Source organism: Salmo salar, chromosome 24 (assembly GCF_965601325.2).
Source record: "Salmo salar chromosome 24, fSalSal1, whole genome shotgun sequence".
Lineage (NCBI taxonomy): Eukaryota > Metazoa > Chordata > Actinopteri > Salmoniformes > Salmonidae > Salmo > Salmo salar.
The window spans coordinates 8,363,938-8,496,248 of record NC_138314.1 but is presented as its reverse complement, the minus strand read 5'-3'; the positions used below and the strand labels follow the sequence as shown (position 1 = coordinate 8,496,248).

At 43.0% G+C, this 132,311-nt stretch overlaps 4 protein-coding genes and 1 pseudogene across 7 annotated transcripts; 3 read left to right on the top strand and 2 right to left on the bottom strand.

Annotated features, from left to right (window-relative positions):
• Nucleotides 1–13,983: 13,983 nt before the first annotated feature.
• LOC106585171 (G protein-coupled receptor kinase 5) lies at nucleotides 13,984–84,654 on the bottom strand. 3 transcript variants are annotated; one of them, XM_014171085.3, is made up of 16 exons: nucleotides 84,186–84,654; nucleotides 26,038–26,133; nucleotides 25,504–25,616; nucleotides 22,968–23,045; nucleotides 21,584–21,681; nucleotides 21,095–21,187; nucleotides 19,136–19,199; nucleotides 18,905–19,045; nucleotides 18,088–18,278; nucleotides 17,807–17,844; nucleotides 17,594–17,683; nucleotides 17,230–17,438; nucleotides 16,642–16,779; nucleotides 16,255–16,392; nucleotides 15,948–16,079; nucleotides 13,984–15,816 (listed from the first exon to the last, which is right to left on the bottom strand). In XM_014171085.3, exons 1-16 carry the CDS (start codon nucleotides 84,235–84,237, stop codon nucleotides 15,733–15,735), a joined length of 1,755 nt encoding a protein of 584 aa, XP_014026560.1. In that variant the 5' UTR covers nucleotides 84,238–84,654; the 3' UTR covers nucleotides 13,984–15,732. The 3 variants fall into 3 exon arrangements, with proteins under 3 accessions (XP_014026560.1, XP_082824588.1, XP_045562594.1); XM_082968462.1 differs by lacking the exon at nucleotides 84,186–84,654 and adding an exon at nucleotides 64,315–64,473; XM_045706638.2 differs by lacking the exon at nucleotides 84,186–84,654 and adding an exon at nucleotides 30,508–30,601.
• A 5,459-nt stretch (nucleotides 84,655–90,113) lies between these two features.
• LOC106585172 (U6 snRNA-associated Sm-like protein LSm1) lies at nucleotides 90,114–91,876 on the bottom strand. 2 transcript variants are annotated; one of them, XM_014171087.3, is made up of 4 exons: nucleotides 91,615–91,876; nucleotides 91,321–91,389; nucleotides 91,031–91,146; nucleotides 90,114–90,697 (listed from the first exon to the last, which is right to left on the bottom strand). In XM_014171087.3, the coding sequence occupies exons 1-4, from the start codon at nucleotides 91,658–91,660 to the stop codon at nucleotides 90,527–90,529; spliced, it is 402 nt and encodes a 133-aa protein (XP_014026562.1). In that variant the 5' UTR covers nucleotides 91,661–91,876; the 3' UTR covers nucleotides 90,114–90,526. The 2 variants fall into 2 exon arrangements, with proteins under 2 accessions (XP_014026562.1, XP_014026563.1); XM_014171088.3 differs by lacking the exon at nucleotides 91,321–91,389 and having other exon boundaries at nucleotides 91,615–91,804.
• Nucleotides 91,877–99,536: 7,660 nt separating this feature from the next.
• LOC106585173 (BAG family molecular chaperone regulator 4) lies at nucleotides 99,537–107,154 on the top strand. Its single transcript, XM_014171089.3, has 5 exons — nucleotides 99,537–99,813; nucleotides 101,865–101,987; nucleotides 102,204–102,434; nucleotides 102,543–102,797; nucleotides 105,413–107,154. The coding sequence occupies exons 1-5, from the start codon at nucleotides 99,685–99,687 to the stop codon at nucleotides 105,884–105,886; spliced, it is 1,212 nt and encodes a 403-aa protein (XP_014026564.1). The 5' UTR covers nucleotides 99,537–99,684; the 3' UTR covers nucleotides 105,887–107,154.
• A 1,302-nt stretch (nucleotides 107,155–108,456) lies between these two features.
• LOC106584940 (gamma-glutamyl hydrolase-like) lies at nucleotides 108,457–114,874 on the top strand (annotated as a pseudogene).
• Nucleotides 114,289–129,929, top strand: LOC106584941 (RING finger protein 122). Its single transcript, XM_045706810.2, has 5 exons — nucleotides 114,289–114,589; nucleotides 123,314–123,470; nucleotides 126,192–126,279; nucleotides 126,580–126,662; nucleotides 128,171–129,929. The coding sequence occupies exons 2-5, from the start codon at nucleotides 123,361–123,363 to the stop codon at nucleotides 128,295–128,297; spliced, it is 408 nt and encodes a 135-aa protein (XP_045562766.1). The 5' UTR covers nucleotides 114,289–114,589; nucleotides 123,314–123,360; the 3' UTR covers nucleotides 128,298–129,929.
• The last annotated feature ends 2,382 nt before the right edge of the window (nucleotides 129,930–132,311 follow it).

Sequence of the window (132,311 nt, the reverse complement as noted above, 5' to 3'; positions counted from 1 at the left end):
TAACCAAAAAGTAACCCTTTGCCTTGATGACAGCTTTGCGCACTCTTGGCATTCTCTCAAACAGATTCATGAGGTAGTCAATCAACAGGTGTGCATTGTTAAAAGTTCATTTGTGGAATTTCTTTCCTTCTTAATGCGTTTGAGCCAATCAGTTGTGTTGTGACCATGTAGGGGGTATACAGAAGATAGCCCTATTTGGTAAAATACCAAGTCCATATAATGGCAAGAACAGTTCAAATAAGCAAAGAAAAATGACAGTCCATCATTACATAAAGACATGAAAGTCAGTCAATCCAGAAAACTTCAAGAACTTTGAAAAGTTCTTCAAGTGCAGTCGCAAAAACCATCAAGCGCTATGATGAAACTGGCTCTCATGAGGACCGCCACAGGAAAGGAAGACCCAGAGTTACCTCTGCTGTTGAGGATAAGTTCATTAGAGTTACCAGCCTCAGAAATTGCAGCCCAAATAAATGCCACACTGAGTTCAAGTAACACAAACATCTCAACATCAACTGTTCAGAGGAGACTGCGTGAATCAGGCCTTCATGGTCGAATTGCTGCAAAGAATCCACTACTAAAGGACATCGATAAAAAGAAGAGACTTGCTTGGGCCAAGAAACATGAGAAATGTACATTAGACCAGAGGAAATCTGTCCTTTGGTCTGATGAGTCCAAATTTGAGATTTTTGGTTCCAACCGCCGTGTCTTTGTGAGACGCAGGGTAGGTGAACGGATGATCTCCGCATGTGTGGTTCCCACCAGGAAGCATGGAGGAAGAGGTGTGATGGTGTGGGGGTGCTTTGCTGGTGACACTGTCAGTGATTTATTTAGAATTCAAAGCACACTTAACCACCATGGCTACCACAGCATTCTGCAGCGATACGCCATCCCCTCTGGTTTGGGCTTAGTGGGACTATCATTTGTTTTTCAACAGGACAATGACCCAACACACCACCAGGCTTTGTAAGGGCTATTTGACCAAGAAGGAGAGTGATGCAGTGCTGCATCAGATGACCTGACCTCCACAATCACCCAACCTCAACCCAATTGAGATGATTTGGGATAAGTTGGACCGCAAAGTGAAGGAAACGCAGCCAACAAGTGCTCAGCATATGTGGGAACTCCTTCAAGACTAGTGGAAAAGCATTCCAGGTGAAGCTGGTTGAGAGAATGCCAAGAGTGTGCAAGGCTGTCAAAGGGTGGCCACTTTGAAGAATCTAAAATCTAAAATAGATTTTGATTTGTTTAACACTTTTTTTTGTTTACTACATGATTCCATATACATGTTATTTCATAGGTTTGATGTCATCATTGACTGGTACTGTACATCAAAACTAAATGATACTGTCAGAATTGCAATAACATTAATCAAAAGAACACGACTGTCTGCAAAAATATTAACACAAACATACTTATCTATTGAGTCTAAGCTGACAAAAAGACTGTCTGTCTTTTAAAAAATCCCAGTAGATCAATATATTTTATTTGCAGTCACCAAATCACTATCAAATTGTAAATCATTTTTGCTATTACGCTCCTTTTATGCATATTTTCCTTAAAAAAATGTCATACACATCAAATCCAATATTGTTCCTTTTTTAAAAGAAAACGGAAAATAAGAACATTGTGTGCAGAATTAATTCACTGGTATCATCACAATCCAATTCCGTGTATTCAATACACAGGCTGGTCTGCTCATAGGTTTGTAGTTTTCCATCGGCAAGTAGAAACACATTCCCCAATAGAAATAAGCAAAGGTGAATACAGTGGAGGAACACAACTGATATGAATTTATAGGTCTCAATCCACACCAAAGCAAAGCTCTGTAATTGACGGTCAAAATGTTGGCGATGATGACTTAAAAGTAACTCAAGTTACGTAGAAGTACATTTATTTCATTCTCTGCATCTCTGCATGTCCGCAATGTTGTAAGAAATCATAAACATTTCACGGTCTCGTTACCTAGATCTGTACCTATACTGTATCTTACTACTGATAAAAACCATTTACAATGTGCAGTAGAATTTACTGATTGCCAGAAACAGTGAACCCATTTGCAACCTTTTCTCTTCACGTGTTGATATTCTGTGAACGAAACACTTTACTATAAATGTTGTATTCATTGATGACAATTGTATTTCAAGTTTTGCAAAAGTGGGTCTAAGATATGCAATCCAGGTACAAAAGCAAGAAAATTCTGCAGATTGTATTTAAGTATTTGATCATTGTTGTTAGAAACATTTAACCACAGTTCCAAAAAAAAATACACAATTGAAAAAAACTGTAATAAAATACATGTTTTCCCATCTCAAGAGGTTAAATAAATAGAAATACTATAGTAAGTGCCTATTAATTACCCAATAAAGTAACAGGAAGGATGGAAGCTTGTTGTGTGTAACAGGGAGGGGCAATTGAATGTTAAATCATTTCTAGCCTGTCTAGCTATGGGTAGCAGGGTTGACTTACTTGACCTGCTCAGTTTTCCACCACAAAACACCCCAAAATTGCCAAAAAGAGTAGAACCAGTTCACCTGCATTTACAATTTGATTTGACTATTAGATGTTCAATATTTCTTTTGAATATAAAAAAAAGGAATAGTTTCACCAGCGAGAGTTCAGCTCACTTAACAGGGTTGACGTTATTAAATGAGGGACAGGGTTTTTTCCCGCCTCAAAATGATTCACCAATTACATGAATGAGTAATAATCGACAGAAATGACTTTGTCAAAGCAACAAAATAACTAAGACTTTACAATGATGAATGTTGGGGTTGAGTGGGTTAAAATCTTCCTAAAAGTCACATAGAATGCACAAAGGGACGTGTCAAAATTCCGAATTATGGCACCTAAGCACATGTCCCACGGGCAACCTCATGTAAAGTGTTAAACAGACCTGATCCTGAAAATGTGCCTTATAGCCGTGTAGCGTATCTCACAATACAAATGTACAAATAATTCCAGTGTCATGGTAACAAACGGACCAGCCAAATGTCCATGTCTGTGGGGTTGTGTAACCCTCTGGAAGGTGTCCATCCTTTTACTGTAGCTGTGACTGTGGGTTGCTAAACCACTGACTGTCGCTGTGGTAACAAACTATTACTCAAGGAGTCTTACATGCTTTTTTAGCCTTGCTTTCTGAGTCCAACCAAAACCCAAATAATCTTACGAAAATATTGCTCCAATGACTTGCATGTCAAACTAGGCAGAGAAAGTCAACATTGTTCAAGACCATTGCAACAGCATTCATATCACTAGAGCATAAGAGAACAATCCATCTGAACTGAAAAGTCAATAAAACGTGCCATGGAAAAAAGAGAACAGGTCATAAATCATGAGTGGCCTTAACCTGAAACCCCTTGTCCCTCTGGCTGCAATGATTTATATCTTGGGCCTTAGGGCCTTATCATGGCTGAGTTCTGAAATAAAAAATGGAACACAGAACTCAAGGTTACTTTTGTAACGCCGGTTCTGTGATAACATGAGTGAGACGTATCACATATGGGAAATCGTCTTAGTGCATTTCACTACAGGAAGTAACCAATCACACAGCATCTGTCAGAGGCAGACAGGTCGAGTGGCAAAAAAGGTGGGCCCCTCCCTATAAGGTGCCACTCGCCCGCCCACCGGTCATTCTCAAGCATGTCTCTCTTCCTTGCGCTCTGCCTCATGGAGGGACGTGGTGAGATATCTCACTCATACCATCAGAGAACCGGGGTTACGAAAGTAACCTTGAGTTCTCTTGCAAATACTTGTTTTGATGTATCACATATGGGATATGGCCAACTACCGTATCGCAGACATGCTCTCCGAAGTCAAGGTTGTCTTCCAACAGTACCATCCCTCAGAGGCTCTGACACTGAGGACGGTATGCACCAACAAAGGTGCAGTGACATCGTCGGTAAAAACCTCATAAAATGTATGAGGGGTAGCCCAACATGCCACATCACAAATCTCCTATGAAGAGATGCCTTTGAACAGTGCCCAAGAGGTAGCCAAACCTATGGTGGAACGAGCCCTCAGGCCCTCGAGGGCTTCAACCATTGCTATTATAGGTCAATATAATCCAATTAAAAGCTCTACAAGCGTACTGGACACAAACAGTGGAGATGCACTTCTTCAATTAGAAAATTGTCACTGACCTTAGGCATGAAGGCAGGGTTAAATAATAACATATCTTGATAACCCCGGGGCTAACTGTAGGCACGAATGGTGAACTGACAGTGTGTGCAGCTCACTCACTCGCTTTGCAGAGTAAGGGAAATTAGTAAAGTGGTTTGAAAAAAGGAGAGATATTTTATCTCCACACTTTTCAGTGGCTCAAAAAAGGCTGCTGTGAAAAAGCCTTAAGCATAATAGACAGGTCCCAAGATGAACCAAAGGCTTCGAGACTGGACGTAAGCGAAGCGCACCCTTCGTAATATGATTTAACAAAGGGTGCTACCCTACTGTGTAAATGTCAAGGCCTATAATTATAGGCCAAAATAATGGCTAAATAAACCTTTGCAGTGGAGAAAAAAACTCCCCTGTGTCAAAAGGTCCTGGATGGAGCCTCAAACATGTCACTTGCACATTGAGCGTGTAGAAGGTGCTCTAGGCACTCTGGATAGTCTCAATGACATTGAGTGGTAAGCCTGTTGCATTCAGAGTCGTCCTCTCACTGGTCAGACCTAGAGGGCCGTGGTTACTGGGTGAGAGTGGGAAGTATCTTAGCTCGCTTGGGTCATACAGATCCCTGTGTAGGACTCGTTGTAAAGCCAGAGAGGGATCTCTCCTACTCAGAGTTTCCCTGGCCATAGAGGCAGGAGCGTCACCCACCCCAAAAATCTGAGGGGGCACAAAGTATGTGAGGATGGTTGGAGGGTGGTCCGGAGGGGGGTTGGGCCCCCACGTCCGGGAAGTTGGAGAATTTAGAATTTTTCAAATACTTGAAACAGCTTTTTGCCGCAATCTAGAATAATAATCATTATGCTTAATTGCATTGTTCTGCATATCTCTGGGTAAAAGATGGAAAGGAATTGTTATTGCTAGCTATTCTAAAGTCTACCAACCTTTTCAGCAAGCATGCCAGCTAAGATAGTTAGACATGCTAGCTACTCTAACTTGATAGATAGCCTGAAATGGCTTCTTGGTAGCTAGTTATGAGGTTGGAAGATTGGGAACCTATCTGAGCTAGCTAAAGCTGAACAATTATATATCAAATATGTAAACCCGGACAAATCTGATGGGCACGTGCCGCTGTGCCCTCTATGTGCATGATGCCTCTGCATAGAGGGGCTATTAAGATGAGGGAGAGGCCTTGCTCCTTCACTCTGACTAAAGTAGGGAGTAGAAAAGGCACAGAGGAGGACAAAACACCACCCTTGCCAAGGATGTGGCAGTGTTTCCACTCCTAGAGGTTTGTTTTCACTACTTGGGAATGGAGTCTCCAAACCCCACTGGGTTGACGCTTCTACCAGGTGGAATGCGCTAGTGCACGTGTGTCAATCAATCAAATTTATTTATATAGCCCTTCTTACATCAGCTGATATCTCAAAGTGCTGTACAGAAACCCAGCCTAAAACCCCGAACAGCAAGCAATGCAGGTGTAGAAGCACACACAATGACACTGCAGAGGGGCAGAGAGTGCATCCCAGTAACTGTGGTACCTAGTAACATTTTTGAGCAGAGCGCCTTCTTTAACAAGACAAGCTCGAACCTTTCGGACTGTGTCTCACCGTTGTGGTAACGAAGAAAAACCTATTTCTACTCTCTTTTTCTCCACCTGGCATTATACTAAGAGTCAAGGATAGAACGAGGATGGAGCCTTGAGATGGATTTCAAAATCCTCTCGGGTAAGAAACAAGGCCATAGTGGCGGGCACTCAGGCCCACGCTTGGCCGTTCCACATCCTCAGTGGCCTTTTTTCATAGGGTTCCCGGGAGGGTGGGGCCTTGTGAGCTGAAGGGGTTTCGTAGAGGGCGGCTGCAGCAAATGACTGTTTGCTTCCGTGTTTGCCAGGGTATCGGCAGTCTGCTGCATCGCTGGGGGTCTAAGACCCTGTTGAACACGGAACGAGGGAGAGCTTGGTTTGTTGTTTTGAAAAGTTTGTTGTTTTGAAAGTGTATTGGAAGGTTTCTTAGTAGCTAGCTAACTTTTTAGTTTGGATCCCGCGATGCATTTGGCATCAATTGCTGGGACTGCTACTCTCTGTCCAGTGATCCTGCCGAGGCCGGGTCCAGTGATCCTGCCAAGGCCGGGTCTGAGGAGCTATTTGGCGTAGCAGCTAGCCTAGCTGCTAGCTAGCTGCCTATCAAGCTAGCGGGATTTCTTGAGGGCTTGAACGCAGCCCGCGACGTGGTTAGCAATTATGGCTGGGACCACGGTTTGTCCCGGGTTTGGGTTTGTCTAGATCCCTGCTGTTTCTTGTGTTTAATCTTCCCTGTGACCTGCCCTGTCTGGAACTGCGAGGAGGTACAGCGTAACCTACGTTGCTAGCTACTATGATAAAGACCAAAGGCGGCGGGAGTACCGTTGAGGACAGTGGTGTCTCTCTATCACAGGTGGAGGATCTTTTAAAACAACAAAAATAATTCTACAAGCAGTTGTTACAACAACAAGAACATAGCTTCAAGTGTTTTGTCCAAATACTGGTCGATTCAACTAATAAAATAATGGACGACCTGACCAGAGAGGGCCAGGACCTGATCAACAGTTTGCAGTTCTCCCAGGGTCAGCTCAACCAGGTGAAACAGGAGAATGGCAAGATGACAGTAATCTGTAAGTCATTGAGAGAGGACATCAGTTCTGTGTGTGAATCCATGATAACAATGGCGGATAAATCAGACTATCTCGAGGGACAATCAAGGCGGAACAACATGGTTGTGGACTGAATTGCAGAATCCCCACATGAGACCTGGACGGAGTCTGAGGACAAAGTGAGGGAAATGATCTCTGGGAAATTGAAGATGGACCACCGGAAGATTGAGGTGGAGCGCGCCCACAGGACTGGAAAACCCACCACCGGCCCAGGTGACAGCCCCAGGCCGATAGTGGTCAAGTTCCTGAGGTTCAAGGACAAGGTCGCTGTTCTGGAAAGAGCCAAGAACTTGAGAGGAACGTATATTTTCCTCAACGGCTGTTGTGGCTGTTGCACAAGTTGAGGAGACTAAATTACTTGCCATTACCTTAGATTGTAAACTGTCATGGTCAAAACATATAGATTTAATGGTTGTAAAGATGGGGAGAGGTCTGACCGTAATAAAGAGATGCTCTGCTTTTTTGACACCACATTCCAAAAAGCATGTCCTGCAGGCTCTAGTTTTGTCCTGATTACTGTCCAGGCATGTGGTCGAGTGCTGCAAGGAAATATCTAGTTAAGCTGCAGCTGGCCCAAAACAGAGTACCACGTCTTGCTCTTCATTGTAATCAGAGGGCTGATATAAATAAATAAATAAAATAAATGCCAGTCTCTCTTGGCTAAGAGTTGAGAAGAGTCTGACTGCATCACTTATTTTTATAAGAAACATTAATGTGTTGGAAAATGTTACGCGTGTTGATGGAAGGATCGGACCAAGGTGCAGTGTGGTAGGCGTACATTTTAATTTATTAAATGAACACCGAAACAAAACAAATACAAACAAAACGTAACGTTCAGTCGGGCTACACAGCACAGTACCAAAAACAAGATCCAACAAACTAAAGGTGGAAAAAAAGGTTGCCTAAGTATGATCCCCAATCAGAGACAACGATAGACAGCTGCCTCTGATTGGGAACCATACCCGGCCAACAAAGAAATATAAAACATAGATTTCCCACCCTAGTCACACCCTGACCTAACCAAATAGAGAATAAAAGGAATCTCTAAGGTCAGGGCGTGACAGAAAATCCCAAATTGTTTGCATAGTCAACTTACACACAGCTCTGATACACACACTTACCCCACCAGACATGCCACCAGCGGACTTTTCACAGTCCCCAAATCCATAACAAATTCAAGAACGCATACAGCATTATATAGAGCCATTATTGCAAGGAACTCCGTTCCATCTCATATTGCTCAAATGAACAGCAAACCTGGTTTCAGAAAACAGATAAAGCAACACCTCACGACGCAACGCCTCTCCCCTATTTGACCTAGATAGTTTGTGTGTATGTATTGGTATTGATACAGTATGTAGGCTACGTGTGCCTTTTTTTAAATGTATTCATTAATTGATGTAGTTCTGTCCTTGAGCTGTTATTGTCTATTATTGTTCTGTATTATGTCATGTTTCATGTTTTGTGTGGACCCCAGGAAGAGTAGCTGCTGCTTTTGCAACAGCTAATTGGGATCATAATAAAAATATCCCCCAAAAAATAACCCCAAAGCCAGCTTGTTGCCCCCTTCCAGCTGTGAGGCTGCAGGAACCAACCGGCTGCAACAGGATCTAGGTCTGTGGGGCAGACAGAAGTTCTTCTTGTGAATGTCACACTTCGTGGCGGCGACAGTGGGCCCGAACAACTCCTTGTGTGACACACCTTGTGTGTTCTCAGCCCTCTCCTGTACTCTCTGTTCACCCATGACTGCGTGGCCATGCACGCCTCCAACTCAATCATCAAGTTTGCAGACGGCACTATATTGGTAGGCTTGATTACCAACAACGACGAGACGGCCTACAGGGAGGAGGTGAGGGCCCTGTGGTGTCAAGAAAATAACCTCACACTCAACATCAACAAAACAAAGGAGATGATCGTGGACTTCAGGAAACAGCAGAGGGAGCACCCCCCTATCCACATCGACGGGACAGTAGTGGAGAAGGTGGAAAGTTTTAAGTTCCTCGGCGTACACATCACGGACAAACTGAAATGGTCCACCCACACAGACAGCGTGGTGAAGAAGGCGCAGCAGCGCCTCTTCAACCTCAGAAGGCTGAAGAAATTTGGCTTGCCACCTAAAACACTCACAAACTTCTACAGATGCACAATTGAGAGCATCCTGTCGGGCTGTATCACCGCCTGGTATGGCAACTGCTCCGCCCACAACCGTAAGGCTCTCCAGAGGGTAGTGAGGTCTGCACAACGCATCACCGGGGGCAAACTGTCTGCCCTCCAGGACACCTACAGCACCCGATGTCACAGGAAGGCCACAAAGATCATCAAGGACAACAACCACCCGAGCCACTGCCTGTTCACCCCGCTATCCTCCAGAAGGCGAGGTCAGTACAGGTGCATCAAAGCTGGGACCGAGAGACTGACATTTTTTGGGGATGTAATAAATGTATCACTAGTCACTTGAAACAATGCCACTTTATATAATGTTTACATACCCTACATTACTCATCTCATATGTATATACTGTACTCTATACCATCTACTGCATCTTGCCTATGCCGTTCGGCCATCGCTCATCTATATATTTATATATACATATTCTTATTCCTTCCTTTACACTGTGTGTAAAAGGTAGTTGTTGTGAAATTGTTAGATTACTTGTTAGATATTACTGCACGGTCGGAACTAGAAGCACAAGCATTTCGCTACACTTGCATTAACATCTGCTAACCATGTGTATGTGACAAATAAAAGTTGATTTGGGGAATCCCCCCCCTCTCAGAGCTTGAGGGGGAGGGAGACTGTTGTCCCCACCTTCGATCACATCCGTGAAGTCGAGGGATTAATCCCGTCGTCAATTCGTCAGACAGTGAGGGAAAGGAATTGAGACTATCCATAATCTTGCCCCAGCTGGGCTCAGTTGTGGGGAACTGGACCTCAGCCTTGGCTGGCGGCTCAGCGGTGAGAGGGGGGGGGTCAGAGATGGAGGTACGTTTGAGCCTCCTTAAGCTCGGTCCGAATCCTTCCCAGCAAACATGGAGCTGCAAGTGCAAGAACGTGGGGTTTCGAGTGCATGGCCTGGGTGGCTCGTCCTGGGATGGGGCAGCAGTGGCCATTGTTAAAAAAACAGGGCCTGCTAGTGTAGTAGCGCCTGTCATAGAAAACAACATGTGCGCCCGGAGGCTCACAATCGGCGGAAGCTAGTTTACTAGAAGCCTTGCGGCTAATAGCTACCAAGAGAGAGCAGTTAAGAGAGCAGTTCATTTTCTTTCCAATCTCCTTTGCATTAGTGTAGCCTCTCCTGTAGCCTGTCAACTATGTGTCTGTCTATCCCTGTTCTCTCCTCTATGCACAGGCCACACAAACGCTTCACACCGCATGACTGCTGCCACTCTAACCTGGTGGTCCCAGCGTGCACGACCCACGTGGAGTTCCAGGTCTCCGGCAGCCTCTGGAACTGCCGGTCTGCGGCCAACAAGGCAGAGTTCATCTCAGCCTATGCTACCCTCCAGTCCCTCGACTTCTTGGCGCTGACGGAATCATGGATTACCACAAAAAACACTGCTACTCCTACTGCTCTCTCCTCGTCTGACCACGTGTTCTCGCATACCCTGAGAGCATCTGGCCAGCGGGGTGGCGGGACTGGAATCCTCATCTCTCCCAAGTGGACATTCTCTCTTTCTCCCCTGACCCATCTGTCCATCTCCTCCTTTGAATTCCATGCTGTCACAATCACGAGCCCATTCAAGCTTAACATCCTTATCATTTATCGCCCTCCAGGTTCCCTTGGAGAGTTCATCAATGAGCTTGACGCCTTGATAAGTTCCTTTCCTGAGGATGGCTCACCCCTCACAATTCTGGGTGACTTTAACCTCCCTACGTCTACCTTTGACTCATTTCTCTCTACCTCCTTCTTTCCACTCCTCTCCTCTTTTGGCCTCACCCTCTCACCGTCCCCCCCTACTCACAAGGCAGGCAATACGCTTGACCTCTACCAATCTCACTGCAAATCCCCTCCAAGTCTCCGACCACTACCTTGTATCCTTTTCCCTCTCACTCTCCTCCAACACTACTCACTCTGCCCCTACTCAGATGGTATTGCGCCGTCGCAACCTTCGCTCTCTCTCCTGCTACTCTCTCCTCTTCCATCCTATCATCTCTTCCCTCTGCTCAATCCTTCTCCAACCAATCTCCTGATTCTGCCTCCTCAACCCTCATCTCCTCCCTTTCTGCATCCTTTGACTCTCTATGTCCCCTATCCTCCCGGCCGGCTCGGTCCTCCCCTCCTGCTCCATGGCTTGACGACTCATTGCGAGCTCACAGAACAGGGCTCCGGGCAGCCGAGCGGAAATGGAGGAAAACCAGCCTCCCTGCAGACCTGGAATCTTTTCACTCCCTCCTCTCCACATTTTCTTCCTCTGTTTCTGCTGCTAAAGCCACTTTCTATCACTCTAAATTCCAAGCATCTTCCTCTAACCCTAGGAAGCTCTTTGCCACCTTCTCCTCCCTCCTGAATCCTCCTCCCTCTCTGCGGACGACTTTGTCAACCATTTTGAAAAGAAGGTCGACGACATCCGATCCTCGTTTGTTAAGTCAAACGACACCGCTGGTCCTGCTCACATTGCCCTACCCTATGCTTTGACCTCTTTCTCCCCTCTCTCTCCAGATGAAATCTTGCGACTTGTGACGGCCGGCCGCTTGATCCTATCCCCTCCTCTCTTCTCCAGACCATTTCCGGAGACCTTCTCCCTTACCTCACCTCGCTCATCAACTCATCCTTGACCGCTGGCTAAGTCCCTTCCGTCTTCAAGAGAGAAAGAGTTGCACCCCTTCTCAAAAAACCTACACTCGATCCCTCCGATGTCAACAACTACAGACCAGTATCCCTTCTTTCTTTCCTCTCCAAAACTCTTGAGCGTGCCGTCCTTGGCCAGCTCTCTTGCTATCTCTCTCAGAATGACCTTCTTGATCCAAATCAGTCAGGTTTCAAGACTGGCCATTCAACTGAGACCGCTCTTCTCTGTTTCACGGAGGCTCTCCGCACTACTAAAGGTAACTCTCTCTCCTCTGTTCTCATCCTTCTAGACCTATCTGCTGCGTTTGATACTGTGAACCATCAGATCCTCCTCTCCACCCTCTCCGAGTTGGGCATCTCCGGCGCAGCTCACTCTTGGATTGCGTCCTACCTGACAGGTCGCTCCTACCAGGTGGCATGTCGAGAATCCGTCTCCGCACCATGTGCTCTCACCACTGGTGTCCCCCAGGGCTCAGTTCTAGGCCCTCTCCTATTCTCGCTATACACCAAGTCACTTGGCTCTGTCATATCCTCACATGGTCTCTCCTATCATTGCTACGCAGACGACACACAATTAATCTTCTCCTTTCCCCCTTCTGATAACCAGGTGGCGAATCGCATCTCTACATGTCTGGCAGACATATCAGTGTGGATGACGGATCACCACCTCAAGCTGAACCTTGGCAAGACGGAGCTGCTCTTCCTCCCGGGGAAGGACTGCCCGTTCCATGATCTCGCCATCATGGTTGACAACTCCATTGTGTCCTCCTCCCAGAGTGCTAAGAGCCTTGGCGTGACCCTGGACAACACCCTGTCGTTCTCCGCTAACATCAAGGCGGTGACCCGATCCTGTAGGTTCATGTTCTACAACATTCGCAGAATACGACCCTGCCTCACACAGGAAGCGGCGCAGGTCCTAATCCAGGCACTTATCATCTCCCGTCTGGATTACTGCAACTCGCTGTTGGCGGGGCTCCCTGCCCATGCCATCAAACCCCTACAACTCATCCAGAACGCCGCAGCCCATCTGGTTTTCAACCTTCCCAAGTTCTCTCACGTCACCCCGCTCCTCCGCACACTCCACTGGCTTCCAGTTGAAGCTCGCATCTGCTACATTTACATTTACATTTACGTCATTTAGCAGACGCTCTTATCCAGAGCGACTTACAAATTGGTGCATTCACCTTATGATATCCAGTGGAACAACCACTTTACTATAGAAAATCTATATCTTTTTTTTGGGGGGGGGGTTAGAAGGATTACTATATCCTATCCCAGGTATTCCTTAGAGGTGGGGTTTCAGGTGTCTACGGAAGGTGGTGATTGACTCCGCTGTCCTGGCGTCGTGAGGGAGCTTGTTCCACCATTGGGGTGCCAGAACAGCAAACAGTTTTGACTGGGCTGAGCGGGAACTGTGCTTGCGCAGCGGTAGGGGGGCCAGCAGGCCAGAGGTGGATGAACGCAGTGCCCTTGTTTGGGTGTAGGGCCTGATCAGAGCCTGAAGGTACGGAGGTGCCGTTCCCCTCACAGCTCCGTAGGCAAGCACCATGGTCTTGTAGCAGATGCGAGCTTCAACTGGAAGTCAGTTGGAGTGTGCGGAGGAGCGGGGTAACGTGAGAGAACTTGGGAAGGTTGAACACCAGACGGGCTGCGGCGTTCTGGATGAGTTGTATGCTACAAGACCATGGTGCTTGCCTACGGAGCTGTGAGGGGAACGGCACCTCCGTACCTTTGGCTCTGCCTAACTTGTTGCTTGTTCTGCCCACAATGATTAATTTGCTCCCATTGGAAACAACAGGCTGTGGTCTAACTTGTTGCTTGTTCTGCCCACTATGATTAATTTGCTCCCATTGGAAACAACAGGCTGTGGTCAATCTTGGGTTAGTTAGACTTCGGGGTGTTATCCTCCCACAACCTTAAAGCCGTCAGTCTAAAATTTTCCGGTTTATTTAATACAAAGCAGTGAATGTAGGTTAAACTAAACAAGAGGAGAGAGCTAGCAATGCTACCGTATGTGCAGGTAGAACTGCTAGCTAGCATGGTTAGCTTGCTTTCCAACAAGCTAACCAAGTTATCATAATTCTTGCAGCATGGGCTAACTAGGTCTCGATAGCTAGCCTTGTGACGCTAGCTACCACTGGAGACTGGTATAATTTTAGACAAATTCAACTCCTAGCAAAAACTTTCCTTTCAATCAACCGTTCAAATGTATTTATACTGAATTTGGCCTGCTTTTGGATTACTATTATCTGGGACTATGAAACCGGCCCATAAATTGAAAATGGTATCAATAATCTTGTGGAAATGTTATTATGAAACTAATTACTCTTGTATCGATCCATCCGTATGAGAATGCCCTGACTCTTGTATTTGCTACACAGACAGACATGAAACACAGATGGTACAGAGGTGCTAAGGCAGCACAGGGTTTATTTATTCGGAGCTGCAGAGCACAGTGGGTTTGGCTTTACATTCTGTACACTCAGCACTGTAATGTACAACAATAGCAGGAAGAGATCATCTCTCGTTCTCTCCTTCTATTCTCCCCTTTCATCTCCTTATCCTCTCTCTCCTCACTTCCCAGCCTCCACCACCAGCCAAATACAGTGTGTGTGTGTGTGTCATAAAGAAACAAATCGATCATGAGAGAAACAAAGTGCAAACATTTGTGTGCGAGTCGTCTAGGAGATCAGGCTAAAGAGGCACTTCTGATTTTCAATTTGTGACATTATTTACGAATAAAATAATAACTGGCCAAGACTAAACGTGTAAGTACAATTGTTTACTGTAAATATTTATTCGTCCTTAAAATAAGACATCAAATTTCAAAACCAAAGCTGTTCTTCCCGTTTGTTAGAGTGTGTTGGAAGGCTTCCCATTGTGAGGTGACATGTGGTCCCTTTACCAATTACTCTACCAGAGCCCAGGAACCTCAATAGTCTAACACGGCTTCCTCTCCTTTCTTTCATCTTTCCTGCACTGGATTGGTTAAAACTCATTTCCTGTAGAAAAAGGTCATATCTTCCAGGATTCCTCACCTTTCCTTTAGGATCAGCGCAGATGAAGAAAAGGAGAGAAACCCCCCCCCCCCCATTGAGACTATCGAGATGCACCCATGGTCGTGATGGCAACACAAACACAAAACAGCACTGGCTCAATGGATATTACAAAGTTTACATCACAGTAATATTACTTTAATGTCTGAGGTAAAGCAATAACATCTTTACTGTAAAACGTATAAATGGTGGCTTATTGGTTTGACAAATCTCCCTTTTCTCAAGGTCAACGGAGTGCGGTGGTGCACTCTTTGGGGAAAAGTGCAGAAAACAAGACAAGTATTGTAGTTACAATTCTAATGCCACAGTTGTGTGTGTGTGCGTGGGGAGGGGGGGGGCAGCCTGTTGTATGCAAACACATGTTTGATTGTGACTTAGGTGTAGCATAGCTGCTGACTCAAGTTTAATATGTGATTGAATAAAGACCAGGCAAATCCCCCTTCCTCCTCCAAAACTAATACGGCAACAATAACACAAATACATAACTGAACTATATCTTTGGCCTGAGGGTATACAAGGCAATATGCACATTGTGTCTTGAGGTTGGTTATGTTGTTGGTTGCATGTATGTTTAGAAGTGATTAGAGGAGAGGGAGGGGAAAAGGAGAAAGAGACAAAAAGAGAGAGGGGGAGGGGGGGAAGAGAGGAATAAATGAACAGAGAGTGCATTTGAGTGTGAATGTGAATTTATGCAAAGAATTCGATTTCTTTAAAAATAAAAAAAACAGCAACCACAAAGACCCCATCTTGTATTTCCTGTGGTCTTTCTCAGACAGTGGATCCCCTGAATTAGCTCGTTTTTTCTTATTCATCAACACCGTCAGTGGCTCGTCTCTACTCCAGCGATCCTGAAGGTAAGTGAAGTGTCTGAGCATTGTTTTCAAAACGTCTTTGCGTTATTGAACGTCCCTCCAATAATTCCCCATGGGTCTCAGGCCAGGGTCATGGTCAGCATTAACCTAGACTGACCATGGGCTTGGGTGCCTCCGGAAGACTGACAGCTGGTCAGGCCAGGTGTAAACCAATCAGCAGTGAGAAGATCCTTCCGGCTCCTCCTCTGTCTGTGTGTGGCGCCACACAGAGCCATGGCCACTAGGGGGCAGAGTTTGACATGGAGTCCACTGAGTTCACACTGCAGGAAGACACGCGACTGTTGGCGATGGAAACCTCGGGGTGCTGGAAGGTGGAGAGAGAGAAAGGGAGTTTGTGTCATCTCAGTATCAGTGTGTGGATGTAACTGTGTAGTGTAAACTCTGTGTGAGACTGAGAATGTTGGTGTATGTGTGTGTGTGTGTGTGTGTCCTCACGTGTCTCCTGAAGATCCTGTCCAGCAGGCTGCGTCGGGGAGGCTCGGGGGGCGTGTTCCAGTCCAGATCTGGGGGTCTTGTCCCCTGGGGCCCGAACACATTCAGATCACTGAAACACTCTGTGTCTATCATCTATACACACACAGAGACAGAGAGATAGAGACAGAGAGAGAGATGATGTAAGGACAGTATTTGACTGCCACTGACTGACAAGACCACCAATTATTCAGTCTTTCAGGTTACCTTGCAGACTACCTCTCAGAAGAGGCCAGAGGAGAGGGAAAGACGTCCCAGTTAGTTCACCCACCTCGTGCTGCCATGGGATGGACACGCAGCCTGTAGAGAATTTGAAGTAGAAGTCGTTGTCGGTTTGGTCCAGATTTACTCCCTTGACTGTAGAGAACTGCTCAATGTCCAACACATCCTTACAGTACACCGCCCGGGGCTGAGAGAGAGAGAAGAAAAGCACAGCGGAAAAGAGGGAGAAGATCCAGATGGAGGGCAGAGGAAGAAGTATGAAAGTCTTCATTTGGAGTAGAGGTCATGATCCCTGGTCTAAATAACATATTCACACATTCATGAATGTAACTGATTGAAACAATTGGAACAGTTGGTTGGTTCCCATATTAAAACACTTCCTGGTGTTGTTTCTAGAGCTGAAGCAGGACAAGAATTGCCATCCTCCTCTACTTACATCAGGTACAAAGGAGGGCTCCTGGATGCCTGCCTCTAGTCTCTTAAAGTTGATGTTCCTGAAGAAGCAGTGAGCTTTCACCCCTGTTGACCCCCCCGCTGTACAGCCCAGCCTCTGCTTAGGATCTTTGGTCAACAGCTGGAGAGAGAGGGGGAGAGAAAGAGAGGGGGAGAGAGAGCGACGGGGGAGAGAGAGAGAGACGAGACGGGAAAGAGAGAGAGAGAGCGAGACGGGGCAGGCGAGAGCGAGACCGGGGAGAGAGAGAGAGAGCGAGACCGGGGAGAGAGAGAGAGAGCGAGACCGGGGAGAGAGAGAGAGAGCGAGACGAGGGCGAGAGAGAGCGAGACGAGGGCAGGAGAGAGAGAAAGACGGGGGCGGGAGAGAGAGAGAGAAAGACGGGGGCGGGAGAGAGAGAGAGAAAGACGGGGGCGGGAGAGAGAGAAAGACGGGGAGAGATGATAGAATGTACAGTCAGTCATTTTCAAATATCATGAGATCAGCTACTCAGGGTGACGGCCAAATACAGTGTGCAGTTCCTGATGACACTAACTAGGCCAACGTCTTGTCAATCAATCAATGGGCTCTCACCACTCTACAGATGGCCTGGGTGTCCTCTGTAAACTTGTCGCTGTACTCCTCCTCTCCCTCCTGCACCCTCTTCTCCACCTCTTCCCTCTTCACTCGTTCTTTACGTGCGCGGAAGGGTGAGCGTCCGGCGGTCATCTCGTAGATGAGACATCCCAGCCCCCACCAATCTGGACTCATCCCATAGCGCTCGTTGTTGATCACCTCCGGAGCTACACACACAGCACAGTACAACAGGTTTAATGATAATGTCTTCTTTGTATGGTAAGAAAATGTGTCAGGTTTTTGTTTGACGATTATTGTATTCCGATGCATTGGAAATGAATTTTAATGTGTGGTAATAACATATGAAGGTAAGGTGGCTTACCCATGTAACCCACTGTTCCCACTCTGCCTCGTATGGGGTCCCCTTCAGGCACTTTGATGGCCAGGCCTAGATCTGATATCCGGATGTGTCCTACAGCACAGGAGCAGAGAGGTCAGGGGTCAAAGATCAGTCCTATTTAACAGAGAGCCTCTCTTGAGTTCAAATACACAATCCCAGTAGTTAGGCTACTGTACAGTAGTAAGGGCAACTCACCATTATCATCTAATAGAATATTCTCTGGTTTTAAATCCCTGAAAAAAAGAAAAAAAGTTAATTTGGGGCATTTGACATTGGGACTAAAACCAATACATCATGTGTTGACATCATGTGATCTCGGGAGACATTGGTATAGTGAATGACAATCAGAAGAATCCACTGCTAATTTTGCTAAAGGTAGGAGTAGGTAGTTGCCCCTATCTGATCCTAGATCTGTTGCAATGTGAACCTAGATCTGTGTTAAGGGAAACTGAGGTGCTATGATAAAAAGCTGCCACCTGTAGACGATGGATTCCTGGTGTAGGTGGTCCAGGCCGCAGCAGATCTGGGCAGCATAGAACTGGACCCTGTCCTTCTCAAAGCCTGGAGTCCCCATGCTGTAGATGTGGAACTTCAGATCTCCTCCATTCATTAAGGTCAGCACCAGACACAGAGCATCTTTGGTCTCATAGGCATATGCTAAACTCACCTAGATAGATTGATATGAGAGAGAGATTGATATGAGAGAGAGAGAGAGATTGACGAGAGAGACAGAGAGAGAGAGAGATTGACGAGAGAGAGATTGACGAGCGAGAGAGAGATTGATTAGAGAGGCAGAGAGAGAAATTGACGAGAGAGAGAGCGATTGACGAGAGAGAGAGAACGATTGACAAGAGAGAGAGAGAGAGATTGACGAGAGGAGATTGACGAGAGAGATTGACGAGAGAGAGATTGACGAGAGAGACAGAGAGAGATTGACGAGAGAAAGATTGACGAGCGAGAGAGCGATTGACGAGAGAGAACGATTGACGAGAGAGAGAGAGATTGACGAGAGAGAGAGAGAGATTGACGAGAGAGAGATTGACGAGAGAGAGAGATTGACGAGAGAGAGATTGACGAGAGAGAGACGAGAGAGAGAGATTGACGAGAGAGAGACGAGAGAGAGAGAGAGACGAGAGAGAGAGAGAGGAGAGAGAGAGAGACGAGAGAGAGACGAGAGAGAGAGAGAGAGAGAGAGACACGAGAGAGAGAGATTGATGAGAGAGAGAGAATAAAGTGAAAGTGTGTGTACATGTATTGCGTGGTCATGTATCCAAATAATAAGAAGCGACTCACAACAAATCTGCTGTTGACCTTCTCTAGTATTTGTTTCTCGTTAAGGGCCATGGACTCTCCTTTCCTCTTCTTAATTCTCTTCTTCTCCAGCTTCTTGCAGGCATACATCTTCCCTGTGGCTCGCACCTGGCACGCACACACCTGAGAGAACACAAAGTACTATATCATAGGCCAGTTCATCTCACACACCCAATTCTCTAATAATTCTCTAAATGGAAAATTGTGCCTCACCTCTCCGAATCCTCCCTTCCCCAGTACTCGGTACTGTCGAAACGTGTCTTTAGTTATTGGCTGTCTGAAAACGCATCACATAGTAAATAACATAGTACCAGGCATAGAGCTAGAGAGTCTAAGCACATAGGGGACGGGGTGCTCTCGAGGGGCCCTTCTGACCAAATCAATTCAATTCATAGCTGATATGGCCTATGATAAACGCAAATTAGGCATCATCACTAGGAGATGTTAACGGTTAGTCTGCAAAACATATTTTTTTTTACCTGTCATGGTTACCGGTCTAGCTATAGGTCAATTAGCATAACTGAATGGAACTAAATTGGCGTGTGTGTATTTTCATTCGTTTGTCATGTATCTTATTTTATCAGACGCGCACCGCATACCAGAGCCCTGTACGGGCATCAATTTTAAGTCCTACCCATGCCCCCTACCCTACCCTACCCAGGCCCGATCGCTTCTGACAAATTTAAGGTCCGGCCCGGCCCGAAATGAGAAATAACTTCCTCCAGTAGTAAATCCATTAGCTTCTTCTCTCTGTCCATCACTCGCTCCTTGCTCACTCTGCATGTGTTCTGCTCATGGTGGCTCCAAGTCTGTGAGTATCCATAGCAACGGCTCCACTTGGGCTCCTCTGCTGAGACCGCAGTTAGCCGTCAGCGAATATTATTATTTTCCGTTAAATCATATCTCCCGTCTTATATTTGACGAGGTGGAAGCGCTTCTGACACCATGTTATGATATGGCTGTATCGAGTAGCAGAGCACGAGCAAATAGGTCAGCTATAAATATGTTAGTGATCAATTTAGTGATACCCTACCCGGCCCTAACCCGATGATTAATGTCGGGCCCGTCGGGCTCGGGTCGGGTAACAGAGCTCTCTACCGCATATCGAGCCTAGTTTGAGCACGCAGCGACAGCTCACACTCACAGCTCCTCAAACATGTTCTCATGAAGCCCAGTGGACGCACAACATTTCTACGTGGAATCGCGGGTGATCACAGAGTGCTGATGTCCACTGAAAGAGGATATCTACTATATTTATTATTTAAGTCCTCTTAATATTAAGCAGATTGGAAGTTATTAGGCCTACAATCTGAGCGGTAGGCAGTCTGCATGTTGAAAACAGGTACTTCGTTGCAATATTGATGTTTTACTTCGTAGCCTATTGATTCAAAAAAGTGGCCTAGCCAAAATCCAAACTTAGAAATGGGAATTATTTCATCAAGACTCCGTCAATACGCTATTGAAACCAGCATTTCTCTCCTGTTCCAATTCGTTTCCACATCAACTTTCCTTCATGGTCCAGAAGCCAAAGGCACAGTCCTAGTCATATTAGCAACCCATCCTAGTAAGGCATCTTTAGATTTTTCCCTCTGTCACATGCAACCCGCTCGCAGCAGAAGGCTCTTTAGAATGTGTTTTTCCCTCGATTTGCTTCCAGTCCCAGGCCAGCGGGCCCCTCAAGGGGGTATAGCGACAGACAGCTGGACAGTGCTTTTTAAGATCAGAAGCACCAGCTCAGACTAATTGCCGGGTTTAATTAAATAATATATCATATTATATATACATTTTCCCATGTTACATGGCGTTAAAGCTGGAACCCATTGCCGTATTACAACAACAAAGATGGTTTAAACAACATTCACAGTTTTCTTCTTCTTCAGAGAAATCATTGCACACGCGATAGAACAACATAGTATGTACTGGGATTTTGTTTACCACCATGCTGGATGCTCATTTCCTCGTAAAAATAACAAAAGCGCCTGGGGCGGCCAGTGACGCCGTCGTGCCTATCGCGGATCTCAGCTTTAAAGAATGCTTTTACTTTGCTTTTTGGTAGGCTACATCATCGTTGAAAAATGAGGTGCGTGGACCCCAAGCCAGCACCGTGCCATTCAATAACCACTAAAAACATTCGTTTCTGTTCGATTTTGTAGGAGTTTAAGCAGCACTCACCTCTCTAGCATCTTCCACTGTAGGAAACGGTCAAAGTACATGCTGTTTTGGTAGTCAGAGAAGGGAGCTCGTCTCAGGTAGTCATGGAGAGCCCTAAAGAACAGACAACAAACAAAAAGGTTAAAGCTTGAGACAAAAGACAACAGCTTCAGTTACAGTAAGAGGTAAGCCAGCTGGGGGTCCAGTGTGTTTGTGCTTTAGCCAACTCCTCTCTGTGTTCCTTCATTGTTTTATGCAACCTCATCCCCAGTCTCTTGCACACATTGCATATACACCTGGTACACCAACCACTTCAGTTCTCCCACTGTTACCAGTGTGCTAATCAAAGTCACTTTTGACGCTTCGAAAGCCAGCAACTTGATAGAAATGATAGAAGAGTTGGCTTCGGCATATTGAGTATGGGACGAGGCTAGCGAGAAGCTAAGGTCAAGCTGTTTCTTAATAAGAATATCATAGTTGACAAAAAGGACCAAAGAAAGATTCCCTTACTTGCGACAGTCGCTGAAGATCTCCTTGCAGGGGTGAAGCTCCAGGTTCTCTCTACACTGCTCAGCAAGGCTCTCTGCTGCCTCCACACACTCTGATGACTACACACACGCACACGCACACACACACACACACACACACACACACACACACGGGAATTAGTAGGGTAGGCCTGATCACTGACGACGATGAGGTCAGAGAGGTCAGAGACCTGGCAGTGTGTTGCCAGGACCGCAACCTCTCCCTCAATGTCAGCAAGACAAAGGGGCTGATCGTGGAGTACAACAAACGGAGGGCCCGAGCACGCCCCAATCTATATCAACAAGGCTGTAGTGGAGCGGGTCGAGAGCTTCAAGTTCCTCTGTATCCACATCACTAAGGAACTAACATGGTACACACACACACACACACACACCAACACAGTCGTGAAGAAGGCACAACAACGCCTCTTCCCCCTCAAGAAGCTGAAAAGATTTGGCACGGGCCCTCAGCTCCTCAAAAAGTTCTACAGCTGTCCCACTGAAAGCATCTTGACTGGCTGTATCACCGCCTGGTATGGTAACTGCTTGGCATCCGACCGCAAGGCGCTACAGAGGGTAGCGAGTACAGTCCAGTACATTACTGGGGGGGTTAAGCTCTCTGCCATCCAGGACCTCTATACCAGGCGGTGTCAGAGGAAGGACCTAAAAATTGTCAAAGACTCCAGCCACCCAAGTCATACATTGTTCTCTCTGCTCCCGCATGGCAGTACGATGCACCAAGTGTGGAACCAACAGGAACCTGAACATCTTCTACCCCAAGCCATAAGACTGCTAAATAGTACCCGAACTATCTGCATTGAACCCCCCCATTTTCACTAACTCTTTTAAATCAAGAGTGCAATGCAAATAGTCTGGGTAGCCATTTGATTAGGTGTTCAGGAGTCTTATGGCTTGGGGGGGGGGTAGAAGCTGTTTAGAAGCCTCTTGGACATAGACTTGGCGCTCCGGTACCGCTTGCCATGCGGTAGCAGAGAGAACAGTCTATGACTAGGGTGGCTGGAGTCTTTGACAATATTTAGGGCCTTACTCTGACACATATCTACCTCAATTACCTTGGACCCCTGCACATGGACCCGGTACTGGTACCCCGTGTATATAGCCAAGTTACCGTTACTCATTGTGGATTTATTCCTTGCATTATTATTTTTCTATTACTTTTCAAATTTTCTCTCTGTATTGATGGGAAAGGCATGTAAGTAAGCATTTCACTGTTAGTCTACACCTGTTCGCTTACGAAGCATGTGACAAATGCAATTTGATTTGGATTTGACAAACAAACAAACATATCGCTCTAACAGTTGTTCACCTACCTACGTTCATCAATCTTCCTACAAAGACTCACTCACCTGTTTAGTGAGGAACTTCCCAATAATTTCACCTCCTCTGCTTTTCCGTTTCTCATCAGGCGCCAGCTCATAGTCATCCTAAAGAACACAGCATCATTATACACTTACAGTACATAGTAATATAACAATCGCTCCAAATAATATTTGCTCAATGCACCCTCGTAATATATTGCCCAGCATAATGCAACCAATGGAATAGTCCCAAAAGTGCAAACCGCATCCAACTGGCATCCTGGGTATGCAAATATAGTATTTGAAAGAAAACACATACTATTTCGACCCGGGTGTGACTGGACATACAATACTATTCCATTATCAGGGGCAATGTATGGACGAGATCATGTTTTGAATGACATTATTGTGTGGCTACCAGTGTTGTGGAAACATGCAGCATGCGACTAGACCAGCATAGTATGGACTGCCTTGAGTTGAAATGATCAGTCATTATCTATATCCTTAGCAGCTCCAGTATTTATCAGCCAGGAGTGAGAGAGCACGGAGCGGTACAGCATTGCTAGGGGTTGTGGCATAGTCTGTTAATCCTTCACTCCCTGATCATTCTCTCACCTCTCTATCCTCATTAGCATTTCACTACACCCGCAATAACATCTGCTAAATATGTGGATGTGACCAATAGAATTTGATTTGATTTAGCCTGTCGCATGCTTCCCAGTCAAAACAGCTTGCGCATATATTATGATGAAAGCTTGTGACGTTTTTGTTTGTTTTGGTGTTTGTCAGGTTTTTTGGGGGGCTGTTCGAGCACACAACATAGATTTTTACGATATAGTCAATTTTGACTTTGTGGCTGGGGTGACAAGTGGATGAAGTGTTTGTTGTCATTCAACGAGAGACTACCAGTTTTCATGCAATTTTTTTCACTTGAGAAACACTGCTCCAAACATTTTAGTTAGTTGTAAAATTGCGCGACTAAAAACGTTGAAATTGATTACAGATTTCTTGATTTATCGACGTGTCGCCTAACTGAGTTCTGCTAGGATCAAACCGAACCTAGTATGCGGGCGCCTTTACACAAGACTCTCCACTAGCCCACCTGACCTGAAACACACAAACACCTCTTTAACCCACAATCTGTTATTAACAGACACTCTCTCTCTCTGACACACACGCTGCCTGGGACCCCATATGTGACCCTGTGTTGCCTGGCAACCACAGTCAACACGGCAGGATTCCATGAGGTCCTTTAGTGTCACAGTGTGTCAGACCAGCGTCCCCAGATCCCCCCCAACACCTAGAGTTTCTCTCCTGACCCTGGCTGTGGCCCACTATAGCGGTCTACTCTGCTCTGAGACACAGACAGACAGAGAAAGAAAGGCGTTGGGTGAAAATGCCAGACTTCTGCCATTAGATCTGTTTCTCTGGCCTGTGTGTGTGTGTGTGTGTGTGTGTGTGTGTAAGACTTACCTAGTTAAATAAAGGTTAAATAAAAATAGATAAATAAATAAAAAGTCTGCCAAAAGGCCAACGGGGCGTCTCCATTTCCCTTCGGCTAACCCCTTCGGCTAACAATTGGGTGGCTCATTCTGTGTGTGGTGTGTGTGTATGCGCGTCTGTCTTACAATGCAGTATCTTGCCAACAATAGCCAATCATAATTCGGCAGCAATCGCACATACACCCCTCCCTCCTGCACTGACGTCAGAGGAAACACAGGGACCCCCAGGCGCATTCCTTCTGCTGTTACATCTCTCCCTCTCTCTCTGTCGCTAGCTATTGTGCCCTTTTCCCTCACAAACACCCTCGTTCATACATTAGAAGCAAATGGACATACTCACAAAAAATACAACACACAAAATTTCCTTTGGACATTGATCCTACCCGTCCATCAATTTAGCAACTTTCCAAATGACCCAACAAGAGTATTTGGGTGATATCTAATTTCATTATTTTCACAGGTTCGCTCTCATAAAATCTTGTATTACCCTCAGATCTTTCTCCAAAAATGCATCTGCAGCTGACCCATTCTTGTTTGTGCGCATGTGTGGCGAGGGTAGTTTCCCTCAGAGTGTGATGGTCATTTTTAGGTTGGTGGGAAGGGGTGAGAACGGGAGGGGGTCTGACCAGAAACAATCCTCTCATTCTGTCCAGTCACATGCCTACGGTGATATTTTGGGCTTTACTCAAAATACTTAAATGTGTCATGTGCGAGGCATTCCGTCTAGACACAAGAAAACGGGGGAGATAGTTCGGGGGTTACTATTGGCTTCTGGTTACCATTGGCTTCTGGTTACCATTGGCTTCTGGATGCTATTGGCATTTGATTCGGATTGTTTCTTCTCTGACGATTAGAGGCATTTTCACATCTAAAACCTGTAATCTGGGACACTGTGTCTAGACAGAGTAAAGGGAGGAGGCCGCTATTATAATCACTACTCAATTTGATTGTAATCTCTCAGTCAACTGAACATGATTAGTGCTGTTTGGATGACTGTTTAATCCAAGTGAATGCATTTAGAAGTGTGTGTGTGTGTGTGTGTGTGTGTGTGTGTGTGTGTGTGTGTGTGTGTGTGTGTGTACCATGGCATCCAGTAGGTGGATGCATCGCAGCAATTCAGGTCTGGTCTCACAGTACAGGCGGAACAGCAGTCTGCCGATGGGCTGCTTCTCACACAGGCTCATGTAGTCCCGATCTGCCAGAAACACACACACACACACACACACACACACACACACACACACACACACCACACACACACACAAACTAGTATCTGGGCCTATCTGTAGAAATAACACACACATTTGGAAAGACCCAGGCACGTTTACAAACACTTACAATACATTAACAGCACAGCAGCAGCATGACACACATGTAATACTTGCACCCACACACAGCCGTTTGTTTTACTATCCTTGTGGGGACCAAAGATTTGAATCACATTCAAAATCCCATTTTCCCTAACCCTAATTCTAACTCTAAAATAGCTTTTTTTCCTTGTGGGGACCGGCGAAATGTCCCCAATTGTCAAAATGTCCTTGTTTTACCATTCTTGTGAGGACTTCTGGTCCCGACTAGGATCGTAAAACTATACACGCACACCACCAGTAATATACCGATGCTGTTGCCCAGCTCAGTGCACTGGCTGATGTGGGGGAAGCGAAGGATCTCCTTCCATTTCTTACTCCTCCCTTTCCGCTTCCCTCCTCCACCTACAGAGAGAGAGAGAGAGAAAAGAAGGGATGAGTGGATGAGAGGAACAAAGCCATTTCAGAGAGGCACAAGCACATACTGAAACAGTATGTGAGAAAGGAGAGCGAGAGAGAGCTCTGCAACTGACAAATTTGTTTCCGCTCATAGCTCTGAACGTGTACATGTATCATTTTTTACATAACGTCTCGACTTCTCTTCAAATCCCTTCTCTCTTGTTATTCCTCCGTTTTCTTTTCTTCCTCTGTGTAATGCTCCGGGGAATGTGGCCATCCCGAAGCAGAACAGTGTGTGTGTGTGTGTGTGTGTGTGTGTGTGTGTGTGTGTGTAACAGAGAATACTTCCCGGCCAGTCAGATTCCCATCGGAACACAGAGCTTGGCCAAAGCAGATTCTATAATACTGAATCACCATGCATATATTCCCAGCACACACACACTCATCAATATCAGAAGATTAGCCATGTTTGATTCTGAAATGTTGATAGTGATCAATAGGTTTCCCCTTCCCTTTCTCACACTCGGGATGTCTTAACACGAGAGAGATGGAGAGAAAGAGATGGAGAGAGTGAGGGAGAGAGAGAGAGAGAGAGAGAGAGAGAGCGAGAGAGAAAGCTACATCTTTAAGCAATAATCGAGGAATGCTCCAACAAGGACGTCATGTGTTTGCCTCTCACTGTGTGTGTGAATGCTCTAGCAGCTTTCACATCCCTTTCCCTTTACTAAACACCAACTCTTTCTCACACACCGACTGCTGCCACAGACCTCCTCAGGCCTCTGTCTGGCCTGGGTTACATAATGGCCATGCCTCCTCCCCTCCCACCTCACTGATCTGACATTGACTGGATAGGTAAAAGCTATGTAGTGGAACCCTTGCAGAGGGAAGCCTTTCAGGAACAACTCCGAGCATAACTAGGGCCCAGAGATTTTCCTGGTTGGGTCACATGGTCCCCAACCATTGGATATAATGGAGACATAACTCCAACAAGTCAAACCTATTACTGAATTATTAACCCTGAACTTAAACATTGTAAAATGACTATTGGGTATTAGCAACAGTAACTGTGACATTATTATAATTTTTTTTTTAATTGGGGGGGGGGGGTTATTATTTATATACTTTTTTTCTCACCAATTTCATATCCAATTGGTAGTTAGTCTTGTCCCATCACTGCAACTTCCGTACGAACAACTGGGGAGAGGCGAAGGTCGAGAGCCGTGCGTCCTCCGAAACACAACCCAGCCAAGCCGCACTGCTTCTTGACACAATGCCTGCTTAACCCGGAAGCCAACCGCACCAATGTGTCGGAGGAAACACCGTACACCTGGCGACCGTGTCAGCGAACAATGCGCCCGGCCTGCCACAGGAGTCGCTAGACAAGAACATCCCTGCCGGCAAAACCCTCCCCTAACCCGGACGACGCTGGGCCAATTGTGCGCCGCCACATGGGTCTCCCGGTCGCGCCCGGCTGCGACAGAGCCTGGACTCTAACCAGGATCTCTAGTGGCACAGCTAGCACTGCCAAGCAGTGCCTTAGACCACTGCACCACTCGGGAGGCCAACTGTGACATTTTTACCCAGAGCACTTCCCTAGTTACGTTCAGACAACGTCTCAGAGAACAAAAATACACCCCTTTATGATTCAATGGGTAAAACAATGAACAATGAATAAGTAGACAAGTAGACATTGAGTGGAGAGAAGAGGTTATTTCTTGTGAAGGGTCAATCTCAGGTCGATGTTATGTCTAAATAGTGGCCCTCCACCCTGTCTTTCAATTCAACACAATATGTACTTAACCACAATACTCCTTCTTCCTCCCTCTGAATCTAACCTACACTGTCTCTCTTCCTCTCTCGGTCGCTCCCTTCCTCCAACTCCTTCTAGCTCACAGTCTGTCTCTTTCCTTCAATCGCCTACCTTTCGCTCTTGTCCTCTCTGTCTTAATCTCTCCCTATTTCTCAGTCTCGCTCTCGTCTGATTCGACCCTACGGAATCATCACTATTTACATGCTGACTTCTGGTCAGTAACTGAACTCCACTTCTGCTTTCATGGCCAATCAGTGACCTCTTTCCCTGCTACTGACCAATCAATTACCTCCTCCTAGGATAATTTAAGGTCACAGGTTTAAAACGTTTTGTTAACAAGACTAACAACCTTCTTGTTGTTTCCTAGTAGAGAAAATACATTCTGGGTCAGCATTCACATATCTGGGACGAAGTAAAGGATGGTGCATTTGAATTGGGGCTGTTGAACTGTACTGCATTTAAACAGAGTTTGTACTCATTCGGTGCACACTTGTCAGGAGTCAAATGCATTGTGTTTTTATTTAGTATATCAGTTGTTGTAGAGAATTAGAGGACCATATCTGCCACATTGTTTTAGCTAAACATGTCTAGGGACCATATAAATAGATGTTGAATTCTACTACACTGATCAAAGCACAATGAACAAGAGTGTGTCTGTGGGCAAATGAAACCCTGTTTGTTTCAGTGCACACCACTGAAACAAACAGGGACAAAGTCTACAGGAAGAAACAGGCTCAGGACTGCTCCCACAGAGAGGTGTGTGTGTGTGTGTGTGTGTGTGTGTGTGTGTGTGTGTGTGTGTGTGTGTGTGTGTGTGTGTGTGTGTGTGTGTGTGTGTGTGTGTGTGTGTGTGTGTTTTTAACTGCATTTTAACTGCTTGGCAAACTCGAGTAGTACCTATGTCAGTGCAGTTAATTGTTAGCAGTAACGGACAGTCTTAGAATCTCGTCCAAGAATACAGGCGGTGCTATTTGACTTGCTGACAGGACTTAAGAAAGAGCAGAACCAGGGATGAACATATTAGAACATTACAAGCATGCAAGTACTTTCAGCGAAAAGAGCCCAAACTAAATATTGGGTTGAGGGGCGGCCATGAATTCACCTCACAGATTAAAAACAACATTCAAAATAATAACCAGGTCAGAAAGAGCCTTGCAGACTAGTGCTGAGCGATAAGTGCTTTTTTGAGGTCGGTTTGGTTTCAGTTCGATTTCTTTTTTTAAAACATTAGATGCACTATGCATTACGTGGTTTGAATATTGTATGGTAGTGACTGCCCATTACTGCTTATCACTTATTAACCATCATTTACTCACTTTACTTGAAGAAAATATTTCAGTTGTGTATATTACATTTGTTAAATTTGATGACCATTACTTAATTCCAAATCGTATTCTCATCTCTATAGAGCTGCTGCCTATGCTGTCTGACAAAATCACTATTTTAGTAGTTCTTCAAAGTAAATAAGGCATACTTTTATGACTGCTGAATACCAGCTATCAAATCACTTAGATCATACATTTTCAGGTAGTGATATTGTGTGTTCTTCTGTCTCTTCTCTTCCTCTCTGTGTCTGCCCCACACAGACCGGACAAGTAGAAGGTATGGATTATGGTCATTGTAGTTAATTATCAGGTTTTCAGCTAATATTGGCCTGTTGGAGTCTACAACTCCAACAGGTATTGTGTGTAGATGGGTGAAGGAAAGAAAAATCTATTTCATCCATTTTGAATTCAGGCTGTAACAAAATGAGGAATAAGTCAAGGGGTATGGATACTTTCTGAAGGCACTGTATATGCAATTACAGCATGAAATTAAACTACATGTAACTACATGGTAACTGTATAACCAAAGAATGGTCTCTTTCTGGGAGCACATTCAATTCTCTTTTACAATAACAACCTAGCTAGGAGTCTGTAGCAGTCTATGCAAACTACTGTAGAGAGGAAGACTGCTTACCCTTACCCATGATTAAATATTCCATCAACTCTGCAGTGGATTCGTAAGCCTGCTGATAAGTCACTTCCTGTCTGTCTGTGAGTGTCTTTGAACCTCTCCTGCTGTCTGGGCCATAGTGGGAGCATAAAAGACGACCCCATTACTTTCACATGATTTATAATTCTGTTACTTCCAGGGCGGGCGACCATTGCTGCTTAATGAAGGAGAAACATTGACATGAACATTCCAAGACTGCCTGGAATGGAATGCATCTGGCACTTTGTGATAGTGCTAAGCCTTTGTGGAAATATGTGACACTATAATAAACGAATACGTTCAGATTTATAATCATAGTATAATGTTTAAAGATGTCCTCCAGCAATGGTTGTTGAAACTTTCACAGTTGAAAAGCGATATCCCAAGTATAAATACAGTAAAGTACACACACTAAACGGTAAAAAAATAAGTTGAGCAAAATAGTGTTTTTAAGACAACTGCAAACTTCAAGGAGTTAGTCTGATGGGAGTCCATGATGTCATCGGCCTCCCCTCTCGCTTGAGGTACAATAGACAAGCAATAGAGAACAAAAGAGGAAAGGCCCACCCCCCCAATTACACTATGTCATGACATACCTGGACCACCTACTGCCTTTTGTTAAGTAAATCAGGTGTTAAATGAGGTGAAAAGGAGACTGGAGTGCCAGTAAGTGAAGTAGAAACCCTTGGCGAGCACAGTGTCTAGGTTTGTTACTGCTTTCTGTTTGACAAAGTTGGCTTGTAAAAGTATGAATAAAGTCATAAAAGTCTTGTATAAACTTTCTTTATCCTCTCCCCTTTCTCTCGCTCCTCCTCTGTCAACACATTCTGTCACAGTGTATCACTCCCTTACACACACACACACACACACACACACACACACACACACACACACACACACACACACACACACACACACACTCCGGTCAGAGTTCATTGCGTACAGGAACCCGTCAGTCTAATTTGTTCCATGCGGACTACTCCCTTTCTTTCATATTTCTGGTTTACAGCTCTGACATCATCAACGTGAGCCAAGCAAAGTAAAAATTATGTCAGAGAGAACTACAGGTAACTGACAAAATAATGAAAACACTTGAGTAAATGAGGGATATAAAGTACATTTAAACTAGGTGCTTCCACACAGGTGTGGTTCTTGAGTTAATTAAGCAATTAACATCTCCATCATGCTTGGTGTTCATGTATAAAAACGCTGGGCAGGCCATTATTTTGGCTACCATGGCTATGCCCCATAGGATGACAATGCCCCCATCCACAGTGTACGAGTGGTCACTGAATGGTTTTATGAGCATGAAAACCATGAAACCATATGCCACGGCCATCTCAGTCACCAGATCTAAACCCAACTGAACACTTATGGGAGATTCTGGAGCGGTGCCTGAGACAGTGTTTTCCACCACCATCATCAAATTTTATGATTCGTAGACCACAGGTGTAGACTAACACTGAAAGGCTTAGGCTTACTTACAGGTCCATTTCCAACAATGCAGAGTTAAAGATAAGAAATATAATAAAAATATAAATAGTGACACAAGGAATAAATACAAAGTGAATATCAAATATAAAGTTAAAATAACATAGCTATATATAGGGAGTAGAAAATAACATGGCTATATGCAGGGAGTACCAGTACTGACTTGATGTTCAGGGGTATGAGGTAATTGAGGTAGATATGTACTGTACATATGGGTAGGGCTAAAGTGACTAGGCAACAGGATAGGTAAGACAACAGCAGCAGTGTATATGGGGAGTGTGAAAGTGTGTGTGTGTGTGGCGTCAGTATGCATGTGTGTGCATGTTATGTGTGTGGGTTGTATGAAGCGTATGTGTGTGTGTGTGTGTGTGTGTGTGTGCGTGCGCACTTTGCGGTGTCAGTGTAAATATGTGAGAGTGTGTGGGTTGAGTCCAGTGTGTGTGCATAGAGTTAGTGCAAAAAAAGGGTAAATTCAGGTAGAGACAGACAGGTCGAATGGCAAATGAGGAGAGCCCCTCACATTATAAGGTGCCACTTGCCCGCCCTCTGGAAATTCTCGCTTCTCTTCCTTGCGAAGAGCACTCTCTCTGGAAGCTCTCCTCAGTACAACTTGATCCCTGTTTTCTAGCTTAACTGTTTACAGGTGTGCCGCGAGGTTATGCCGCCAAGAGCAAGTACAGTATTTCGGCTCTCACCGAAAGGAACATTTTTGCTTCGTCTCCTGTGGTATCTAGCGTCACACAGCTAGCTACTGAGACTTGGTTAGCCCACGCCGCAAGGCACAAGGTAACTTGGCTAGCTTTCTGGAAAGCAAGCTAACCACACTAGCATGCTTCGCCCCGTGTGATAGCTAGTGTTAGCTAGGCTGTTAGCTAGCTAGTGTTCACCCAGTGGGCTAACACAAACACCTCATGGTAAAGTGTTGAGTCATAAGCGTCATAACCCAGTTAGCAATGCCTTTCTCCTGGAGTTATAAAGGGCAGCCGTACCCCATGGGAAACACACATGCTCAAGCAGCTCTCTAACGAGGCCTGCAAGTTTTGTACCGGCCCATGCTAGCTTAAGCTATGCCACTAGCCATCTAATTTGTCTAGCATTAAGTTGCTTTGTGCCTACTAACTGAATCGGTCCCACCACGTGGTAAGCCGGTCCATGAGACTGCCTGAAACAGGCTAGCTAATGCGGCAAGACTGGCCTTGCCATAACCTGCCTGGTAGATCCGGAAATCGTGGCGACCTGGTCTCCACGCCCCCTGGACGAGGCTCCGCATCAGATAGAGGGGCAGTTTACTAGCGCCAGTACTAACTGAGCGACCAGCGATCCAGCAGGCTGCAAACCCACAGTCCAAGTCGCATTGAGGTCCCGCCCAGCTGATTCCCCTGTAGGAACGAAGGGACGCCTGACCTAGGGGTACGCCCATTGCCTGTCTACGCAGACTGCTCCTGCCAAACGCTAAGGCCACAAATGTTTGTTTCTTTTCCGCATTGAGTCTGGATTTGACTCCCTCCCCGAACCTTCTAGAACGCAAACACAATCGGACATATTCTGACTGTCTGATTGGTCCCAGAAACCGATGGATTGGGCAAAATTCGGCATTGGCTTTGATACTCTGATTGGTTAGAGACGATCCAATCTCTGAAGACTATTTTGTACAACGACGCTCATCACCACACACCTCGTATGTAGCGAAGACGTCATGCACGTATGCCCCAGTGGCAGAGAGGAGCAGCCAACAGTTCACTCCGTGTCCTGCCCTGCTACCTCTCGGGTGCTCCTAGAACCCTTCTCTTTGTGCAGCGACTAATTTCTATGCGTTTGCTCACAAGGAAGACAGAAGGAGCCCACTTTATCCTCGAGTGCCCTCTGCGCCACAGCTCTCCCCAACTCTTTCTAAAGTAGCTGAGGCAGGAAGACAAACTGTCAGACGCCACCTAGCACTCTTCCTTATCCCAGTGTTTTAACTCTGCCCCTTTCAATGAAATACAATGATAGGACGATTTGCTCCAACACCACCAGAGGACTGGCGCGCATGCGCAGTCCAGCCCTAGGTCTTGTCCACAGTCAATCAAAAGATAATTGTGACCTCAACTTGTCTGTCGGCTCTCCGTTACTGGAAGAGCCCTTCGATCTTCATTTCTGGCACTCCCCTAGGAGTAGTATCAATAAGGAGGGTGGTAACGACAGACGAGTCACTCACTTGTTGGGGTGCAGTTCAGGAGGGAAAAGCAGTAAACGGTTGACAATGTCCCTTTCTCCGAGACACTTTCTACCTTGCCTTTGGAATTGTCACATCAGGACCGACAATACGACTGTGGTGGCATACATCAAACGTCAGGGTGGCACTTGCACTCTGTGTTTACACAGACTGTCAATCAAACAGCTGTAGACTTTACCGTAAAATGCTTACTTACGAGCCCTTTCCCAACAATGCAGAGTTAAAAAGTAAGAAAAATAAATAGTAATTAGCAAAATAAACTATCAAATTAGGAAATAGTAACGCAATAAAATAACAATAATGAGGCTATTTACAAGGAGTACCAGTACTGAGTCAATGTGCAGGGGTACGAGGTAGTTGAAGTAATATGTACATGTAGGTAGGCGTAAAAGTGACTAGGCAATCAGGATAAATAATAAACAGAGTAGCAGCAGCGTACAGTGCCTTGCAAAAGTATTCATCCCCCTTGGCGTTTTTCCTATTTTGTTGCATTACAACCTGTAATTTAAATGGACTTTTATTTGGATTTCATGTAATGGACATACACAAAATTGTCCAAATTGGTGAAGTGAAATGAAAAAAATTACTTAGGTATTCACTCCCTTTGCTATGAAGCCCCTAAATAAGATCTGGTGCAACCAATTACCTTCAGAAGTCACATAATTAGTTAAATAAAGTCCACCTGTGTGCAATCTAAATGTCACATGATCTGTCACATGATCTCAGTATATATACACCTGTTCTGAAAGGCCCCAGAGTCTGTAACACCACTAAGCAAGTTGCACCACCAAGCAAGCGGCACCATGAAGACCAAGGAGCTCTCCAAACAGGTCAGGGACAAAGTTGTGGAAAAGTACAGATCAGGGTTGGGTTATAATAAAATATCAGAAACTTTGAACATCCCACGGAGCACCGTTAAATTCATTATTAAAAAATGCTAAGAATATGGCACCACAACAAACCTGCCAAGAGAGGGCCGCCCATCAAAACTCACAGACCAGGCAAGAAGGGCATTAATCAGAGAGGCAACAAAGAGACCGAAGATAACCCTGAAGGAGCTGCAAAGTTCCACAGCGCAGATTGGAGTATCTGTCCATAGGACCACTTTAAGCTGTACACTCCACAGAGCTGGGCTTTATGGAAGAGTGGCCAGAAAAAAAGCCATTGCTTAAAGAAATAAATAAGCAAACACATTTGGTGTTCGCCAAAAGGCATGTGGGAGACTCCCCAAACATATGGAAGAAGGTACTCTAATCAGATGAGACCAAAATTGAGCTTTTTGGCCATCAAGGAAAACGCTATGTCTGGCACAAACCCAACACCTCTCATCACCCCAAGAACACCATGGTGGTGGCAGCATCATGCTGTGGGGATGTTTTTCATCATCCCTCAGATTGGGTTAGCGGAGATCATTGTCCTGCTTTATGATGAGCCCTGGCAATTGCCTTTATGCAGGGTTCTTCTGACCCAAGCCATCAGAGAATCTACACCCTCACCCAGACACTATGGTCCTCTGAGCCTGGCCCGTGAGAGGTTGAATCTGCCACTCAAGGTCCTTTAGACTATCCAGTGCCAGGGCCCATTCTACGCACTCACTCACTGTATGGATTTTGTTTTTTTTAAATGGTTTGACTGAAAACAGCTAATTTTCCAAGATTTTATGCTTCTTGCAGGACCTTTTGGACAGAGGGAAGGTTCTCACTGTTAAGGTCCTACTTGGCAGTAATCTCCGCCTGATTAAGTTTAGTCAAGTAGGTTGACGTTTATTGTCATGAAACTTGATGGGCCAGCTGCAAAGTCAAAATTGGCTATATTGTAAAAATGTACGTAAACAAAAATGTAAGGTTAGGCATTAGGGTTAGCAGTGTGGTTAAGCTCAAGGTTAAAATCATGACTTTGTGGCCGTGCCAGCTAGTGACCACTCTGCAGAGCTGCCTCCAGTACATGAGTCATCCCAGTATCTATTCTGCATCATCCCAGTATCTATGCTGCAATAGTCTATGTGCCGGGGGGCTACGGTCATACTGTCCTATCTGGTGTAATTCTCCTGTCTTATCTGGTGTCCTGTGTGATCTTAGGTGTGATCTTAGGTATGCTCCTGCTATTTGTCCCATCTCTCTCTCCCCCTCCCAGAGGACCTGAGCCCTAGGACCATGCCTCAGGACTACCTGCCTGATGACTCCTGGCTGTCCCAGTCCACCTAGTCATGCTGCTGATGCCGTTTCTACTGTTCTGCCTACGGCTACGGAACCCTGACCTGTTCACCGGACGTGCTACCTTGTCGTGCTGCTGATCCATTTCTGCTTGCAGCTATCGAACACAGACCTGTTCACTGGACGTGCTACCTTGTCCCGGACCTTCTTTTTCGACCCTCTCTCTCCCCCTTTCTCTATAGCACACCTGCTGTCTCAACCTTTGAATGCTCGGCTATTAAAAGCCAACTGATATTTACAGGTGCTAACCTGTTGTACCCCTCTATAACCAATATGATTATTATTTGTCCCTGCTGGTCATCTATGAACGTTTCATCATCTTGAAGAACGATCTGGCCTTAAAGAGTTACTGAACACGCAGATTGGGATGTTTTTTTTTTTTGCTGATCATTAGAAAACAAGAATTCAGTCTTGGAGGTGTGTTTCCTGACCGATTTTGCATTTGGTTAAAGATGTTTGTCTCCCATGAGGTGTTTGGTGCAGTATTTCTCAAGTTAAAAAAATGTGCGACGTCTTGTCTTATGTAAACAAAGTCGGAGCTCCTGGGCTATTGGAGAGCAATCACCGTAGCTGTTCACCCATGTTAGTGGGTAAATGGACATTGTCAAATAAAAACCCAAACTTCATTTACCTGTTGTGATGCATGTTTCAAACTCCATTTTAGACGAGACCAAATTTATGACCAAAATTATCTTATTTGTGACTCGTTTCAGGAAACTAGTCATATGTCACTATTTCAGAGGAGGCATTTAAACGTAAACATATATTTTTTAATCAAAATGCGGTTTTTGGCAGAAATGCATTCTGGAACATGTGATTTTTCATGTGCCTTAATAACAAACGTGTATGCCATCTGAAAATATGAATAAAATTGCTAAATTATGAGCCACGGAAAAAGACAGGAACCATCCCGCTAGCCATGATTGGCTGAGATAATGGATGGGCTGGACATCCCGAGAGATGAGCTCAATTGGTCTGCCATGTAGCACACTTCTGTCTATAACATGATCTGCTCAGTATGTGTAGGTAATACTTTCTAATGCAGCTTTTTTGAAAGATATCACAAAGAACTGCAAAAGTGTTGCTAATAACTTTCTAGAGCACCGGGTTTTGAAGTCAGTGGAATGCCCGTTAGAAGCAGAGTGTGACAGCTAAGGAGATGGAGAAAATTCTGGCGTTTGATTGCAAATGTACGGAGGGAGTCGAAGAGACATAACACACTTCTCTCTGGATTAAATCTTCAAACTAAGGGCAACCATGGCATCCGTGACAGAGACCGAAGCATAAAGTCGTTTTTATTGCAAGTTAAAGCGTACTGTTAGCTACCTATGCAAATGGCTCTGAGAATAATATTACTGCACAGATCATACACGTAATGTAACGTTAGCTGGCTGGCTCGCTAGCTAACGTTACATTACGTGTATGATCTGTGCAGTAATATTATTCTCAGAGCCATTTGCATTGCTAGTTATAGCCTAATGTTAACTAGCTAACAGAAATATAAAAACGCAACATATAAAGTGTTGGTCCCATGTTTCAAGCGCTGAAATAAAAGATCCCAGAAATATTCCCTACTCACAAAAAGCTTATTTCTCTTAAAATTCATGCACAAATTTGTTTACATATCTGGAAGTGAGCATTTCTCCTTTGCCAAGATAGTCCATTCACATGACAGGTCTGGCAGATCAAGAAGCTGATGGTTAAACGGCATGATCATTACACAGGTGCGCCTTGTGCTGGGGACAATAAAAGGCCACTCTAAAATGTGCAGTTTTGTAACACAACACAATGCTACAGATGTCTCAAGTTGAGGGAGTGTGCAATTGGCATGCTGACTGCAGTAATGTCCACCAGAGCTGTTCCTAGAGAACGTAAGGTTGATTTTTCTACCATAAGCCACCTCCAACGTTGTTTTAAAAAATTTGGCAGTACGTCCAACCAGCCTCAATTGTAACTCCGCCAGCCCAGGACCTCAACATCGAGCTTCTTCACCTGCGGGATCTGAGACCAGCCACTCTGACAGCTGATGAAACCATGGTCTTGACCTGACTGCAGTTCGGCGTCGTAACCGACTTCAGTGGGCAAATGCTCACATGAGCGGTTTGCCGATGTCAACGTTGTGAACAGAATGTCCTATGGTGGTGGTTGCACTTTATCAATGGCAATTTGAATGCAGAGATATGCCGTGACGAGATCCTGAGGCCCATTGTCGTGCCATTCATCCGCCACCATCCCCTCATGTTTAGCATGATAATGCACAGCCCCATGTCGCAAAGATCTGTCCACAATTCCTGGAAGCTGAAAATATCCCAGTTCTTCCATGGCCTGCAAACTCACCAGACACGTCACCTATTGAGCGTGTTTGGGATCGACGTGTACGACAGCGGTTCCTGCAAATGTCCAGCAACTTCGCACAGCCATTGAAGAGGAGTGGGAGAACAGTCCACAGGCCACAATCAACAGCCTGATCCACTCTATGCGAAAGAGATGTGTCGTGCTGCATGAGGCAAGGTATCTGTGACCAACAGATGCATATCTGTATTCCCAGTCATGTGAAATCCATAGATTAGGGCCTAATGAATGTATTTACATTGACTGATTTCATTATTTGAACTGTAAATCAGTAACATTTTTTAAATTGTTGCATGTTGTGTTTATACTTTTGTTCAGTGTAGTTGGTTAGCTACCTGTAGATTCATGCAGGGTAATAACGTTATGAGTTGGGATTATGGTTAATTGTTTAGCTAGCTACATGTCTAAACAAAATACTCCACTATGCAGGTAACCGTTTCACTGTACCGTTTACACCTTCTGTATCCTGTGCATGTGACATAAACTCAGCAAAAAAAGAAACGTCCTCTCACTGTCAACTGTGTTTATTTTCAGCAAACTTAACATGTGTAAATATTTGTATGAACATAACAATATTCAACAACTGAGACCCTAAACTGAACAAGTTCCACAGACATGTGACTAACAGAAATGGAATAATGTGTCCCTGAACAAAGGGGGGGGTCAAAATCAAAAGTAAGTCAGTATCTGGTGTGGCCACCAGCTTCATTAATAAGTACTGCAGTGCATCTCCTCCTCATGGATGCACAAGATTTGCCAGTTCTTGCTGTGAGATGTTACCCCACTCTTCCACCAAGGCACCTGTAGGTTCCCGGACATTTCTGGGGGGGAATGGACCCTAGCCCTCACCCTCCGATCCAACATGTCCCAGACGTGCTCAATGCGATTGAGATCCGGGCTCTTCGCTGGCCATGGCAGAACACTGACATTCCTGTCTCGCAGGAAATCACGCACAGAACGAGCAGTATGGTTGGTGGCATTGTCGTGCTGGAGGGTCATGTCAGGATGAGCCTGCAGGAAGGGTACCACATGAGGGAGGAGGATGTCTTCCTTGTAATGCACAGCGTTGAGATTGCCTGCAATGATAACAAGCTCAGTCCGATGTTGCTGTGACACACCGCCCCAGACCATGATGGACCCTCCACCTCCAAATCAATCCTGCTGCAGAGTATAGGTCTCGGTGTAACGCTCATTTCTTCGACGATAAACGCGAATCTGACCATCACCCCTGGTGAGACAAAACCACGACTCGTCAGTGAAAAGCACTTTTTGCCAGTCCTGTCTGGTCCAGCGACGGTGGGTTTGTGCCCAAAGGCGACGTTGTTGCCGGTGATGTCTGGTGAGGACCTGCCTTATAACAGGCCTACAAGCCCTCAGTCTAGCCTCTCTTTCAGCCTATTGTGGACACTCTGAGCACTGATGGAGGGATTGTGCGTTCCTGGTGTGACTTGGACAGTTGTTGTTGCCATTCTGTACCTGTCCCACAGGTGTGATGTCCGGATGTACCGATCCTGTGCAGGTGTTGTTACACGTGGTCTTCCACTGCGAGGACGATCAGCTGTCCATCCTGTCTCCCTGTAGCGCCGTCTTAGGTGTCTCACAGTACGGACATTGCAATTTATTGCTCTGGCCACATCTGCAGTCCTCATGCCTCCTTGCAGCATGCCTAAGGCACGTTCACGCAGATGAGCAGGGACCCTGGGCATCTTTCTTTTGGTGTTTTTCAGAGTCAGTAGAAAGGCCTCTTTAGTGTCCTAAGTTTTCACAACTGTGACCTTAATTGCCTACCATCTGTAAGCTGTTAGTGTCTTAACGACTGTTCCACAGGTGCAGGTTCATTAATTGTTTATGGTTCATTGAACAAGCATGGGAAACAGTGTTTAAACCCTTTACAATGAAGATCTGTGAAGTTATTTGGATTTTTACGAATTATCCTTGAAAAGACAGGGTCCTGAAAAAGGGACGTTTCTTTTTTTGCTGAGTTTATAAACTTAGATTTTATTTGATATAGTGTGTGTTTACCAGAGACGGTAATGTGAAGAACAACATGACCTGCACCAAAGTCAAATTAGGATATAACGTTATGCCAGCGAGACAGTGTCCAAGTTCTAAAATCTCCGGGTAGAATGCCCTGCTTTTATTTCGTGACACTCACAACTGTAACCTATTTTCTGTAATTAGCTCGCCATTAACGTTTAAATAATGATCTTAATACAAATGAGCTAAAGTTAATACCTTGTCAGCTATATGATATGGTTATTAGTTTAACTGGCTAGCCAGGTAACTTATGGTTAGCTAGCTAGCTAACAAGCTAGAAACTAACCAAAACATTATTTAGAAAGTTGCTTTTGGTTGCCTGGTTTGCTATAGTGACATATACTAAATTCATTTTTAAACGGATGGGTTTGTTGGTGTTAAAATACACCATTTATGGTAATTTTTGTGTTGATACTTTTCCATAACGACAACATTATGGAAGTTTGATGTCGGACGACAAAAGAATGTTCATGATGTCACTGCGACAACTGTCTACAGACATGTCGATAGACGTAGTATAAACCAGCAATTAGTCTTGAAATCTATGGTTGTTTAGTACACTACCCTATTCACTCTATTTGGCACATGACCTCACATGTGAATCCTTAAAGAGACGGGTGGGGCTAAGGCTTAAGAGGGTGTGAACGATGCTGAATGGGTGTTGACAAAGAAGAGCTCTCCAGTAGGTGTACCAAAATATTCAAGGGACATTTTCTCAAAAGTGGGGTTACAAGTTTATCAACTTTCAAAGCAGAATTACTTTTCCATTGTTCCTCAACTGTAGTGTAATATATACCATTTTCTAGCTCTAAGTCTCTACTTTTATTCAATGTAAATCGAGCTGGTCGGTCACATTTACACTTTGTAGGACTGGCCACCCGTTAGAGCCTGGTTCCTCTCTCGGTTTCTTCTTAGGTTCCAGCCTTTCTAGGGAGTTTTTCTTAGCCACCATGTTTCTACATCTGCATTGCTTGCTCTTTGGGGTTTTAGGCTGGGTTTCTGTATAAGCACTTTGTGACCACTGCTGATGTAAAAAGGGATTATGAATAAATGTGATTGATTGATTGAATAAATGCCAACCTGCCTTTGACAATATACAGATACACTTTACGAAAGGATCACGTCGCTTACATCCAGTTTCCAAGCCTTTAACCCATGTTGGATAGGTCTACTGTACTTGAGGCTTTTCGCAGCAGCCTTTTGAGCCATGCTTAGGGCCTCTAAAATGCTAGAGCCGGCCCTGTTGCTTCGCTTTACTGATTGCCTTTGTGTCTGCAAAGTGAGTGTGTGCCAGGCCATCACTCATGCCTACAGTTTGCCCTGGGGTTATCCTAGGTACATTGTTACCCCACCCTTACATGCTGACTACACCACCCGCGTTTCGCGTACGTTGCTAAATAAATGTACACATGCATGTACCTGTCAAAAGTTTGGACACACCTACACATTTGTATTTATTTTTTCTATTTTATACATTGTAGAATAATAGTGAAGACATAAACTATGAAAAAACACATGGAAGGGCTTCCCAAGTGGCGCAGCGGTCTAAGGCACTGCATTGCAGTGCTAGCTGCATTACTACAGATCCTGGTTCGATACCGGGCTGTGTAGCAGCTGGCCACAATCCAGGTTAGGGGGGGTTTGGCCGGCCGGGATGTCCTTGTCCCATCTCGCTTTAGCCGGCCGTGGGCACGCTGACACGGTCGCCAGGTGTACGGTGTTTCCTCTGACACATTGGTGCGGCTGGCTTCCGGGTTAAGCGTGCATTGTGTCAAGAAGCAGTGCGGCTTGGCAGGGTTGTGTTTCGGAGGACGCACGGCTCTCGACCTTTGCCTCTCCCGAGTCCGTACGGGAGTTGCAGCGATGGGACAACACTGTAACTACCAATTGGATATGATGAAATTGGTGAGAAAAAGGGAGAAAATAAATCAAAATAAAAGATATCCCCCCCAAAAAATAACACATATGGAATCATGTAGTATCCAAAAAAGTGTTAAACAAATCAAAATATATTTTAGATTCTTCAAAGTAGCCAGCCTTTGCCTTGATGACAGCTTTGCACACTCTTGGCATTCTCTAACCAGCTTCACCTGGAATGCTTTTCCAACAGTCTTGGAGTTTCCACATATGCTGAGCACTTGTTGGCTGGTTTTCCTTCACATTGAGGGCCAATTCTTCCCAAACCATCTCAATTGGTGTTGAGGTCAGGTGATTGTGAGAACAGGTCATCTGATGCAGCACTCCATCACTCTCCTTCTTGGTCAAATAGCCCTTACACATCCTGGGAGGTGTGTTGGGTCATTGTCCTGTTGAAAAACAAATGATAGTGGGACTAAGTGCAAACCAGATGGGATGGCGCATCGCTGCAGAATGCTGTGGTAGCCATGCTGGTTAAGTGTGCCATGAATTTGAAATAAATTGCTGACAGTGTCACCAGCAAAGCAACCCCACACCATCACACCTCCTCCATGCTTCACGGTGGGAACCACACATGCAGAGATCATCCGTTCACCTACTCTGCATCTCATAAAGACACTGCGGTTGGAACCAAAAATCTCAAATTTGGACTCAGACCAAAGGCCTGATTTCCACCGGTCTAATGTCCATTTCTCGTGTTTCTTGGTCCAATCAAGTCTCTTCTTCTCATTTGTGTCCTTTAGTTGTGGTTTCTTTGCAGCAATTCAACCATGAAGGCCTGATTCACGCAGTCTCCTCTGAACAGTTGATGTTGAGATGTGTCTTACTTGAACCCTGTGAAGCATTTATTGGGACTGCAATTTCTGAGACTGGTATCTCTAATGAACTTATTCTCTGCAGCAGAGGTCTTCCTTTCTTGTGGCGGTCCTCATGAGAGCCAGTTTCATCGTAGCGTTTGATGGTTTTTGTGACTGCACTTGAAGAAACTTTCAAAGTTCTTGGCATTTTACGGATTGACTGGCCTTCAAGTCTTAAAATAATGATGGACTGTCGTTTCTCTTTGCTTATTTGAGCTTTTCTTGCCATAATATGGACTTGGTCTATTACCAAATAGGGCCATCTTCTGTATACCACCCCTACCTTGTCACAACACAACTGATTGGCTCAAATGAAGGAAAGAAATTCCACAAATTAATTTAACCTCTTACATCTAGACGTTCCGCTAGCGGAACACCTGCTCCAATATCCAATGATAGGCGTGGCGCGAATGACAAATTCCTCAAAAATACAAAAACTTCAATTTTTCAAACATATGACTATTTCACAGCATTTTAAAGACAAGACTCTCCTTTATCTAACCACACTGTCCGATTTCAAAAAGGCTTTACAGCGAAAGCAAAACATTAGATTATGTCAGCAGAGTACCAAGCCAGAAATAATCAGACACCCATTTTTCAAGCTAGCATATAATGTCACAAAAACCCAGAAGACAGCTAAATGCAGCACTAACCTTTGATGATCTTCATCAGATGACACACCTAGGACATTATGTTATACAATACATGCATGTTTTGTTCAATCAAGTTCATATTTATATCAAAAAACAGCTTTTTACATTAGCATGTGACGTTCAGAACTAGCATACCCCCTGCAAACTTCCGGGGAATTTGCTAACAATTTACTAAATTACTCACGATAAACGTTCACAAAAAGCATAACAATTATTTTAAGAATTATAGATACAGAACTCCTCTATGCACTCGATATGTCCGATTTTAAAATAGCTTTTTGGTGAAAGTACATTTTGCAATATTCTAAGTACATAGCCCAGCCATCACGGGCTAGCTATTTAGACACCCGGCAAGTTTAGCACTCACCAATATCAGATTTACTATTATAAAAGTTTGATTACCTTTTGTTGTCTTCGTCAGAATGCACTCCTAGGACTGCTACTTCAATAACAAATCTTGGTTTGGTCCAAAATAATCCATGGTTATATCCGAATAGCGGCGTTTTGTTCGTGCGTCCCAGACACTATCCGGATGGTAAAGAAGGGTCGTGCGCATGGCACAATTCGTGACAAAAAAGTTCTAAATATTCCATTACCGTACTTCGAAGCATGTCAACCTCTGTTTAAAATCTATTTTTATGCAATTTATCTCGTAAAAAAGCGATAATATTCCGACTGGGAATCTCCTTTTCGGCAAACAGAGGAAAAATCACAAAGACGGGGGCGGCCAGGGCACGCGCCTAAGCCCACAGTCCCTTGATCGGCCACTTGAGAAAGGCGATAATGTGTTTCAGCCTGGGGCTGGGATGACGACATTCTGTTTTTTCCCGGGCTCTGAGCGCCCATGGAAGACGTAGGAAGTGTCACGTTAGAGCAGAGATCCTTTGTAAAAGATAGAGATGGCAAAGAAGTTCAAGAAATGGTCCTGTAAAGGAATCTCTCAGGTTTTGACCTGCCATTTGAGTTCTGTTATACTCACAGACACCATTCAAACAGTTTTAGAAACTTTGGAGTGTTTTCTATCCAAAGCCAATAATTATATGCATATTCTAGTTACTGGGCAGGAGTAGTAACCAGATTAAATCGGGTACGTTTTTTATCCAGCCGTGAAAATACTGCCCCCTAGCCATAACAGGTTAACAAGGCACACCTGTTAATTGAAATTCATTCCAGGTGACTATCTCATGAAGCTGGTTAAGAGAATCAAGGCAAAGGGTGGCTACGTTGAAGAATCTCAAATGTTAAATATATTAACACTTTTCTGGTTCCTACATGATTCCATATGTGTTATTTCATCGTTTTGATGTCTTCACTATTATTCTACAATGTAGAAAATAGTAAAAATATAGAAAAACCCTGGAATGAGCAGGTGTGTCCAAACTTTTGTCTGGTAATGTACATGTTATTCAATAATTTCACCCAAACTGCTTGCGAGCGTCTGCATAGCCAGGCACTAAAATAGAACTTGGTTCTATTTTTGACCCTTGATGCTCTGCAAGTCCTGCCTCTCCCATTTCCTCATTGATTTTTAGGAGCATATACCCACGTGGGTGATTGAAAGCTGAACTGAAAGTTTGTTGCCAACTGCCATGTACAGTCCGAAGAAGATTATTAGAAACTAACTCGGTTTACCCTTTTATCTGTGGATTAAATGTCGAAGTAGATAACACATGAGTTTGTGTGATTCAGAATGGGTCAAAATTCTACAAAGATCTAGAAAAAAAAGCCTTGTCCATTTCAGGTGAAATGTATATCCCAGGACAAATTAGCTAGTAACAGAAAGCTAGGTAGCTAAATGTCCATGAAGGTTTCACGTGTTTCGACCTGTCCCCAAATTAATATTAGTTAGTTCAGAGTTTGTTTTGATATTTCAACTTGTGTGTCCCGATCGCATCTGGTGTGGAAGGACAAAATCAACATGCGCACAATGGCGGATGCACGAGCGTGTTCAGTGTAGTCAGCATGTTATGCCTAAGAAATTATGGCTTTCCACCTATCGCCTTCACTTCTACAGAAAAATAGTGTCTACACCGTTTAGATCCAGTACGCGCATTGCACATCTACTTGGATAGAAAGAGAGCTTTTGGCAAGAGCGCAATGCTCTTTGCTCCCTGATCACCCATCTGCGAGGATGGGCCCTCCTCTCTTCTAAGGCTATCCTGTTGGATAATGGAGGCTATTATACATCTATAATAGCAAGGGTGGCAGCCTTCGGAGGCCCCTTCCTACAGAGGGGTGGCTTCCTCTTGGGCACTGTTTTGGGGAATCTCTGCTTAGAGATTTGAGACACCATGTACCATGTTGGGCCTCCCTTCACTCTGTTATGAGGTTTTTCCAGACGGGTTGTCTCTTCATCAGTTTCAGAGCCTCTGAGAGTTGCTGATGTTGGGACTACCCTGGCTTCGGAGAGCAGGTTTGCAATACAGGAATTGGCCATATCCCATAGTGAGAGAGAGTGAATGTCTGAAAGAGAACTCAAAGTTACCTTCATAACCCCGGTTCTCTGATAATGTGAGTGAGATATCTCACCGCATTTCCCTGCTTGCAAGAGAAGCATGCTTGAGAATGACCAGAGGGCGGACGAGTTGCTCCTTAGGAGAGGGACTCACCTCATTCTCCACTCGACATGGCGGTCTCCGAGAGACACTCGTCATTGGTTTTCTTCCGAGAGTCTTAGTGAGTCGACTGCATCTCATGTTGAGAAATATCACTTATATTATCAGAGAACCAGGGTTAAGTAAGTGACCTTGAGTTACCGTCATCCTAAACATCTGTGTATGTACAGTATTCAAGGTGTATGTACCATCATCTTACTGCTCCTGAGTGAAAGAGAACTTTGTAGAGTGTGTGCGCGTGCATGTGTGTGTGTGTGTGTAAAAGTGAAAGTAAAGTCTGAGGAGTATTGCGAGTGCGGAGCGCTCCACTGTGGCCTTTCTCTGACGATGAGCTAGGACAGAGGCCAGGAAAGGACACAGTCACACACAATGCAACCAGATAGTCCTTCTTTGGGACTATGTGGGAACCACTTCAACAGCGCAAAACATCCAGAGATCTTGCCAAGAAAGTCTATTGCTCAAAATACTTATGCAAAAAGACTTCACTGGGTTATATAATGTGTGAACTCCCTGGCAATAGCTTTAAACAAAGGAACAAAACTTTCAGTGTCGTAACTTGAGAGCATGGTGTTTGTTAACAAAAACAACATATAGTGCCTTCAGAAAGTATTGATACCCCTTGACTTATTCCAAATGTTGTGTTGCAGCCTGAATTCAAAATGGATTAAATTATTTTTCTCATCCATCTACACACATCTATCTACCCCAAAATGACAAAGTGAAAACATTGTTTTAGACATTTTTGAAAATGTTTTGAAAATGAAATACAGAAATATCTAATTTACATAAGTATGCACATCCCTCAGTATATACACATGTTAAAATCCCTTTTGGCAGCGATTACAGCTGTGAGTCTTTCTGGGTAAATCTCTTAAGAGCTTTGCACACCTGGATTGTACAATATTTGCGCATGATTCTTTAAAAAATTCTTCAAGCTCTGTCAAGTTGGTTGTTCATTGCTAGACAGCCATTTTCAAGTCTTGCCATATTTTTAAGTCAGAACAGTAACTAGGCACTCAGGAACATTCAATGTCGTCTTGGTAAACAACTCCAGTGTATATTTGGCCTTGTGTTTTAGGTTATTGTCCTGCGGAAAGATGAATTTGTCTCCCAGTGTCTGGTGGAAAGCAGACTGAACCAGGTTTCCCTCTAGGATTTTGCCTGTTCTTAGCTCTATTCCATTTCTTTTTATTTAAAAAAACTCCCTAGTCCTTAACGATAACAAGCATACCCATAACATGATCAAATCAAATTATATTTGTCACATGCGCCGAATACAACAGGTATTACCGTAAAATGCTTACTTTTTAGCCCTTAACCAACAATGCAGTTTTAAGAAAATATGTAGCCTGGTGCTTGAAAATATGAAGAGTGGTACTCAGTGTTGTGTTGGATTTGCCCCAAACAAAACGCTTTGTATTCAGGACATAGAGTTAATTTCTTTGCCACATTTTTTTCAATTTTACTTTAGTGCTTAATTGCAAACATGATGCATTTTTTTAAATATACTGTATGCATTCTGTACAGGCTTCCTTCTCTTCAATCTGTCATTTAGGTTAGTATTGTGGAGTAACTACAAACTTGTTGTGCCATCCACAGTTTTCTACTATCACAGCCATTAAACTCTAACTGTTTTAAAGTCACTACTGGCCTCATGGTGAAATCCCTGAGCGGTTTCATTCCTCTCCGGCAACTAAGTTAGGAAGGATGCCTGTGTCTTTGTAGTGACTGGGTGTATTGATACACCATCCAAAATGTAATTAATAACTTCATCATGCTCAAAAGGGATATTCAATGTGTTATTTTTTTCCATTTTGACCCAAATTACCATAGGTGCACTTTGCGAGGCACTGGAAAACCTCCCTGGTCTTTGTGGTTGAATCTGTTAAACACCATTACTGCATACAGAGACTCTGCAACTTATCATGTAACTTGTTAAGCCCATTTTTACTCCTTAACTTATTTAGTCTTGCCGTAATAAAGCGGTTGAATACTTATTGAATCAAAACATTTCAGCTTTTAATTTTAAATTAATAAGTAACATAAATCCACATTGACATTATGGGGTATTGTGTATAGGCCAGGGACACAAAATCTCAATTTAATCAATTTTAAAGTCAGGCTGTAACAACAAAATGTGGACAAAGTCAAGGGGTGTGAATACTTTCTGAAGACACTGTAGATTCAGAGTTCTGTCCTGTGTGTGTGAAATCACACACAGTCAACACACTACACAATCTTACAATGCGGATGTGACAGCTAAAAAAAACACATCCTGAATTCTAGACTGTATGACACACACACAAAAAAAAACACATATGCAAACTGTATGTATGCAGGTGAACTTGAAAGTCAGAGAATTTCGTTTGCAAGAAAGGCATTTCACTGTACTTGTGCATGTGACATTTAAACTTGTTAGCACATAGTGTGAGAATCCTCATTTAACTATGTGTAAGGTCCTGACTGACAGAACCCAATGCCCATCTATTTCCCTCAGTGTGTTGACAGTGGTCTAACACAAAAAGAGAGTTGATAGAAAGTGGGCTGATAATGCCTTCCTCCGATGTTCATTGAAGGAAGGCACATTGTTGTCCAGTTCCATTTCTGTTCCACTTGCCTTGGTCCTTCCCAGGGGTGTAGTGATGCCGGAGCACGGAAGAGCAGAGCTCCCTCACTTTTAAAAATTTGAGAACGAACATTGTAAAATGTATTCCGATGAATTCAAAATAAATAATATTTCATTACCACAAAAATTCCATGAAAAATTATTGAATGACAAACCAAATAATAATGTGTAGCAGCCTAGAGGTAGGTATAGTAAATGGTGGTTTCTTCGCCAGCGGCAAGAATGATGAAGAACTATAGGCTATGTGTGTGCACTTTGGAGGCCCAACCACTTGGGGCAAATGGCGTTGATAAAAAAAAGAATATCTAAATTCCCTGTGTGTCTGTCTAAATGTTCATAAAACTCCACGAGCCCCCTCTCGCGCAGTGGAACCCAGAACGATATGTGACCACTTGGTTATGGTGACACCGTTCTACCGAGGACACCCAAACCAGAGTGGCCACTGCAAAGCCCAAGGAGCCTGACCCTCTCTGGAAGTTGCTGTAACCCTGCTTGGGATATTTTGCCTACATTGGCTATTGGTTGAGATATTCTAGCTTGGTATGTCAGAGTGGGCAATTGGAAATGTGAATTGGGCCAAGTTGGAGGTAATAATGCATTTAGGTTATAGTTTATTGAGATGCATGAATACACCACACTAAAAGATTGATTTTATGGGTGTTTTAAAACGAATTTCCTGAAATTCTACATAGTAATGATTTATCTTTATTACTTGGTCAATTGATTTGATATCATGTTAAATCTATGCAAATAAAGTCTATGAATTTATGTTTTATTTTATTCTGTAACAGTGTATATTGTAACCATGTGTTCAAGCTAATCAAATCAAAGTGTATTTATGATACAGCATGTAAGCTACACAATACAACGCAAACAGTAACGCACAATAACGCTCCTCGCAAACAGTGCAATTATATTAAGCTATATGTATTTGTATTTACGTTAGGCTATAGCCTACAAATAGCTATACCACACAGTAGCTATAATCCTATTCGGCTATAAATTATTGTTCTTTATTCCAGAATTGGCCGAATGGCCGGGCTATCCTTCAGCACCACAAGTTGGATCAACTTCTTAAAGATCATTGCGCTATCCTGGCACTGTCCTTTCAGCACCTATGCCTAATAGTCATACTCATTACTTATTAGGTTAGCTGAAGTCAAATTCTCATGCGCCAAAACTCAACAGAGCTCATGCGCCAAAACTCACTAGGCAGGTACATGCTTTGATTGAAACAAAAAAGGCTAATCGTTTGTTAAAGGGATCCTTCGGATTATGTCAATGGGACCCTTTATCTACTTCCCCAGAGTCATATGAACTCATGGATATCATTTTTTATGTCTATGCGTGCAGTTTGAAGAAAGTTGCTAACTAGCACTAGCGCAATTGCTAACTAGTGTTAGCGCAAAGACTGGAAGTCTGTGGGTATCTGCTAGCTACAGATATACCCATAGACTTCCAGTCACTGTGCTAACGCTAGTGAGCATTGACTTGCAAAACTACCTCTTACTTCCTTCATACTGGACACAGAGACATAAAAAGTTCATCTGACGAGGTCAGTAAGGGTAGGTAACGACTCATCTGCCACGCTGATCCTCAACACGGGGGGTGCGTGCTCAGTCCCCTCCTGTACTCTCTGTTCATTCATGACTGCATGGCTAGGTACGACTCCAACGCCATCATTAAGTTTGCTGATGACACAACAGTGGTAGGACTAATCCCCGACAACGATGATACAGCCTATAGTGAGGAGGTCAGAGACCTGGCCGTGTGGTGCCTGGACAACAACCTCTCCCTCAACGTGATCAAGACAAAGGAGATGATTGTGGACTACAGAAAAAGGAGGACCAAGCACGCCTCCATTCTCATCGATGGGGCTGTAGTGGAGCAGGTTGAGAGCTTCACGTTCCTTGGTGTCCGCATCACCAACAGACTATCATGGTCCAAGCACACCAGGACAGTCATAAAGAGGGCACAACAAAACCTATTCCTCCTCAGGAGACTGAAAAGATTTGGCATGGGTCCTCAGATCCTCAAAAAGTTTTACAGCTGCACCATCAAGAGCATCCTGACTGGTTGCATCACTGCCTGGGTATGGCAAATGCTCGGCCTCCGACCGCAAGGCACTACAGAGGGTAGTGCGTATGGCCCAGTACATCACTGGGGCCAAGCTTCCTGCCTTCCAGGACCTCTATACAAGCAGAGGAAGGCCCTAAAAATTGTCAAAGACTCCAGCCAACCTAATCATAGACTGTTCTCTCTGCTACCACACGGCAAGCGGTAGCGGAGTGCCAAGTCTAGGTCCAAGAGGCTACTAAACAGTTTCTACCCCCAAGCCATAAGACTCCTGAACAGCTAATCAAATGGCTACCAAGACTATTTGATCTGTGGACCACACTCTTTTACAGTGGTGGAAAAAGTACTCAATTATCATACTTGAGTACAAGTAAAGATACCTTAATAGAAAATGACTCAAGTAAAAGTGAATGTCACCCAGTAAAATACTACATAAGTAAAAGTCTAAAAGTATTTGGTTTTAAATATACTTAAGTATCAAAAGTGTAATTGCTACAATATACTTAAGCATCAGAAGTAAAAAATCATTTCAAATTCCTTACATTAAGCAAATCAGATGGCACAATTCTAGTTTTATTTTAAATGTATGGATATACAGGGGCACACTCCAACACTTAGACATAATTTACAAATAAAACATTTTTGTTTAGTTAGTCCGCCAGATCAGAGGCAGTAGGGATGACATGGGACGTTCTCTTGATAAGTGTGTGATTTTGACAATTTTCCTGTCCTGCTAAGCCAGCGTTTCCCAAACTCAGTCCTCGGGACACCAAGGGTTGCAAATTCTGGTTTATGCACTAACACTACACAGCTGATAAAAAAAGTATTTTAAATGAAAGCAACTGGGATGTTAGTCCATTTAGTGAGGTAGGATTTAATTGATTTAAGCGTTCTGATAAAGTTTCTGGCAATGATTTTATCTGAGGAAGGGAATATATCTACTCCCAAATATTTTAAATGGGAAATAATTGGGATTCCATAAGTAGAGATGGAGTCCTCCATCGGGGTAGGGCAGATTTGGTTAGATTAATTTTACAATTTGAGATTAAGCTGAATTTACCTATGGTCTTCAATGTGTTTGGGAGCGATTGAGATAAACTGTCTAGATATAGTAAAATATAATCTGCGTATAATGAAATGATCAGTAGATTTGAGGGAAAGTGTTATTTCATTCGATTGACGAATGGCCTGGGCCAGGTGTTCCATAGATAATAAAAACACCAAAGGAGAAATTGGATCGCCTTGTATGCTGCTTCTAGTGATTCTGAACGGAGCAGATATTGCCTGTTATAACTATGGCTGAGGGATTGGCATATAGTATTTTAATCATATTAATGAAATTGGAGCCAGTTCCCATATGTTCCAAAACAGACCAGAGATATGACCATTCTATTATATCACAAACTTGTTCTGCATTGACAGATGAAACAGCCCAAGGATCTGTTGTTTCTGATTAAACATTTAAGATATGTAATAGTCTGAGGTTATTCTAGGATAAATGTTTTTTAATAAACCTGCTTTGGTCCGTGTGGACCAATTTGGGTAAGTAAGTCTCGAGACGACAACATTTTGGAAAACAGTTCAATATCTGTGTTTATCAAAGATAAACTCGAAAGTCCCGAGTGGCGCAGCGGTCTAAGGCACTGCGGTGCTTGAAGCGTCACTATAGATCTGGATTCGATCCCGGGCTGTGTCACAGCCGGCCACGACCAGGAGACCCATGAGGCAACGCACAATTGGCACAGAGTTGTCCGGTTTAGGGAAGAGTTTGGTTGGCCGGGATGTCCTTGTCACATCGCGCTCTAGCGACTCCTGTGGCGGGTCGGGCGCATGCACGCTGACACAGTCGCCAGTTGTACGAGACTAACTACCAAGACTAACTACCAATTGTATATCACGAAATTGGGGAGTAAAAGGGGTAAAAAAAAAAACATGATAAGGGGTGATAGTGAGAACACTGGGCGTCATCCTTATCTTTTTTTAAATAAAAGCGAATTTAGAGCTGTTTTCAAATCTCTTCCAAATGAAACTTTGTGAATGGCTGTGTTAATAATTTTGAATAATAGTGGACCTAATTGATTCCCTCATTTTAAGTATCAAATATAGGAATTAAGGAATTGCTCAAATATACTTAAGTATCAGAAGTAAAAGTATAAATAATTTCAAATTCCTTATATTAAGCAAACCGGACAGCACAATTTTCTGTTTTTTTAATTTATTTACGGATAGACAGGGGCACACTCAGACTTATATTTAGAAAACTAAGCATTTGTGTTTAATGAGTCCGTCAGAGGCAGTAGGTGCTGACCAGGGATGTTATCTTGATAAGTGCGTGAATTGGACCATTTTCCTTTCAAAATGTAACGAATGCTTTTGGGTGTAGGGAAAATGTATGGAGTAAAAAGTACATTATTTTCTTTAGGAGTGTAGTGAAGTAAAAGTTGGCTAAATTAGAAATAGTAAAGTAAAGTACAGATACCCCATTAATTAAAGTATGTTAACTTGAGTACTTTACACCACTGCCAATGCTCGAGTTCATTAAGAGAGATTTGTGAGGCGGCTTCTTCTGTTGAGAGTAGAGGAGTTGTTAATTCTTTTAGAAATCAAATGCAATCAGAGGTGTACAGTTATTTATAAAGACAGGATAATCTTTGATTAATTTGGGTTTTGATTGTAATTCCCCTGTTTCAGATACAATAGTTGCTATATCAGCTAATTATTTTACCTTTATTTAACTAGGCAAGTAAGTTAAGAACAAATTCTTATTTTCAATGACAGTCTAGGAACAGTGGGTTAACTGCCTTGTTCAGGGGCAGAACAACAGATTTTTACCTTGTCAGCTCAGGGATTTGATCTTGCAACCTTTCGGTTACAAGTCCAACGCTCTAACCACTAGGCTACCTGCCGCCCCATTACTGCGTAGCTTGTTGGCCAGTAAATTACTGGGACGATTACCATGGAAGTAATGATTGAGTCTAACAACTCGATGGATGGCAAATTCTGCTCTCTGTCTTATCAATAAATTAAGTTCTGTCTTGACTATGAAAAGAGTAGTAGCTAACTGGTCTGAAAAAGTGTTTGTTGGGGAACACTCTAACGCAGTTAACAACATTTCTAACTAGTTTGTCTTTAATTGTGATTTATTCAAGCCAGACGCAAATGCAGTTGCATTATTTTTCATAAAACCTTTTGTGGCATTCCATAGAATTCGGGGGTCATCGACAAATTATATTGATCATCATACATTAATTTAGTTCAGTTTCAAATTATAAATCACAGAATGCAGGATTTTGTAGTAATGAAACGTTCAAACGCCATCGTGTGGCTCTTTGAAAAGATTCTGAAATGTCTAATTGGCAGTACTAAGAGTGGTGATCGGTGATCAAGGTCATAGGTCAAATTTCTATTTTCTTAATTTGAGAAAATAGAGGTGTAGATAAAAATATAAAATCGATTCGGGATAATGTTTTATGCTTGTTTGAACAGAAAGTGTACTCGTTTGCTTTTGGATTATGTGCTTGCCAGGCATCACTGAGGTTGTAATTAGAGAGTATATGTTGGAGAGCCTTGGTTGTGTGTGGACTGTAGTTGGTCTTATTAGATTTGTCCCGCATGGCCAAAATTGCATTTTCGTCTGTCCTAATAACACAATGGAACTCAGTTCATTTAACAATACGCTGTTCAGAGAATCCAAAAAACGTAGGATCATACACATTAATAAAGGCAATTTTATTTTCATTATGGATACATTTAAGGAAAGTGATTCTGACTTCTTGGTCTTCGCCTTTACCCAAGACGGCAATTTTGAGTTTATTATGCATCATTATGATTATACCTTTAGCTTTTTATGTCATCGTTATGGAGCAGGTGTGTTTCTTGGAGTATTGCTATATCAGTATGGTTTCTTGCTAGGATTTCAAGACAGCTGGAACATTTGATAAGACAATTTAGGCTTTTTAAATACCAAGAGAGAATAGCTAGTGTTTCGATTGTTTTTCAGAAAGGAATGTTATATTAATTGTTATCTTTAGTATTGATAGGCTCATGGATGTGTAACAAAAAATGCCAAGAGTGTGTAAAGCTGTCATCAAGGCAAAGGGTGGCTACTTTGAAGAATCTCTAATATAAAATATATTTTGATTTGTTTAACACTTTTTTGGTTACTATATGATTCCATATGTGTTCGCATAGTGTTGATGTCTTCACTATTATTCTACAATGTACAAAATAGTAAAAATAAAGAAAAACCCTGGAATGAGTACTGTAGGTGTCCAAACTTTTGACTGGTACTGTACAGTAGATCTTCACAATTGTTCATCATGGCCTATAGGCCAAGTCCTTCCAGGGAGATAAATGAAATAGCCTGCCCTAAACGAAAGGGGACAGCAATCAACAGGAAGAAAAAAAAAGAACAAAAGCAATTAGCCCATATGGGACTGGCCATTTCTCAGTAGCAAAACTGGCCATTTTGCAGTAGCAAAACATCATGTAGGGGAATAGCTTCCAACTGATATGGCTAGATTTTGCCCATGTATGAATGCAATGCACTGTAGCCCCACAAGAAAGCAGCCCCAGTCCTTGTGACAAGTTAATATATTGACCATTGTTCATTAAATTGGCATGATGTCATCACTGTGTTAATATCCTGGACCAAAATATAAATGCAACATGTAAAGTGTGTTGGTCCCATGTTTTATGAGCTAAAATAAAAGATCCCAGAAATGTTTCATATGCACAAAAAGCTTATTTCTCTACAATTTTGTGCAGAAATTTGTTTATATCCCTGTTAGTAAGCATTTATCCTTTACCAAGATAATCCATCCACCTGACAGATGGGGCATATCAAGAAGCTGATTAAACAGCATGATCATTACACAGGTGCACCTTGTGCTGGGGACAATGAAAGGTAACTCTATAATGTGCCATTTTGTCACAACATAATGCCACTGATGTCTCAAGTTGAGGGAGTGTGCAATTGGCATGCTGACTGCAGGAATGTCCACCAGAGCTGTTGCCAGATAATTGAATGTTCATTTCTTCAACGTTGTTTTAGAGAATTTGGCAGTATGTCCAACTGGCCTCACAACCGCAGACCACTTGTATAATGCATAGCCTCATGTATCAAAGATCTGTACACAATTCCTGGAAGCGGAAAATGTCCCAGTTCTTCCATGGCTTGCATACTCACCCATTGAGCATGTTTGGGATGCTCTGGATCGGCGTGTACGACAGCATGTTCCAGTTCCCACCAATATCCAGAAACTTGGCACAGCCATTGAAGAGGAGTGGGACAACATTTCCCACTGCATGAGGCAAATGGTGGTCACACCAGATACGGACTGGTTTTCTGATCCACGTGAACTGTAACTCAGTAAAATATGAAATTGTTGCATGTTGCATTTATATTTCTGTTCAGTCTAATAACAAAGTCCAATACTCACTAATATTAGTAATACTGTTCCTTGTACTCACTTGAGGGGGTGTCCTCACCATTGTCTTATGCTGAGGGCAGTATCATAGCCATCGGCTAGGCTGCGTGATTGTGCATGGATAACATACCTGAATATTGAGCCAGTCATAATGGGGTTCCATCTTTCAACTCGTCTCCTTGTATGTTGGGTTTGATGTGATTCCTGAAGAAGTCTTGAGCTTCCTTGGCATTGGAAAACGTGTGTGTTATGCTCTGGAATTTCGAGATTAATTTTCCCGGGTGGATAAAGCAGCATCTGAAATTTAGCTTGAGTAACTGGGATTTCACCTCATAGTAAATCACCCTCTTTTTTTTAGCAGTTCGGCACTCAGGTCTGGGTATACACTTCCCTGCATAGGGCAGAACCCCCGATTCCGCTGCAAGGTAAACAATTTGCCATTTGACTTAAAAATCTGTGGATTTGTACAATCATACAGTGACTTCGGTGAGGACCCATGCGTGTGCAATGTTAATTAGTGGCATGAGACCCAGCTGCTCCTGCCCGAACAGTTTATAGAAAACATTGCTCATGAAAGAAGTTTGGTCGCCCGCTCCCATGCCAGTTTCAAGTCCTACGACCCACACATTGAATTTACGGAGAATGATTTAAGTGATTCCGTTTAGTCTTTTATGAGATTTATTTGCACTTAGTTTGCGCTTTTCCCAGGGCACACCTCTGTCGCATTGGCTGTCTTCTCCAGACTTTCCACTTTAGTTCTGCACTGCGTCGAACAACAACATTGATGAATACGCTGATTCGGTGAGTGGGTTTATTAGCAAGTGCATCGGCGATGTCGTACCCATAGCGTCTATTAAAACATTCCCAAACCAGAAACCGTGGATTGATGGCAGCATTCGCGCAAAACTGAAAGCGCAAACCACTGCTTTTAAATCAGGGCAAGGTGACCGGAAACATGACCCAATACAAACAGTGTGGCTATTCCCTCCGCAAGGCAATCAAACAAGCTAAGCGTCAGTATAGAGACAAAGTAGAGTTGCAATTCAACGGCTCAGACACGAGAGGTATGTGGCAGGGTCTACAGTCAATCACGGACTATAAAAGAAAAACCAGCACCGTCGCGGACCAGGATGTCTTGCTCCCAGATAGACTAAACAACTTCTTTGCTCGCTTTGAGGACAATATAGTGCCACTGACACGGCCCGCTACCAAAACCTACTGGCTCTCCTTCACTGCAGCCGACGTGAGTAAATCATTTAAACGTGTCAACCCTCGCAAGGCTGCAGGCCCAGACGGCATCCCCAGCCTCGTCCTCAGAGCATGAGCAGACCAGCTGGCTGGTGTGTTTACGGACATATTCAATCAATTCTTATCCCAGTCTGCTGTTCCCACATGCTTCAAGAGGGCCACCATTGTTCCTGTTCCCAAGAAAGCTAAGGTAACTGAGCTAAATGACTACCGCCCCGTAGCACTCACTTCCGTCATCATGAGGTGCTTTGAGAAACTAGTCAAGGACCATATCACCTCCACCCTACCTGACACCCTAGACCCACTCCAATTTGCTTACCGCCCCAATAGGTCCACAGACGACGCAATCGCAATCACACTGCCCTAACTCATCTGGACAAGAGGAATACCCATTTCAGAATGCTGTTCATCGACTACAGCTCAGCATTTAACACCATAGTACCCTCCAAACTCGTCATCAAGCTCGAGACCCTGGGTCTCGACCTCGCCCTGTGCAACTGGGTCCTGGACTGCCTGACGGGCCGCCCCCAGGTGGTGAGGGTAGGTAACAACATCTCCACCCCGCTGATCCTCAACACTGGGGCCCCACAAGGGTGCGTTCTCAGCCCTCTCCTGTACTCCCTGTTCACCCACGACTGCGTGGCCATGCACGCCTCCAACTCAATCATCAAGTTTGCAGACGACACTACAGTGGTAGGCTTGATTACCAACAACGATGAGACGGCCTACAGGGAGGAGGTGAGGGCCCTCAGAATGTGGTGTCAGGAAAAGAACCTCGCACTCAACGTCAACAAAACAAAGGAGATGATCATGGACTTCAGGAAACAGCAGAGGGAGCACACCCCTATCCACATCGACGGGACAGTAGTGGAGAGGGTATAAAGTTAAGTTCCTCGGCGTACACATCATGGACAAACTGAAATGGTCCACCCACACAGACAGTGTGGTGAAGAAGGCGCAACAGCGCCTCTTCAACCTCAGGAGGCTGAAGAAATTCGGCTTGTCACCAAAAATACTCAAACTTCTACAGATGCACAATCGAGAGCATCCTGTCGGGCTGTATCACCGCCTGGTACGGCAACTGCTCCACCCATAACCGTAACGCTCTTCAGAGGGTAGTGAGGTCTGCACAACGCATCACCGGGGGCAAACTACCTGCCCTCCAGGACACCTACACCACCCGATGTCACAGGAAGGCCAAAAAGATCATCAAGGACAACAACCACCCGAGCCACTGCCTGTTCACCCCGCTATCATCCAGAAGGTGAGGTCAGTACAGGTGCATCAAAGCAGGGACCGAGAGACTGAAAAACAGCTTTGATCTCAAGGCCATCAGACTGTTAAACAGCCATCACTAACATTGAGTGGCTGCTGCCAACATACTGACTCAACTCCAGCCACTTTAATAATGAAAAAATTGAAGTAATAAATGTATCACTAGCTACTTTAAACAATGCCCCTTCATATAATGTTTACATACCCTACATTACTCATCTCATATGTATATACTGTACTCTATACCATCTACTGCATCTTGCCTATGCTGTTCTATACCATCACTCATTCATATATTTTTTTATGTACATATTCTTATTCATTCCTTTACACTTGTGTGTATAAGGTAGTTGTTGTGAAATTGTTAGGTTAGATTACTCGTTGGATATTACTGCATTGTCGGAACTAGAAGCACAAGCATTTTGCTACACTCGCATTAACATCTGCTAATCATGTGTATGTGACAAATAAAATTTGATTTGAATAGGCATCCACTTTAGAAGTGAGCAATTCGAGTGACTAATTTACAAGTCGAGAGCAGAGGTAATGTCCTCACAAACAATCTCTCGGTTGGTAGCGGCCAGCTCTTTCTGTTGTCTGGCGTTGAGCTGCCATGTTACCACAGGTGAATTGTGAACGGACAGATTATGCTATCTGCAGGAGCGAAATAGACCAGCTAGTTTTTTTCTTGTCATACAATGAACATCCCACACCTTCATTTTAGAAGTCCGTTAATTCATAGTAATTTTGCCAAAAAGATAGCTACGCATTTCAATGCATGCCACTGGAGCCAGATTAGAGAAATTATTTCATTATTTTCTTATTAACTCTGCATCGTTGGGAAGGGCACGTACTGTAAGCAAGCATTTCACTGGAAAGTCTACACCTGTTGTATTCAGCGCCTGTGACAAATACATTTTGATTTGACCTTGATTTGAACCTAAGACCCAGCAGCAAGGCCATACGCAGAGCTAGGTGAAGCCACCACCTTCCTCAGCACTGTGAGGAAGTCGTGTGCGACCCGAGTCAATACCGTTGTAATACAAGGTTTAGTGCTCTCAACAATGTCATCCTGTCTGATCCTGAAAGATATTTTGCATTGAGGTCAGAGCATGTAGAGAGAGTTCTTTCAGGTCTCATCTACACACACTGCTAATGGAAAACTAACAGGGTGAATTGCCAGGTTAGTAAATTGGATTAACGTGATATCAAGAGAGTGTTGTTGACTCTGAGGGATCCAGTGGTTAGCCAAAACAAATATTTACCCACAGAAGGACATTAAGTAGTGATAAGAGATCTCTATCCTTCCAGTCAAACAAAGAGAACACTGAGTGTGCCTCAGGCTAACACAGGCGTTCTTTGAAATATGTCAGACCGTTTTCAGCACATATACTTTTTAGGCTGCATGTTCACCAGGTGTGTGTGTGTGTGTGTGTGTGTGTGTGTGTGTGTGTGTGTGTGTGTGTGTGTGTGTGTGTGTGTGTGTGTGTGTGTGTGTGTGTGTGTGTGTGTGTGTGTGTGTTGGATACTGAGAAATGGTCTGCCTAACCATCAGAGTGAATGGGGACTTTGGGAGGAAGAGCTCATTGCTACCCAGTTCCACAGCGGTGATGTCATTGTCTGCACTATTATGGCGAATAAACGAACCTGGTGTTTAAATGTCTTATATCGTCACAATAATAATGGGATGTTCCAAGCAGCTGTAACATCTATTAGTGTGCTTTAAGCAAACATCAATGGCGTACGTATGTATGGCTGTAGCATTCACACAGGACTATTCTTCTCAGTGGAACATGCTAAACTACTTAGTGGGGGTCATAGACTAAATATCTTTCATAGATCAGACCAGTCCCATCAAGTTATAGCCTGATAATGTGACCTCACCTGACTAAGAAAAACTCCTGGCTCTGCTCATTGATGAATAAAGAACACAAAGGAAATCCTTATGTTCAATGCAATACATACAGTGAGTTAGGAAAGTATTCAGATCCCTTCCCCTTTTTCCACATTTTGTTACGTTACAGCCTTATTTCTAAAATGGATTACATTTTTAAAATTCTCATCAATCTACACACAATACCGTATAATGACAAAGCAAAAACAGGTTTTTAGAAATTTCAGCAAATGTATTCAAAATAAAAAAACAGAAATATCTTATCCAGACCCTTTGCTATAAGCTCAGCTGCATCCTGTTTCCATTGATCATCTTTGAGCTGTTTCTACAACTTCGAGTCCACCTGTGGTAAATTCAAATGATTGGACATGATTTGGAAAGGCACACACACCTGTCTATATCAGGTCCCACAGTTGACAGTGCATGTCAGAGCAAAAACCAAGCCGTGAGGTCGAAGGAATTGTCCGTAGAGCTTCGAGACAGGATTGTGTCGAGGAACAAATCTGGGGAAGGGTACCAAACCATTTTTGCAGCATTGAAGGTCCCCAAGAACAGTGCCCTTCATCATTCTTAAATGGAAGAAGTTTGGAGCTGGCCAACCGGCCAAACTGAGAAATTGGGGAGAAGGGCCTTGGTCGGGGAGGTGACCAAGAACACGATGGTCACTTTGACAGAGCTCAGGAGTTCCTCTGAAGATGGGAGAACCTTCCAGAAGGACATCCATCTCTGCAGCACTCCACCAATCAGGCCTTTATGGTAGAGTGGCCAGACGGAAGCCACTCCTCAGTAAAAAGCACATGACAGCCCGCTTGGAGTTTGCCAAAAGCCACCTTATGGACTGAAACCATGAGAAACAATATTCTCTGGTCTGATGAAACCAAGATTGAACTCTTTGGCCTGACTGCCAAGCATCACGTCTGGAGGAAACCTGGCACCATCCCTACGGTGAAGCATGGTGGTGGCAGCATCATGCTGTGGGGGATGTTTTTCAGCAACAGGGGCTGGGAGACTAGTCAGGATCGAGGGAAAGATGAGCATTCACATTCCAAACAGGACAACGACCCTAAGCACACAGCCAAGACAACACAGGAGTGTTTCGGGACAAGTATCTGAAAGTCCTCGAGTGGCCCAGCCAGAGCCCGGACTTGAACCTGATTGAACATCTCTGGAGAGACCTGAAAATAGCTGTGCAGTGACGGTCCCCATCCAACCTGACAGAGCTTGAGAGGATCTGCAGAGAAGAAAATGGGAGAAACTCCCCAAATACAGGTGCCAAGCTTGTAGCGTCATACCCAAGAAGACTCAAGGCTGTAATCGCTGCCAAAGGTGCTTCAAAGTAAAGGGTCTGAATACTTATGTAAATGTGATAGTTTTTGCTTGTCATTATGGGGTATTATGTGTAGATTGAGGAGAAAAAAATTAGGCTGTAACGTAACAAAATATGGAAAAAGTAAATTGGTCTGAATACTTTCCTAATGCACTGTATATGCTGCTAAAACTTGAAGCAGAGCTTGGTACACTGACAATGACCTATGTTTTGAGTTTTGTGAGAATAAGCTTCCTGTTCTATAAATATACCACACACGGAATGTGCGAAAACATGCTCATCACCCAAGCTTCACTCTCTGGGCTAAAGTTACATATTAAGCAACTGTGTGACAGCACACAGCTGAGGGCACACTGGGTGACACATGCTATACAGCTACAGGAGAGGTACAGAACAGAACAGTTCAAAGGGGCAGCCAGCACTAGGCCTACTGCTATGAACCCTCCAATAGGAACAATGGTACAGACTAAACCTTTGAACTGATCCAATCTTAGGCTAGCACTGATTCTATCCAACAGGTTTTTGTCAAGCAGATAGGCCTACTCTATTTCTCTGTCTCCAACACACACAGACAGACACAACCACACACACACACACACACACACACACACACACAAATGCACAGCACAGCACAGCACAGACACACACACACACACACAAATACAGACCAACAAGACAAAATCAAAGCAACTCGCCACACAGCAATCCCGGAAACAGGGTTAAAGTGATTACGATGGCCCTCTCTAGGCTCTCTGCTTCCTTTCCAGCTGTTCCCCATTTCCTTTCCTCTGTAAACACACACACACACACACACACATCTTTCCTCCCTCTGAATGCTCATCTCATCCATCCTCTTTCTTCTACCAGCTCATCCTCTCATCTCTTCTCCTCGTTTGTTCACTCACTCTCCTACCCTCATAAGCATCCGACCTGTAACCCTTTCCTCTCTTCTCCCTTATTCTTCCATGTCTCGTGTCGTGCTGGGAGCTCTAAAATGAGCAATGGATCTGGGGCATACCAAGGGACTCAGAAATACCAAAAACAGCCTTTAAATAGAGAACTCTGATAAGGTCTGTGAACTGGGAAAATAGCCCAAATTTCACAACACGAAAAGGCCAGCGTTGGTCAACATCTACCACATAACTGATACATGTTCATTCCCTTTTCTGGTGTGTGTGTGTGTGTGTGTGTGTGTGCAGCGAAAGTACACAAGCGAAACTCTTGTCAGAGTCGAGCAGTTTCCAATTTACAAACATCAAATATTCATTAGGTCTAAAAGAGATTAAACAGAGATGAATGGACAGGCACTCACATAAGAGACAATTCTACAAGCAAAGTAGAAAATTCTAGCTACCTTTCAACTTTAGAAGGGTGGGGGCTGTCCGGTAAGAGTCGGATAGTCATTGCTTTGTAGCTATGCGTGAGAGACAGCTAGTATGTGAAACCCTTTTCCCTTTGTCTTCTTTTTACCGCCATGCAAACAAACATAACCACCCAGAGAGGAAATTGGCTGGCCTGCATGGGCCTCAACTCTCCTCTTATGGATTTGTTTCTCCTCCCATTAACGTTGTTCAGTTGTCTCCCCAATAAAAACTCCTTAGCATTATGTCATGGCTCAGCCCTCTGAGAAGCCCCGAGGGAACACACTCCGGGCTTTGTGTGTGTAAATGTGTGTGTACAGCACCATTGACACACTACTTGATGGCGGTGTCAAAATTCCGTCTAATAGCATCATCTCATCTCTTTTCCCTCACAAATGCACTGGATAGCGAATACGTGTTCATCGCGCTTTTCCCTGACTGTCACTGTCCTGCCAGATCAGTGATCATGGAAGACAGGACACTAGACGAGAATAAGCTTGTTAGTAAAAACTACTGAAAAAGTGGCCAATGATGTCTGACACAGAGGTGGATTTCAATTCAATAACCTGCTCACTTCACTTGAATTTGCCCTTGTTGACTCACCCTCTAAAGATATGAAAGGACTGCCAAATCCAATGTTACAAAAAGGAAAACCCAGAAAGTTGCCAAGCTTCAACTGTACTTCGATATAAGCACACACAAGCCTATGGCCGACCACTGACTCAATCTTTAAAGAGCATGAAGCGTTTTTTTTTTTTGCACTTCCCATTTCGCTGAGACTTGTGATATAATACGATCAAGCAGCATTTTTTCTCACCTTACATCAAAAGGCTTCTCATAAACTGGGCCTGAGGTGAGATCCATCTACATCATCTGTCGAGAAAAAAAAAACTGCAGCTTGATAGTGCACGGTTCACATCCTAACCGCAGTTAGCTGGAGCATGGTTGGTGCTTGCAGCACTACAGTTGTGTTTCCTGTATGAGACAGACACTGTATTTACATTTGGTCAAGGTCACGTGGTAAAGGAGTCACAATTATTATTTTTTTTGACAGTCAGGGCCAAGTATTAATGCCATGTATGTTTTTGTAGGTATTTGTTAGTGCTTTAATTCATTACTAACAAGTCATTGTTTAAATGCATCTTTCATTAAAACATTTGAGAAGTGTTTGGTAAAGGAGTCACAGCCAGTTAAAGGCCCAGTGCAGTCAAAAACATGATTTTTCTGTGTTACTGTATATTATATACATTACCAGTCAAAAGTTTAAACACACCTACAGTGGGGGAAAAAAGGATTTGATCCCCTGCTGATTTTGTACGTTTGCCCACTGACAAAGCAATGATCAGTCTATAATTTTAATGGTAGGTTTATTTGAACAGTGAGAGACAGAACAAAAATATCCAGAAAAATGCATGTCAAAAATGTTATAAATTGATTTGCATTTTAATGAGGGAAATAAGTATTTGACCCCCTCTCAATCAGAAAGATTTCTGGCTCCCAGGTGTCTTTTATACAGGTAACGAGCTGAGATTAGGAGCACACTCTTAAAGGGAGTGCTCCTAACCGCAGGTTGTTACCTGTAAAAAAGACACCTGTCCACAGAAGCAATCAATCAGATTCCAAACTCTCCACCATAGCCAAGACCAAAGAGCTCTCCAAGGATGCCAGGGACAAGATTGTAGACCTACACAAGGCTGGAATGGGCTACAAGACCATTGCCAAGCAGCTTGGTGAGAAGGTGACAACATTTGGTGCGATTGTTCGCAAATGGAAGAAACACAAAAGACCTGTCAATCTACCTCGGCCTGGGGCTCCATGCAAGATCTCACCTCGTAGAGGTGCAATGATCATGAGAACAGTGAGGAATCAGCCCAGAACTACACAGGAGGATCTTGTCAATGATCTCAAGGCAGCTGGGACCATAGTCACCAAGAAAACAATTGGTAACACACTACGCCGTGAAGGACTGAAATCCTGCAGCGCCCACAAGGTCCCCCTGCTCAAGAATACATATACATGCCCGTCTGAAGTTTGCCAATGAACATCTGAATGATTCAGAGGACAACTGGGTGAAAGTGTTGTGGTCAGAGGAGACCAAAATGGAGCTCTTTGGCATCAACTCAGCTCGCCGTGTTTGGAGGAGGAGGAATGCTGCTTATGACACCAAGAACACCATCTCCACCGTCAAACATGGAGGTGGAAACATTATGCTTTGGGGGTGTTTTTCTGCTAAGGGGACAGGACAACTTCGCCGCATCAAAGGGACGATGGACGGGGCCATGTACCGTCAAATCCTGGGTGAGAACCTCCTTCCCTCAGCCAGGGCATTGAAAATGGGTCGTGGATGGGTATTCCAGCATGACAATGACCCAAAACACACGGCCAAGGCAACAAAGGAGTGGCTCAAGAAGAAGCACATTAAGGTCCTGGAGTGGCCTAGCCAGTCTCCAGACCTTAATCCCATAGAAAATCTGTGGAGGGAGCTGAAGGTTCGAGTTGCCAAACGTCAGCCTCGAAACCTTAATGACTTGGAGAAGATCTGCAAAGAGGAGTGGGACAAAATCCCTCCTGAGATGTGGGCAAACCTGGTGGCCAACTACAAGAAACGCCTGACCTCTGTGATTGCCAACAAGGGTTTTGCCACCAAGTCCTAAGTCATGTTTTGCAGAAGGGTCAAATACTTATTTCCCTCATTAAAATGCAAATGATTTATAACATTTTTGACATGCATTTTTCTGGATTTTTTTGTTGTTATTCTGTCTCTCACTGTTCAAATAAACCTACTATTAAAATTATAGACTGATCATTTCTTTGTAAGTGGGCAAACGTACAAAATCAGCAGGGGATCAAATACTTTTTCCCCCCACTGTACTCATTCAAGGGTTTTTCTATATTATTACTATTTTCTACATTGTAGAATAATAGTGAAGACATCAAAACTATGAAATAACACATATAGAATCATGTAGTAACCAAAAAAAGTGTTAAACACATCTTCAAAGTAGCCACCCTTTGCCTCAATGGCAGCTTTGCACACTCATGGCATTCTCTCAACCAGCTTCATGAGGTAGTCACCTGGAATGTATTTCAATTACCAGGTGTGCCTTTTTAAAAGTTAATTTGTGGAATTTCTTTCCTTCTTAATCCGTTTGAACCAATCAGTTGTGTTGTGACAAGGTAGGGGTGGTGTACAGAAGATAGCCCTATTTGGTAAAAGACCAAGTCCATTTTATGGCAAGAAATCAAATCAAATTTTATTGGTCATAATATCAAACAAGTAATCTAACAATTTCACAACAACTACCTTTTACACACAAGTGTAAAGGAATTAATAAGAATATGTACATATAAATATATGGATGAGCGATGTCCGAATGGCATAGGCAAGATGCAGTAGATGGTATAGAGTACAGTATATACATATGAGATGAGTAATGTAGGGTATGTAAACATTATATAAAGTGGCATTGTTTCAAGTCACTAGTGATACATTTATTACATCCAATTTTTAATTATTAGAGTGGCTAGAGATTTGAGTCAGTATGTTGGCAGCAGCCACTCAATGTTAGTGATGGCTGTTTAACAGTCTGATGGCCTTGAGATCAAAGCTGTTTTTCAGTCTCTCGGTCCCAGCTGTGATGCACCTGTACTGACCTCGCCTTCTGGATGATAGCGGGGTGAACAGGCAGTGGCTCGGGTGGTTGTTGTCCTTGATGATCTTTTTGGCCTCCCTGTGACATCGGATGGTGTAGGTGTCCTGGAGGGCAGGTAGTTTGCCCCCGGTGATGCGTTGTGCAGACCTCACTACCGTCTGGAGAGCCTTACGGTTGTGGGCGGAGCAGTTGCCATACCAGGCGGTGATACAGCCCGACAGGATGTTCTCGGTTGTGCATCTGTAGAAGTTTGTGTGTGTTTTAGGTGACAAGCCAAATTTCTTCAGCCTCCTGAGGTTGCTCCTTCTTCACCACGCTTTCTGTTAGGGTGGACCATTTCAGTTTGTCCGTGATGTGTACGCCGAGGAACTTAAAACTTTCCACCTTCTCCACTACTGTCCCGTCGATGTGGATAGGGGTGTGCTCCCTCTGCTGTTTCCTGAAGTCCACGATCATCTCCTTTGTTTTTTTGAGGGGGGGGGGTTACCCCCAATTTCGTGGTATCCAATTGGTAGTAGTTACAGTCTTGTCTCATCGCTGCAACTCCCGTACGGACTCGGGAGAGGCGAAGGTCGAGAGCCATGCGTCCTCCGAAACACAACCCAACCAAGCCGCAATGCTTCTTGACACAATGCCCATCCAACCCAGAAGCCCGCCGCACCAATGTGTCAGAGGAAACACCATACACTTGGCGACCTGGTCAGCGTGCACTGCGCCCGGCATGCCACAGGTGTCGCTAGTGCGCGATGAGACAAGTATATCCCTGCCGACCAAACCCTCCGTAACCCGGACAACGCTGGGCCAATTGTGTGCCAGCTGGTCTGTAAGCAAATAAGCAAAGAGAAACGGCTGTCCATCATTACTTTAATTTCAAGAAGTTTGAAAGTTTCTTCAAGTGCAGTCGCAAAAACCAAGAAGCACTATGATGAAACTGGCTCGCATGAGGACTTTCACAGGAAAGGAAGACCTAACGTTACCTCTGCTGCAGAGGATATGTTCATTTCAGTTACTAGCCTCAAACTGTGTGAATCAGGCCTTCATGGTCAAATTGCTGCAAAGAAACCACTACTAAAGGATACCAATAAAAAGAAGAGACTTGCTTTGGCCAAGAAACACGAACAATGGACATTTGACCGGTGGAAATCTGTCCCTTGGTCTGATGAGTCCGAATGACATTTTTAGTTCCAACCGCCGTGTTTTTGTGAGATGCAGAGTAGGTGAACGGATGATCTCCACATGTGTGGTTCCCACTGTGAAGCATGGAGGAGGAGGAGGTGGTGTGATGGTGCTTTGCTGGTGACACTGTCAGTGATTTATTTAGAATTCAAGGCACACTTAACCAGCATGACTACCACAGCATTCTGCAGCGATACGCCATCCCATGTGGTTTGCGCTTAGTGGGACTATCATTTGTTTTTCAACAGGACAATGACCCAACACACCTCCAGGCTGTGTAAGTGCTATTTGACCAAGAAGGAGAGTGATGGAGTGCTGCAGCAGATGACCTGGCCTCCACAATCACCCGACCTCAACCCAATTGAGATGGTATTGGGATGAGTTGGACCGCAGAGGGAAGGAAAAGCAGCCAACAAGTGCTCAGCATATGTGGGAATTCCTTCAAGACTGTTGGAAAACAGAATACCAAGAGTGTGCAAAGCTGTCATCAAGGCAAAGGGTGGCTACTTTGAAGAATCTAAAATATATTTCGATTTTCACCAGGCGGTAAATCAGTTAATAGACCAATAAAAAAGAGAATTCCAAACCTCTGTTCCAATAAAAGCTAGTTTTCCATTTCCCCCTCTTGCTTGAGAATTTGCTCTTTGCTAAATAAAAAAAGGATACCATTATAATTGAAAAGAATCACAGTAAAGGTACATATAGTGATCATGCACCCCCAGAAAGCTTATGTTCTATCAGTGGGTAAAATCTAAAATGTCCATGATTTCACTTCTAAGTGGTCCATCTGTGAAATCAGGAAATTGTGTAGGAACGCGTCATAGCTACATGGTTCTCGTCACTGGAGATTTAAATGTGAGTGTGCTATCCTCTAACACTTTTAAAACAATTACCTGCACTCCAGATCTCCAAATCAGCCAATAGACATACATCCGTTTATATCGTCATGACAAATGCATATATTTCGCTTAGATGTGCTCAATCTAAACAATGTACCAAATTATTCAATTCAGTTTCTCCTTCAAGTAGGCCTATCTTCTTGCAATGCGTCCTGTGTGTCTGTGGGAAACGTGGGAAAGGGCCATAGCAACATACTCTGCACTCGCTCTGGGCAGAGAACTGCAAGTTGAATTTGTTAGATAGTGCAGTTTGTTTAGGCGATTTTACAGCTAGCTAGTATGGGGCGATTTCCATGCCTTACAGAAATTGAATTTGAATTCCAAAATTTTACATTTGAATTAGGATACTGAATTTGAATTGAATTTTTTGAACTTGTAATGCACAAATTGAATAATTGAATAAAAAAAATACAACTAATTTCATGATTTGAAATTTAATTGAGTGAATATTGCATTTTAAAAAAAAATGTAATTGAATATTCAAATGCAATATTAATTTATTCAGCTTCAATATGGTAGATATTGCATTCATTGTCTGTAAACTTGATAAACTTGAAATTATAGTTTGTGTATCAAAGTTTCATATAGTCAACGTCTCAGGTGCATTCAGATTCAGTTCTCTAAATTCAGATTCAAAACCTGAGACAACATCCTGGTACTTTGCCAGGCAGGAAAGTTAGAGATAAACAGATAGAATGAAATGATCACTCTGGTAAACAGAAGCTTCTGGCGGTTTCTGAAGCCAATGTGGCATGTTGAATTTGTTTTCCAATTAAATTTGGCTCTAGCAATATTTGAACCATTTTGGCTATAAACTATTATGACCCCATTCCTGAAAGCTAAGACTTTCTGGAACATGGATTTGCCTTCTGTTCCCCTCTATGACGATCACATGCCACGTTAGAAGAGAGTGTCACAAAAAATTTGGCCCCCATAAGAATACATTTGAATAGCCCTTTCATTGCCCTTTAAGGAAAACCTTTCCACTCCCTATTTAAATCTTGCTCTTGTGACTGACTGGGTTCGAACCAGGTCTCCTGCATGTGACAAGACTGTGTTAGCCAACTTATGTAAAGCCCATAGGGATTAGTTTAGGAAACTAACACAGATCTTTGTCTCCAGCAAGGTTACTCATCAAAAGAGCATGGTTCATCGAACCACCTCAGTTACATTTCACCCCCCTTTGACCTCATACTCAGAGATCACAGCACCAATATAACTGAATGGGTTCGAAATCAGGCCTACTGTACCACAACAACACTTTCTGTGACAAACAGAAGCAGAATGATCTGTCCACTCCATTTAATGAGATTGCAACAGAGGTGGTTTGGTGATCCTGAGTTTGTATAGCTCGTACCGAGACTCATCACAGGCACACTGGACCCACTTCTACTGCTCCAACAGATCCACAGAAGTTGCCATTTCCATTGCTATTCACATAGCCCTAACACATTTGGACAAGAGGAACACCGATGTGAGAATGCTGTTCATTGACTACAATTCCACATTCAACACTATTGTTCCCTCCAAGCTCGTCACCAAGCTCAGAGCTGTGGGTCTAGACACCACCCTCTGCAACTGGATCCTGGACTTCCTGACAGGCAGACCACTGGCTGTGAGGATTGGCAACAACACCTCCTCCACACTGACTCTTAAGCCCTCTGCTATACTCCCTGTTCACCCACGACTGCATGGCTTTGCACGACACCAGCTCCATCAAGTTTGCTGACAACACCACGGTTGTAGACCTGATAACCAACAAGTCAGCCTATAGGGAGGAGGTAAGTGAACTGGCATTGTGGTGCCAGGACAACAACCTCTCCCCCAACGTCAGCTGAACAAGGGAGTTGATTGTTGACTTCAGGAAGCAGAGGAAAGATCATGCCCCGATCCACATCAAGTAGTAGAGCGAATCAGCAGTTTTAAGTACTTTGGCGTCCACATCACTGAGGACTTGACATGGACCAACACCACCACGCTTGTCAAGAGGGCGCAACAGTGACCCTACTTCCTAAGGCACCTGAAGAAATTCAGCATGCCACCAGGGGTCCTCCCCAAATACTACCGCTGCACCTAACCGAGCATCCTGATTGCTCTGTCCACAACCGCAAGGCCCTTCTGCGGATGATGAAGATGGTCCAGTACATGACTGGGACTGTGCTGCCACCCATCCAGTACATCTACTTGAAATGGTGCCTGAGGAAGTCCCGCAGCATCATCAAGGACCCCACACACACCAGCCAAAAGGCCAAACTAGACACTAATGTACTTGTCCTCTTGCTCAGTTGTGCACTGGGGCCTCCCACTCGTCTTTCTATTCTGGTTAGAGCCAGTTTGCGCTGTTCTGTGAAGGGAGTAGTACACAGCGTTGTACCAGATCTTCAGTTTCTTGGCAATTTCTCACATGGAATAGCCTTAATTTCTCAGAACAAGAATAGACTGATGAGTTTCCTCAGAAAGTTATTTGTTTCTGGCCATTTTGAGACAGTAATCGAACCCACAAATGCTGATGCTCCAGATACTCAACTAGTTGAAAGGCGGCCAGTTTTCAGCTGTGCTAACATAATTGCAAAATGGTTTTCTTATGATCAATTAGCCTTTCAAAATGATAAACTTGGATTAGCTAACACAACGTGCCATTGGAACACGGGAGTGATGGTTGCTGATAATGGGCCTCTGTACGCCTATGTGCAGTGGCTTGTGAAAGTATTCACCCCCTTGGCATTTTTCCTATTTTGTTGAATTAAAATAGATTTTTTGGGAGGTTTGTATCATTTGATTTACACAACATGCCTACCACTTTGAAGATGCTAAATATTTTTTGGGGTGAAACAAACAAGAAATAAGACAAAAAAAACTGAAAATTTGAGCATGCATAACTATTCACCCTCTCAAAGTCAATACTTTGTTAAAGCCATCTTTTGCAGGAATTACAGCTGCAAGTCTCTTGGGGTATGTCTCTATAAGCTTGGCACATCTAGCCACTGGGATTTTTGCCCATTCTTCAAGGCAAAACTGCTCCAGCCCCTTCAAGTTGGATGGATTCCACTGGTGTTCAGCAATCTTTAAGTCATACCACAGATTCTCAATTGGATTGAGGTCTGGGATTTGACTAGGCCATTCCAAGACATTTAAATGTTTCCCCTTAAACCACTCGAGTGTTGCTTTAGCAGTATGCTTAGGGTCATTGTCCTGCTGGAAGGTGAACCTCCATCCCAGTCTCAAATCTCTGGAAGACTGCAACAGGTTTCCTTCAAGAATTTCCCAGTATTTAGCACCATCCATCATTCCTTCAATTCTGACCAGTTTGATGCTGCCACCACCATGCTTCACTGTGGGGATGGTGTTCTCGGGGTGGTGAGAGGTGTTGGGTTTGCGCCAGACATAGCGTTTTCATTGATGGCAAAAAAGCAACATTTTAGTCTCATCTGACCAGAGTACCTTCTTCCATATTTTTGGGGAGTCTCCCACATGCGTTTTGGCAAACACCAAACGTGTTTGCTTATTTTGTTATTTAAGCAATGGCTTTTTTTCTGGCCACTCTTCCATAAAGCCCAGCTCTGTGGAGTGTATGGCTTAAAGTGGTCCTATGGACAGATATTCCATTCTCCCCTGTGGAGCTTTGCAGCTCCTTCAGGGTTATCTTTGGTCTCTTTGTTGCCTCTCTGATTAATGCCCTCCTTGCCTAGTCTGTGAGTTTTGGTCTCTTGGCAGGTTTGTTGTGGTGCCATATTCTTTCCATTTTTTAATAACAGATGTAATGGTGCTCTGTGGGATGTTCAAAGTTTCAGATATTTTTTTATAACCCAACCCTGATCTGTACTTTTCCACAACTTTGTCCCTGACATGTTTGGAGAGCTCCTTGGTCTCATGGTGCCGCTTGTTTGGTGGTGCCCCTTGCTTAGTGGTCTTACAGACTCTGGGACCTTTCAGAACAGGTGCATATATACTGAGATCATGTGACACTTAGATTGCACACAGAATGACTTTATTTTTAACTAATTATGTGACTTCTGAAGTTAATTGGTTGCACCAGCTCTTATTTATGGGCTTCATCGCAAATGGGGTGAATACAAGTGCACGCACCACTTTTCCATTTAATATTTTTTTAAACAAGTAATTTTTTTATGTCATTTCACCAATTTGGACTATTTTGTGTATATCCATTACATGAAATCCAAATAAAAATCTATTTAAATTGCAGGTTGTAATGCAACAAAATAGGAAAAATGCCAAGGGGGATGAATACTTTTGCAAGGCACTGTAGATATTCCATAAAAAACAAAATCTACCGTTTCCAGCTACAATAGTCAAATACAACGTTAACAATGTCTACACTGTATTTCAGATCAATTTGATGTTATTTTAAATGGACAAAAACATTTTGCTTTTCTTTCAAAAACAAGGAAATGTCTAAGTGACCCCAAACTTTTGAACGGTAGTGTACACTCATCCACATACATTGAGTATACAAAACATTAAGAACATGCTCTTTCCATGACAGACTGGGGATGGGGAGCGTTACTGCACAGCTATGTTCAGGTCTCTCCAGACATGTTGGATCGGGTTCAGCCCCTCCTGTGTTGTCTTGGCTGTGTACTTAGGGTCATTGTCCTGTTGGAAGGTGAACCTTTGACCCAGTCTGAGGTCCTGAGCGCTCTGGAGAAGGTTTTCATCAAGGATCTCTCTGCACTTTGCTCCGTTCCCCTTTCCCTCGATCCTGACTAGTCTCCCAGTCCCTGCCGCTGAAAAACATCCCCACAGCATGATGCTGCCACCACCATGCTTCACCGTAGGGATGGTGCCAGGTTTACTCCTGATGTGATGCATGGCATTCAGGCCAAAGAGTTCAATCTTGGTTTCATCAAACCAGAGATTCTTGTTTCTCATGGTCTTAGAGTCCTTAGGTGCCTTTCCACAAACTCCAAGCGGGCTGTCATGTGCCTTTTTACTGAGGAGTGGCTTCCGTCTAGCAACTCTACCATAAAGGCCTGATTGGTGGAGTGCTGCAGAGATGGTTGTCCTTCTGGAAGATTCTCCCATTTTCACAGAGGAACTCTAGAGCTCTGTCAGAGTGACCATCGGGTTCTTGGTCACCTCCCTGACCAAGGCCCTTCTCCCCCGATTGCTCAGTTTGGCCGGACGGCCAGCCCTAGGAAGGGTCTTGGTGGTTCCAAACTTCTTCCATTTAAGAATGATGGAGGCCACTGTGTATTTGGGGACCTTCAATTCTGCAGAAATGATTTGGTACCCTTCCCCAGATCTGTGCCTCGACACAAGCCTGTCTCAAAGCCTTATGGACAATTCCTTCGGCCTCATGGCTTGGTTTTTGTTCTGACATGCACTGTCAACTGTGGGACCTTATATAGACAGGTGTGTGTGCGCCTTTCCAAATCATGTCCAATCATTTGATGATCAATGGAAACAGGATGCATCTGAGCTCAATTTCGAGTGTCATAGCAAAGGGTCTGAATAGTTATGTAAATAAGGTATCCGTTTTTAATTTTGTATACATTTGCAGTGGAGGACAAGGGAGGACAGTAGCAGGTGACCCAACTGTGGTCTGTGAATACTATGAATTCCCATTGTAGCCAATTCAGTTGCAGTCATTCTGTTAGATTTTCTTAGTCATTGTGCTACCGATTTGGTAACAGAATGACAGGTTTTAATCACTTAATAAATCATAGAAATTTGGTTTATCAGTAAAAACTAGCTGTAAAACTGTAATTGTAATTTCCTTTCCAAAATTGTTAAAACATTTTAGTAATACTTTTAGAATGTTCCCTTTGCTTCGAGGGCACTGCCAGTATACCCAACCACTCACCCACCACAAGTCAGTCTACAAGAGAGTATGGACATGGTTACACAGTAGTCAGCTATGACATGAAAGACTACACTGGATTTAGGGACAGAGTTGGTGGCTCACACCATTTCACCCTTCCCACTGTATAGCTTCCCTGGAAATATAGGTTGTCTCCTTTTATCCATCTGTCTCGTTCTTTCTTTCAAAATCATCTTGAAGAATGTCATATTTTTTTTTTGTCTCATTACTACACTACAGACTGCTGATGTAACACACACTGATTCAGCCAACTGCTATATTATCTTGTGCCTGGAAATATATGGTGACCTTTCCAATAACATTGCTGTGCATAGAGGCGTGTGTGGGGTCAAGTACAGGTCAGAGGTAGCTGCTGGCTTCAGAGAAAGACGCTACCATATTCTCGCCATGTTTCTCCTCAGTAGAAATGAGTGGAATTCTTACCTTTTATCGGTGTAACTACACTGTTGTTTGTGCTACAATGTTTGGTTTTGGTTTAGGGTCTGTTTGGCCCTAAAATCTGCTTGTTTGTTTTGATCAGACAATCAACATTCCTTTTCCTTCATTCAAGAACACTTTTCTATGGTCAAGAACATGTTTGCCGTTCATTCGAGATAGAACACTTGTTCCTTTATTCTAGAACACTTTGTCCCTACGCTCTAGTTTATAGAACACCCTTTTAATTTAGAGCAGCTGCTTAACATGACATAATTGCCTCAGGTTAGAGGTCATCCATTCAACATAGCTTGGTTTAACCTTCCTCACTTACAAGGGCAGGAGTATCATATCTGAAAACAGAGAAGACGTGGATTGGCAATGCTGTCCTAAGACTGTTTTGTTGTTTAGGCATGAACCTAAAATCTCAGGCTGGCACCTAGGCTGCAGTTCAGTTGCTACAAGTCTGCAATACCAAAAAAGCATCTGGATTCAACAACAAACTTTTCCCTTTACCCTCCTTCATTTAAAACGGCTGTTGGCGTTCATTTAAGCTAGGGTTCCACGGCCACTGCCAACGTGAGAGTTATGAATGGGGAAGTGCGCACACACACACACACACACAATAAACTCAGAGTCTACTGAAGGATGTTAATCTGTCATCTCAAATTACATACACACAGGAATTACATTACAAATTACATACACACCCCTTAGACACACACACACACACACACACACACACACCTCTGTAATGGAGATGCCTCCCTTCCACAGCTCAGCACAGAGAGGAAGTGGATTTCTGAAGAAATGCTTCCTAAAAATCAAGTAAAAGTGACGCCTAGTATTTTAACAGAAAGAAACACTGCTGTTCTCGCTGTTATACATTGAGAGTACAAACCATTAAGGACACCTGCTCTTTCCATGACAGACTAACCAGGTGAATCCAGGTGAAAGCTATGATCCCTTAGTGATGTCACTTGTTAAATCCACTTGAAATCAGTGTAGATGAATGGGACGAGACAGGTTAAAGAAGGATTATTAAGCCTTGAGACAGTTGAGAAATGGATTGTGTATGTTTGCAATACAGAGTAGGTGCCAGGCGCATCGGTTTGTGTCAAGAACTGCAACGGTGATGGGTTTCCCAAGCTCAACAGTTTCCCCATGTGTATCAAAAATGGTCCACCACCCAAAGGACATCCAGCCAACTAGACACAACTGTGGGAAACATTGTAGTCAAATATGGGCAAGCATCCCTATGGAACGCTTTCGACACCTAGTTGAGTCCATGCTCTGATAAATTCAGGCTGTTCGGTGGCCAAAAAGGGGGTGCAACTCGATATCAGAAAGGTGTTCCTATTGTTTTGTACACTCCGTGTATAACCCTTTCAGGGTAGTCTGATTGGTAAAACACCGACTGGGTTCACACACACTTCTGCTTTCCTAATGTTCAAACTACTATTAAAAACATTTTGTCGTCTCACTTTTTGGAGGACTGAGGGGGAAAGGTCTTTAAGTGCAAAAGCGCAGCGGAACAGTACAACAAGCGCAGTCATTGTGTTTTCATTTGAAGAGAGAGAACTTATGAACAAGAGAGAGAACTTATGAATTGTACCTTTAAATATTTCTTATGGATTGTACCTTTAACATTTCTATGTTCAACATGTCAGCATCTCTGAAATGCTGTGGTCTGTGACTGGTAATAGGAGCTGTTAGGTGATCCTCAGCAGAGGCGAAATGGCTGAATGGACATTTGGATTTCACTGCATCATCCCCCTCAACATCCTCCACAAAGACACAATTACTGGACACCAGGGAGAAAAGGATGGAGATTGGATGACCACAACGCAGTCAATCTGTCATCAAAACTGCATGCAACCTTTCACTTCAGCTAACACTGTAGGCTACATTCATGATATACACCGAGTATTCAAAACACATCAGTGTAGATTCCATTTTTTTTATTTAACCTTTATTTAGATGAAGGGGAGGAGTCAGTTTAAAGAAGGATTTTTAAGCCTTGAGACAATTAAGACATGGATTGTGTATGTGTGCCATTCAGAGGGTGACTGGGCAAGACAAAAGATTGAAGTGCCTTTGAACGAGGTATGGGACTAAGTGCCAGGTGCACCGGTTTTAGTCAAGAACAGCAACGCTGCTGTTTTCCACTCTCAACAGTTTCCTGTGTGTATCAAGAATGGTCCACCACCCAAAGGACATCCAGCCAACATGACACAACTGTGGGAAGCATTGAAGTCAACATGGACCAGCTTCCCTGTGGAACGCTTTCGACACCTTGTGGAGTCCATGCCCAGACGAATTGAGTCTGTTCTGAGGGCAAAAGGGGAGGGGGGTGCAACTCCATTTTAGGAAAGTGTTTATAATGTTTGGTATACTCCTTGTAATAATGTAACTGTTTTGTGTGTGTGTGTGTGTGTGTGTGTGTGTGTGTGTGTGTGTGTGTGTGTGTGGTGTGTGTGTGTGTGTGTGTGTGTGTGTGTGTGTGTTTAGCCTTCTCCAGATTCTGAATACTACTCAGGTCTTACTCGCTACTCCGTTATTGCTTAGTGTTTGAGAGAGAGGAGGTGAGATAGACTTACTGGAATCTCAACTGTGACATCATCAAATGTCCTCTTCAGCAGGCCCGAATATGTTCAAATCCATCCTCTGGCCCTTTTTACAAATCCTTCTTTGGAGTGATCACTTAGCTAACATAACTGAATTGGCTAAAGTTTACGCTTAGACCAAACCAGTCATGTCAGATTAGTGACGATTACTTACTTCAAAAGGAAGAAGGTAGAACAGAGAGATGCATTTACCAAGTACTGGAAGAGGGCCTCTCCTTCTCTCTGGTCAGCTTTGCAGAAGGAAGGGGATATTGATGGCTTTTTATTTCTCTGCTTGGCTAGGGTTCACTTTATTTCGGAAGTGTGAGGACACTGGCGTAAACACTGGAAGCGCAGTGTAAACTGGGCCTTCCTGTTGTCTCTGTTACTCTGGGAGAATTTGGACAGGGAATGCATGTCTCTCCGCTCAGCTCTGGCTGAGACATACTTGCATAAACAAACAGGAATAAACATGGTTCTCCCTTCCCCATTCTCGCCATGTCCTTGGTCTGTGACCTCTCAACCAGCGTGCGTACACACACAGATAGGAGCGTCCCTGTACACCGCAGACTCCAACAGGCATTCACACAACCCTTGACACTATGTGCTCTGTCAGATAACGCCGCTAGTAATTCTAACATTACCAGGCAGAATCTAAACAACTAAGCACTCAATGGATCCAATATACAACACACTGAAATCAGCAAAGAATCGTGAAAGAAAGATCAACAGTTGATCAGTTGTTATTGCGCCATCTTCACCAATATCTTATACCACAGCTCTTCACAGGGCAAATCTATGTTGATCACATCTGCCTGCGATGTATCAGACCATGGTTTACACTGTGCCAAGTTGCAAACCCGTATGCTGGCTCGGGTATAGAGCAGCTGGGACGACAAGAATGTCATGGGTTGTCATACCATGGGTTTGAACAGCGGCGAACCGTGACTATAGGACCTAGGCATTCAGAGGGACCAAAAATCTTCCAATACTTTCTATCCCCAAAAACATTCATCAAGAACAGAAAACATAGCATCACTTAATGCGTCCGATATTATATATTCTGTAGTTGGACCATTTTAGTTCTAGTGAAGGAGGAGCAATGCTTTTTGATGACATTATGAATCAAACAGGCCTGGCCGTGCTTCAGGCTGCCACACACACAGAGATAGAACCGGCCTGGACACAACACGTGACACACAGCATAAAATAATGTGACCAGCAAAACAAAAAACGCACTGTTTACAGTAGCCTAACACCACCATCACCAATAGTGACAACCAGTGGCAACCCGTCATTCAGGGCAGAGCCCCACCTATTTTGAGCCCCACATTTTTAGCAAAATAAAGAATGGGGGGGGGCTTGCCTGTTTTACATGTTATTGTGGCATTAATATGTGTCACATCAGTTTGTAAACAATGTAAAAAATAATATATCATTGAGTTAATAAAGCAGCATACAAACATGGTCTCTTTTTTGTTTTCTTGAGTAAGGCAGCTCCAAAATGCAGGTGTTTCAGCCTAGCTCAGAGCTTTATGTGGTGGTGGGGCAAGCCAGCAGAAAATACGGAGCGTTGCACGAGTGGTTGGCTCAATGTTTTGTCACTCATGGGGACTTTACGTCATTGCCAAGTGTAAGAGCAGACCTTAAATTCTAGCCATTCGGGTGTTACATTAGATGTGCCCATCCAAGAAGGCTCAAGGTCATTGGCCACAGATAAAATGACGTCAAATCACGTTATATGTACAGCAGCTTTGATTGGACTGATCATGTCAATCATACTTTCACAATCTTAGCTAGCAGTCATCATTATGAATCAAGTCGACAATCTACTGGAAAATCCTTTTTAATCCTTGTCAAATTAAGATAAATAATGCAGAGAAATTAGAGATAAAATGTATCAGTGCTCATCGGCCATTGGACAAATATTACACAACAAGTTGGAAATCGCAAATTCAACGAGTGGTTTGGAAGGAATCAGTGACAGTGGCTGTGTGGTCCCAAATCTGGGATTAAGGGGCTCTTTTCCAAGTTTGAAATGATAAACATTCAACATTGGCCACGATGTCAATGAAGCATGATTTGTGCCACGCTCAAAACAACTGTTAACTTGGAACTGTGAAGTCTTGAACTGACTGAAGTCAAGTTAACTGGGAAGTTGGGAATAAACGAGCTCTGACTGGGAAATTACATTTTGAACGGTCATCCAACTCGGAATTGTAAATCCAGTTGTTTTGAAAGCACCATAAATCCAGAGAATGCCAGACTTTGATGACAAAATTTGCCCACAAAAGGACCGCCGCGCCACCTTCCTGTTCAAGTGAGCACAGCACAACAAGGTGAGTCCAAAAATGTAACGTTGTTGTATGCTGCTGCATAAATGATGTAATAATGCCAGGGAGATATGTATACTGTAGCTAAGAAAGTAATACTAGGTGTTTGTTGTGTAGTAAGATGTTAGTAGCCCATGTGCCTCACCCTAATAATTTGGTATATTTACCCCTCTTAATTTCACATACTGTTCTACTGTAGCCTATAACCTGTTTTAGAGAATTGTAATCATTGAATATTGTAAGAGCTTTCATTGTCTGCTTATATGCCCCCTTTATTTATCCTACGGTTCTGACTTGGTGTACAAGGAAGAACACTGTAAGAACAGCCCATGTTCTGAATTCTGTCACTGTACATTTCAAAAATGCTAAACAAATAGTTATACTGACTAACGTCCGTCCTAGCTCGCTCATAAATGTCTTAATCGAAATTACCGATTGCCACTTATCCGATTGTCGCCCCCTCATGCCATAGTTTGTACATCTCAACTGTCATTAGAAACCACATTTGTTTAATCAAGTCAGCCATATCGGCTATGTTTTTTTCAAAGGCAGTAAATGAGGCTGAATGAACTGTTTCGCTGCCAGACAAGGCTCCACTGATAGCCAGGTGTAGCAGTGGTAAGATGTTGGGACTGCTGTTGGGACAGCTTTATGTAGGCCCTAACAGTTTGTGGGCACCGTTTGTCACCATTATAGTGCAATTAATGTATTGTTTAGTGTTGTGGCTTTGCTGGCATGCAGCCCACTTGTTTTTTTCTTGCCCCACCAAGATTTACATGCTAAAATCGCTACTGGTAACAACAACAGCGTCACATCGAAGGTGACAGGTTATGTTGCTGAAAGGACAGTGACCGTAATACCTGTGCACTCCATGGCGCTGAAGGAGAGAGTTTTGGTAAAACACATAGACACGGCTGATAGACAGGTAACAGCAGTCACACAGAGCATGAAATAATTATAAAGAATAAGCAGCACATTCACTCCAGTAGGCCCCATGAAATCATAACAATACAAAAGCACAACCATTTAATTTAAAAAATGAAATGAACAAACCAGATTTTACTTCCCATTGCAAACATATTTCCGTCACACTAACCAGTGATCTAAAGTTTAAATGCAACAATGTTTCACAGTCATTATTTTCAAAGGGATACCTTTTTTTTTTAAACAGTTCCACTCACCAGATGATCATTTGTAAAGAAAGGTTGAAAGTTAATCTTGAAAAGGGTGTAGCTAACAAATTAGCAACAACATCCACCTTGAAGTTGATAACAGCTGCAGCCATCGCCATTGTCTAGGTACTACAACACAAGCTAGCATTTTCATTATCACACTACTACAACACAAGCTAGCTAACGTTACTAGCGTTAGCGTGGGAAAACTACTGCTTACGCCACTGATTATTTTCTCTTGTGCTCTGTCGTTACTTGTCTCTCCAACCCTGTTCCTGGAGAGCTACCGTCCTGTTGGTTTTCACTCCAACTCTAATCTAGCGCATTTTATTCTAATAATTTGAATCAGGTAAATTACAACTGGGGTTGGAGTGAAAACCTACAGGAAGGTAGCTCACCGGGAACAGGGTTGGAGAGCTCTGGCCTAGACACGTCACCTTTATTTATTTTTTTATCCCCCCCATTGTAAGTAAAAAGGTGATTGGGTCATACCACTGTCACTCCAAATTCTGCTCCAATACAGTTGAATGGAAGAGGCCTTCTGTCCAGCTTCTGAAAGCCTAGCCAATGGCTGGCTGAGCTAGCTAGATTTTTCTACCTAGAGACCACCAAAGAAAATCCTGATGATATATTTTTCTCTTCAGTATTAACCCTTCTCTTTCCAACACAAACTGAAGAGATTAAATCAGAAGATCATTACAATTATTGTAAAGATGAAATATACATTTAATTTAAAAAATATAAATATATATGTACAGTACCCACTAAGCGCAAACCAGATTGTATGGCGTATCGCTGCAGAATGCTGTGGTAGCCATGCTGGTTACGTATGCCTTGAATTCTAAATGAGTCACTGACAGTGTCACCAGCAAACCACCCCAACACCATCACACCACCTCCTCCATGTTTCACGATGGGAACCACAGATGTGGAGATTAACCGTTCACCTACTCTGGTAACTCTACTGAATTTATCCTCTGCGGCAGAGGTATCTCTGGATCTTCCTTTCCTGTGGTGGTCCTCATGAGAGCCAGTTTCAACATAGCGCTTGATGGTTTTTGCGACTGCACTTGAAGAAACTTTCAAAGTTCTTGAAATGTTCCGCATTGACTGACCTTCATGTCTTAAAGTAATGATGGACTATCGTTTCCCTTTGCTTATTTGAGCTGTTCTTGCCATAATATGGCCTTGGTCTTTCACCAAATAGGGCTATCTTATCTATACCACCCCTACCTTGGCATAACAACTGATTGGCTCAAATGCATTAAGGAAAGAATTTCCACAAATTAACTTTTAACAAGGCACACCTGTTAATTGAAATGCATTCCTGGTGACTACCTTATGAAGCTGGTTGAGAGACTGCCAAGTGTGCAAAGCTGTCATCAAGGCAAAGGGTGGCTACCTTGAAGAATATATATATATATTTTAATCCTTTGGCCTCCTCACGGTTCCCCACTGGGTTTTAATCTTCTTGGATCACCTGAGGACTGGTTGCCAAATACTTGATTTGTGCTATAGAGATTATGATTGATGCTCTGATTTTCTTTGGAATCATCTGTGATCTGGTGTTTCTTTACATTGTAATAAGATGGTTTCAAACAGCATTTCAAAACAACAAAGGACCCTTGTACAGAAGTGGTACACTGACTGCAAACATCAGTCTCTGTCTGTGACCCAATGCAGCCCAAAGAACCCATAGCCACATTACACCATGCACAACAGTGTGGGTGTGCTTCTCTGAGTAAGAGCAACACAGCCTTGTCAGATTCTGTAATATTTATTCAGATAGACGGAAGCTTGCAGCATTAACACGAGATAAGAGCCAAAACATTCTCATTAGTAACCTAAGGTAGTGTCATTAATTTCAGCAGTTTGATCAGTGGTTGAGTCTAAAGTGAAGGTATAGGCGTATGTGTTTGATCAAAGAATGTCAACAACAAGCAGCCCGACTCTGAAACTGTCCACCTGCTGAACACAGATGCAAACAAACAGTCGGTAAATATGAAATTGGCAGAACCTAAGTGTCCAATCGCAGGGTTGTTTGGGGTCGCGAATTGGAACAGGCTGCATTTCGCTGCACGGAGACCACCATGGCCACTTAGATTCCAGATCAAGTCATTTCTTCATAAATGTGCCAACTGAAGCAAATTATCATCTGATCAGAGTTTGACCCCAGTTCTAGCAATGCTGAATTGTTACAGTTTCATTGCTGCTCAATAGTCTAATCATAAATCACGCAGTCAACTATTTGATTTTGATGTTTTGTTACATTTGGAAGACCTTTGCCCACACCGTAACGTAAGAGCTGTCAAACTGATATTAGGCCTGAACATAGGCTATGGAAATCAATGGCGATAAGGAGAATTAATATACGGTTTAAAAGCCTAGAATTAACCAATAAAACATGTTGTTTGATATTGATGATGATGGTGATGATGTATGTTATAGGCTCGATTGAAGAGCATAGCATCTGTATAAATATGTTCTCAGCCAAAGTAGATTACATCACTGTAGCATTCGCCACATGGAATTCGAAACCACTTCTATGCGTAAAAATTGTCCAGTAATTGTGTTAGGCTGCTTGAAGACCTACCTTCTCTTGCTTTTAGCAGTACCGTATTGGCCACAATATTCTCCAGTTCCATCTAAAATCCTTTGATATTTGCTGAATAGATAAAAAATAAAAAATAAATCGACAGCAACACCTCGCTCTTCACGGATGAATTGCTTTTCGTTTTATTCCAAATCCGAATAAAATGTATACATTTCAAACTCGTTCACGGTCTACACACTGGCTAAAGGAGAAAGCCTTGTAAAATTAACTAGGCATGGTTCATATCGTCGGCTCCGAATGCAGCGTTGGGAGGGCATTTCCATTCCAATTCCGAAGACCGTTGTGTTTCGTGCGTAATTTGGCGCGGAATCCCATCAAAGGATAGATCACGGTTGAGCCATCAATACAGCCCGACACTACGGCAGACCTACATCATTTAGAAAGGCATTCCTAACAGCGGCTGAAGCACAGCACAGTAGCAGTGGGGGGGAGTTGGTGAAGTGTACTAGAACATCAAGGTGCTCCCCCTCTCGGTGCAAAGGCTTAATAAAAAATAAAAAAAATGGGCTTGTTTTTTTCTTTTGGTTGGGCCATCAATATCCCCCACGTTTGGCGAAGCTTCAAGCAGTTTACCGTGTGTGTCTGGTCAATACTTCGGTTACGTTTGGATATCTTGCAGGGGGCTAAGCGCACAGCCTATATAAATTGAGTGATTTGTAGTAGGGGTTCGCTAATTTTCAACCACCAAATTGGTTCCAATATTCCATTCCACCGCCCGTTGCACACACATCCATTCGGATTTGGCCCATGACGTATGTACGTTAAGAGTATTGGTTTCCACTAACTTCTATATCCACAAAGTCAAATTTGCAACAAAAATGTGTTTTTTTGTCTTCATTTAAGGTTAGGGTTAGGCATAAGGCTTGCAGTGTGGTTAATGTTGATTTAAAATCTTATTTTAAGAAGATAAATTGTAGAAATGCGCAGGGCTTATTACTTTGTGGTTATATATACGTATTATCCTTTATATTGACCAGATACTCAAGTGGCCGCTCAAACATTGGAAATAATTTTCTTCAAAAATGGAAGTCGGGAGGAGTCAAGATCAGGTGGGGCCATTCTAGCCAATGAGAGGGCAGATATCGGGTGAACAACAGGCACAACTCCGATATAAATTTGTTTTTATTCTCAAAGTTGCCAGGAAGTCACATGTTCTACGTATATCAGGGCACTCATAACAACCTAAGCATAACGAAACGTCTATTCGATCAATCAGCCACACGTAGAAAATAAGCAATTCAATTTTTTGTTCACCAAATTCCAACTCTCTCATTGACCTCCATAGCAATACTCCTCGCTTGATTAGTGAAGGGGAAAAAACGTCACCTGCTGGAGAAGACAGATTTTGGGCCCAGTTTTCCCTCTCTTCGCCTCTTCCTCTTTGGTATAGACGCTAGTGACGACCATAGAGTATGCGTGTCTGGCTGTCATATGCTCTTTTTCATCTGACATGGTTTGGATAACCTAACCTAGTTCTATTTAATTGACATAATTATGAAAAAATGATTAAATACAAAATCGTATAATCTCAAGATCTCATAGACCTACCAGTAGACTATATTTATACCATTGGTGATGCTCTGCCTGTCTACAATAGGTTTATATACACTGAACAAAAATATAAATGCAACAATTTCAAAGATGTTACTGAGTTACAGATAATATCAGGAAATCAGTCAATTGAAATACATTATGTAGGCCCTAATCTATGGATTTCACATGACTGGAAATCAGTGGTGTAAAGTACTTTAAAAATACTTTAAGTACTAAAGTACTACTGAAGTAGTTTTTGGGGGTATCTGTACATTACTATTTATATATTTGCCAACTTTTACTAAACTAAATTCCTAAAGAAAATAATGTATTTTTTACTCCATTCATTTTCCCTGACACCCAAAAGTACCTTTTGACAGAAAAATGGTCCAATTCACACACTTATCAAGAGAACATCCCTGGTCATCCCTACTGCCTCTGATCTGACGGACTCACTAAACACAAATGCTATGTTTCTAAATTTTGTCTTTCAGTGTGCCCCTGAAATAATTAATACTTTGACTTTTGATACTTAAGTACATTTTAGAAATTCCATTTACTTTTGATACTTAAGTATATTTAAAACCAAATACTTTTAGACTTTTACTCAAGTAGTATTTTATTTGGTGACTCACTTTTACTTGAGTCATTTTCTATTAAAGCTATCTATACTGTTACTCAAGTATGACGATTTAGTACTTTTTCCACCACTGCTGGGAATACAGATATGCATAGATCAGAAAACCAGTCAGTATCTGGTGTGACCACCATTTGCCTCATGCAGCGCAACATAGAGTTGATCAGGCTGTTGATTGTGGCCTGTGGAATGTTATCCCACTCTTCAATGGTTGTACGAAGTTGCTGGATATTGGCGGGAACTGGAACACGCTGTTGTACACGTCAATCCAGAGCATCCCAAACATGCTCAATGAGTGACATTGAAGTGCTTTGAAAGGCTGGTCATGGCTCACATCAACACCATCATGCCGGAAACCCTAGATCCACTCCAATTTGCATACCACCCCAACAGATCCACGGATGATGCAATCTCAATTACACTCCACACTGCCCTTTCCCACCTGGACAAAAGGAACACCTGTGTGAGAATGCTGTTCATTGACTACAGCTCAGCGTTAAACACCATAGTGCCCTCAAAGCTCATCACTAAGCTAAGGACCCTGGGACTAAACACCTCCTTCTGCAACTGGATCCTGGACTTTCTGACAGGCCGCCCCCAGGTGGTAATGGTAGGCAGGTAAGGGTAGGTGCGTGCTTAGTCCCCTCCTGTACTCCCTGTTCACCCACGAGTGCAAGGCCAAGCACAACTCCAACACCATCATTAAGTTTGCTGACAACACAACAGTGGTAGGTCTGATCGCCGACAACAATGAGACAGCCTATAGGGAGGAGGTCAAAGACCTGGCAGTGTGGTGCCAGGACAAAAACCTCTCCCTCAAACTGAGCACGACAAAGGAGCTGATCGTGGACTATGGGAAAAGGAGGGCCGAACAGGCCCCCATTTACATCGATGGGGCTGAAGTGGAGCGGGTCGAGAGTTTCAAGTTCCTTGGTGTTCACATCACCAACAAACTAACATGGCCCAAACACACCAAGACAGTAGTGAAGAGGGCACGACAACACCTTTTCCCCCTCAGGAGTCTGAAAAGATTTGGCATGGATCCTCAAAAAGTTCTACAGCTGCACCATTGAGAGCATCCTGACCGGTTGCATCACCGCCTGGTATGTAAGGCGCTACAGAGGGTAGTGCATACGGCCCAGTACATCACTGGGGCCAAGCTTCCTGACATCCAGGACATATATACTAGGCGTTGTCAGAGGAAGTCCTAAAAAAATTCTCAAAGACTCCAATCACCCAAAGGCTCCTTAACAGCTTCTACCTCCAAGCCATAAGACTGCTGAACAATTAATCGAATGGTCACCCGGACTATTTACATTGACCCCCCCTTTGTTTTTACACTGCTGCTACTCGCTGTTTATTATCTATGCATGGTCACTTTACAAATTACCTCGACTCACCTGTACCCATGCACATTGACTCGGTACCGTTACCCCCTGTATATAGCCTCGTTTTTGTTAAGTACATTTCTTGTGGTACTTTATTTTATTTAGTAAATATTTTCTTAACTCTATTTCTTGAACTGCATTGTTGGTTAAGGGCTTGTAAATAAGCATTTCACGGTAAAGTCTACAACTCTTGTATTCGGCGCATGTGACAAATAAAATTTGATTTCTGGTGAGTATGCAGACGATGGAAGAACTGGAACATTTTCAACTTCCAGGAATTGTGTACAGATCCTTGAGACATAGGTCCATGCATTATCATGCTGAAACTTGAGGTGATGGCGGCGCATGAAAGGCACTACAATAGGCCTCAGGATCTCATCATGGTATGGCTGTGCATTCAAATTGCCATCGATAAAATGCAATTGTGTTCATTGTCCATAGCTTATGCCAGCCCATACCATAACCCCACCATGGGGCAGTCTGTTCACAACGTCACATCACAAATCGCTCTCCCACACGACACCATACACGCTGTCTGCCATCTGCCCAGTACAGTCAAAACCGGATTCATCCATGAAGAGCACACTTTTCCAGCGTGCCAGTGGCCATCCAAGGTGAGCATTTGCCCACTGAAGTCCGTTACAAAGCCAAACTGCAGTCAGGTCAAGACCCTTGTGAGGAGATGAGCTTCCCTGAGACGGTTCCTGACAGTTTGTGCATAAATTCTTGGGTTGTACAAACCTACAGTTTCATCAGCTGACCCGGTGGCTGGTCTCAGACGATCCTGCAGATGAAGAATCTGGATGTGGAGGTCCTGGGCTGGCATGGTTACACGTGGTCTGCGGTTGTGAGGCCAGTGTGGACGTACTGCCAAATTCTCAAAAACAATGTTGCTGGGGGCTTATGGTAGTGAAATGGACATTCAATTCTCTGGCAACAGCTCTGGTGTAAATTCCTGTAGTCAATATGCCAATTGCACACTCCCTCAAAACTCGAGACATCTGTGGCATTATGTTGTGACAAAACTGCACATTTTAGAATGGCCTTTTATTGTTCACAGAACAAGGTGCACCTGTGTAATGAGCATGTCAGGTGGATGGATTACCTTGGCAAAGGAGAAATGCTCACAAACAGGGATATAAACAAATTTGTGCACAACAATTCAGAGAAATACGCTTTTTATGCATATGGAACATTTCTTGGATCTTTTATTTCAGCTCATGAAACATGGGACCAACACTTTGCCATCTTGGCAAAGGAGAAATGCTCACAAACAGGGATGTAAACAAATTTGTGAACAATTCAGAGAAATACACTTTACATGCGTTTATATTTTTGTTTAGTTATTAGTTATTTTGGGAATTTGGCACCATCACCTGGGACACTAGGGGGAGTGTTTGTATTACCTCCACTCCCTTCCTTTTTCCCCTTCCATTCACAACAGGAGAAACTATTGAGCAGTATTGTATAAAAAACTAAAACATCTGTAGGCCTAATAACCCAGAAAGAAAACAAAGGATCCAAATATGATCCAAATTCAATCAATGTGCCACATGCTTGAAAGTAACTCAACCACTGGGCGTGTTCGAGCAGATCAGTTTTCTGCAGTCGGTGGCCATCGTTGATCACCAACTTTCAATGTGTGTTGCATTAGGCCATGGCCACATTACAATTTTGTGTAGGAAAATTCCAGATGGACACAATTCTTTTTCAAATGGGAGTCTTCTGTTACCGGATGAATGACAGAGTTCCTGACCAAAAATTCACAACTTGTCCATCTTTTTAAGTATGCAACTAGTCTGAACACATCCGAATAAAGTGGAGATGAGTTGTATTTTTGACGGACAAAAATGGACAATGATGTATGTCATATGATTGTATCCGTGTTCATGTCTCAGTTTTCCCATACCCTTTAGACACCAACTGCACCCTATAGCCACGGCCTGCATATTGGGTGGCTCCATTGTCAACCAATTAGGATGTTTTTGTTTGACCCACACTAACGTCCCACACAATGTCAATTGAACCTTGATTGTGGGAACCTTAAACAGTCTACTTTCATATCAACTCCAAGTACAAAATCTACCCTTACTGTATGTACACTGTTTTACCACAGACTCACCTGAGGAGGTTTACTGTGGCACAACTTGAGCTAATTGAAACGCAACTGGTGAGGAAGTGTCGTAGCTCAGTTGCAACCTGTGCCACAGTAAACATCGTCCAGGGAATCTGTGTTAAAACGGCTGCCTGGAGGAATGAACCCAAACTGTAGTGCTTGATGAAGTAGAACAGTGTTCTATCGTTATACACAAGAGTCCTGTTACAATTTCTACAAAGTGGACCTCCGTATTAAAATAAACGCTTTAATGGAAAACAAATCTTACCATTACAGTTTAAGTCTGTTTACACAAACATAAAGAATCCATCGTTATGTACTATTGACAAGTTATACGTTTTGTGATATGAAAATCATATTTAATTGATTTATCGCATCAAATGTAGTCTTGCAGACAATCTAGTTTGTGGTCTACCCTCAATTCCTGCATTACGCCAGTCATCAAATATAACAAAAATGCATCACTTAAATCATTGCTTGCTTTCGAACCAATGAGCCATTATCAAAATGAAATCCGTACAGTATTTAGTGTGACGCTGCTTCATCTATAAACCACACATTCTTCTCCCCATCGCCAAAATAATCCCCTATTCAACATAGAACTGGGAAGTCTAGTATAACGGAGGAAAATAGAACAGAAGTGCCTTCAGTATTCATCAAGATTATCTGCCTTGGGGATGGATAGGCCTCTGTCCTTCAGTGCGGTCACCTTGGCTTTCTCTGTCTCCTGCTTGGCTTGCTGTTGCAATCGCTGCTCCTCTAGGATCTCCTCTATAGAAACCTGCTGCAAGACTGTGTCACACGGCTTATCCATGTCCTAAAGAGGGAAACACCATATTAAACGTACTGTAAACCTACATGTCACACGTCCTGCTGGAGAACAATCGCAGTGGCACACACATGTAAACCCCAGCAACTGATTATCATCAACTGTGTGATCAGTGTGTGAACCACGCAACTGAGGTGACAACTCAAGTTTCAGGCAAAATGAATCTTGTGAGCATATTGGAAAACTGCTATTGACTCAATTAACTGGTCTAATCAACAGGCTATTTTAACACAAACACATTTCTATGTGTAGGCATACTCTACGAGGAAGGCTAAATAATCACTTTTAAAGAACAAGAGGGTGACCTGGATGAATACTTACTATTTCACCAAGCAAAACAACGTTCTCTCCTCTCACAATGAAGATTCCTCTGGGGATGTCCCCAAACTTCTTGCCCACATGAATGCGCTCGACTGTTTGATGGAAAACTAGGTTGGCTGAAAGAGAGGTTAAGAGATAGTGCAGTTGATATAATTTCCCCTTTGATTGCCTGAATGTAGCTACTTGTGAATACATCACATTATTTCATGGCTTACGTAGTAACGTAGTATGCCAAGTGAGCTAGTGTGTTTAAACTACTATAGGATTGTTAGGTGGTTTATTTGCCATACCAAACTGGTCGATGCTTCTAAGAAACCCAATTAGCGTTCTTCCATCGCGAAGAAGTACAAGATGCTTTTCTGCAAGATAAAAATTACTGTTTATAGTAGAGCCACAGCACGCGGATACAAAGTATCCAATCGTTGTCCCCAACACTGAGTTTGATGAATAAATAGTTACAAGAAGAGGTTTACAATATAACTGTATCTGATAATCATCATCGCTGTTTTCCGAACGTTGGAAACAGTGCGGACTTGCTCACACTATTGCCTTCACTCAGCCTAACATTCGCTATCCCTACTTACTGTCTATGTCATCGATGAGACTCGCGGTCCCTGGCATGTAGTTCATTGTGATCGTGTGTAGCTATCTCTGCGGTTAAATTGTAGTTAATCGCTGTGTATAAAATGTATTAAACCATGAATCGTTCAAAATAAGACCAGAGCCTTAATAAGCATCTCTTCAGCAACACAAAAAAAAAGCACTTCCGGGTCATGGAATTTCCGATATTTTCAAAACAAAAGTCCACAAATTTAGCAGTAGAAAAGTTCCAACAACCTGTATTCTCTCTACAGGAAGCACACTTGCTGTAATGCACGCTCGGGGAAAGACTTCCTGTAAAATATTAAACCCTTTAAGCACCAATGGCAAAGAACATTGGATTTTTTTCCTTATATTTATTCTGATCTAATATAGATACTTTTTGTCATGTAGTGTATCTGGACATCTGCTCGTCAAACATATAATTCCAAAATCATGGGCATTAATACGGAGTTGGTCCCCCCTTGACTGCTATAATAGTCTCCACTCTTCTGGGAAGGCTTTCCACTAGATGTTGGAACATTGCTGCGGGGACTTACTTCCATTCAGCCACAAGAGCATTAGTGAGATCGGACACTGATGTTGGGCGATTAGGCCTGGCTCGCAGTCAGTGTTCCAATTCATCCCAAAGGAGTTTGATGGGGTTGAGGTCAGGGCTCTGTGCAGGCCAGTCAAATTCATCCACACCAATCTCGACAAACCATTTCTGTACGGACCTTGCTTTGTGCACGGGGGCATTGTCATGCTGAAACAGGAAAGGGCCTTCCCCAAACTGTTGCCACAAAGTTGGAAGCACAGAATCGTCTACAATGTCATTGTATGCTGTAGCATTAAGACTTCCCTTCACAGGAACTAAGGGGCCTAACCCGAACTATGCAAAACAACCCCAAACCATTATTCCTCCTCAACCAAACTTTACAGTTGGCATTATGCATTGGTGCAGGTAGCATTCTCCTGGCATCTGCCAAACCCAGATTCATCCGTAGTGCTGCCAGATGGTAAAGTGTGATTCATCACTCCAGAGAACGAGTTTCCACTGCTCCTGACTCCAATGACGGCAAGCTTTACACCACTCCAGCCGACGCTTGGCATTGTGCATGGTGATCTTATGCTTATTTGCAGCTACTCAGCTATTGAAACCAATTTCATGACGCTCCCGACGAACAGTTCTTGTGCTGATGTTGTTTCCTGAGGCAGTTTGGAACTAAGGATTTAGATTTAGGACATTGCATGTTCCTAATAATGTCATTTTAAATGAGCAGGCCTTTAATTTAAGACAAAAAAAGATTAGACCCTTCAAACAACTACCACAAATTGTATAGATTTATAATGTAAACAATTGTTGCTATTCCCTGTGTCTACGACGCCCGCCGCTTGGTGAAACGCAGACCCAGTGGAGAGCGTGGTGAAACTGAAAAGACATTGTCTGTCCTTTTGAAGCAGAGTCTTTACCTGGTAAAGTAATGATAGGATGTGTCAATTATCCAGTGAGAGCTTTTGTGCCAAACCCACTTCAGTGTTTCTGATGCTAAGCTCATAATGCAGTAGTGTGTAGGAGGGAGATTCTAAGATGTAAGAAGTGTGCAGGAGGACATTGGACAAAGCAATGTGTGGTGTCGGTGGAAAAAAAACTGTGTCACTGTCACTAGCCGGCTACCTCCCGGTTACTCATCCCTGAACCTTAGAGGCTGCTGCCCTATGTACATAGATAGACCTGGAACACTGGTCACGTTAATACTTTTTTACATACGGTGTTACTCATTTAATATGTATATACTGTATTCTAGTCAAGTACATTCTATTCAACTATTGCTGTACATGTACTATACATGTATTCTTCAGATGTACTATATTTTCTGTCCACATACTATCCCTAATGTCTATACATTCCATCACACACATACAGTACAGTAAAAAGTTTGGACACACCTACTCATTCAAGGATTTTTCTTAATTTTTTACTATTTTCCACATTGTACAATAATAGCGAAGACATCAAAACTATGAAATAACACAGATGGAATCATGTAGTAACCAAAAAAAAGTGGTAAAAAAGTGTTAATATATTTTACATTTTAGATTCTTCAAAGTAGCCACCCTTTGCCTTGATGATAGCTTTGCACACTCTTGGCACTCTCAACCAGCTTCACCTGGAATGCTTTTCCAACTGTCTTGAAGGAGTTCCCAGATATGCTGAGCACTTGTTGGCTGCTTTTCCCTCACTCTGTGGTGCAACTCATCCCAAACCATCTCAATTGCGTTGAGGTTGGGTGATTGTGGAGGCCAGGTCATCTGATGCAGCACTCCATCACTCTCTTTCTTGGTCATATAGCCCTTACACAGCCTGGAGGTGTGTTGGGTCATTGTCCTGTTGAAAAACAAATGATAGTCCCACTAAGCGCAAACCAGAGGGGATGGCGTATCGCTGCAGAATGCTGTGGTCGCCATGCTGGTTAACTGTGCCTTGAATTCTAAATAGGTCAGACAGTGTTCAAGCAAAGCACCCCCACACCTCCATGCTTCACAGTGGGAAATTTGAGATTTTTAGTTCCAACCGCCGTGTCTTTGTAACACGGCGGTTGGAACTAAAAATCTCAAATTTGGACTCGTCAGACCAAAGAAAAGATTTACACCGGTCTAATGTCCACTGCTCATATTTCTTGGCCCAAGCAAGTCTCTTCTTTTTATTGGTGTCCTTTAGTAGTGGTTTCTTTGCAGCAATTCGACCATGAAGGTCTCCTCTGAACAGTTGATGTTGAGATGTGTCTGTTACTTGAACTCCGTGAAGCATTTATTTGGGCTGCAATTTTTGAGGTTGGTAACTCTGATTAACTTATCCTCTGCAGCAGAGGTAACTCTGGGTCTTCCTTCCCTGTGGTGGTCCTCATGAGAGCCAGTTTCATCATAGCGCTTGATGGTTTTTGAGACTGCACTTGAAGAAACTTTAAACGTTTTTGAAACTTTCCGTATTGACTGACCTTCGTGTCTTAAAGCAATAATGGACTGCCTTTTCTATTTGCCTACTTGAGCTGTTCTTGGCATTGGCTCAAACGCATTAAGGAAAGAAATTCCACAAATAAACTTTGAACAAGGCACACCTGTTAATTGAAATGCATTCCAGGTGACTACCTCATGAAGCTGGTTGAGAGAATACCAAGAGTGTGCAAAGCTGTCATCAAGGTAATGGGTGGATACTTTGAAGAATCTGAAATATAACAAAATATATTTTGATTTGTTTAACACTTTCTTGGTTTCTACATGATTCCACGTGTTATTTCATAGTTTTGATGTCTTCACTATTATTCTACAATGTACAAATAAAGAAAAACCCTTGAATGAGTAGGTGTGCCCAAACTTTTGACTGGCACTATATATATATATATTATATTTAATATTTATGGACCTGACTGTATGTATGTATGTATGTATGTATGTATGTATGTATGTGTACAGTACCAGTAAAAACAAATAAATAAATAAATATATATATATATATATATATTTATTTATTTGTTTTTACTGGTACTGTACACATACATACATACATACATACATACATACATACATACATACATACATACATACATACAGTCAGGTCCATAAATATTTGGACAGTGACCAAGTTATTAACATTTCGGATTTGGAAGGAAACAATCAGCTGAAAGTGCAGACTTGGAATGGGGTGGGGATTTTTTTTTTATGAAATAGGGGTATACAGTGGCGATTTTAGCATGTAAATCTTGGTGGGGCAACAAAAAAACATGTGGGATGCATGCCAGCAAAGCCACTACACAACAGAACACTAAACAATACAATAATTGCACTATACCACTGCTACACCTGGCCATCAGCGGAGCCTTGTCTGGCAGCAAAACAGCTCATTCAGCCTTATTTACTGCCTTTAAAAAAACATAGCTGATATGGCTGGCTTGCTTAAACAAATGTGGTTTCTACTGACAATTGAGATGTACAAACTATGGCATAAGTGGATGACAAGTGGATAAGCGTCAATACGTAATTTCGATAAAGACATTAATGAGCGAGCTAGGACGGACGTAGTCAACATAACTATTTGTTCAGCACTTTTGAAATGTGCAGCAACAGAATTCAGAACATGGGCCATTCTCACGGCGTTATCCTTGTACACCAAGTCAGCACCATAGGATAAATAAAGGGGGCATATATGCAGACAATGAAAACTCTTACAATATTCTATGATAACATTTCTCAGGTTATAGGCTACATGTGCACCACCAAGTCAGAACTAACTATAACATTTTCCGCCAAGATAGAACTGCCAAAGAGGGCAGTGTTGCAATCTACTGCAAAGATAGCCTGCAGAGTTCTGTTTTACTATCCAAGTCTGTACCCAAACAATTCGAGCTTCTACTTCTAAAAATTCACCTTTCCAGAAACAAGTCTCTCAATGTTGCCGCTTGCTATAGACCTCCCTCTGCCCCCAGCTGTGCCCTCGATACCATATGTGAATTGATTGCCCCCCATCTATCTTCTGATCTCGTGCTACTAGGTGACCTAAACTGGGACATGCTTAACACCCCGGCCATCCTACAATCTAAGCTTGATGTCCTCAATCTCACACAAATTATCAATGAACCTACCAGGTACAACCCCAAATCCATAAACACGGGCACCCTCATAGATGTCATCCTAACTAACTCGCCCTCCAAATACACCTCTGCTGTTTTCAATCAAGATCTCAGCAATCACTGCCTCATTGCCTGCATCCGTAATGGGTCTGCGACCAAACAACCACCCCTCATTACATTTACATTTACGTCATTTATCAGACACTCTTATCCAGAGCGACTTACAAATTGGTGCATTCACCTTATGATATCCAGTGGAACAACCACTTTACAATAGTACATCTAGATTATTTTTTTTTTTGGGGGGGGGGGGGGTTAGAAGGATTACTTTATCCTATCCCAGGTATTCCTTAAAGAGGTGGGGTTTCAGGTGTCTCCGGAAGGTGGTGATGGACTCCGCTGTCCTGGCGTCGTGAGGGAGCTTGTTCCACCATTGGGGTGCCAGAGCCCCATACACTACCCACCATTGCAACCTGTACGCTCTCGTTGGTTGGCCCTCACTTCATACTCGTCGCCAAACCCACTGGCTACAGGTTATCTACAAGTCTCTGCTAGGTAAAGTCCCGCCTTATCTCAGCTCACTGGTCACCATAGCAGCACCCACTCGTAGCACACGCTCCAGCAGGTATATCTCACTGGTTACCCCCAAAGCCAATTCCTCCTTTGGTCGTCTTTCCTTCCAGTTCTCTGCTGCCAATGACTGGAACGAACTGCAAAAATCTCTGAAGCTGGAGACACATATCTCCCTCACTAGCTTTAAGCACCAGCTGTCAGAGCAGTTCACAGATCACTGCACCTGTACATAGCCCATCTGTAAACAGCCCATCTATCAACCTACCTCATCCCCATACTGCATTTATTTATTTATCTTGCTCCTTTGCACCCCAGTATCTCTACTTGCACATTCATCTTCTCCACATCTACCATTCCAGTGTTTAATTGCTATATTGTAATTACTTCGCCTCCATGGCCTATTTATTGCCTTAACTTACCTCATTTGCACTCACTGTATATAGACTTTTTGTTTTATTTTGTTCTACTGTATTATTGACTGTATGTTTTGTTTATTCCATGTGTAACTCTGTGTTGTTGTATGTGTCAAATTGCTATGCTTTATCTTGGCCAGGTCGCAGTTGCAAATGAGAACTTGTTCTCAACTAGCCTACCTGGTTAAATAAAGGTGAAATAAATAAAAAACAGTCAGCAAAATTAAGAGGTGAAAATAGACCAAATTATTAGGGTGAGTCACATGGGCTACTAACAGCTTACTACACAACATTTATGCAACAGCATACAAGACATTTTTGGACTAACCTTTTGTGCTGTGCTCACTTTAACAGGAAAGTGGCACGCGGTCCTTCATGGGCACATTTTTCATCAAAGACTGTTATTCTCTGGATTTATGGTGCTTTCAAGACAACTGGGAACTCGGGGGAAAAAAATGTTGAATCATGATGACGTCAGTGACCTTCAGGTCGAAGCTCTACATAGAGACCCGAGTTCCCGATTTACAATTCCGAGTTGGATGAAAGTTCAAAACGTATCTTCCCAGTTGTCTTGAACAAACTAAAGTCAGATTTTGCAGTTAAGCTGTTTTGATCGCAACACAAAGCATGCTTCATTGACAACATGGCCAATGCTGAATGTTTATCATTTTAAACAAGGAAAAGATACCCTTAACCTTAGACTTGGGACCACACAGCGCTACACTGAATAGCAGGCTAATGATTGCTTTGTAATGCTTGCAGTTAGCCACTGATTCCTTCCAAACCACTCATTGTTGAATTTACGATTTCCACGTGTTGTGTAATGTAGCCCTCATCCTCCACATACAACACCCGTTCTGCCAGTCACATTCTGTTAAAGATCCCCAAAGCACACACATCCCTGGGTCGCTCCTCTTTTCAGTTCGCTGCAGCTAGCGACTGGAACGAGCTGCAACACTCAAACTGGACAGTTTTATCTCAATCTCTTCATTCAAAGACTAAATCATGGACACTCTTACTGACAGTTGTGGCTGCTTTGCGTGATGTATTGTTGTCTCTACCTTCTTGCCCTTTGTGCTGTTGTCTGTGCCCAATGTTTTAACCATGTTGTGCTGCTACCATGCTGTATTGTCATGTGTTGCTGCCTTGCTTTGTTGTTGCCTTGGGTCTCTCTTTATGTAGTGTTTATGTTTACTGATCATGAAAAGCTACTTGCTGTATTAACCAAAGACAGTACAGTATGAAGATACGCTAAAACTGCTTCTCCAACAGAAATCCCGGATCACACTTGTAGGCGATGTCATTCTTCTTCTGTGGATTTTATATGGCGGTTGGCAACCAACTTTAAGTTGCATCATCGCCAGCAACTGGACTGTGCCCCAGAGACAGTGAAGTCGGATGTTTCCCCACCACTTTCAATGCGCTACTTAGCCTTGTGTGTCTCAGCCTTGTGACTACGCTTTCCTCCCTTCTCTCTCGGCCTGAGGACCTCCCCACCCTCACCTTTTCCTGGATTTTATACAGGTGTCTTCCCTTACACTCCCTGTTCCACAACTCTTGCCACTTATTTTTAACCACTGTTCTTATTAATCCATTGGCTTCTGCTTTACTGATTGACAATTCCATCTCAACATTAGGATGTTAAAGATTGGCGATGTCATGGAGACTTTGTCTAACTAAATTCATGCGTAGAAACACGTAATCGGGTCAAACGGTCGCCTCGCGCCGAACTGCGCATGTGCAGACAGTCAAAATCAAAAGGCACTCCTTCAACATAAAGTTGTTTTTGAGGAAAATAAAAACATGTCAGTTTCTCACTTTCACGAGATTGGAGTAATAACACGTTCAACTACTTAAGAAATTGTCTCGAATCTAGTTTGTGTCTTTAGATTTCGAGAAAATTAACAACAATTAAAGGAATAATTTTTCACTTCTCTCATTGACTTCTAAACCCCTGCCTGGTCTGTTTCGCAAGCGTTCCCGAAAGTCTTGCGACGTTGTGGTCTGTGTTTAGAAACTCTGTGGTATAACTATGATAGAGCTAAATATAAACAATTGTTTTGCATGAAATAATCGTAGATGTTTAGTTCTGACTATGCTCTTCAAGGGGTGATGATATTACAACCATATAGTTATAATTTATTTAACAATAGTTTGAAAAGTGTAAGCAGTTGTCATTGGTTTTAGCGGAACTATCACCTAGCAGGCAAATCGAACGCTCTGCACGGTATTGTGACGTTTTATTGATAACGACCTATTCTACTGACGCACGTGGTGAAAAAGGAAGAGGGAGGGGCGAAAAATTAAAGGGGCAAAGCATAAAAGACATGTCATTCAAACGTTTCCATACTTTGCTGTCCATGATCAATGCATTAACTGGAGCGTTTCAATAAGGCAATTTTGTCCCCAATATCAGTCAGATCTATCCTATTTGACAGTTAATTGTATCACGATTATTTGTATGGCAAACGACAGGAGTGCTGGGGACGCTGCTTGGGTTATGCATCATCAAATGCAGTCGAATCCCAAATCCGCCTGGCCTTCAAATTACAACTCAGAAAATAATAACGGGAACTGGAGTAACGCTATGGTAAGTCACATTGTGTAGCTAATTCATATCAACACGTACTTATGTTACTCATCTTAGAACACACAGTTTAATGTCAGTAAACAAGCGTTGTCTTGTACTGTGTAAGTTTAACGTCATTAGCTCAAGCTAGTTAGCTAGCCTACGTTCTAGCCAGCTAACGTTATCTAGCTAGCCGTCTTCAGTCAGTCCAATCTAGCTAGTTAGTAAGATTTGCTATATTGCTAGCTAGCTTGCTTAGCTATATTTGACATGCAGATTTTCTAGCTAGCTATCTCGTTTGTAGTATATGATAAATAGCCTAGCTAGACAAACCGTTGAGACTACAATACATAGCTAACTAGGTATCTATAACTAATAGCCCAATACCAAAGGATCCTAACATTACTTTTTTATGGGGCTTTCAAGACAACTAGGAACTTGAGGGAAAAAACGAGGTCAAATCATGACGTCAGTCATATTCAGGTCGCAAAAGGAGTTGTGGAAAGATGCCTCTTTTGGTCCATTCAACAACAGAGCGATACAACCTTGTTAAAGCAGTATGTTGTATCTATACCTTATGTCATGCCTTATTGGAACGGATTTATTGATAATATCTGTTGGAAAAAGTTTGGATGTTGCCACACACACATACCTACTTAACAAAATTTAACGAAGTTTCCTTTAAAATGGTTCATAAATATTATCCTGCCAACCACTATATGAAGAAGTTTAAGGAAAACAATAACTCAAATTGTACATTTTTGTAATGACCACCCAGAAACGGTGTTGCATCTTTTTTGGCATTGTATTCATGTAAGGAAACTGTGGCAAGACATCAGTAGATTTATAATTGAACACATTTATGAAGATTTTACACTATTGTGGAGATGTACTGCTTGGATTATTTACCTACAATAGAAATAAGCAGAAACTAATTAATTTCATTATTCTTATGGCCAAATTTCATATTCACAAATGTAAATTTACAAACAAAACACATTTTCTTACCTTACAAAAAGAAATGGAACTATTTTAAGACAATTAAATACTATACTAACAAAAAGCTGTTAGAACTATAAGTGTATGGCCCTTAATAAGGTCCTTGTGTAATGTGATATTGTACCCCCTAGCCCAATTGTCCTTATATTATTTATATATACGTGTTCCCACATGTACTTCCTGTATTGATTTATTGTTAATAATTATATTTTTTAAACCTAGAATTTTTGTTTTTGTTTTTAAAAGCGCTAGAAAGATGCCCGAGTTTCCTGTTTGGAATTCCCAGTTGGATGACAGTTCAAAATATTTTTCCCATTCATAGCTCATTTTTTTTCTAGTTCCCAGTTGTTTTGAATGCCACAATAGACCATCGGTGACGTTTCCGATGAGAATAGAGAGCAATAGTAATGGCTTCATTTTGTAGGCACCAAGTCTGCCATGGTTTTGAACAAAGCCTAAGGGAAAATTTAGTTTTTGTAGGGTTTTTGGGATAAACGGCAAAAATAAGGTGTGTGGGAAACACAGACGTAGATCTTATACGTTTTGTACTATGAGAATCTTCATCAGCTAACCTCACTTTTTGTGAATTTTGAAGCAGTTATATAATAAAAAAAACACAAAGCACATAAAAGCTTCATAATTCATAAAAGTCATGTTAACTGACAGATATTATCTTATAGAACAACACTTTTATAAGCCTGTGTTATCCTCAGACCTTCAGCGTTTATTCCAAAACCCTGTTCTTTCCCCATTTAATTTTGCTATAGGAATGGGTGTTTTTTAGGTCTACAAGCTGGTGAGCTCTATGCTCAGTGTTGTATTTGATGATCAGCAAGTCGGTGCTCTTAACACAACTAGCTAATGGTGTATGATGGCTGTTGCTGCTAGCTAGCTATGATTTAATACGGTAGGAAATGTTTTTACATTTGATCACTGTCAGTCTTGCTGCATTTGACTATTGGATACTTTGGTCAAACAAGTCTAGGGTTACTGTTTACTCAGGTCAATATGACTAGTTCACACCGTGCTGATTTGGAGGCCAGGTAAATAAATCTCTCCTTATATGCCTACAGGACGCTTCCCAATACCCTGGTTATTCCTCAAACTACTGGTACCCCCAGTCACATTCCACAGCAGGGCACTATGCAAATGCATATCCTTCAGGATCTGACGTGCAGCCACCTTACAACCCACAGGTACAGTACAGCCTCATGTTATGTCATAGCAAAGGCCCTCTAAATCCAAGGCTATATATGGGAATGAATTCCTTATCTCTAGACTAAAGTGCTCTCAGCCTTCCGTGACACTTTGTCACGCACACAATTTCACAGACCGGTAGTCTGGCACGCACTTTCACACACTTACGGATGTACGCACACACACTCTCTCTCTCTCCCTCGCTCCCTGTCCAGGCAATGCAAGCATATCCAAATGGCCACAGTGTCTATAACCCTGGTCCAGGCCAGTATCCAGCAAGTTCTTTCCACCCATCCAACCCATTCTACTGTGCAGACCAGATGCCTCTCAGGCAGGCCCCAGGCCAGTACCCTAGCCAGGGCTGCCCAGGACCAGAGCAGAGCACAGGGGGGTCAGGACAACCACACTCTCAGCACCACCACTATCCTGGACCTCACTGTCAAGGGGTAAGTTCATTCAACCAGTACAGGGCAGTGTTTAATGGTGTCTGATGTAAAGGCAGTTGGGTATAATGGACCTTGTTTTCTATTTTATACCTTGATCTTGTTATTTAGGCCTCTGGCTATCTTCCTGGGTCTTACTCGCACTATGGGGAAGGTGGTCCTGCGTTGCCCCCAAACCCCCCATACCCCACTGGACAGGCCATTCACCATAGGCCGCAGGCTGAGGCTTGGGCCCACTCAGGTGGGTATGGGCCCTCACACCAGCAGTGGCAGCCAGACAGCCACTATGGGACCCCTGTCTGCCCCCAACAACCCCCAGCCTGGCCAGGGACAGGCACTGGAGCCCCACCCCCCTATGAAGCCAAGGTACATGTGGAACACAAAGGATGCATCTCAATGACCTAAAGTGGCTTTTTGTCTCATCTCCTTTATTTGCACATATTGTTTCTAAAATAAAATCCAAGTGGGCCTAATTTACTTCTTGGAAGAAAAGGGGATATGTCAGATAAAAGCTCAATCCTTCCTCTGGTACCGTAGCTGTTTTGGGTCTGAATCTTAGTAACATATTCATTATACACTAGTTGACTAAGACAGGTGGGCAAACTACGGCACGCAGGCCACATCAGACCCGCTAGCAGATTTTACAATTATTATTTTGGATTTTTTTTAAACACTCCAGGACACATTTTAATGTCTAAAAAAATATACTGAACAAAAATATAAACGCAACACGCAGCAATTTCATAGATTTTACTGAGTTATGGTTCATATGAGGAAATCGGTCAATTTGAAATAAATTCATAAGGCCCTAATCTATGGATTTCACATAACTGGGAAAACAGATATTCATCTGTTGGTTACAGATGCATTAAAGAAAAATGGGCCTCGGGATCTCGTCACAGTATTTTTGTCCATTGAAATTGCTGTCGATAAAATGCAATTGTGTTCGTTGTCTGTAGCTTATGCCTAACCCCACCGCCACCATGGGGCACTGTGTTCACAACGTTAACATCAGCAAACCGCTTGCCCACACAACACCATACAAGTGGTGTGCGGTTGTGAGGCCGGTTGGACTTAATGGCAAATTTTCTAAAATGACATTGGAAGCGGCTTATGGTAGAGAAATAGATTTTCTTTTTTTTTACCCCCTTTTTCTCCCCAATTTCTTGGTATCCAATTGGTAGTAGTTAGTCTTGTCTCATCGCTGCAACTCCTGGACTCGAACCCAGAATCTCTGGTGGCACAGCCAGCACTGCGATGCAGTGCCTTAGACCACTGCACCACCCGGGAGGCCCTGAGAAATGAACATTTAAGTCTCTGGCAACAGCGCTGGTGGTTATTCCTGCAGTCAGCATGCAAATTGCACGCTCTCTCAACTTGAGACATCTGTGGCATTGTGTTGTGACAACTGCACATTTCATTGTCCACAGCACAAGGTGCACCTGTGTAATGGTCATGTTGTTTAATCAGCTACTTGATATGCCACATCTGTCAGGTGGCTGGATTATCTTGGAAAAGGAAAAATGCTGACTAACAGGGATAGAAACAAATTTGTGCTCAATTTGTAAGAATACATTTTTTTTGCCTACGGAACATTTCGGGGATCTTTTATTTCTGCTCATGAAACATGGGCCAACACTTTACATGCGTTTTTATATTTTAGTTCAGTGTAGATAGAAATTATAATCGTCCTATATATACAAAAGTATGTGGACACCCTTTCAAATGAGTGGATTCTGTTATTTCAGCCACTTCCGTTGCTGACAGGTGTATAAAATCAAGCACACAGCCATGCAATCTCCATAGACAAACAAACAGGAGAATGGCCTTACTGAAGAGCTCAGTGACTTTCAACGTGGCACCGTCATACGATGCCACCTTTCCAACAAGTCAGTTCATCAAATTTCTGCCGTGCTAGAGATGCCCCGGTCAAGTGTAAGTGCTGTTATTGTGAAGTGGAAACGTCTAGGAGTGACAACGGCTCAGCCGCGACGTGGTAGGCCACACAAGCTCACAGAACTGGACCGCCGAGTGTTGAAATGCGTAGCATGTAAAACTCGTCTGTCCTCGGTTGCAACACTCACTACCGTCAGCACAAGAACTGTTCGTCGGGAGCTTCATGTAATGGGTTTCCGTAGCTGAGCAGCCACAAACAAGCCTAAGATCACCATGTGCAATACAAGGCGTCGACTGGAGTGGGGTAAAGCTCGCCACCATTGCACTTCTGGAGCAGTGGAAACGCGTTCTCTGAAGTGATGATTCTGGGTTTGACGGATGCCAGGAGAACGCTACCTGCCCCAATGCATAGTGCCAATTAAAGCACGACAATGCACCGAGGTCCATACAGAAATGGTTTGTCGATCGTTGTGGAAGAACTTAACTTGTCCCCAGTGGAACCACCACATTTGGGCTCCCGAGTGGCGCAGCGGTTTAAGGTACTGCATGTCAGTGCTAAAGGCGTCACTACAGACACCCTGCTTTGAATCCAGGCTCTATCACAACCGGCCATGATTGGGAGTCCCATAGGAAGGTGCACAATTGGCTCAGCGTCGTCCTGGTTTGGCCAGTGTAGGCCATCATTGTAAATAAGAAATTGTTCTTAACTGACTTGCCTAGTTAAATAAACTAGGCCTAATCGCCCAAAATCAGTACCCAACCTCACGAATGCTCTTGTGGCTGAATGGAAGCAAGTCCCTGCAGCAATGTTCCAGCATCTAGTGGAAAGCCTTCCCAGAAGAGGGGAGGCTTTTATAGCAGTAAAAGGGGGACCAACTCCATATCAATGCCCATGATTTTGGAATGAGATGTTTGACGAGCAGGTGTCCACATACTTTTAGTAGTGTATTTTCAAATAACTTCCCTCTTTCTAACCTGCACATGTATTTTGAGGAACAAATTGAATTTCAAAATCATGTGGCCCTCAAGCCAACAAGTTTGTTTGCCCACCCTTGGTCTAAGACTATCTTTTTTTACTTCCTCAGGACCAGCACTACCCAGGACCCCACCAGCACCAGCATGCCCCACAGGTGGGATCCAAACCCAGACTGGCCCACTCCCCTAACCCCACCAATGGCAAGCCTGTCGACTTCAGCTCACCTCCCCAGATGTACAATAAACCAGGGCGAGGAGGGGCGCAGGAGCCAAAGCCTTCCCAGGGTGAGCTTCCACCCCCAATCCCAGCTCCAGCCCAGCCCCAGGGACTGATCGACAACCCTAGCCTGGCTAAAGTCCAGCAGGTCATGGCCCGGGTGCTTTTGCTCCATGAGGATGTGGACGAGTTTGTGGGTAAAAAATCGGACAAGAGTTACAGGTACCTAGAGGAACTGCTTACTAAGGAGCTGCTGGTGTTGGACTCAGTGGAGACTCAGGGACAGGAAGTGGTAAGGCAGGCCCGGAAGGAGGCTGTGCAGAGGATCCAGGCCATACTGGACCGGCTGGAGAAAAAGGCCTTCTGAACTGAACCAGTTATGTATATGGACGGGTCTTACTGTTCTTTTCTTGTGACATTTGAATCTTCCACAGTCAGGTTGTGGGCCTTATTTCAGATTTAAACCGGTCCCTTAGAATTCATTGGAGTCCTTGTTTGTTGACTACACCTCCCGGATCGGAAAGGTTTAGATGGGCTGATTGTCAAAAAGGGTTTGGTTTGGAATCAAGCCAACTTGGGATACTTTATGCAGGTGTGGTCACAACATATATAAGATGCCATTTCAAAGTAGTCATGATGGAAAATTGAATGGTTGTACATATCAAGTTATGGTGTTGTTGGGTTAGTTTTCATAACCCGACCATTAGTGTCCATGACTGCTTAAAGCGTCTTATGTCATACTTATGCCCGTGCAATGTAGTGTCACCATGTTCCTTTCGAAGTAGGTAGACATTACCCCTTAATCACTGGTACAGGGTCAGATAAGTTTTCGGTTAGGATTTGGGGTAGGCTGATCTGATCCTAGGTCTGTGGTTAAAGGCCACGTCTACCATGAGTGTTCCATTCACCATGTTTTCTTAGATGATGCGAACCAATGGCACTGCCATGAGATTTCCCCTTTGTCACTCACCCCAACATTGTCACCCACTTGTCATAGCAAGCAGAATGCAAATGGTGCATTCACACACACACACACACACACACACAGCCTTCCAAATCGGTACTGGGTAATGTATTCTGTTTATTTGACACTTCAGGATATACAAAGGTATGGTCAATTGCTTTTCAATGCGGTCGATTTTAAGAAATGTATTGAAATCCACTTAATTAATTGAGAAGTTGCTCAATAAAAATATTGCGCAAGTTTCAATTCACATTCTGAATAGATGGAATTGATCCCAACCCTGGTATGTACTGTTTACTAGTTGGTCTACAACTTCTTCACAATGCTATTTCCATTGACTGGTGGTAGACAGTCTGTAAGTGCGGATCTAGGATCAGATTTTAGAAGGATGAAAAGGAAAACTGACTCTGTCCCAGTCCTTCCTTCGGAGTAATCTCTGAACATTCTACCACATAGTTTGACCAATCCAGTCTCGGACCAGTGACTATTTGAGGGAGGGGGGAAGGAATGAAGGATGCATTATCAAACTATTGGAAGAGGAGGTTGGATCAACTATTTCCCAGACTGTGATCGGTTCTTCTAAATCACAAGTGCCATAATATCGGCAGGTGCTTTTTCAAATCTTAAAAAAAATAAACGATGTCTAAAGCTTTGCATGGAACAAAATGTTATGTTTGTCATATTAGTTTCTTTTTTTCCCGTGTGCTGGTATATTTTTGTGTTAAGATTATTGCGTGTTAGTTCACGATTGACGTGTGTGTGGAACATAGACCTGTAAAAGGTCATGTCTACAGAGGTTTCTGATAAAATGCATGTTTCCAACATTTAGATGGAAATATTCGCCTGACTGATTTTAGAAATGACTATAGCTCAAACTGAAGACTTGCATTAAATGTCAGGACATTTTTTTAAATATGTTGTATATATGCAATTGGAAAACATACCATAAACACTCACAATTAACAAGAGTTTGTCATATTATAGGTGGGAGAGAGAGAGAAAATTACTGACATTTTTGAATGAAGGGGTGCTGATAGTGAGACAAAGCACATGCCACTTGATCTTTTTCTCTAGGGATTTAGATAATTCTGTGAATAATTTCCCTCCCTGAAGAATTTTCTTTTCAAAATGGCCAACCATGAGAAAAATGTCATGTCTTTTGGTGAAATTGAGACTGCTGTGTATGTCCCCACACATATCATTGCCTGACAGCTAGCATTCAGATCTTTTTAAATAGGTTTTGATGTGAAAGCATAACATGTTCTCGCCGAGCATTTTTGAACACTCATTGAATTTGATTTGTGGGACAGAGTGTCAGAAGGCTTTGAAGTCTCACTGGAGCAAGCAACACTGAAGCAAACCGACTTCATTAATCCTACACTTGTTCATTCAATCCCTCTTCAGGATTCATATGAAACTAATCTACAATTAATAGTTTTGCTGCTCTAAAGTATGGAGATGTACAGTAGGCAGTCTACGTCCTTTGCATGGTGATAGATAAGGGCCCAGTTTCCCAAAAGCATTTTAAGGCTAAGTTAATCTTAGAAACGTAGGATCCTATGGTTCTAATGATTAACTTAGCCTTACACTACCCTTTCCAAAACCAGTTCCACTGAAAGGTGGCAGCAGCTGCAAAAAAAAAAAAATGTTTTTAAAGTCGGACCGTACTTCAAACAACTTTTGAAAAACTGGATTTCTACATAACCTATGGAGGTATTGTAGAATAGATTTATCATTTACTTTAAAAGCAAAACAAATTGATTTTACCTCAACTCCACCTGTCCTGGAACGACGCCCTCCTCGGGGAGGCCTTTCACCAGGGCTGGCAGTGTTTTTGGTGTTTTATTAGGATCCCCATTAGCTGTTGCAGCAGCTACTCTTCCTGGTGTCCACACAAAACATGAAACATAATACAGAATGACATAATACAGTACATCAATAGACAAGAACAGCTCAAGGACAGAACTACATACATGGAACAACTGCGCTTCACTGGGAAAGCCATCATCACCCATGCAGACAAAGTGTGGCACAGACTTTACATTGGAGACCAGTAAGTGCAGTGACAATACTTGTCCTTTTTATATTGGTTGACTGGAAAATATGGTCAGGAAAAATGGACAAGAATTGTGTATGTCAACAGATCCATAGAGATTAATCCAAGACATGTTTTGGACAAGGCTCAGGTGTGAGGGGAGCTGACTGTAAAAAAAATGTAAGCGCTTGGGCCCTAAAGTAACATGCACTCTCAAGCAGAGTTATGTATCGGGAAAGTGCATAGGCTAATCTGGTCACTGTTCCCAAAGTGGACGTCAGCAGTGTGAATTCTGTATTAATATCAGATTGTCAGTAAGAGCAAATAACTGGCAATCTCTATATAGATCTAGCATCAACTCCAGGCTTCAGTGTCCAGAACTTCAAGTTTCTACACAGCCCTGGATATGACTTGTCCATTGTAGACTGTATTTATTTGTTTATTGTAGACCTGTCCTCAACATGTATAAATATCTACAGTATTTTCATAGTTGTGCAATATGTTTTTTAATAAACTTGAAACTTGTGGTTTTCATAAGGACAGTGCTATGAATGTCGCCCAGCTGGCAAACCATCCTGTCACCCATGTCTTGAACGCAAACCACAGTAAATGACGAGAAGGGGCAGAGGCATACCAGGGCACGAACATCAAGTACCTTGGCATCGAGGCCCACAACTCCTGTATATTTTCCATGATTGTCAACTTCCAGACTGCACTGAATTCATCCACTGGGCCCACCGTGTTCAGCAAAGTGGAACGTTGCAAGAAAAGTGAGTTCTATAGTGATACTCCATCTATCATAAGTACTAGCTTGTTACAGAGTAAGAAGTTGTTACATTGGGGAATGCCTGTGTAATAAGTGGTATGGCCAAGTGTATGATGAAATGTACATTGAAGAGTTGTTTCCTTTGCAAACATTACATTTCTATCTGCAACGCACCTAAATGTCAAACTAAAAGGAGGCAAAAGTTTCCAGAGGAGAAGTTAACACCCTGTGCTTAGTGTGCAAAATCCATGTTCTCTCTCTCCCCTCTCCCCCTTTCTACCCTCTACCAGTGGCAGTAGATTATATTTAAGATGGAGGAAGACCTTTTTTAATGAGCATGGCCTTATTTATATTACAGCATATTAGAATTCTGTCATTCATATTCCATTCACCCAGTTCAATGCAATAGCGATAGGTTTAGGCAACTACATGATACTAACATTTTCCCTATACCCATCATGAGGTTAGTACAACCTAGCCTATGAATGAAAGTTTACAACGTAGGTGCACGCAGGTCGAGAAACAAATTTGAGGTGATAGACACATGGACTGACGGTGACATTCAATACCGCCTTGCGCACTCTTGCCTGCATCTAGCTGATATAGGGTGTAATCATTAGTCCAACAGTTTCTATTGGACAAATTCAGGTATGTTTATCCCTGTTTTGTTCCGTTTAAGAAAAGTTTTTTCAACAGAATCAAAGGAATGAATACACCCCTGATCACGTGTAAACACAGTTCATAGCAGCCACGTTGTATTCCTTCTCGCATGCACACTCCTCATCTCAACTCTTCCCTTCGCTGGTGGACTTCAATGCACAACACATCAGCTTTATGTGGCCAGACAGAAAAAAACATTCCAAGCCAAACTGCTACACACAGCCTACATCATTGTCACCATATTATCTTAAGTAATGTCATAATCAGCATAGCTAATAGAACTAATGCGTTAGTAAACTCGCTACAATCCTGAAGTAACGTTAGTGTAATGACTGTACAATGTAACGTTACTGCATGATTGTATTGGGTTTACTAACGCGTAAGCAGTTACACCGGCGGGCCCCAGTGGCAATACATTTGTAAAACCAGAAGTTTACCTTGACTTGGAAGAGTTCCAGTGTTGTGTTGGATAGTCATAGCCAGCTAGCTAACATAGCATCATTCTGTTTGAGCAAGGTGTTTCAGTAGGCTGAACTAGCTAGCTGCATTTGCTACCTAAGTAAGTAAAAGTGAAAACAAATGACTCACTCTCTCTTGCCTCTCCTTCATTTTGGAAGACTGTTCAACTATTGTCTTTCTCTCTCTTTGTCAATTACTCATCACATGTTATGTACTGCAGTACTAGATTAATTCTCTGATCCTTTCATTGGGTGGACAATATGTTAGTTCATGCTGCAAGAGCTCTGATAGATTGGAGGACGTCCTCCAGAAGTTGTCATAATTACTGTGTAAGTCTATGGAAGGGGGTGAGAACCATGAGCCTCCTAGGTTTTGTGTTGAAGTCAATGTACCCAGAGGAGGACGGAAGCTAGCTGTCCTTCGGCTACACCATGGTGCTACCCTACAGAGTGCTGAGGAGGCTACTGTAGACCTTTGCAAAATAGTGTGTTTTAATCAGTTATTTGGTGACGTGATTATATTTAGTTTAGTTTTATCTAAAAATAACTTTTTAAATGTTTTAAATGTATTTTTATGAAATTCACTGAGGATGGTCCTCCCCTTCCTCTAAGGAGCCTCCACTGCTCTCTACCCCCATCTTTCCCTTAGGTATAGTGCTGGTGCGGTTGAGGTGAGCCGTTCAGCCACCCTGGTTCTGGCCTACCTGATGCTGAAACAGAACCTGACCCGGTGGATGCCATCTGTGCCGTGAAGGACAACCATGGTGTGATCCCCAACAGAGGCTTCCTCAGACAGCTCATCAACTTCAAGACCAAACTGTATGGCTGCCTCTGCAAAACCTCCTACACCTAGAAGTCTCTGATTATATCAGGTTCTCTTTTATTCTATTTGAGCAGTGGGTCATAAACCTTTCTACATTGTCAACATTGTTGGTATACGGTATGTGGGAGACTTGCATTCTACACTAAACAAAAATAGAAACGCAACATGTAAATTGTTTCATGAGCTGAAATAAAAGATCCAAGAAATGTTCCATACGTACAAAAGCTTATTTCTCTCTCAAATTCTCTCTCAAATTTTGTGCACAAATTTGTTTGCATCCCTGTTAATAAAAATTTCTCTTCTGCCAAGATAATCCATCCAACTGACAAGTATGGCATATCAAGAAGTTGATTCATCAGCATGATCATTACACATGTGCACCTTGTGCTGTGACAATACAAGGCCAGATGTCTCAAGTTTTAAGGGAGCGTGCAATTGGCATGCTGACTGCAGGAAGGTCCGCCAGAGATGTTGCCAGAGAATTGAATGTTAATTTCTCTACCATAAGCCACTTCCAATGTCATTTTAGAGAATTTGGCAGTATGTCCAGCTGACCTCACAACCACAGACCACGAGTATGGCGTCGTGTGGGTGAGCGGTTTGCTGATATCAACGTTGTGAACAGAGTGCCCCACGGTGGCGATAAGGTTATTGTAAGGGCAGACATAAGCTACGGACAAAGAACACAATTGTATTTTATCGATGGCAATTTGAATGCACAGAAATACTGTGACGAGATTCTGAGGCCCATTGTGAGGCCTCACAATGAATTTATTTCAGTTGTCTGATTTCCTCATATGTAACTCAGTAAAATCTTTGAAATTGTTGCATGTTGTGTTTCTAGTTTTGTTCAGTATAGTTCCCAGTATTCAAAGTACAGCAGAGAAAGTTATTATTTTCCTAACACTGTCTGGCTGTAGAATTATTTGTACATCAATCAAATTTCAATAAAATATATTTATAAAGGCCTTTTTACATCAGTAGATGTCACAAAGCGCTATACAGAAACCCGGCCTAAAAACCCCAAACAGCAAGCAATGCACTGTGGCTAGGAAAAACTCCCTAGAAAGGCAGAAACCTAGAGAGGAACCAGGCTCTGATGGCTGTGCCAGGTGGAGATAGTACCATTAAGGCTAGATTGTTCTTCAAGATGTTCAAACGATCATAGATGACCAGCAGGGTCATTCAGAAGTCGAGACAGCAGATGCGGTAAAGAGAGAGTCAGAAACACGTCTGATGAACAGGTCAGGGTTCCATAGCAAAAGGCAGAACAGTTGAACCTCCCTTTAGAGGTCTGAGACATCACTGATGGTTTGGAGGTCTGAGAAATCTGTCTTACAGGGAAGTCAGTAAAAATATGAAAGAGAGGGTGAAAAGCTTCACGTTCCTCGGCGTGCACATCACTGACAACCTGTGCCCTGCCCTGAACTTTAGTCACTGTTACTAGCTGGCTACCACCCGGTATTCAGCCCTGCACCTTATAGACTGCTGCCCTATGTACATAGTCATTGAAAACTGGTCACTTTAATAATGATTACATACTGTTTTACCCACTTCATATTAGAGCCCTACGGGCATGGCCGCGAGGTTCAGGCCCTACCCTACCCAGGCCCAATTTGCTTCTGCTAAATGTAAGTCCTGGAATGAGCGAAATCAAAAATAACCAAGCTGGCTTGTCTGTCTAATGCTCTTTTTGCCTCTTTGTCCATTTTGTTTGTCTGTCTGTTTACCATCAGTAAACATCTTACATGCTCCAAACAATCTTTAATAGACTTATGTGTTCTCTTGTTTCAGGTCAATGAGGCTGGAGATTCCTTCCCTATCTGGGGCACATGTCTGTGGATGCAGCTGTTGACTTTTCTGATGGCTATAGAGAACCTGCTGACCAAAACCACAGCTGAGAAGATGGCCCTGCCCCTGAACCTCACCACAGGTATGGCCCAGTCCTCTCACACCTCTATAGGGAGTCAAGTGCTAGGGATAAGGTCAAGGATACGATTTGGGACTGGGTCTGAAGACTTCCACATACTGCACATTCTAAAATCCACCACTGGAGGGCAGGGAATACAAGCTTCAAGTTTAGAGATGCTTTTGAGATAAACTACACCCTGACAACTCCCAACACTCATTGTAAAACAGTTTCCATCTTCATAAAATGTGTTTATGCTTCTTCTGGGCTGATTCGAGAGGACTGATGAATTCTCTCCCCATGGTTGCAATTAAAAAACTATATTTGAATGTCTCGTTCCCCTTTCCGAGCAGGCCCATTCCAGTGGAAAGTACAAGGGGTTCCCCTGTGATGTCAGATAGGCATTATCCCAAGAAGCTTTAACAGAGAATGTTCAGCATTATGGAGTGACCATGAAGGTGTAATCAGACTTTAATCTCTTTTGAATACAATATGAGTGTTTTTGACTATCAACTCCCTTGCTTATGGCCTTTTCTTTCAGACATTCAAGGAAAATGAGAAGCTGCAACATTTCTTGTCCACAAACAAGGCTATGAATGGTGCCATCTTTGTCTCAACCATGGAAGGGAATCAAGTACAACTACAGTTTTTTAAATAGGCCTTTAACAGATCATACATTGCTTTATCTAAAAACATCTATGTAAATCAATGTGGGCTGCATAATCTGTACGAACTATGCTGCACAAATTAATTGTTAGTATTACAATATTATAATAGTTTTATAATAGTGTAATAACAGTATTGCTCTAATGGCTCACCAGGAAGGACATCTAAAGAAATGAGCATAAGCAGCCAGGTCACCTGTGATACATATCAGTATTTGACGTAAATTTATGTATGAGGACGTCGGGAGATGATGTCAAATCCTGCCACTAGGGGCAACAGTGAGCGCGGTTACCTTCAAATAGGTTTCGGTTTTGCTCAGGCATTGTGTATGGGGATGGCAGATGGGCGTAAGCATCCGCCTCTGATTCCAAAGGTTGCAAGTTTGAATCCAGCAATAGAAAGTTGTTTTTGATATTTTTGTTTTAAGCTTATCCCAAACCTTAACCCTTACCTTAACCATGCGGAGTCAATGCCTAACCTCAAGATTTCAGAGTTAGTGCCTACACTTAACCTTAAACACTTTGAAATTTGACGTTTGTAACAACTTTGAAATTTGACGTTTGAGAAACATGGATGAACGTCTAGTTCTGACATGAGACAGGGAGAGCTTGTTGATCGTAAGGTAATGCGAGCTCCTGTGTTGAGTTTGGAGTGTGTTTCTTCCAGGGAGGACGTACCCATTCTATGGGATCCAATGGCATCCTGAGGTTAACCGTTTCCAGTGGGACCCCAACCTAAACTTCCCCCACTCCTCAGACGCTGTACTCGTGGCCTCCTTCTTCAATGAAGGTGGGTAATCACACCTAATGAAGTTGAATCGTTGTGTCCTTTACAGTCAGCCAAATACAGTGTATTGCACATGTTATTTCACGATAGTGTAGTGTTATCTTGTGAGGTATACTAAATTGCAACCTTTTCGCCTTTTGATGCACAATAAAGTTCTATTCTATGTTAAAGTCAGGACAAATTTGCATCACACTCGACCAGCCTGAGGAAGATGCCATGTCGCTCATATACAACTTCACACCAACCTTCCCTGGCAACTTCACTGGATAAGAGCAGATCTACTTCTGAGATGTTGTTGTTCTGCCCTCACAACTGTATCATTCATCTAAATGTTATGGGATGTTATGAGAAGTTTACAATGTGCACTAATTATAGGCTGTGACATGTTCATATCTAAACTCAGCAAAAAAAGAAACGTCCCTTTTTCAGGATCCTGTCTTTCCACATGCACCTGTGGAACGGTCGTTAAGACACTAACAGCTTATAGACGGTAGACAATTAAGGTCACAGTTCTGAAAACTTAGGACACTAAAGAAGCCTTTCTACTGACTCTGAAAAACACCAAAAGAAAGATGCCCAGGGTCCCTGCTCATCTGCGTGAATGTGTCTTAGGCATGCTGCAAGGAGGCATGAGGACTCCAGATGTGGCCAGGGCAATAAATTGCAATGTCCGTACTGTGAGACGCCTAAAACAGCGCTACAGGGAGACAGGACTGGACAGCTGATCGTCCTCACAGTGGCAGACCACGTGTAACAACACCTGCACAGGATCGGTACATCCGAACATCACACCTGCGGGACAGGTACAGGATGGCAGCAACAACAACTGCCCGAGATACACCAGGAACGCACAATCCCTCCATCAGTGCTCAGACTGTCCGCAATAGGCTGAGAGAGGCTGGACTGAGGGCTATAGGCCTGTTGTAAGGCAGGTCCTCACCAGACATCACCGGCAACAACGTCGCCTTTGGGCACAAACCCACCGTCACTGTACCAGACAGGACTGGCAAAAAGTGCTCTTCACTGACGAGTCACGGTTTTGTCTCACCAGGGGTGATGGTCGGATTCACGTTTATCGTCGAAGGAATAAGCGTTACACCGAGGCCTGTACTCTGGAGCGGGATCGATTTGGAGGTGGAGGGTCCTTCATGGTCTGAGGCATTGTGTCACAGCATCATCGGACTGAGCTTGTTGTCATTGGAGACAATCGCAATGCTGTGCGTTACAGGGAAGACATCCTCCTCCCTCATGTGGTACCCTTCCGCAAGGCTCATCCTGACAGCATGACAATGCCACCAGCCATACTGCTCGTTCTGTGCGTGATTTCCTGCGAGACAGGAATGTCAGTGTTCTGCCATGGCCAGCAAAGAGCCTGGATCTCAATCCCATTGAGTACGTCTGGGACCTGTTGGATCGGGGGGTGAGGGCTAGGGCCATTCCCCCCAGAAATGTCCAGGAACTTGCAGATGCCTTGGTGAGAGTGGGGTAACATCTCACAGCAAGAACTGGCAAATCTATTGCAGTCCATGAGGAGGAGAATCACTGCAGTACTTAATGGAATAAGTGATCCAGAATAAATGAGATTGCAATATTCTTTTGTAGTACAGAGGCACTGTCGTTTAAAAAAAACATTGAATTAGCCTACATGCAGGGGCGCCATTTCAGCTAAACCTATTGTATGGCAAAGTGACGGAAATTGTATAAAATTTAAGGTCATTTACTGCATTTCTATGCAATTAAAACATTTTTTTTGAAAACAGCAAAAACAAGAAAAATGTACTGCAGCCATAATTACCTTGTTGTAGTTTCATTCACCTCAGTCAATAGGGAATGTAACATTCTACAAACACATGTCATACAAAAATGAGCTGCTACACACCAGCTCAACCCTGGATTAAAACTAGTTTAGTTTCCTGTCAAATCAAACAGCAGTTAGCTAGCCAAAGCCATCTACTACAGTCATCTTTACCTCTGTACTGTTTTGAGAAGAAGTTACACTGTTCCCTGGAGCTGTGTAGATGCGCTCTCCCTTCCCTCCCACTCCCAGGCTTCCTCATGTTCCCAAAACCTTGTAATCTGGATTGGAATGATTTTAGCAGCCTATTTTAAATTGTTGATATTGAGTTAGGGTAATTGAAGCCCTGGTCCACAATAGGCTATAGGTCGAATGGACGATAAGCTATTTGGGTCACAATGGAATCCTATGGCTTTCCAGTAGGATTGGTTACATTTAAATTGCAACATGTATTGGTACACTATGCAAAAATCGCTCCGACATTTCCTGGTTGTAGTTCACCTAATTTCAGTTTATTTAAAAATAACAAGCAAGTATAGTGTAGAGAATCATTGTACCATTTTAAACCGCTGTGAAATATATTTTCCATAACCAAAGATATTGTATTTTCAGCTGTTTGAAGCTGGTGAACAAAACCGAAAGTAAAAGATACAAAAATGAAATGTAAGAATGGAAAGCATAGCAATAGCACACAGAACAGATCTACTGCTTCTTAGACTTGCTTTCCATGAGAATGACACAGTGGCGGTCAGTGCCATTTAAGATGAGGGAGGATGATTTTTCTTTTCATGAGCATGGCCTTACTTCTATTACAGCATATTGGATGACTCTCATTCACATTCCATTCACCCAGTTCAATGTAACAGCGATAGGTTTAGGCTACTACATGAAAGTTTACAATGTAGGTGCACACAGGTCGACAGACAAATTTGAGGTCACAGACAGTGACGCATGGACAAACCGTGACATTCAATACCGCCTTGCACACTCTTGCCTGCATCTAGCTGATAGAGGGTGTAATCATTAGTACAACAGTTGCAAACAAGTTTTTATTGGACAAATTCAGGTATGTTTATCCTTGTTTTTTCCGTTTGCTTCTGTTTATAAAAGAAATTCTACAGAATTGGCAGAATGAATACACCCTTGATCAAGCATAAACGCAGTTCACTTTCATAGCAGCCATGTTGTATTCCTTGTTGCATCTATACACTCTCCTCCTCTCACCTCTTCCTTCACTGGTGGACTTCGATGCACAACACATCAGCTGTATGCGACCAGGCAAAAAAAAATGTTCCAAGACAAACTGCTACACACAGCCTACATCATTGTCACCATATTTGCTAAAGTAACGTTATAGTCAACATAGCTAATATAACTGACACGTTAGTAAACCTGCTACAATCTTGCAGTAACATTAGTATACAGTCAATAACCAGTTACACCAGCGGTCCCCGGTGGCAATACATTAGCTTACCTTGACTTGGAAGAGTTCCAGTGTTGTGTTGGAAAGTCATAGCCAGCTAGCTAGCTAACATAGCATCCCTCTATTTGAGCAGGGTGTTTCAGTAGGCTAAACTAGCTAGCTGCATTTGCATGCTAAGTAAGTGAAAGTGAAAAAAAATGACTTTCTCTCTTGTTTCTCAATTTTGGAAGAAATTTGTTTGTTTAAAGCTGTTCAACTATTGTCTTTCTCTGAGTCAACTACTCACCACATTGTATACACTGCAGTGCTAGCTAGCTGTAGTTTATGCTTTCAGTACTAGATTCATTCTCTGAAACTTTGATTGGGTGGACATGTCAGTTTATGCTGAAAGAGCTCTGATAGGTTGGAGGACGTCCTCCGGAAGTTACTGTGTAAGTCTATGGAAGGGGGGTGTATTGAAGTCAATGTACCCAGAGGAGGACGGAATCTACCTGTCCTCTGGCTACACCATGGCGCAACCCTACAGAGTCCTGTTGAGGCTACTGAACCTACTGAACCTTGTTTGCAAAATAGTGTGTTTAAATCAGTTATTTGGTGGTGATTATATCTAGTATATTTTTTTAATGTTTTACAATTAAAATGTTTATGAAATTCCCTGAGGAGCCTCCACTGGAATGACTGATCTATAACTCACATTTCTATGTGAATTTGGTCAGGTCCCACAAAAAGTTACATACTGCAGCTCTAAACTGGTAGTCATTTTACGTGTTTAACCTATCAATCAATTATTTATTCACACACTCATATTATATTTATGCAGTGCACTTGCTATCGACTAAAGCTCTTAGGGGGCCACTCAAGTTGGGTTTGACACGCTATTGCTTTTTCAATAATTAACCCCTTTATTATTTGTCATGTAATCTAATTGCTTTCTTATTAATGCTGTTTGCTTGCTTGTTCATGATCCTTGCCATAGCTCTGCAACTTTCATGTAATCTCCTTGATGTTTTAAGAAATAACTGTGGTGAAATTCATAGTGGTTTGGTTGGAGAATGAAGATGCTCGGAATTAACACCTTTTCTTCAGACTCTCAGTGGTCCGTCCAGTGTTTGGCTAGTTCAAGTATATTTGTAAAAATGTTTCCATAAAATTAGCTTTCTAATTTGTATCATTTATAAAATATATAACTATATATTGGTGTGCACATGTTATTCTGAGATATCTTGACTTGGACTGAATGTCATGCCTAGTTGACCATTTTAAAATAAAAACATTTCTACATGTTTCTCATGTAAAGGCTCCATCAGGGTGCACACTGAGAAAATGCCTGTCAGGCTCGTTTGGTCTGCTCTGAATATCATGCCAAACACTCCTAACAATATCAGAGTTGTTTCCCATGGACTTGACATGACTTTTCATGACATTTACTGATTGAATTCCTGGAGGCGAATTTCCATTCTCAGTAAGAGCTCCAGTTAAGGCCTCTCTTCAGGACCCTATACCGTAAGAAGTACTGTATTAGCCTGGCTGACGCGACCCACAGGGTACAACAGCAAGAGAGAAGTCAGAGGATGTTGAGTTTGGTATCATCCAGACTAGTACTGGATCTCCAGAGCCATAATAACATGACAATGACAAAAGAGCTGGAAGTGGAAACAGACTGGCAAAGAGGCTAGTATATCCTCATTCTGTAGGTCAGGAGATTAGAATTACATACAATGACAGGCCTACAATGCATCTGTGCACAACATGTTACATACGATAGGATACAGAAAAAACATATGCTATTAAATTGGCTGATACAATTACACGTAGCTACTAGTATTCACCTAGAGTAAATGAAATATGTGGCTGAATACAGCTGGTATAGAAATTCTAACATGCACCCTAAATGAAAATACTTATGATCGGAAGATTTCTAAGAGCAGGTCCAGAGGATGGAACTTTGGCATCCACCATACGTCTATGCTTGTGTCTGTATAGTGTCTAACATTTCCTCTACACAGACTGACCTGCGTGGGCTTATTGGTGTTTGTTGTTGTCCGCTTATTTTTCTTGAAAACCAGCAGCACAGATGAGTGCTTGTGTTATGAGCTGATTAATATTTGGATAGAAGCTTTGATTGTAGGAGGCAGCAGTACAGACTTTGTGTGAGTGAAGTTCTTAAACCTCTCATTAAATGTACAAAAGCCATTACTACCCGGTGCCCAAGCTTTTGCCGTTTATGAAAATGTTAATGGTGTCTTGCACACTTATGGCTCATTGAGAAATCCGCTCAGTTCAGAATGAGGACATTACATTTTAGTCATTTAGCAGACGCTCTTATCCAGAGCGACTTACAGTAGTGAATGCATACATTTCGTACATTTCATGTATTTTTTTATTTTTTTGTACTGGCCCCCCGTGGGAATCAAACCCACAACCCTGGCATTGCACACACCATGCTGGCATTGCAAACACCATGCTCTACCAACTGAGCCACAGGGAAGACCTTAAAAACATTAGTGCCAACTAGGGCACAGTTCTAGATTTAGAATGTTAGTGTAACCGATGTGAAATGGCTAGTTAGTTAGCGGTGGTGCGCGCTAATAGCGTTTCAATCGGTGACGTCACTTGCTCTGAGACCTGAAGTGGTTGTTCCCCTTGCATTGCAAGGGCCATGGCTTTTGTGGCACGATGGGTAACGATGCTTCGTGGGGTGTCAGTTGTTGATGCGTGCAAGGGTCCTTGGTTCGAGCCCAGGTTGGGGCGAAGAGAGGGACGGAACCTACACTGTTACATCAGAATAGAGGAGAAGTTCTGGATTGTTGGAGCAGGGGGACAGTTTTAGAATGAGACTGTTAAAGCAGAGTTCTCTCTGCATCCGCTGGCTCTGGTGCCATGGCAATGGGGTGCCTCTGGAGAGTGGCAAAATAGCTCATTGGTCATGGGGGGCTCCTCTCATAAAACAGTCATTTAGCTAGTGTGTACACACACAGACAGAGAGGCATTCATATAAGACCCACATTCAAGTCTGCGGAGGAGTCACAAGTGATGTCAACTGTGAACAGATATGAATACACAGACAAGAACACTATCTGTGAAGAGCTTTATCTCTCTCTGTCCCTCTCTTTCTCTCTACTTTACTCCCCCACCCTGCCCTTCATGAAACAACCTCTGATTTTATATATACACACACACACACAAACACACACACTTCTAATATACATTCCCTAAACAGAGGAATAAGACCTTAGCCCTGTATTCACAGCTTTCTCTCTCCACACACACACACACTAATGATATATGCTCTCATTCTCTGTTAGTAATGTGTTTGTGTCATCATTATTCATAGAGATGTAATGTATAACGGCTGGATGAGTCCCTTTGTGTCTGTTCAGAACTAGAGCAACCTATAATTATCTCTCCAGTTTATCACTGTTCCCTAACATTCTTCACTCCCCTTTGACATGTCCATTCACGATGAGACTGCTATGACTACACAGAAACATTGTCACGAGACTAACCAAAAACAAACACAATCAACCTGGTCTCGTTCACAACACTAAGCCTAGTCCACCTAGAGTTCAGCTGTAGAGGAGATACTGGAGCTGGTGTGCTAGTGAGTGAGTGAGTAAGGGAGTGTGTGTGGTGTGTGTGGAGGATTAGACAGACATCACAGTGTCTGGTATTGATTGCTTCCGGCAGAGTCGAGTAATCTGACAGGAGAAAATAAACCTGAAACACCAAGCCTTTCAGTAAATGAAGGATCGCCTCTCATTCTGAGTAAATGAAGCTAAGAGGAATGGATATTGATTCCAATCCATGGAAGTACTATGAGAGAGAGAGATTTCGTTGTTCTTTTCTTTCGTTGAAGAGTTATTCGAAATATCAGAGGTCAATTAGGTCAATCAATCCAATTCCAGGAACAAAATGAAATCCCTGATTAATTAAACTGCTAAAAACGAATCTGCACACAATTAGGCTGAATGAATATTTACCTGTTGCGTGATGTGAAATGAAGTTCAGACTTGCAGGCAGGGGTCATGTGACCTGGCTCACAAAAAGACCTCTCTGTCAGCCTGTCCGTGTCTTATTCATTCTCCATGGTCAACCTTCCTCTCTCCCCCACAGTTACTCCTGTCTTCCCCTTCCTCCTGTCTCACTTCCCTACCCCTCACCCGCTACCTTTTGAGCTGGTCATCGACTGGCTTGAATGCTACATACAACACACACTTGAGAAGCTGCAGAGAACACACACACACACACACACACAAACACACACACACACACACACGCACACACACACACACACACACACACACACACACACACACACACACACACACACACACACACACACACACACACACACACACACACACACACACACACCCCCTGGGTGGACCAACCTTCTCTGCATGGATTTAATTGGTGAGAAGATGTGCATAAAAATGTACTCTATTTCTATGTAGATGTGTGTCTTTGACGAGCATGTGTGTAAGTAGTGAGGTGTTATTGTGAGGAATGGGGGCATTGTAAAGGTCTTTGTGTTTCTGTTAAAGGAAACCCCACTGAAGCGATTAAGGGGGAAAGGCCAGAGCACTTACCGGGCAAGCGCACTACATCCTCATTTGTTTTGAGCAAATTCATATCTTCCTTCATCCTTTTGACATTCATGTGTGCCAATACTCATTTTTCATTGTTGATACATCTCATAGTCAGATTGTATATTCACTTATTAATATGGTTTATTTTATGGCAAAACAAGAAAGGAATTTAAATGAATTGAGCAGCTTAAATTACCTTTTTATCAATGACATTATCTCTTGTGTTCTCTGTTTTATCAAATGATCCATTGTGACTCTTAGACATCAGGTTATGCCTTGTATAAAATAGACCAGTTGCCTAGATACCACTGTGTTGTGTATTATCTATGTAGTTATCTAGCAAGTCTCTTAACTTTGCCCCCAATAAAAACTTAGTAGAAAAACCTTGTTTCAGTCTGGGAATGGAACAGCTCAAGGTCTACTGTACCATTATCTTGGAGCGGAGATGTCTGGAAACTGTCATGTTTTAGCCATGAACTTTTCCAAGGAGCTGAGATGTGTTTCATTGTAATTTATTTGAGAGACAGTAAGGTGTGTGCATGTGTGTTTGTCTCTCTCTCTCTGTCTGTGTGTGTGTGTGTGTGTGTGTGTGTGTGTGTGGTGTGTGTGTGTGTGTGTGTGTGTGTGTGTGTGTGTGTGTGTGTGTGTGTGTGTGTGTGTGTGTGTGTGTGTATCTGTAGTTTCTCTGCTTGACTTGTATCAGAGGCGGACACAGCCGCAGCACTGGCAACCCTGACCCTTAGCTGGGATGCCAGGTCTACCCAGTTGTGTGTGGGTAGGTAGTCTAAACCCTGTCTTTATTCCCTCTTCAACATGCCTCTGAACTCTTGGCACTGTACATGTCACCTCGTAATCCTTTTCACTGTGACTGTGCTGAAAATGATTCTATGTTCTCAACCCTGTTCCCACCCCCTGTGTAGGGTGCTTCTGTGGTCTGGGCCTGGTCTACTCCGACAAGTCGTGCACCATGCCTCCCATCACCTTCCAGGAACTGCCCCTCAACATCTACATGGTCATCTTTGGAACAGGCATCTTTGTCTTCATCCTCAGCCTAATCTTCTGCTGCTACTTCATCAGGTGAACTTTGTACAGAGGGGGATAGACTAGATCAGAATAGAATAGTGGGTCAGAGATCCTGTTGGCAGCAAACAGCAGATGGGGGTAATAGTGGGAGGCCAGACATGTACACAGACATGCTGCAGCTGCACAGAGTGGTCCACATGCTCACCTCTGTGATACCTTTTCATAGAGAGAGAGAAGAAGAGAGAGAGATAGAGAGGTGACAAGGACACCAACTGAATACAGAGGTAAGGAGAGAGAGAGAGAGAGAGAGAGAGAGAGAGAGTGACCTTTTCTTCTGATGACAATGAACTCTCTGATTTTTGAGCTGAGGGGATGATTGTGTCCGAAGGACAGGAAATAAGGCGGCAGGAAGCTGCCTGCCACAGTGTAAGGACATACGTCACTGGAGCAAGGGGAGCAGGGTACAATATAACGGTATTGTATTTTCTGTATTGTTTTATGGTGGAAGACTAAAGTATATTTCTGCACAAATGAGCATAATGGCTAACAGTTGATGGTGTAAGTGCTGGGTTGGAACAAAAGCCTTAGAGAAAGAGTGAGAGAGGAAAGAGAGAAGGAGAGAGAGCATTCTCCACAGTGTCATCTGACAAGAATGCTGCGTGGCATCCAGGCTGAGGGTCCATCGTTATAAAAGCTGGGGTTCATTTCACAGAAAAACCAAATAGCTCTGACTAGAAGAATCAAGGGGAAATCATATACAACGGTTCCAGACTAATCACAGATATGGTATCTGTGGCATTGCATTTCATTTCACTTTGTGTATTTTATCTGTGGTTGTAAATATACTGAACAAAAATATAAATGCAACATGCAACAATTTCAACAATTTTACTGAGTTACAGTTCATTCAAGGAAATCAGTCAATTGAAATAAATAAATTAGGCCCTAATCTATGGATTTCACATGACTGGGCAGGGGCGCAGCCATGGATGGGCCTGGGAAGGCATACGCACACCCACTTGGGAGCCAGGCCAAACCAATTAGAATGAGTTTTTCCCCCAAAAGGGCTTTATTACAGACAGAAATACTCATCAGTTTCATCAGCTTTCCAGGTGAAGACCAGGTGAAGAAGCCGGATGTGGAGGTCCTGGGCTGGCATGGTTACACGTGGTCTGCGGTTGTCAGGCTGGTTGGACGTACTGCCAAATTCTCTAAAATGACGTTGGAGGCGGCTTATGGTAGAGAAATTAACATACAATTATTTGGCAACAGCTCTTGTGTTCATTCCTGCAGTCAGCATACCAATTGCACACAGATGTCTCAAAACTTTAGACATCTGTGGCATTGTGTTGTGTGACAAAACTGCACCTTTTAGAGTGGCCTTTTATTGTCCCCAGCACAAGGTGCACCTGTGTAATGATCATGCTGTTTAATCAGCTTCTTGATATGCCACACCTGTCAGGTGGATGGAATATCTTGGCAGGGGAAATGTTCACTAACAGGGATGTAAACAAATTTGTGCACAACATTTGAGAGAAATAAGCTTTTTGTGCGTATGGAAAATTCTGCGATCTTTTATTTCAGCACATGAAACATGGGACTAACACTTTATATGTTGCGTTTATATTTTTTTTCAGTATAGTTCGTAGTTCTATACATCAGAGGAGAAAGGGAGGGAGAGAGGGTAGTCAATAGAGAAGCTTTGATATTGTTGTGAAAACTGTGTTAATACTTTTTGAGAAAGTGTGAGCGATAGACTGTTAATTAAATGCCATTTTGAATATGAACTCATAAGAATTCAAATTGGGTATGTGATTCTCTGTATGGCCATGTAAATATTTACCTGTAGATAACGAATCACATTGTCAAAGCCAAATTGTTTACCACACACATAGACACTTTTTCCAACTCAGATCTTTACCATTTAATTGTTATGGTGGTTATTTTGTGGATCCTTGTTATGGCTGTGTTTTTTTTACACGGGTACATGTGCCTGCATGTATACAGCCCAGCAAAACACTAAAGCAGTTGTTTTGATCAGCTTATTGTTATTGTTGATTACTGCTAACATTGTGCCATATACAACAATGTGAGGATACTTGCTTTATATGCATGGAGTTATCCCAGGCCTAAAATAATGTAGTGAACTGGGGGAAAGGGTGCATGAGGGGTCTTAGATATTTCTCAGGACCTAATTTACCTTCATGGCTAGAGTGTAAAGCCATACGGTCAAACCACAGGATGCATGGGCCAGTGTTTCACTCGGGAGTTGTCCTTAGGTGGGATGGAAAGGCCTTAATGCTATATTCAGGGATTTTATTTGTATTTATTTAACCTTTATTTAACTAGGCAAGTCAGTTAAGAACAAATTCTTATTTGTAATGACGGCCTACCCCGGCCAAACCCTAACCCGGACGACGCTGGGCTAATTGTGCGCTGCCCTATGGGACTCCCAATCATGGCCGGTTGTGATACAGCCTGGAATGAACCAGGGCTGTAGTGATGCCTCTAGCACTGAGATGCAGTGCCTTAGACCGCTGTGCCACTCGGGAGCCCAATACCATCATTTGAAATGGAAACCAATGTAATTCATTTTCGACTGGTGGGATTGAACCTTTACTGCTCCAACCAATAAAAGCACCAATAAAAGCATAGTGATTGATTTGAGTTCTGTGTCTCTAGGGGACTGGGACTGCTTGTAAAAAATTATATTGCTAATGATATACAGTAGACCATCTCTAAATGGTTGGTCTTTGTGTGTTTGTTCACCCACAGTAAACTACGACACCAAGCCCAGGGTGAGAGGTTTGGCTACAGAGAGGTTGTTTTAAAAGGAGATCCTAAGAAGTTGAATCTTCATGGGGTAAAAATACTATATCTACCGTTTGTTATTGATTGTGAAAAGGTATGATGAGGTTTGTCTAAATCTTAATAGAGGGACATAATCAAACATATCTGATGCCACCTCAACCTCGACACCTCTCCACCTCTTCTCTCATCCTTTTTTCTCTCTCACTCTCTCTTCCTCTCGCTCTCTGCCTTTCTGTCTCCTCTTTCTTCCCATGCGCCACTCTCTGCCCCTCGTTCTCTTGTTCTCTCTCTCTTGCTTTCTAAACCTGTCCTATCCTGTCTCTTCTCTCCTCTGCCCGTGTCACTCTCACAGCAGACGTGTGCTGTCTGCCTGGAAGACTTCAAAGTCAAAGACGAGCTGGGTGTGTTGCCATGCCAACATGCCTTTCACAGGAAGTGAGTACCAAATTAGGAGGCAGGAGGTCAACATCCATCCATCTTTTTTTGAATGGAGTGATTTCACTGACATACCAACAGTTATTAAATGTTTCCAGGTCACAGGAAGACAGTACTTGCCTGACTAGAGAGGTATCTCTGATAACGATTGCTTTAGGACAGGGATGGGCAGCTGGCGGCCCGCCCCTTTTTAGAGGTCCCTCGGATCAATTTCCCAAAAATGTGGAATTCAGTCAGTCTCAACATACTGAGTTAGAATAGTAGAATACACAAGGTGAAATTTGGTTGTGCATCAGCAGTTTTTCTCTTCTTATGTCAGTCAATTAGCCCATGTCAGCTAACATTTTTTAGATTGCTAAGTTAGTTTAGCGGCCAGCTATCTAAACTTGTTCTCAGGGTCGAATTACCGGCTGGGGGGCCCACATTAATTTTGTTTGTCAGTCTCACTCAGATATCTTAAAAATGATGTGGATATGCAGATCAGCAAGCAACTGCGGCCCCTCATAATGAGTTCAGATATTTTGTGGCCCCCACCGCCATCAAAGTTGCCCATCCCTGCTTTAGTGTATCCCATTTCAAGCCCTTTGATGTGAAACATTGTTTTTATTTCTCAGATATTCTCTCTTTTTCTGGGATTCCCTTTGTGATGATTAGTTGCAACCTTTGTGATGTAATTAATTACACAGAATTTTTCAAATGCACCCTTTGTGATGTCATCAATTAGACTGAATTTTACAGGCGCACCCTGTGTGCAGCCTGGTCTCATTGACTAGACATAACATAGTAAATGTAAATCCGGGACACTCAAATTAGTATGATATGTTACGTTTAGTATGGTTACACAAGACAGATGGTTACTTAAGGCAAAAACGAAAGTAGGGGCATTGGATGGGGGGGATTATAAGACGAACATCTAGCAACCCAAAGGTTGCAAATTTGAAACTCATTACGGACAACTTTTGAATTTGAGCTAATTAGCAACTTTTCAAATACTTACTACTTTTTAGCTACTTTGCAACTACTTAGCATGTTAGCTAACCCTTCCACTAACCCTAACGTAACCCTTTTAGCTAACACTTCCCCTAACCTTAACTCTAACTCCTAAACTTAACCTTAACCCTAACCCCTAACCCCTAGCCTAGCTAACATTAGCCAGCTAGCTAACTTTAGCCACCTAGCTAGAATTCGTAAACATATCATACGTCTTGCAAACGTTAACATATAGTAAGTTTTGCAAATTCGTAACATATAATACAAACTGTAATTCATACGAAATACGTGATGGACTTCCACAAATGAATACTTATCATACTAAATTGAGTGTATTGGATTTACATACGGAATAATATAAAATGGAACCAGGTTGCTCTGTGATGTCATCAATTAGACTCAATGTTATATATGTATCCTTTGTGATGTCGTCAATTGTACTGACTTTTACAAATGTATCCTTTGTGATGTCAACAATTAGAATTACGTGTAATGTTTAACAAATTATACAATTTCAGTGTGTTTCTCAGGTGTCTGGTGAAATGGCTGGAGGTGCGCTGTGTGTGCCCCATGTGTAACAAACTTATCTCAGGACCCCCAGAACAGCGTCACAGCATAGGAACACTACTGGACAAACTGGTGTAACCATAGCATCCAGCACGGAGGGGGTTCTGCAAGCCGATGTAACCTAGCTCTAACAGGAAGAGAACACTGTTATCTGGTGTAACCTCGCAACCAACAGAAAGTGGACACTGTTATCTGGTGTATCCTAGAAACCATCCACAGATTACTGCAAAATGGTGTAACCTAGCTACCACCTGGAGAGGACTATAAGAACTGCTGTTACCTAGCAACCAACACAGAGCTGCAGACAGGAGTCTACACCACACTCTGTCTAATCTCGTTCCCAGACACTTTTGCCTTAATGCACGAAGAGTCTGGTGGGCCAAAGAGTCAAACTTGGCTTTTGTTAGCAAATAGAAAGGCCAGGAGAAACTCCCAGCGCATAGGCATTGGCTTAATCTACCAACCAATCATTTCCCACAGCACCTTCCCCCTAACCCTGTCTCGTACGTGTCTTCCATACGTGTCTTGCCTCCATTTGGAGTCACGCCTCGCAGTCGTGTGATTCGCTAAAAATAAATGATGACAAATACTTTACTCAGTAAGATCACTCCTATAGAATTCTATGGTCACACCCACTAAGGCCAACTTTGAATCATTGATATCCCAGGCTTATTTGTGCTGTGTACAATAGCATGGGGACGAGGTTATACTCTGTCTGACAGAATATCTCCATACCCACATGTCACTCTTTCTTTCTTTCTCTTTGTCTCTGACTGTCTAACTCTTCCTCTGTCTCTCTTTCCCCTTTCCTCTCACTCAGCCCCTCTCTGTTCTTGTCTTTCTGCCACTCTCTGTCTTTCTTCCTCCCTCTCTTCTGTTGTCTCTATGCTCTTTCTCAACCTTCTCTCTTTCCGTATCTTTCTCTCTCTTACTGCCTCAGAGTTGCACGCTAGTTCCAATGTCAGGAAGAGGGAAAACCTCCAGACTCTCCAGTTTGGAGAGTGGAGGAACAGGCCGGTTGACATGAGTGTGTGAAGACGAGTGGCACTATCAGAACCATGGGGTTGAGAAAATACACAATGACGTTCTACCGGCATGTTGTGCTTACCTGTGTGTTGTGTGTGTTCTATGTCACACAGAGGAGTCTGTTTGGATCACTTGTCATAGTTCTTGTTCATAACATATGTATACCATGTTTGTTTTCTATTGTTGTACATGGAGCAAGGGAATGTGAATAATGTGCATCACCCGCTCACAATTTCTTTTTTGGTTTAATGACCGAAACGTGTTATTTTTTCGGTACGTAGACGTTGATGTTTTGCACTCTGACAAGTTTTTTTGGAAACCTATTACCATTCTACAGTACAGCAAATGTAGTTAAAGACTATTCTCAACAACATATTTGCGGAGCGCAGGTGGTTTGGTGAACCATGCTCACATGTTTTAGAACCACCTGAAGACTTGTTTTAGCTCCCAGCATTCACACCTAGGCTTTAGCTCAGTAGTCTATTGTGGACCTGAGATATGCAGACAGTCTGGTTTTGACACCTAGCCAATCACATTGATGGATTGAGACATCTAAGAAATCAAAGGCACTACACCTGCTGTTTTCTTTCGTATTACTGGTGTAGTAAACCTGTAACGTGACTTTCGTAAAGCAAAGGGTTCTTCACATTTCAATTAAGTTACAGTAAAGTTTACAGACTTTCACTGTTTTTGTGTGATTCTATCTCAAGAACAACTCAGTCACATGGAATACATTGTATACTTTTTGGATAATATATTTTTACATTTCTAGACTGTGACTTCTTGACTGTCAATGGCTCCTTTTCACACATTTCTGTGGAGTAATCTGTATTTTAAAACTGTTTTACCAGTCGAACACAGACCAAGTAAGCACTGCCTATATTGAGCACACAAGCACATTAACACTCCCCTATAGTCTCTGTATTAAGAATGGACTGAATCATCTCTTTGTTTGATTACACTTATGTAATGTGTGACTGTGCCAATGAAGTACAGCACAGTATTGACCAGGGGATGAAGAAAATTATAAACCCGGGTAGTTTGAGTCCTGGATGCTGATTGGCTGAAACAGTATTTCAGCCATGTGTATATCAGACAATATGCTACGGGTATGACGCAAAAATACTTGTTTACTCTTCTAATTATGTTGGTAACCAGTTATTAATAGCAGTAAATGCCCAAGTCCGTTTGGGATATTACAACAAGGAACACTTTTTTTCCCCCTCTCGGACATTGCACGCATGTTAGAACAGCAGAATATGTACTGCAAAAAAATTTTGCACTCTGTTCGACGCTCTCACCTCTGTTTCATCCACAAAACAAAAACAATAACAAAGGTGCCAGGGCGGACAGTGGCGCTGTTCCCCTGATGCGGATTCCATCTTTAACTATAGCACCCCCTACAGCACCTACAGAGATTTGCTTTTTCCCACGCCAGCCACATTCCACATTTTTGGTGTGCATCAATAAATATGACTTTAATAAATGGAGGGGTTTCCCCTTCATCTCAGTTTGTTACTTTACAAGTTGTTTATTTCATGACTATTTTGTGTGCGTGTGCATGTGCATTTGTGCGTGGGAACTGAGCACCACCCTCTGGTTAAACCGAAGAGTAACATCTGAAGTCTTATTTCTGTAGGCCACTTGTGGTGACATGCAGCTCTGCTACTTTCCTATCCTACATGTCATCTCTAAATCTGAATATGTCTTTATTTGAACAAAAACTCTTTAATAATGGTCTTATCAAAATGAAACATATATCACTCTTGGACAAATATGTTTCATCCAGTAGAACTCAATTGGAATGTAGATACAACATGTACGTTTTCATCCCACTTGATCCTACAGCTACCAATTATCTAGTAAGAGTTTTAGTATAGGGTGTCAGAATATTCTGAAGTCATTTCCCCATTTCCCACTACTAATTAGACTTCACAGTCAGAGAGACTGAATATTTAAAAAGGAGGGTTTCAAAATGAGGACAAGGAGTTTGAGATCTTAGAGATGGGAGCTCAGGTTGTGTCCAAATAGTCCTCTCTCCTTATCTCCTTTCCCAATCTCCTTTCATTTAGTGCCATAAGGGTGAGGTGAATGAACTGGGTAGGAAAGAAAGCCACTTTAGACTATTGATACGCCCCCCCCCCCCCCCCCCCCCCACCACCACCACCACCACCACGCACACACACACTAAAAAACACGGCTCTCATGGTGAGAACGAGAGATGAGAGGGAGGGGGGAGTCAGGGTAGAGGAAGGCTGAGACCGAGGGTGCACTCAGCAGCAGTGTGCTCAGCCAGACAGGGCCATTTCAGCTCCCTCTTTCTCTCTCAGGGGTCAGAGAGAGAGAGAGAGAGAGAGAGAGAGAGAGAGAGAGAGAGAGAGAGAGAGAGCTCTGTTGCAGGCTAATATGAGGGCAGCTCTGGGCTCTGTGCAGTAAATTAGCTTACCCTTGAGGGAGATGTATGGAGATTATTAAATGATGTTGGATCTGCCTTATCTCTGCTATGTGGCGTTCCCGGGAGATGGAGAGCTGGTGAGTAAAGCATACACAGTTTCATATTAAATAAGAAGTATTGAGTTATTGAGGGTTTGCGGATTGAAGACATGTTGGTCCCTTTCTCTGAGTAATATCTGAACGCTAATGTCAGTCAGACTGTGAATCTGAGACGTATGTTAGTTAAATATGAATCTCAGTATCGTTTTACTTATACGTGTGTAGATGTGGTATTCCAGTTCAGTTCCCTTCATTGGATAAAGATGCATACCTTCATCCAAATTAGAGCCATATGTTCAGCTCTCTGGTGGCTGTCCTACAACAGGATCAAAGCCAATATTGCTTAATTTACAAATTGTTATAGTGTTTCAATGCAAAGCTCAGCTCAACAAGATTGCAAGCATAGGTTTGGGGCTTCGTCCATCAGACTGCCAGATGGTGAAGCATGATTCATCACTCCAGAGAATGAGTTCCCACTGCTCCTGGGTCCAATGGAGGCGAGCTTTACACCACTCCACCCGATGCTTGGCATTGCGCATGGTGATCTTAGGCTTGTGTGCAGCTGCTCGGCCA

Coding starts and splice junctions, on each gene's coding strand:
- LOC106584941 (XM_045706810.2), top strand. CDS start 123,361: ATGCCTCCCATCACCTTCCAGGAACTGCCCCTCAACATCTACATGGTC. Junction 123,471..126,191: donor TTCTGCTGCTACTTCATCAG/GTGAACTTTGTA, acceptor GTTCACCCACAG/TAAACTACGACACCAAGCCC. Junction 126,280..126,579: donor AGAAGTTGAATCTTCATGGG/GTAAAAATACTA, acceptor TCACTCTCACAG/CAGACGTGTGCTGTCTGCCT.
- LOC106585171 (XM_014171085.3), bottom strand. CDS start 84,237: ATGGAACTGGAGAATATTGTGGCCAATACGGTACTGCTAAAAGCAAGA. Junction 26,134..84,185: donor ACTGCTAAAAGCAAGAGAAG/GTAGGTCTTCAA, acceptor CTCTCTCTGTAG/GTGGAGGAGGGAAGCGGAAA. Junction 16,080..16,254: donor CCATCCCATGGCAGCACGAG/GTGGGTGAACTA, acceptor GTGTGTGTATAG/ATGATAGACACAGAGTGTTT.
- LOC106585173 (XM_014171089.3), top strand. CDS start 99,685: ATGGCAAACGACAGGAGTGCTGGGGACGCTGCTTGGGTTATGCATCAT. Junction 102,435..102,542: donor CTGGACCTCACTGTCAAGGG/GTAAGTTCATTC, acceptor CTTGTTATTTAG/GCCTCTGGCTATCTTCCTGG. Junction 102,798..105,412: donor CACCCCCCTATGAAGCCAAG/GTACATGTGGAA, acceptor TTACTTCCTCAG/GACCAGCACTACCCAGGACC.
- LOC106585172 (XM_014171087.3), bottom strand. CDS start 91,660: ATGAACTACATGCCAGGGACCGCGAGTCTCATCGATGACATAGACA. Junction 91,390..91,614: donor TCTCATCGATGACATAGACA/GTAAGTAGGGAT, acceptor TTTATCTTGCAG/AAAAGCATCTTGTACTTCTT. Junction 91,147..91,320: donor TAGAAGCATCGACCAGTTTG/GTATGGCAAATA, acceptor CCTCTCTTTCAG/CCAACCTAGTTTTCCATCAA.